The sequence below is a fragment of the Sander lucioperca genome, chromosome 7, assembly GCF_008315115.2.
Source record: "Sander lucioperca isolate FBNREF2018 chromosome 7, SLUC_FBN_1.2, whole genome shotgun sequence".
Lineage (NCBI taxonomy): Eukaryota > Metazoa > Chordata > Actinopteri > Perciformes > Percidae > Sander > Sander lucioperca.
Window position 1 is genome coordinate 26343394 of NC_050179.1, and position 144179 is coordinate 26487572.

At 40.6% G+C, this 144179-nt stretch overlaps 3 protein-coding genes and 1 long non-coding RNA gene across 9 annotated transcripts in view; 1 reads left to right on the forward strand and 3 right to left on the reverse strand.

Moving 5' to 3' along the window:
* The first annotated feature begins 5347 nt into the window (after positions 1-5347).
* On the forward strand, positions 5348-20000 carry psme3ip1 (proteasome activator subunit 3 interacting protein 1). 4 transcript variants are annotated; one of them, XR_004897903.1, is made up of 9 exons: positions 5348-5471; positions 7180-7231; positions 9385-9521; positions 9623-9721; positions 11734-11855; positions 14369-14508; positions 15296-15375; positions 18224-19381; positions 19631-20000. XR_004897903.1 is itself a non-coding variant. In XM_031294859.2 (9 exons), the coding sequence occupies exons 3-9, from the start codon at positions 9395-9397 to the stop codon at positions 19129-19131; spliced, it is 780 nt and encodes a 259-aa protein (XP_031150719.1). In that variant the 5' UTR covers positions 5348-5471; positions 7180-7231; positions 9385-9394; the 3' UTR covers positions 19132-19832. The 4 variants fall into 4 exon arrangements, 3 of the variants coding, with proteins under 3 accessions (XP_031150719.1, XP_035859278.1, XP_035859279.1); XM_031294859.2 differs by having other exon boundaries at positions 18224-18430; positions 19127-19832; XM_036003385.1 differs by having other exon boundaries at positions 18224-20000.
* A 4224-nt stretch (positions 20001-24224) lies between these two features.
* cpne2 (copine II) lies at positions 24225-97367 on the reverse strand. 2 transcript variants are annotated; one of them, XM_036003378.1, is made up of 17 exons: positions 97090-97358; positions 96539-96593; positions 89277-89477; positions 70891-71070; positions 70573-70647; positions 70135-70206; positions 68435-68518; positions 68136-68225; positions 67421-67519; positions 64460-64546; positions 63038-63097; positions 51806-51939; positions 50605-50659; positions 50123-50174; positions 41817-41950; positions 29281-29517; positions 24225-24711 (listed from the first exon to the last, which is right to left on the reverse strand). In XM_036003378.1, exons 3-17 carry the CDS (start codon positions 89451-89453, stop codon positions 24604-24606), a joined length of 1644 nt encoding a protein of 547 aa, XP_035859271.1. In that variant the 5' UTR covers positions 89454-89477; positions 96539-96593; positions 97090-97358; the 3' UTR covers positions 24225-24603. The 2 variants fall into 2 exon arrangements, with proteins under 2 accessions (XP_035859271.1, XP_031150699.1); XM_031294839.2 differs by lacking the exon at positions 96539-96593 and having other exon boundaries at positions 97090-97367.
* Positions 97368-100126: 2759 nt separating this feature from the next.
* On the reverse strand, positions 100127-101727 carry LOC118495469. The gene is made up of 2 exons (XR_004897907.1): positions 100981-101727; positions 100127-100801 (listed from the first exon to the last, which is right to left on the reverse strand). It is a non-coding gene; the product is annotated as an uncharacterized LOC118495469 (long non-coding RNA).
* A 198-nt stretch (positions 101728-101925) lies between these two features.
* Positions 101926-144179, reverse strand: part of nlrc5 (NLR family, CARD domain containing 5) — a 51113-nt gene continuing 8859 nt past the window's right edge. The window contains exons 5-51 of one of the 2 annotated variants that reach the window (XM_031294832.2): positions 140707-140861; positions 138872-139003; positions 136391-136706; positions 134205-134682; positions 133645-133768; positions 130570-130700; positions 125174-125405; positions 124814-125055; positions 122137-122220; positions 121319-121402; positions 121023-121106; positions 120815-120904; positions 120349-120399; positions 120198-120227; positions 119874-119957; positions 119303-119386; positions 118841-118930; positions 118525-118572; positions 118396-118425; positions 118196-118279; positions 118018-118101; positions 115561-115650; positions 115371-115430; positions 114638-114721; positions 114414-114497; positions 114000-114089; positions 113405-113470; positions 112501-112584; positions 111476-111559; positions 110115-110201; positions 109610-109669; positions 109104-109187; positions 108904-108987; positions 108730-108813; positions 108070-108144; positions 107854-107937; positions 107585-107668; positions 106822-106920; positions 106633-106716; positions 105414-105497; positions 104476-104559; positions 104310-104393; positions 104116-104193; positions 103628-103711; positions 102391-102474; positions 102037-102126; positions 101926-102001 (exon numbers count right to left, since the gene is read on the reverse strand). In XM_031294832.2, the coding sequence (XP_031150692.1) occupies positions 102045-102126; positions 102391-102474; positions 103628-103711; positions 104116-104193; positions 104310-104393; positions 104476-104559; positions 105414-105497; positions 106633-106716; positions 106822-106920; positions 107585-107668; positions 107854-107937; positions 108070-108144; positions 108730-108813; positions 108904-108987; positions 109104-109187; positions 109610-109669; positions 110115-110201; positions 111476-111559; positions 112501-112584; positions 113405-113470; positions 114000-114089; positions 114414-114497; positions 114638-114721; positions 115371-115430; positions 115561-115650; positions 118018-118101; positions 118196-118279; positions 118396-118425; positions 118525-118572; positions 118841-118930; positions 119303-119386; positions 119874-119957; positions 120198-120227; positions 120349-120399; positions 120815-120904; positions 121023-121106; positions 121319-121402; positions 122137-122220; positions 124814-125055; positions 125174-125405; positions 130570-130700; positions 133645-133768; positions 134205-134682; positions 136391-136706; positions 138872-139003; positions 140707-140861 (4784 nt within the window). In that variant the 3' untranslated portion in view covers positions 101926-102001; positions 102037-102044. Of the gene's footprint in view, positions 102127-102390; positions 102475-103627; positions 103712-104115; positions 104194-104309; positions 104394-104475; positions 104560-105413; positions 105498-106632; positions 106717-106821; positions 106921-107584; positions 107669-107853; positions 107938-108069; positions 108145-108729; positions 108814-108903; positions 108988-109103; positions 109188-109609; positions 109670-110114; positions 110202-111475; positions 111560-112500; positions 112585-113404; positions 113471-113999; positions 114090-114413; positions 114498-114637; positions 114722-115370; positions 115431-115560; positions 115651-118017; positions 118102-118195; positions 118280-118395; positions 118426-118524; positions 118573-118840; positions 118931-119302; positions 119387-119873; positions 119958-120197; positions 120228-120348; positions 120400-120814; positions 120905-121022; positions 121107-121318; positions 121403-122136; positions 122221-124813; positions 125056-125173; positions 125406-130569; positions 130701-133644; positions 133769-134204; positions 134683-136390; positions 136707-138871; positions 139004-140706; positions 140862-144179 lie in introns of both variants that reach the window. The other variant, XM_031294831.2, reaches the window with a different exon arrangement.

Below are 144179 nucleotides of genomic sequence, written 5' to 3' on the forward strand. Positions count from 1 at the left end.
GTACAGTAATATGTTATTATGACTCATTTATTTATTACCATACAGTATCAGCTTTGATTAGTTGTTTGGTATATAATCAGTGTAAACAGGCTATTGCAATATGACAAAAACACACCAGGAATGCTTTACTTTCAAGTTAATAACTGTATTTTGACTTGTAACATGAACATAAAGTACAGTACAGACCAAATATTGAGGTAGGCCTACTCAGGTTATCAGGAAAATATTGCTAAAATAAATAACTAACCTATTTTCACTTATAGAGCAAAACCATGTAATGTGCACTGCCTCTACAACTAATGGCAGCCTATAAACTACTGTCAACACATCCCCAGACTCTCAAACCGGTGGTTAGGCAGGACTCAGTGGAGCAGGTCTGACGCCGAATGAAGGAGGCCACGTGTGTTTAGTTGGAGTGCACCAGGTAGGAGGCAGGTTGGAGCTGGTTCTGAGCGGTTCTGAGCAGAGGAGCACAAAACATCAATGAGCAAAGTAGCAAATTAAACTGAAACCAGGACAAAACAATAACTGGAATCTTTTCTTTTTTTTTTAAAGATTATTTTTGTTGGCATTTTTTAGGCCTTTATTCGTGACAGCTTAGACATGAAAGGGGAGAGAGAGAAGAGGAATGACGTTCAGCAAAGGGCCGCAGGTCTGAACCGAATCCGCGGCCGCTGCGTCAAGGACCGAGCCTCTGTATATGGGCGCGCGCTCTACCAGGTGAGCTACCCAGGCGCCCTCAATAACTGGAATCTAGTCAGCCTAGTTCCCACTCAGGGAGGCGCTCTGGCAAAGTGTGGAACCAGGGCTTAAAAACCTCTAAACACCCACACAGGTAATTTGAGTTAAATGTTTTGAACACTCACACAGGTGTTTTGAGTTAATCTGTCAGCATGGACCTTTTCCCAGGACTGTGTGGGTGTGTATAGACTGATTGATTGACATTTTCCTGAGCCTCCTGTTAGCTTCCATGCACCTGTTAGGGCAGGACAAATGACAGCTTACCAATACCGTTCTTATTGGTAGATGAAGATTTTTTTTTTCAATTCTTTATTGTACAAAAGTTCATATACAAAGGTACAAACAGATACATAGAACAGACATTACAAAACAGGAACAAAAGAAAAGACAATACCATAAAAAAAGACATTTACATTTTATAATGCTCTGGCATTATAAAATGTAAATGTCTTTTTTTGTCTTGGTTTTATGGTTTTTTATGTCATATCACTCCATATTATATGTATTTATCAACTTCAAGGTCTTAATGGCTTTTTTGTTTTCATTGATGAAATTCATTAATAGTAGATGAAGATTTATCATCAAAGCTCATGCCCACCTTCAACCTGAGCAGAGGTTTAATCAGCCAGGATAACTGAAATCCCCTGTGTGGGTGTTCAGTAGTACTGCAGAGTTGTTGAGAATGATGAGAAGCTGAGTGAACAGAGAGGCGTCCCGCCTTCGACAGGTCCCGCCTTCTGACCTACTTACACAGACAGGGGAAATACACACAGGAAACACAGGGCAAAGGGGACACTAGGGACTTTCAAAATTCACCACAATGCAGAAAATGAAGTGTAAAAATTTTAATTTTGCTTAAAAGTGGAGCTCTCAACCCCCCCAGTGTTGAAGCCAAAGTTACACCCTCGCAACACACACAAGAACCATTAACTTGCCTTCATTATCACATGTGTGCAATATGTTACAATATCATACATCATGTCGAACATTTTACCTGTCCTTAGTGTCTAATGCCTTCAATTATTCTTGTTTTTATCTATTCATCCCTTATCTTGTTTTTATCTCTAATGAACCTTCAGTTATGGCACTCGCAGTTCTGTTGTAAGGGTCTCTGTGCAATGACAATAAAGGCTTATCTTATCTTATTTTAGAGTTATCTTACATGTTGGGAAACAGTCAATTTGTGTGATCCCTCCACTGTGCTCTGGGTATTCAGAAGGTACATTTTAATGGAAGGTTGAAAACATTAGACAGGACTGGCATGTCCAGTATGTGACAACGTGAATACCTTTATTTTATTTAGTAGACATGTGGAGAGAAATGTGTCCTCTACAGAAGTCTTTTATCTGGTCAGACTGGTTAATAAGGAACAGGCTGATATTCCTTCACCATTTATTGCTTAGAACTCAATTCATATTTGTATAAGCTTCCTCTGTTATCTTCCTCCAATTCCTCAAACCATACCTCGTACTGGAACCTCAATAGCTCAATGCTTCAGCATACAGAAATCATTGAACATATTGATACATTTGTTGAATGTTATTGGAACAAAGCTCTAAATTAAAGTAACTATATGTAACTTTTAAATGTATTTAAAACTGTGTAATTTTTCATCTGATGATCATAAATGACCTGTAACAACAAACTAACAGTGAAAAGAATGCTATTTTCATGTAGTTTTTAGTAAGGCCTCTGCCTGGGTCCGATTTTTCCCGCAAAGTCAAAAAATTGATTTACGGCAGGTACACGGTGCTACATAGCACACATTCTGAAGGGTCACAGATTTCGCTGTAACACCGGAAAAGCCTGTGTTATTGTATCCAGACAGGTAAAAGGTAAGGGGGTAAGCCTCTCCCCAGAACACTTAGCTCCTATGGCTCCATTTTGATGCTACCAAGCCATCACCTCTTGTTAGCATTCCATTGACTGCCATTCATTTTGACATCACTTTGACAGCAAATAACTTTACATCTCAAGCGTGTAAATACTCTATTTGTCCATTGTTTATTTTTAAAGAAACACGACAATGTATAAAAGGCTCCATTACCTTGTACCTCACGTTATGGCTCCATAGGAGACATTTTTGTAAAAATAGACTGATTGTGTCATAACCATGCGACTTACTGTCGCACAGTAGAGGAATTACCGTATAGTATAGGAGAAGCTAGCAGGCAGTTTCGACTTACATTAGCTGTTTAAGTTTAATTACTAATGTTAACTAGCATTTTAGTTAGCAATAATTAGCCTGTGCCCATGTTATCGCCTACATATACCTACGCTCTCCGTCTCTGCAAGATTCAGAATGATTGAGATTTCTCTTGGCACAGCTACCAGAAGACTTACAACTTTCAGACAGGTTGCTCACATCACATTTACGTCGTCTCTCTCAGTTCGAGGCTGCGCAGTAACGCTCAGCCATCACCGGAAAAGTTCTTCTAATATCCTTCACTGGTCTCCGTCCAGAGCAACGGGATCTGTTGGTCCAGTTTATATACTGTTTATGGTAAAAGGTAGCAGGAGATTTCTTTATAAAGGCCTACTTGTATTTCAATTTTATTTTAGAAGTTATCTGCTGTAGTTATGACTGGTACTGGGGCAGGACCATCACAGAAAAAAGGAAATTAAACGAGGGAACAACTAAAAGCTAAAAGTGAAAGTGAAAGACAACGGACAATAACGTGAGTCAACTTTAGTCGGGCTATCAACAGATGGAGACAATTATGGGATTGTAAATGATTCAAAAACGTCCCCTGGCCCTCATATGCAATATTTCATTCATAAAATAACTTTACAATGCACAATGTGGTTGTACGTCAGTAGCCGACATATAATTACGTCCGCCTTCCATTTAGCGCTGACTTTTTATTCCTTTTAGTCCGTGTTTGTGTTGGCCTACTATTTTCTTTTCCCTTGTTCCCCTATACTTGTGTGAAGCGTCTTTGGGTTTCATGAATCTAAGTTATTGTTAAGTTGGTTGCTGTAACAAACTCTTAATGCTTTGGCTCGTGACACAGTGACAGTGATATCTGGTTTATCTCACGAGATATCCAAAGTAGGCTAAGTTACCGTATGCAACAATTAAAATCCAACGATGCATCTGTAAATTATCCTCTTATTGTAAATGAATGATTTTCTGTCTGAGAAAAACATTCATCGCAACTGTATGACCTCCCCGTAACGCTAACTCAGTAATCTACAGTGGGCAATACAGCACCGTAAAGAAAAGACCTTTCCGACAGCAGGTGTGGTAAAAACCAAGGGGGTAAGCGTCTCCTCACAACCCGAACCTTTTATGGCGCCATTTTGATGCTAATAAGCACTCACCCCCCGTTAGCATTCCATTGACTGCCATTCATTTTGACGTCACTTTGACAGCGAATAACTTTACATCTAAAGCATTTAAAGTCTTTATTTGTCCATTGTTTATTTCTAAAGAAACACGACAATGTATTAAAGGCTCCATTACCATGTACCTCACGTCCTATTATACCTCATAGGAGACGTTTTTGTAAAAATAGACTAACTATTGTGTCATAACCACGCGACTTACTGTCGCATAGTAGAGGAATTACCGTATAGTATAGGAGAAGCTCGCAGGCAGACAGTATGTCCGAAGCTGACAAAGTTAATCTTGTGCTCACAAACTTTCTGTGGAAAAATGAAACTCACTATATACTCAAATCTACAATTCTAAATGTATACAGTATCAGTGGTTTAAGCTTTATTTATCGCAGAGTAAATAACGCATTTAAGATAAATTGAATTAAAGATTACATTAAAAACCATACATCAATGGAATTTTCATTTCTCACCATGTTTTCTGAAATGGGTTTTATTATGTAATTGATTATCAAATAATAAACACCTTATCAAACTTGAATTTTCCCAAACTTGGGCATTATTCTATAAACATATTCTTATCTCCCAATTTCAACATTTGGAACAATTGCAATATTTTATTTACAAAAAAATCATTGAAAACTTATTCCAAAGTGGTATAATATTAGTGTCTCGGTTATTTAGTTGTAATGGCCTGGTCTATCTGTCCCCTGGAGAATCTTTTGTTGTTTCTGTTTATTGTATGCTGTCCCATGTGTGCGTTGATAGGAGTGGAGTAGCATCTCTTCCTTAAGATTTGTTTTTCTGGCACCAAGTTAAATAACTACAAAAAAGAACAACACTGTTGCTGTCCCCTGCACAATATATAGTTACGTGACAGATATGGAGAAAAGGTGAAAAAATGCTTGTTTTTTAAGTTGATTCGTAAGTTTTATCCTGTGAAATTGTCCCTTTGGAAGTTCAAAAAATTATCTGTTCTGTGACTTGCAACCTGAAACTGTATCTCACTATTCGGGATCTGCACATTTATTCATAAACTCATACAACTATTATATTGTTTTGTTATTCTCTCCTTGTTTTGAACATGGATGTATTGGGTTTTGAATTTTGATTCTACAAGTAGCCTACACCAGAACCGTTAAATAAAAAAAAAACATTTTTTATTTTTACCTGTTTTCTAGTGTCATCACTCGTTGGCACGGTTGTCTTGTTTGTATATTGCACTTAATTACAGCAATATAGTTCATGAAGAAAAGTCTCTCGGCCCCTCTGCAGAAAAGCAGGTCGGAACTAAAGGCGCACGTAAACGTAAATAGCGACGGGATATTTTTACCGTGACACAAAACGTCATTGATTTGGAGCAGTTATATTATATCGACTAGCCGAGCTTGGTAAGTTTAAGTGACACAGAAATGATTCAACATGATGTGGAACGGTCATAAGCCGAAACTCAATTATGCTCGGTTTTCCAGCTGAAAGTATTGCTTTTCCAACATGACACGATGTTCGGCTACTGACAGCTTGCTTGAATGCTAATGAAGCTAACGCTAGCCAGGGGTTGCAGCACATAACGTTACTCTTAGGCATATCTGCGTGTCCACTGCTTTACCACTCGAGCATCTAAACTACAGCAGTAGAAAGCAAATGAGTCTGACTGGTGTACTGCAGATTGATGCTGTTTTGTTTATACATTGTAAAATATAAATTGTATCATTAACCGAATGTGTCCTCTGGCTTAAAAGGCTTAGCTACCTTTAGCGGCTAACGTTAATGTTGTTATCGTCGCCGTGAGTGAATCAACAGGGATACAAACTATAAATATTGGCCCCTTCTAGGCAGACCCCGTATTTGACTCGATCGTCGCCTCATTGCAAATCGGCTGTGCTGTCTTATGGTTTTCTTGAGCTGTCTTCGTGGACGAGAAGTTCTTTAAATTGCTATAATTTTAATTACTTGTGATGATTAAAGATGACCACAAGGGAGAGCCAAAACCTTACCGGTTGAGTTCAAATTAGTCCTCTCTTGAAATATAGGTATTAAAAACATCAATATAAAAAATCTCACACATGCTGTGGTTATCCAGTAGTTGTTGCGGTTTACATTTGTGGTCTTTTGGTCATCTAACTGCAGTAACGTTAGTGTGTTTCCGCCTCGTAAAACAAAACAAAATAACGTCTGTTTCCATGTAGTGTCAAAATGACATCACAAGTTAGCCTACAAATGAAAACATCGTGACCCATAGATATTTTTGACTGTTTATCTCATATGACTTGGTAAATGTGATCGACCTGGTTTAACTTATGTAAATACACTCATACAAAAATGTGAAGAATATAGGCCTGGTGGCAAATATCCAGACGTTCATGTTCATGATGCTCATATTATGCTTTTTGGCTTTTTCCCTTTCCTTTATTGTGTTATATATCTTATTTGTGCATGTAATAGGTTTACAAAGTGAAAAAGCCCAAAGTCCACCCCAAAGGGACTTACCATCTTCCAGAGAAATCACTGTTCTCAAACTGCTCCAAACAGCTCTATTGTAGTCCAGCCTTTACTTCCGTGACAAACGTGCGTCACTTTGTAACACACGTTATAACGCTCGCCTAGCTGCTAGCATGGCACGCCCTCATACTCTGCAACTGTCTAGCTAGCAGTCCTTACCTAGCTACTGTGCATGTGCGACTCCCAACAAAGATGGAATAGAAGTGAGATGCCTCACTTTGTAGCTAAAACGGAGAGCTCAACACACAGGGTGAAAAGAGGAGCTGCACCAATGTGTAGTACAACAAAAATATTGTGTTTTTTGAAAATTGAACCATGTAAACCTATTCTGATATAACCTCTAAATACAATTATGAACCTGAAAATGAGCATAATATGAGCACTTTAAGTAAAAGGAAATAGTTTAGTGCTGTAGTGGTGCTATTATGTTTTGATCACACTCATTACATATAAACAGATTAATCCATCACTGGGGCTTCTGTACCATTGGGCAAATTAATATGGCAGCGGTGAATATGGTAGTAGTATGTTATTTCCCTTTCCATAGGGGCTTTGAACAAACATGTTGAAACTTTATTTGCTGCGTTTATTCAACAGATGCATCACTGAATTGCAGCCTCAGGTGGTTTTGATCGGTTAATACTCGCAGGTAAGTATGTGCTGTACTCAACAGCAGTGGTTGTGAAGGGTTTTGCTCATGAGACTCAAACTGAGTATTAATGGTTTAGATTGATTTATTCCTTTGCTGGACTACATAGAAAAATAATAAATCAATTGACCCTTCGCTAAGCCCCGCCCTCCTTACTGTTGCTACACCTGACAAGCTTTCGTGTCTGGCACGTCTATTACAGTATGTATGCACCAGTGTCAGACATTCCCAAGGAGATAATTAGTAATTTTTGGCGAACAGGTGAAATATCTGAGAGAGCAAGACAAAAGGGACTGCAGTATGCATTCGAGGGATATATCCACGACATAATATGCAACCGATTTAGAGAATAATTTCATCAAAATTGAAGCTAGTATAGGTAGGTATAGGTCATGCAATAATGTGAGCCGCCTCATACGCTGACCATTCAAATTGGAAACACACAAATTGAGGAACAGCTATGTTCATGCACAGCAGGGTAAGTGACATTTGAAAATAATCTAATAATTATAAATCAAACAGCTTATCCATAAATCTTGTGGAATAAACACAAGACATTAGCTTGAACACTTTGCAATGATAACATTCTCCTGCTTATATTTTTAGCGATTAACAAAATGCTGAAATATATTTTAAAGTATGTCAGTGAGCCTCCATCTTGCCTTTAATCATCTTAATGACGGGTTAATAACAGATGTGTACCCACTCGATCGTTCTCTGGGACATGTTTTCATGCTAATCTAATGTGTTTGGAGTTTGAATGAAGCTAGCGCGGACCGCTGATTAGCTTACAACGCTAGCTAGTATTCTGGGCACAGGGAAAGTAAAAACAAATCGTTATTTCTACCACTAAAAAGGCTCAAAATATCACCACACTTCAACGGTAGCATAATGAGGGTGCCTAAATGTTAACCGAAGCATTGAGAACATTGTAAGTGTACAGACAGTTTATTAAAAAGATAGTTTAGAAAGACAGTAGCTCCCAAGACGGCGGCTGCCTGTATAAGAGAATGCGACTGTCTTCATAATCTTTTTAATAAACTGTCTGTACACTTACAAAGTTCCCAATGTTTCAGTTAACATTTAAGGACCCTCATTATGATACCCTTGAAGTGTGGTGATATTTTGAGCCTTTTTAGTGGTATAAATAGCGATTTGTTTTTACTTTCCCTGTGCCCCGAATATTAGCGTTGTAAGCTAATGAGTGGTCCGCGCTAGCTTGTTTCAAGCTCCAAACACATTAGATTAGCATGAAAACATGTCCCAGAGAAGAGTGGGTACACATCTGTTATTTAACCCCTAGGTTCGTTTTGCGCCGGAATTGTCCTTTATTTTACGTTCAAATATATGCATTAAGAACAAAGAACCGTCATTATTTCCAAGCAGTGCTGTGCTGAGTTAGCTAGCTAGCTAGCTAACATTAGCGTGTTCCTGCCTTGGAGAAAACGTATGTGTTTTTGTTAATCCTGTCGACATTTAGCTAGTTGTGAATGGGGCCTCCCACACTGCTTGATCCACGCCCGGCCTTTCTCCCCTTGGGTTTTAGGTTTCGGGAAGGAAAAAAATTCCACCACCCCGTCCAAACTTTTAGGATACCGGGTATCGGATTTGCACAACGCTTCGGCGTACAGTGTTTCCCCATAGACTGTATGTGTTTCCCTTGCTCGAAAGCTTGACAGACCTCCCGCGCCTAGTTACGGTTGCTAAGCCACGATTGGCCTGTTGCGGTTTTCGGGTGTGGCTTAGCGAAGGGTCAATTGAATTCACAAATTGTTAGCGTGGGTCCCCTGAGAAAACCATTAAAAACTACTGCTAGTGACTTCTTCAACTAGTAGTCTTGTCCAGTCTTAAGTAAAAAACATAGGCTTACTTTTTTAGTGATACACTACAGGGTTTCCCCCAGTGTTAAATTGCCCCCCACCAGGCCTAAGCCACTGGGAATAATTTTTTTCTATGTATCTTTAAGATGTATTTTCAAACTACAGTTTCAGTGGGTGGCTCTGTTGAAAGCTTCACTAATACTTCACAGTACTAGGTGTAGTCATATTTTCAAATCTCCAGTTAGCTTTTAGCACTGACTTAATTTAGGGCCCAATGGAATCTGTGTTTAGCTTTTTTTAAATTCTCTATTTTCGCAACTGTGCTGTGTGTAGGTCAGTAGTAATGGAAGGGGCAGGGCCACCGGGCGTTGACCTCAGCAGGAAGTTTGTGTCGGAAGCTGAGCTTGATGAGATGAGGAAGAAGAGACAGGAGGAATGGGAGAAAGTCAGGAAACCTGACGACCCAGAGGGTAAGGAGAACACACTCACTTACTCACAAATCCGAAACGTGCCAAACTTCTAAAATGCATACAGCTGTGCATACATCCACGTTTGTTTGTGTACTGCTCAGATGCGCCGGAGGAGGTGTATGACCCACGTTCCCTCTTTGAGCGATTGCAGGAGCAGAAAGACAAGAAACAAGAGGAGTATGAGGAGCAATTCAAATTCAGTGAGTCTTTGTCTCTCAGTTTCTCTTTGTTATATCTGTTATTAGGACTTTTACCTCCATTTGTCATATGGGTTTGAATTAACACTTTATATATAGCCAGTGGCAATGTGTTATAAAGATAAACAGTCATGACAAGGATTTGTTTTTAGCAGTACCTTTCAGTGCTTTCAAATGGTAAATAGTCCACTTCAGCACTCAATTTCAAATTTCCGTCTGCTCAGTTTTACAAAGAAACTGCCGCACGCTGTCTAACTTTAAATGAATTAATTGAATAGCTGCATGCTTAGTACTAGCCTGGGAAGCAGACGAATCTGCCAAGTTCATGTTTCATTTGATCTGGCAGATACGTCTGGGCCCCCTCCCGTTCAGACAGATTTCCAGCCGACCTGGCCCTGGGCGGGCCAATCACAACCGTATATCTAATATGGGGCGGGTTTAAGACAATGACTGACAGAGGAGCATCCCCCTCCTTTAGATCTGTCCAGCGCAACCCACCGTGCCCCCCGAAACTGAGATTTAGGCAGTGCTGATCAAATATGAATTAAGATTTTGTTACTGTATTGCCTATTTTCCCGTCTCAAATTTTCAGAAACACATTTTAGTGTCCTGTTTAACCGTAATGTAAGAAAGTTTGTGGCCATTTCTTTTCCTGCCTGAAAACGGACCAAGCACCGGCCCAACTTGCATGTGTCGCTCAGCGCTACGTCACACGTCTCGTTGCGTTGAATGGTTGTAGGTCTGTCTAATTGCGTCGAGACATTTCGGTCTGCGCCCCTTGGATATCAAAGATTACTACGCATTTGCAAATTAGTCTGGCGATTCTAGGTTAGTAGCACTTAAACTGCAAAAAATAGCTGTAAAATGTAGGGCTGCACGATATGAGGAAAATATTCCATACCGTTGTTGAATAAAATTGCTTTCTAATCTGTGGGAAACACTGCTTTTTGATATTAATGAACGTCCGTTACATTCAAGCCATTGCCAATTGAGTTGCTACAAAGCTAATTAATCAGCTTCACACAACTCTCTCTGTATTTCTCAGTATGGCTATGTTCAGAAGATTGTGTTTTCCGGCGATGGATAATTTCCTCACCCATGTTTTTTTTAATCCTCCGTGTCCTCCTTGGTTACAAGTGACTGCGTGAAGGAGGGGTGGGGGCGGTGCACGATCACGGAAGGCTTGTATCATGTGGACGCGCCGACAGTGTTGTTGTACTATAGCTTTAAAGGGATTACCTCCACACGGCTCTCACAGACCGTTTCCCAACTCGTCAGATACCACTGCTTTGTCACAGCCCTCGGCGTCAGATACTGACGCACAAGGCACTCATGTGCACTCACGTGCACGTGCGGCCGGACCAACTATCAAAACAAAGAACGGAGAAACTCAGATTACAACACACACAGAGGGAGTGTGACTCCATTCTCTGTTCAAGATGCCATTACTCCCCTATGTCTTTACATAGCAAATCTTTTTTAACAAAAAAGATATTTACCCTCTAAACTTCTGAAATGGTTTCATTTAAATCATTATTTAATTCGAGATTAGCTATTACAATACAAAAAAGCAAAAGGCCAAGACGTTTCTAAAAATGTAATCTTTCCCACCTCATTCATTTTCTCACAACCTCCCATGTTTTGCAGACATTACTTCTGTGCTTTCACTTAAATAGGATAGTAATGGAGTGTGTATATATATATATATATATATATATATATATATATATATATATATATATATATAGTCTTACTGGTATTTTAATAATTAATGTATCAGATGGCAGATTTGCAGCTGTGCAAATCCATATCCTGTCATTCCTTCATGTACATTATTCATATCAACAGTAAATGTGTTACATCTGTTAAAAGTAAACATGCCTTATTGTCTTTAACCATGTAGGTCTATTAGTGTGGATTTATAACAGTCTCTTATGGGTTGTTTTTTTTTCTTCTGAAAATTGCCATCACTCAACTGCCATGTGTTGAGAGCATGTTTGTTTCCATGGTGACAGGGAACATGGTAAGGGGATTGGACGAGGAGGAGAGCAGCTTCCTGGACGAGGTCTCCAGGCAACAGTGCCTGGTGGAGAAGCAACGCAGGGATGAGGAGAAACAGGAACTGTTGGAATACAGAATATCCTTTTATCACATGTTGGTTTATATAAAAAAAAACAAACATTTTAATTAGCCAGTGTCGCTCTGTGATTATTAGGCTAAATATACTAATTGGTTATCCTCCATTTTAGTGCGCAGTTTTTCAGGTTTAAAATAAGCACTAGGAAGTCACTGCAGTTGCACTTTGTGCATCTAGTTTATTTTGTTATGAAATGAGAATCAGAGACTAGTATCAATTGACTTCAATAAGATGCATGCTGACACTTAATCAAAATGTGTATGTTTTTTTTGAATGTTTGCATTATATCAAAACGAGTATCGATTCAAACAAATTCACTTCAAATGAAACATTCAAACTGCCTCCAGAGTAAGACAGTCAAGTTTATTTCTAAAGAAGAGGCATGCTTTCAAAGCTTTCTTAAACCTAATACACATTTTATATCTAATGCTAAAATTAAAGGCTTAAGGCTAAATGTGTCATTCGTAATGCTTAGTAAAGAATATCGTCATGGTTTTGATCATCGTCATAGTTTTGATTTTAAATATAAAAAAAATGATCAAAATAAGCTTTCTATTTTAACAATCGAAATCATAAGCAGGATCGGCGAGCCCCCCAGTATTATTTCCTCTCTTTACCCTGCCTGCTTGCCCACATCTGTAGAAAAAAACCAAACAGACATAGCGTAGCTTACCGGCTGGTAGCTACATGGCAGCTAAATACACGGCTAACGTTAGCTTACCGGTAGCCACTGCCACTGCCGTAGTCGCAGATAACGGAGAAACAACAGAACTGAAAAATCCTTTTTGCCTTCTCCGTGACTTAAGTTATGTAAAGAAACGAGGGTAAAGCATGTAGGCTCCATTAAGACTTCATGGTGCATTCACGTGCACCTCTTTAAACGAATGGTGCATTCAGTTGCACTTCAATAATAATAAAAAAAAAGCTCACTCACAACTGTTGTTGTAAAGTACCCTTCTGCCATCCAGTGGCTCTTATTGTGGCATTGCGTCACTGCTGAAAAGACAATGTTTAAATCAAAAATGGAATCAAATAGTGACCTTTAAAATCGAAAATCTGAACAAATTGCCACACTCCTAGTAATGAAAAAACATTAATGCCTGGGGCTGAGATTTTTGGTTTTCAAAACACCTTCCAGCCCGTACGCTATTTTGAAACAAAAAATTCTCGCTGCCCACTGAAACATCCAAAGTCTTTAATACTCAAGCTGACGAAGTAGCAGGTTCTGAAATGAACTTTTTTCAAGTTTTTAATTTTTGTCTGCCACTCAGAAATTAAATCTGCCACGTTTGAAGTCTATGCGCTGAATGAAGGAATAACATTTAGACATAATTTAATGTAAACAATGTTGTCAGCTGACATATACAGCGATCAGCTCTTCTGCAGTAAGCTGATATCGACCAATATATCGGCCTGGCTGATTTCTCAGTCTAGCTCTTCCAGCTAGCGATTGTAGGAAGATGTCCTTTCCATTCTTAATCCTGCTTACTAAGCTCTGATTGGCTGACTTTCACCAACTGGAGAAAGCAGCTATGAGTGGGCGCAATCACTGAACAAATCTTAGGTGTGGGCAGTGGGTCAGAGGTCTGGAACCAGCCTGTTTTGTTTTTGCCAAATAGCATCTGCATCATATCGCTGCATTACATAACCTCAAATTTTAGCCCATGAAAGAAGCAGAAAAATATTGTTTATATGTATGCATATATTTAGGACAGACCATCTATATTCATAAACAGAACTTGTGATCCATAGATACTCTGCCTTACATCACAGTGTAAATACTACACCATATGGAACTCTTGCACTTTTAAATACATGTCCAGTAGTTTTGCTTGTTGGTTGTTGCTCTCTGTGCTCTTCCTCTGCTCCTCTCTGCCACTCTCTTTTTGTCTTTGCCGACAGACAGGTTTCTGACAGACAGGTTTGTGTGCAGATGAAGAAGAGAATGGGTTGTCGTGGAAACTGTATCATAGCCTGGTAACTACGGTGACCGTTTTAAAGCAATTGCTGTGAACAAAAAGTACACGCACGCACACAGGTGCAGACCTTAGTTAATGCAGTGAAAACTCATGACTGCTCGTATGAACCTCACGTATACTGAATGCCCCACTTTGTGTCCGTGGTTTCCCGTCCATCTGTCCCTTTTTGTCTTGTGCTTTATCTTTGTGTGTTTTTCGGTCCAGTTTTCTCTGTCTCTGCATCTCGACCCGGATTACATGTCTCCTGAGCTCTGCCCATCTCTTGGTCTTCTTTTAGGCTTTATATCTGTGTCAACTCTCTCTGCTTCGCTGCATTAGTGCGTTTTTAGCCTCTCAGAACTGTGTCACTTTTTCTAGCACACTGATGGAGAGATGTAATGGCGTTCTGTCCTCCCTGAAGGGATGACAGAACATACCTTGTTGATTGGACTGCTGCTGAATAGGTCGTGCATTTCTACTTACCCATGAGGCCCACTCTTTGTTCCCTCTCCAAGACTCTAATATGGTTTATTCACCTTAACTCGATACTGTCACAGCGCTTTAGTGAAGCAAGTGTCCACGGAAAGCCGCAAAGAGCCGGAAAAGAAGGTGGCTGCTAAACAACCGGGGGCGGAGCAAAGGACCAGCCACCTGTCTCAGGCCCATCTATTGGCTGGAGCTGTCAAGAGACGCAGGTAGGCACACACAGATACACGTCCTTTAAAGCTGCATCACCTGATTTTGTTTTGGGCTCGGGGGCAGCAGAACATGCTGTGAATACAGCGCTGACCTTTTAAAGTTAGTATGAAACTTGTTAGAAAGCGCTTGCCTATTTCCTCATCCAGCAGACACAGAACAACATTATCATTCATTTGAAGTTGTTTGTGTCCATCTTACGAATTAAGGTCAAATATTCACTCTCCTTTTAGTTGTTTTAATATTCACTCTCCTTTAGTTGTTTTAATCTTCGCCTATCCTGAGGGATATATGTTTCTCCTTAGCTGCTAAATGCTTCACCATGTTCACCAGCTTGTCGGCGTTGTGCAGGAAACGTCGCTTTATCAGAGGTCTTTAGCAGGAAACTACTACCTTTTAGGGAAATGTTGCTCATGAGAGTGAATTGAGTCGTCAAAATTGTTAACCCAAAAAGTATTTACGAAGCTTTCAGCCCTAACCCTCATATGAGTGTTAGTTGACTGAGAATTTCTTTAGTCGAGAACAGCCCTACAATACTGAATGTGTGTCAAGACTGAACCTCCAAAGTTAAGTTGTGTGTCACAAAACCAAAAACAATGAGCTGAAAGACGCTAAAATGCCCCGTAGAGCTGAGCGGAACTGCAGAGTCGGGTGAGTAAACTCTGTGGGTTTGTCACTGCTGCTGACCCCGTTCACATTGCGCTCAGTCATTTGACCCATTGTTGGCATGAAAATCTTGATTAGAGCCGCTTTAAATCTTCAAAATCTCTTTGTTCTCTTACCCAGTTCCTCCCAGTCGTCAGACAGCAGTAAGAAGCAGAGGTTAACAACAACAGCGACGACAGGAAACGGAGACAGACACACAGGTGGGCTGCAGCCTGGGGCCGATGTATCAGGAGGAATGTCTGTCTGAAGACAGACAGACAGACAGAAATTGAGTATTGTACCTCCTTGACAATTCCTGGAATTGCTAAATGATAGAGCTATCCGACCAAAAAAAACGTACAGTTACAGTACAGTACACAGCTCACTGCTTGTGATTGAATGGCGCATAGATTGCACACAAGGAGTGTGCGTTTTTCTTCTACATGCAGAGCTGGAATTACTTTTATAATTGGACAGGACGACTGACCCTCTTTGCAAAGCGGAAGCGGTCTGCCTCATAATGGAAACCTAAGAAAGTCGTACCAAGGCCACCCTAAACCTGAGTCTACAGAAAGCTCAGGGCTAGCTTGAGCTTGTGTTAATTACACGTAACATTAAAGGGTTCATGGTCAAACAGAGCCCAGGGTTGACATCTTTACATCGTTGAGTGTCGCTTGCTTTGGTTCAAACCCTGATTGTGATCTTAACTGTTCACACTACAGGGTAGTTGTTACCCAGTTAAGCTATATATTAGCCAAGGTGAGGTGTCTGTTTTCCAATAAGCAAAGCAAGACTATCTGTAGATATTACATTTTGCATGTATGAGGCTGCATTTGCAAACCTAAATTCTTCTAGTTTCTGAAAAATAGTCTTGCTTAGAATGTGATTTGAAACCTAGCCTACACTACATCAGTTCAAACATGGTTTAAAATATTTCAGGAGGGACTCAGCTCGGTTACTCATTGATTTGTACGCGCCTACCCATGCTATGCATCGTTGGAAAGGGAATTTGATTGGCTACAACAATCGTCGCCAAGAAGTTTTATTTTTCGATAACATTGGTATGCGTCTGTTTCTTTTGTCCAGGGGCCCGTTTCAGGAAGGAGGTTTTACAAACTCTTGAGTCTAACCCTGGTCTCTGAGTTGATTTACCCTGAGATGGAATTGAGTTTTCGGTTCCAGAACAGCTGATTTGAGTTGGTTCAATCAACTCAGAGCAGCTCGACTCAGAGTTAAAGGGCAATTCCGGCGCAAAACAAACCTAGGGGTTAATAACGGATGTGTACCCACTCGTTCTCTGGGACATGTTTTCATGCTAATCGAATGTGTTTGTAGCTTGAAAGAAGCTAGCATGGACCGCTGATTAGCTTACAACGCTAGTATTCGGGACACAGGGAAAGTAAAAAGAAATCGCTATTTTGTACCACTAAAAAGGCTCAAAATATCACCAGACTTCAACGGTAGCATAATGAGGGTCCCTACATGTTAACCGAAGCATTGAGAACTTTGTAAGTGTACAGACAGTTTATTGAACGAAGAGCTGCGGGAGCTCCATGAAAGAGCTACGAGAAAGAGAGAGCTATGCCGCAACAGAGCACATTCAATTAGCATAAAAACATGTCCCAGAGAACGACAGAGTCGGGACAGAAATATGTCCGTTATCTGTTCAAAAATACCACTAGATTAAAGACGAGAATAAAATTGACAGTGCAGTATAAGAAATGAAACTTCCCCTTCCTCTTCTAAATCCAGTTTTAACATCTTTAATTTGCTTGTACTAAATGATCCATTTTCTAGGAAACCAACATTTTTGGACCAGTATGGAAGACATTTTACACAATCGAGTCCATATTTTCCTTTCATTTCTCCGATTACGGGGCCCTCTGGTTCAAGTGACTTAGTATTTTCATTACCCATAACAAAATCTCAGCAGTACTACTTTTCCCTACGATGTAGCCGTCGTGTACAAAGCTTGGTTTAATTTCGGCAAACCTTACTAAATCCGGGGCAGTTCACAGACCTATCTGACAAGTTCACAGACTTGCCTTTTTGACCTAGTTCACAGACTAAATCTGACCAGTTCACAGACTGGTCTTTGTTATGGATAATAAGACTACTGTCTGACCCGTTTTGGAGAGATGATTTTCAGGGAAATATGGCCTTTACCTTTTGCAAAAGCTATCAAAATAATCACAATTCAAATATATTTTGTTCAACCAGAAACTCAAAATAAAACCTAAAAAAAAAAAGCATATTAGCAATTTGCATTTAAAAGTTTAGATATTACATATCATATAGACATGGTGCAACATTAGCATTCATTTGTCCAACATTCACTCTCCTTTTAGCAAAATGTTCCACCTCCAGGGAAATATACCATATATATCTCATATATAAGGCTTTTCAGGTGCTTTCCAGTGTACATGCACTACTCTTTGTTTGCCTGCATGCAGATTATTTTACAAAAATGTGGAATTCAACAGAACAAATTATACTGACTTAGAGCTGGAACACACCGGGCGCGTAAGTGTCGCGTAGCGTAGACATGTGCCTGATCGTGCGCCTGGTCATTCATACCGGACGCGTATTTCTACGTGCCGGTCACAAAGCGATCCTTCTCCTGTCGGCTCTCTCCGATAGAGACAGGATGAGTGGGGAAAAGTAAGTGTGTGTGGATGAGTGGGGAAAAGTAAGAGTGTGTGTGTGTGTGTGTGTGTGTTATTTTGAAATGTGTATTGTAAAGTATCCAGCTATACTCTGGTCTTCCTGTATGTGATTACCCGCCTGGCTTGACATACGTTTCGTCTCGCGCAAGATATAGAGGAGACGCCGAAACTATCGCTGCAGCGCGCGGGCCGACGCTACACGCCCGGTATGCATGGACAGATTGGATAACATGGGCGCCGAAATAAAAATAGCCTTTCAGTACAGTAAAAAACATGTATACAGTATATTTCATTTTTCTTGGTTACGTAATTCAGATTTTCCTACCCTCCAAATTGAAATAGCCTTATACAGGGATGTCTGCATGTACACGCTCTGAATCTCACAGTGTGTTGTGCTGTTCAGAACAGGAGCATGGAGCAGGAGGAGAAGCAGGGGGAGCTGAAGATCAACAAACAGTCCCCGGCCTGACGGCCAAGGCCCCCTCGGCTGCCCTGGGCTCCGGTCAAGGCGTGTTACACCTGCCGTCAGCGGCCGTGTGCGTCGGCGTTTTACCAGGACTCTGGGTTTATTCTGGCAGCAGCGACTCTGACAGCAGTTCGGACAGCGAAGGTAGCGTGGACGCAATCATGTTGCCGTACCCCCGGCACAGTAGGGCCTACAGATAGACATGACACACACACACACACATACATACATACATACATACATACATATATAATATAATATAGAAAAATGCACTAAGTGAGTCCTTGCACACGTGTACGGACATTCACATTAAACCTTTTTACATGTGCTTAGACAAGCGTACTCTCTCTGTTGAGTCAGAGATTACCAGGCGAAGTGAAGTTTGCATGCCTTCAGAATGGCTAGCAAACAGAAAAGGTATCCTCACACAGGATACACACACAGATTTAAACACACACACACACACACACACACACACACACACACACACACACACACACACACACACACACACATAAAAGACGGAGCCAGCAGAAGTGTACCTAAAAAGCACACAAGTTTAGTAGTTGCTATCCTCATAACGCATAACACTGGCAACACACACACACACACACACACACATACACATACACATACCTAGGAAACATTTTCAGTATTCCTGTTGTTTTCACAGCTGTGAGTTGAACTGTTGCTCTTTGTCATCAGACAAAGTTCAGCCGAGTAATATAATCTTAAGAACCAGTAACATTGAGACCAATTTAAACTCTACTCTGAACTAAATCTGTGTATCTATTCTATCTATTGTGGCACCCTTCCTTCCCTCAATCACATCTCACGCAGTTTAAGCCGAGCAACCAATCCCGCACTGCCTACCCCGACGACATCCTCCCCTCCCCCCTACACCCCCTACTCCCACCCAAGGCACAGCGACTGCAAGCTGTGCTGTTGGCTGAGGGAACAGTGGTTGACAGCTGTGGAGCAAGGAAGAGACTGCTTTAGACTGTCAAATGATTCGCACCTTTTAGCTAGCAGCAGCAGAGGACAGAGAGCCGGGGCAGGACACACTTCGCTCTCCGTTTGGTTTAAATGCAAAGCGTGAGTGGTTTAAAAAATAATGTTTTTATCAGTGTGATGTAATTTGTTTTCTCATCAGTACTTTGTTTTAAGGTTCTGATCAAAGTCTGAGCAGAGAGAAATAAAGAGCCGCCCTTGTACTGTGTGTGTGTGTGTGTGTGTGTGTGTGTGTGTGTGTGTGTGGAACTTTTTTGTTAACATCGGGGACTTTTTATGGATTTGAAATATGATTTTGCATTAAATGGGCCTGTTTCTGTCACCCTTCCTTAGGTCAGTGGTTCGCTTGTGTTAATGTCTGTATGTCACCACCCATCACAGGTATGGTGTGTGGATATGGATTATGAATAAGAGGTAAACGTATCCAGTATTTCACAAGAAAAATGCTAAACTTATAAAATTGTCAGAAATCCTTATCCCTATCCCAATCCTTCAGATTTAAAATACTGTAATAAATAAATAATAATACTTGGTACAACCACTAGTGGTTCTGCATGCACATGGTGAAACTTTTGGTTTTTAGAATAGACTAAAAGGAATACTTGATTGATTTAGCATTACACTCCTGTAACATTGTCAGACTCATGATGGACTATAATAAATCCTACAGCTCCGACCAAAATATAAAGCTTTTATTGACCACCGCAATTTTGTGGATGTGTGTATTTTCATTACATGTGCATAGAGAAAAGTTTGAGAAAAATGAAAACTCCATACAAAAAAAAAAAAAAAATGGGTATGAAAGATGAAACTGTAAAAAGCTGCTTCTGCTTTCACTCGTAATAAAGACCTGGAAGGCTCTGCCAGGTTGTTGGGGGTTAAAAGATCTGAAGATGTGATTTAGAGCCAGACCCACATGGGCCATAAAATGAAATGTGTAAAATTGGACTAGATCAAAACTAATTTGGGTAATTGGATTCTGGGATGTGTTCAGTCCTCATTAACAGCTTGGCAGGAGAACATTGCATCAGAAGCTGAGTAAGCTGATAGAAAACCAGCGTGCCAGTCAAGGTGAGATGATATCAAAATATACTGAACTCCTGTCGGTGTCTTTAAACAATCATAAGCAGTGCAATGTTTGTAATTTTCTTTGGTAGGAAACACGTCTGTGTAGGAGTGTGTTGCTCAAGGTAGCCTAAAGTGCCTCAAAGCCTTGATGAACACAGTGATAATGAGAGTGGGAGATAATGTTAGCTTTTGTTCATGGCCAGTAGCAAGCGTTTTAGTTTGTCAGGACAGTTCACTGAGATTAAGAAAGCCGTGGGTTTCTTGGCTTAACAGATGAAGCTCAGTATCATGGTGTAGCTGTGAAAAGAGGTTGCTATGACAATAAGCCATATAATAGGTGTCCTGGGTCCCAGACCCAGTGAGGGCTTAGTTTTTGTTTTGGCCGTTAGAGTAGTAGACCCACATACGCAGAGCGCTGGGTTTTACTCATACATATTTCCTGATACCAAAAAAAAGGCTCATGGGCCTATACTAGACCTAAGGAGGTGTATCTGAAGGTCCTCCCTTTTCACAACATGGCATCATGACTTACACGCCCACTTTCTTAAGCCAAGTGGCGTGTTTTCTACGCATTTTGAGCTATCTGCGTGGATGTCTATGCTCTATACAGCGGACGTAAACATACACGCCACGTGGCGTGTTATCACGAGAAGAAAGCGGCGGTTGAGTTTAGGAAAAGAACAACGGGGTTGGATTTAGTAAAAGAAGAAAGCGATGGTTGGGTTTAGGAAAAGAACAACGGGGTTGGGTTTAGGAAAACAAGAAAGCGACGGTTGAGTTTAGGAAACGTGACACGTGGGACGCAATCCCTGGTCTCCTGGGTGAAAGTCCTGTGTTTTACCCATCCACCACCCTGACCAACCTCCCTACACAGATTTTCGCCCTTTCGTACTGCTCGCTACAGTGTAAATTCACACTCAATCGCAAGGTAATGTAAGTCACTGAAGGCCAAACAGCGTCAATAAACACTAAAAAGCGAGTATGCGCCAATAATGGCATACGAATTGGCGTGTCATACATACGCCATTTCATGAGATCAGTCTGCATTTCAGATGCTTTGTACAATCAACATCCTCCAGCCTATCACTCCAGGAGAGTGGTTCACCTCTATAGACCTCAGGGACTCCTACTTTCATTTCCTTTTTCACCCAGAACAGAAAGTTTTTCCGCTTTGCCTTTTTAAGGTCAAGCATATCAGGTAGCTGCTATCCTACTGTTAGGCCTGTCCCTGGTTTCTTGCATTTTCATAAGACGTAGTGCAGTGCCCGTTGAAAATGTGCCCATTTGGAACGGGCGATTAATTGGCCTGTGGTATTGCTGGTTGTAGAATTCATCAAAACCAAATTGTACCCTCAAATTACTTACAGAAGTACCCCACACCACTTAATATGCAACTCCACTGTATAGCCTACTACTGACTTACAGTGTAGGCTACTTCTACAGTAGCATCAGAGGAAGACATTACTACTATATTTACCTGACAGAGAGTATTGCAGATTCAGAATGTAATCAGAAATTATCACAATGACAATGTGGAGTAATCAGACATTATCGTCATGGACTCATGGCAGTGTGCTACCCACCTGGCCTGTTATGAGAGCTAATCAGCACATATCTGGGTTCATCACCACCAGAACCGGACTGTGTGTGTGTGTGTGTGTGTGTGTATAGAGAGAGACAGAGAGAGAGACGGTGTTGTCTCGTGTCGGATCGTTAAGGAATTTAACATTTCAGCAGACGTGTTCATTTTCATACAGGTTTAGTGGCTTGACAGTTAACGGTGAGGGATTTGATTCACGGGGGTATTTTGGCGACTTAATTAACCCGACCCAGGGCGAGTCTGATGAAAACTGATGTATCTGCCCGGTTCAACTCTGAATAATCTCCGAGATTACGTTATGTTCTGCCAGCTCACAGCAATTTAACAGCAGGAAGAGAGTCCCCCCCCGCCGCGGCGTCTGCTGATGTGCAGGTTACCTTCCCCCCCAAAACACGCCCCTAAACACGGACACACATACTGTATATACAGATACGTCTCACTTTATAAGATAGATAGCCTGCCTATAAGTGGCATCACGCTCTGTCTGCACTTGTCTGGTTGTGCTTTGCATGTGTGTGTGTGGGATTCTAATACGTCCTTAAATTCGGGAAATGTCGTTTGTTTATTCAAAGTCAAAGACAGTCCAAAGTAGTGCAACTTTGCACATTTTTGTGGGTCTGAGGTGCATGCCACATTGTAGCTGCCAAAGCTCCACTGCTCTCTGTCTCTGGTCCTCAGGGTGAGAGGGGGAGTGGCCAGCGGCTAGAGCGGCAAAAGCCAATGTGTGCTTCTTTTACCTATATTTTTAACGATATCTTTTGCATTTCTAATCCAAACAACGTCAAACTTGGCACTGCACTTACTCGTGCCCACAGCAAGACACCTGTCAAGTTTGAAATCCATCGGACTAACGGTTTGGGAGATATGCGCATAACACACACACACACATACACACACAGACAGACAGACAGCCGTTCCTGCAATTTATAGATAGATGCATAAGGGCAGCCTTAACATCACCAGTTCTGAGGGGAGTAAAGATGTACCCTTTCCTCAACGACTGGCTCCTCATTCCAGGAGGTAGAACGGAGAACGTCCAAAGTCCTCATTCTCATGGGCATGTCGGTGAATCGGGAAAAGCTCGCTTTATCTAATACAGCAGACAATCTTCAGCGGCACGTCTCTGGATTCCGTCTCAATGCGGTGCACCAGACTGTGGAGCAGGTGGAGAGGATTCAGGGCCCTCAGGTAATGCAGATGATTTGGGATCGGTACGGGGAAGCCCAGGTAGGTACCTATTCCCCTCAGAGTTCACAACTTATGGTACCTTGTAGGGATGTCACGATACCAGGCAATAGGTGATGGTCTTATATCCACAGAGACACAGGACATGTGACATTTCCTTCAGTTTATTAACCTGAATATGGACATAGACACAACTTTATAAAATGAATAGCAACACATTTAGTACAAAGATTCACAGCAATACACATAGTAGGATAATTACACAAATCAGCACTGCATAAAAAGTACATTAAAAACATGTCAGAAACATTGGCTTATCAGAACATGAACAGCATCATATAAATTTACATTCGATATATATGCATATCAGAAATTGCTCTTCTGCTTCCAATCATTCAAATTCTGACAGTAACAGCCTTCTTTGACACGTCTTTCTTTGCCATGTAACACTTTCTTCCCTTTCAGCAGAATTTCATTAAAATATTTACAAAATCTGATACATAATTTAAAAAAAACAAAAAAAAAAAACAAAAGTGCGGTTTGTGATCAACAGCATCCGTTTGTAAACAGTGAGTAGATATTGGCAACATGCAGGGTGAACTGAATTCATAAGAAATACAAGGATTTTGCAAAATCTAGCAAAATGGCAGCCTTATTGGTATTTAACAGCCTAATACAGTTCACACACAGTATCCCACATCTATCTTGGGTTAGTGCTACAGCTGCCACTAAGGCCTCACCCTCCTCTGGTTCTGTTCTCTTGAATCAAATCAGCAGAGTGGAGTATTAAAACCCACCTCTGAGATGGCCGGTGATTCAAACGTTAACATTAAAACCCTCCCACCCTGACGCCGTAGCAGGGGTGAAGAAATAGTGCTCTGTTCAGGCTCAGTCTGAGCCTCAGTCTGCCACACATGAGCACAAAAGCAAACAGCCTTCATCTAATCTACAGTATTTCAGCTTAGAAGGGACTTAACACCAGGGAGTTGTATCCATCACATGGTATCAATCACAAGACACACATGCAAAAAGCAACAAAAAAGCTACATCCTGATAAATCTGGATATTTTCTCTAAAAAAATAAAATAAAAGGCCAGTGTTTTACCTGCGTATTCATATAGATCCATATCATTGTCAGGCACCTGCCATCACTGTAGACATGCAAGGTTCTTTACACATCATTATTATGGTTCTCAAGCTTTAAGAAACAGAGAAAAAATCACTTCTGATGGATTCACACTGGATACTGACAAAACATTCTCTAACCAGTAACAGCTTTGCAAATATAATGGCAGGGATATCTTCAATATTTGATTTTTTTTTGGTTGTTGTCCACAACTCATGTTTGTTCACAGCTGATATAAACACTTTCCTTCTGTCTTGTTTGCCGTAAACGGGAAGAGAGGCTTTGATGAGCTATTGTACAGCGTGTGGGCTCTCGTCTTTGGCCGTCTCACTTCGGCGTTGTGTTGGTGGGCGGTAGATTCCGCTGTTTAAAGTACTGGGTGACCTGCTGAGGCAGCTCGGCCAGGACCGACTTGGCGAGCGTCTCCTTGGGTGCCTGAGAGAGAAAGGGAGCAAGAGAGCACATTTATTTCTACAAAAACACGGAGCAAAACGAAGGATGAAAAAAGGTAAGATTACTAGTGATTGTGGTCTTATTTCCACACTAGCCCTGGTATCTGCGTTAGAGAGCACATCCTCGGCATCATCCGGCCCGGACCGCGCCTGGGCCGGACCCTTGATCAAGCAATTTTTTTTTTTTTTTATCCATTACTTTATTATCCTATTTGGGTGGGGAGATAGCTATGCCATAATCAGAAATATTATACATATATATATATATATATATATATATATATATATATATATATATATATATAGGCTATATAAAAGTAACAAATGTGTACAAAAGTTAGGCTGCAGTTACAAAATGCAGCACGTGTCATGCGCGGAGTCTCCTCTCGCACGCATCACACCGGGAGCTTGAAGATGTAAAGAAAAAAAGAAAAACAGGAGAATTAACTTTGAGCAAGTGTGGAGGAAAGTCGGAGGTATGGAAGCAGTTTAAACAAGTCGTGGGCAGTGACAACAATATGTTGTTCATCATTGTTTCTTTTTTTTTTTTTTTACGTTTCTTCACTCGGATCCACTTGCGATCCGTTCCATTCTAAACAAACAGCGCAGTTTACATGCTTCGTCCTTGTTGTATTATTCTAAACAGATTTCTGCAGTTCAAACAACTCTGAATTGTAGTTGAGAACGTCAATTATAAAGGCCCACGTATTAAAAAATTGTCGGGTTTAAATCGGGCTCGGGCTCATAATTACAGTTAATGTTTCGGGCCGGGCCGGTTCGGGCTTGATTTTTTGGGCCGATCTAAGCTCTAATCTGCGTGTCCAGTGCACCAGTGCATGCTGATGGTTGCATATGGTTGTGGGATGTTTATGGTCACTCCTTTCCGCATATGCTTGTGTACTGTTGGTCTTTTTTTCAGGCCCTTTTATATCCAATGAAAGGAACACATGAAGTTTGAGCCATCCATAATGCCACCGAAGCGGGAGAGAAAGCCTCAAGATAGCTATGGCTCAAGAGAGGAGATCCATGGGGGGCAAAGTAGCTAGATTCGCCAACTGGACACAAGCTGGGGTCTGATCAGCCTCAGCTGGGTCGCCTGGATGAAGGTGTATGATGTTGAAAGACCTGAAACACCCAATGATTCCAGGAACATCACTGAATATGTGAATCATCACTGAAGATGTGTCCAGTAGCATCAGTAGATGTATTTGCACAACATATTGTAATTTGGGTATTGTTTTATGATCAGATTATTTATTTGTACTGTCATTTTTTTTTTAGATTGGAAAAGAGAGCTTGCTCTCAATGGCCCTCCCTGAATGAATAAAGGTTATAATAATAATAATTTTTCCATCTTCCTCTTTATTATGTCTGTTGCTGTCTCTCACCCTCCCACCAATAAACTGGAACGAAGCCAGCAAACGCTGTGTTCCTCCCACCACAGAGGAAGTCAGCTTGCCCACCTCCAGCCCACACACACACACACACACACACACACAAAATATATAAGAATATATAATCATGAAACAAAAATGCAGTCCTGCGTGTATGGATACTCACGTCAAACCTGTTTACATGAGCTGTATGTATGCTCATCAACACACACGGTCCCAGTGTCTCTGTCGAGTCTGAGACAACCAGGCAGCTCTCTCTTCATCAAGCAGAGCCTGTATGTGTGTTGTGTGTGAGCAGCTACAGTCTGAGTGAATAGCACATTCACATTCAGACAGAATGACATCATGTCATAGGTAAAGCCTCTACCGCAGAACTGAGATGGAGTCAAAGTGCCACTGAAAATCACATCAGCAAGTCGAAACGTTAGCTCAAGTGGCATCTCGGCAAATGGTGACTGAAAGACGTCAAACTTCACCTGGGAGCTGTTTGGCTGTTAAACTTTGTGGATGACTCACCAGAAACTCGCATCTATGTAAAGAGACATATTTTGTTCTAACTATTCATGTTTCAACACAGTTCCACTGAGGACATTCCACAGCTGTAAATTAACATAGTCAAGTACTTCACTAGAGTGAAGTTTTTGAAATACTCACTCACAGGGCAAAAGTGTTTTTAATTGCATGACGTGTGCTATTTTATTTTGCATGGTTTTATTTGCATGTTTTAAGTTGGTTGTTTTTATTGTGTAGTTTTTCAACAGTATAGCTTTTTTTCCTATTACCCTTAAACTGCACACCCACCATGGCAGCCAGTAATTAACTCAACGAGCAGCAGGTGTACACACAGGACCATTTAGTAGCAGGTGTGGAGCTCAGCGACAAGAGAGAACCAGAGCACGAGGAGAGAGACAACAGGAGAAACAGAAGGAGAAGAACCCGGTGGCGTGGAGCTCTGACGGGGGACGAGGGACCCGGGAAGCAGCACCACGCCTGCCCGTGGTCCGAGGACCAGGTGCGTGTATTCTCGCATTGCTAGACCTTCCTCCACAGCGCTGCGGAGGAGGGTCTGGCGAGTCCACACAGCATTCCAGGATGGAAGAAAAAAACGTGCTGTGGTTTATTGGCATTTCTTTAAACCAATCACAATCGTCATGGGCAGCGCTAAGCACATGACTGAGCAACAGTGCCGCTGCAAAATAGCAAAGAATTTCTAATAAGGGAAGAAGTTCCACTCTCTCGATACTTCCGGCTTCTGAACTGGTTGCAGTTCCACTCTGGTTCCACTATAGGGCGCTCATGGGCCGAGTGCAGAATGAATGGGACTCTATGGAGCTATACCCTTCAAAATCCACTTTTCTTAGGATATAATATTTTGTCTAGTAATTTGAATGTTGCAATCGAAAGGGGGAGGCAAAGAAAATACACACTGCTGGGTGTTAGACTTTTAGAAGTGGCTTTTTTGTTCTAAAAAGCCTTTTAAAATGTCAATGACGTCATACACATCGTAAGGCCAGAGATACTGCTTTACGGCAAGCTCTGAGTCACTTCCTTTGTTCTCTCGAGGCATCGATAACACAGCTGACAGGTTAGGCTCTCCCTGTCAATACATGTGCCAGAAAGAGGTTTGCTAATGTTTTAAAGACCACGCCGAAATATTCACTCTGACATTCTGGTTCCGCTTCGGATGCTGTCAAGCGGGATCTCTGGTCGTAATCAGTCCTTCACTGACCAATCAGCATTCATTAGCAGAATGCTAGCGTGTTATGGGCAACAACGACTCAACCTGTAAGAAATCGAAAGGACATAAGTACTTGTACATTCAACTTTCGACCTATAATCCATGTTGAAATTGCAAAAACTACAATCAAATCTGAGATTTCTCAATGGCAATCAGGCAAAAGAGACAAATTCATAGAGTCCCATTCATTTTGCACTCGCCTGCGATCACCCCCAGTGGAACTCTGGTGGAACTGCAACCAAATTCGATACAATGGGGCTAAATAGGGAGTGAAAAGGCTTTTCCGACGGGCTTTGAAAATAGCCTCGGGAAGGAACTTGTTCGGTGGAACGTGTACGTTCAAAGGTTGTTTTAGTCTAGCTAGCTGTCTGGATTTACCCTGCAGAGATCTGAGGAGAAGTTAACCATAGTCCTCAGAAATCCACCGGAGTTTAAAATGCCATATGACAAAACACAAAGAAAGCTGAAGGTGACGGACATCCGGCAAAATGTCCGGCGGCACCTGAACAATCCCAGAAATGAAACTTCGTTGATATAGACTAAGGTGCGTGTGGTCAGCGCTGGCTTCTCCCCCTGAAACGTTCCTATGGGCGGGGAGGGGGGCAGCCAGAGCTGACACCTTGGCGGCAGGAGGAAAAGCACAGAGACACAAGGTGCATCTCACTTTTCTTAAATTGCATCCCCGGCTCCTCGACTCACGGCAGTCAGCATCTGAGATTACTGGCCGGTGGAGTTCCCTGGGCGAGTGCTTTGAGGACAATCGGACAAGCTGGGAAGAGTGTAGCGGCATTGGAAGGAGCGCCGCAGGCAAGAGTAGGGGAAGCGACATGGAACAGCAGAGGGGTGTCATTGCGATACAACCCTCTTCAAGCTAAGTACCCTCTCTTCACTTTTCAGCAGATCCCTCCTTTTTAATTAAACCTTTTTACCCATGCTGTTTTTTTTTATAACTGAAGCAGCGTCCTTGTCTCTTAATCCCAGGCTGCAGCCGTTGGCAGGACATGGGATGTCGCCAGAACTATAAATATACCGTATATGAATACATTTACTGTAAAGTTTTAACCTTGGTTTGTGTTTTTTTTAACTCTGCTCACCCCTGATTTTAAGAACCTGTGCAGCCTTTTAACAGACTGCTAGGCTCTTCTCCATTTTTACTTTATTTTATCGTTTTTAATATTTTCAATTTTAATTTGCCACAGTCATACTTTAGTTTATTCATCGGATTTTTGTAGCTGCTAGTTTTTAGGAACAACATTTGGAAGTCAACGACTTAACGTACTTGATACCAATCTACATTCTTAATTGTCCTGTTACAGTCAACGTACAACTTGAAGCAGATCTCTATTCCTTTTCTTTGAGTGCATGCAGGTTGCATGCAGGTTCCATGTCATCCCGCTAGTTTTCTGAGACCAATACTCACATTTCGGAAATCCCTGAAAGGGACGAATTGCACAATGTCCCGAACAGCCTCCTCTCCTGTGTTGGACCTTAAAACGCTGGCGTCTCCATCTAAGAACTCCATGGCAGCGAAGTCTGCGTTGCCCACACCAATAATGATGATAGACATGGGTAGCTTAGATGCCTGTACGATGGCATCACGCGTCTCGTCCATATCGCTGATGACACCGTCCGTTATAATGAGGAGAGTGAAGTACTGCTGCAGAGGGGAAGAGGGATGGTGGAAGGGAAATTATAGAGAGAGAAATGAGGGGAAACAAAACAAGGGAAATGAGAAATCCCGTTTTGTTGTGATGTCACTGCTAAATCTTGAATTTCTTCCAAAGTCACTTGAAAATAAATCTGCATCAAGAACGAAGACTGAGACAATCGGTTACAATCATTATGATTATGCTGTCAATAATGCTAAGCAAAGTGACATAATGTTGTGGAGGCGGACAAGGAGGGCTAGAACAAAGACCGAGACCAGGGAGAAATGGAAAAAAAAAAGGACATTTCAGAGACTGTTAGGTGTGACAGTGAAAAGGAGACAGGAAATAATTTAAGAAGAGGGAGACAGAGAGCTGGACGACACTGCACGACAGAGAAAAATAGAAAACAGAATGAAAGCTTTTCTGCATCGCAGCAAGTTGGACTCCATTCATATAACAGAGCATGCCATCTGTCCCTGGAAAAAAATGGTGGAAGAAAACAAAAAGAATCAAAAGAATCCACAAATGAACAAGGGGAATAGATGATCAACAAATGGTGAATAATTTGCAGTGAATCAGAAGGGAAAGCGTCAGGTCCTGTAGCAGTTGGAATCCATACATGTTGAAGTTTCTTGTTGGATTTTTGGTGTGTATAAAGTGGAAAATAGGTCTGGAGATGGACTGTGCAGACAAATGGCACTCATCCTGTCTCTTATTATTCTTATTTATAAAAAACAAACATACACCAATGATTAAAAAAAAGCAAATAAACTGTGGCGTTAGAAAAGAGCCAAAAACTGGCCACAATAAAAGGCCTCTCTAAAATGTGCAGTTTTACTGTATTGGGGGGGTCTGAAAACCAGTCAGTAAAAAAAAAAAAGAAAAAGAAGTTGCTGGATATTGGCAGGACCTGGAACACGCTGTCGTATACGCCGATCCAGAGCATCCCAAACATGCTCAATGGGTGACATGTCCGGTAAGTATGCTGGCCATGCAAGAACTGGGATGTTTTCAGCTTCCAGGAATTGTGTACAGATCCTTGCAACATGGGGCTGTGCATTATCATTGACATCAGCAAACCTCTCACCCACATGAAGCCATACACCCTCTGCCATCTGCCCTGTACAGTGTAAACCGGGATTCATCCGTGAAGAGAACACCTCTCCAAAGTGCCAGACGCTAGAGGTCGACCGATAGTGGATTTTACCGATACAGATAGCTAGGTTGGGCCGTATTTGCCGATAACCGATGAATCGACCAATAGTATTTAGAATTGATACGGGATAAAAACAAACATGACACTCCAAGTAAAACAGTGCTGAACTTTATTATAAAAATAAAAAAACTGTATTCAACCATGAAAACATGCTAAATGAAATAAATATAAATAAATATTGAAGTCAATAAAAGACATTCATTCAAACTGAAACAAAAAGTAATAAATAACAAATAAAAACAGTTAAACTCAACATGTAACTGTTTAACTGTACAGAAATGCTACACAAGCATGTGTGTTGTCTAAAACAGTTCTCCTACATATTTGGAGTCTTCCAGTGCAAAAATAAACATAATGAGCATTATAATTCATATAAAGGACAAACTATTTACATTTCTTCAAAAAAAATGTATGGCCCAAATGTATGCCAAATCTCAAAACAGTGACGCCATTCTTCTCTGTAGAACGGTTTAGAACGGTAACAGACGATCTCTGACCTGGAGGGATCTATCTTTCCCACTTTATTCTCTTTGTGCTCGCTTGGATGCCCATATAAGGCGTAATATGTGATGGACCTGCCTTCCCATTGGTTGAAAACATAAACAAAGGCATCATGGGAGATTCCCTTGTCGGTAGCACCTACTGTCTATGGGTAGTACGGAGTTAGTGGCAGAAATGACTGAAAACGTGATGAATTATGGACATCAAGTGGATAAATCTTGGATGTAACAGTTTGGATTTAATGCTCAACAACCCCGAAAAAAGGCCCAAGTTCCAGGCTGGATAGAAAATCACCTGTAAAGGCTAGAAAGACACCAAAGACACCCCCGTGACGGCTAACTCGTTAGCTTTTAGCTGCAGCAATCGGTAAGTCTCTACGTTTAACTGTTATTAAATTATCTAAATATGAATCAGAGGTGCCGTTTGGGATCGTGGACGATCCTTTAGGGTTCTGATTCTGACATTTGGGTCGGACTTGCGTTTATTTTTGTCAGTGTTTTAACCGCTTGAGGTAAGTTAGCCTACTACTAATGTTTAGCGTCATCTCAGCCTCAAAAGCAAACATACTGTTGTGCTGTTCTTTCTCTACTAATGTCATTGTCTATTCAACAAGTTAATAACTTTATAATGATATGACAAAATGTACTGTATACATACCTTTTTGCTGTCAATGCTTTAAACGCGCATCTGATGTCAGCCTTCTCCGCACAGCATGTGCTCTCCGCACAGTAACACGTGTCGAAAATAAACAACACGAGGCATCAGTGATAGTTTTTATTTTGCCTCTGCAATGCATGATGCCAGCAGACTCTTCTCAGCTCTTGCGTACTGTGTAATGAATGACAGCGCGTGCTTCTCAGCCGCTTCAGCAACGGACGCAACCAGGAAATTTTTGCCGATAACGATAGTTCCACCAATCAACTATCTGTGCCGATTAATCGGCAAAACCGATGAATTGGTCGACCTCTACCAGATGCCATCGAATGTGAGCATTTGCCCACTGAAGTCGGTTACGACGACGAACTGCAGTCAGGTCGAGACCCCGATGAGGACGACGAGCATGCAGATGAGCTTCCCTGAGACGGTTTCTGACAGTTTGTGCAGAAATTCTTTGGTTAAGCAAACCGATTGTTGCAGCAGCTGTCCGGGTGGCTGGTCTCAGACGATCTTGGAGGTGAAGATGCTGGATATTGAGGTCCTGGGCTGGTGTGGTTACATGTGGTCTACGGTTGTGAGGCCAGTTGGATGTACTGCCAAATTCTCTGAAACGCTTTTGGAGACGGCTTATGGTAGAGAAATGAACATTGAATTCACGGGCAACAGCTCTGGTGGACATTCCTGCAGTCAGCATGCCAATTGCACGTTCCCTCAAAACTTGCGACATCTGTGGCATTGTGCTGTGTGATAAAACTGCACATTTTAGAGAGGCCTGCAACTTTTTTTTTTTTTTTTTTTTTTGAACCCCCCCGGACCATCCCAATACAGTAAAACTGCACATTTTAGAGTGGCCTTTTATTGTGGCCAGCCTAAGTCACACCTGTGCAGTAATCATGCTGTCTAATCAGCATCTTGATATGCCACACCTGTGAGGTGGATGGATTATCTCAGCAAAGGAGAAGTGCTCACTAACACAGATTTAGAGACAGATTTTAGAGAAATAGTTCTTTTGTGTACATAGAAAAAGTCTTAGATCTTTGAGTTCAGCTCATAAAAAATGGGGGCAAAAACAAAAGTGTTGCGTTTATAATTTTGTTGAGTGTATATACACACACCAAAGACATTTAGGTGACAAAACCATCTAAACTCACACAATAAACTCAAAATACAGCTGCTGTGGAGGACAATCATTAGACATGAAACATTTTCAGTGAGGTTACATGTTTAGACAAGCTACTTTGGTTTTTTATTTTTATTATAATTAGATATGAAACATCTAACAATATTAATGACAAACACATCAACCAATTTGAGGTGAAAATTCTACAAAGCTGTGCAATCTAGTCGTAATGCATAAAATACATCCTACCATCTTACTGCGCATACACAAATAAATACAAACAGACAGACACACCTACACACGTGCACGCACGCACACACACACGTGCACGCACGCGCGCGCACACGCATGCACGCACACACTTTTGTGACAATTTTTGGAGCATTAACACAATGATGAAACAAATCAGGTTCCATTCAATGCAAACAGTCAAAACAAACTGGGAAAACCAAAACACAAGAGGCCTGTACTACGGGGTGAGATTAGTGGGTTAGCCAGCTATTTTTGGGCTTAGCTTGGGTTTTCCAGTATCACGAAACAGACTCTTTTATCCTGGGGAAATCACCGTGGTAACATATGCTGTCCTGAGCAAGTTACTAAGTTACTCAGACAGGATTCTGACAGGTACAACTGTAACCGATGTGTTCTTAATATTTGTTATATTTCACCAAAAATCCATCTTTGTTGATATTTTGTTATTTTTCTGTAAAAAATCTGGTTTAGTATGTATTTTTGTTTTGGGGAGCTTTTATTTTGTTAATTGTATTCTGGCGGTGTGTCCGTTGACCTGTTAGTGATGTCACTTCCTGTGTTGTCGAGCTATTCTCCTCAGTAGCAGTACGCTATGCTGAGGAGAGGTAAGACAATCCGAGCGCTCTGGTTCAAAGCGACTTAAAACATGTTAAAACCGCTAAGTAGAAGTTCTTACTATACTTTAACTGTCACTAGCTTTGTTCTTTGTCATGGTGATATTTGTTTGAATGTGTACATACAGTTTTATTGTGTACAGCACTTTATGTGTGAGATGCTAGCTCACTTCTCTCAGGCTAGCTTAATGAAGAGCACACGTGTGGATTCTTATGCGCTGGCTCTTTTCTCCCTCCCATTTAAAGGTGTGCGTGTGGGAACCCTGAGTCGCTGTACTGATGTAATGTGTGTTGTACACAGGTATGTGAGAACTCCCCGTGTTTTTTTGTGACACAAATGTTATTTTTATACGTGTAGTTTTTTGTTTGTTCATGTTTATATTTTACATTTATTAATGAAATATAAAAATTGCCGTTGGTATGTGGGGAAATTGTTTTGATTTTAAAATGAGATTTTGACTATACGATCACATTGAAATGCATTTTGTTATATTATTTTAATAAGAACACTGCACGTGTTACTCAGTAGCAGTACGCTATGCTGAGGAGAGGTGTGCGTGTGGGAACCCTGAGTCGCTGTACTGATGTAATGTGTGTTGTACACAGGTATGCATAATAAACTCCCTGTCCAATTGGCAAAGCAGAAGATGTCTGTCGTCCATTACTACGCAGAGTCAAATTAGAGGAGTGTCAGGCCAGGCCGGCTACACAACAATCTTGAGTTTATAAAAAAAAAAGTAGTAAAAGTAGGAAAGTAGTTTTTATAGACTGAGCTGAGCTGAGAATCACCTCAAAAACTTAAAAATTGGTTGGTTTCATAATTCAGTCAAGACACTTACGCCAAGGAATTGACCATTTATGGCAAAATGGTTATACAGTTAGATTTGGCGGAAAAGGCAAAAAGAGAGCTAATCCCCCAACGCATACAATACATGAACAATAAATCTTAGTTAAATCAACAACATGAACTACCACGTAAGGAGGTTGGGGAGGTGATGGGAGCTGCAGCAGCACACAGCGTAGGCATGAGCGGGATCTATAGAGTAAACCGTGAAAGTGTTGGGTTATAATTACTGCGCTACAAACCTCCATGAATATGATTGGATGTTACTAGCCACATGTCTGTAAGTGTGAATAAGCCAATCATTGTAAAACATACTGATATTGATCATCCAATACAACTGCGACTTCACTTATGCCAAGGAACTGACCATTTATAGCAAAGACACACACAGACACACACACACACACACACACACACACACACACACAGGGAGGGCTCTGAAGCCTATCTCTTTAATGTGCTAACAGCAGCGCTCATTAGAGAATCATTATCACACATACAGACAGGGTCGCTTACACACTGGGACATGCACAAACTGCATTGGCCTGCTGTGTGTGTGTGTGTGTGAGTATGTCGGTAACAGGAGTGTGTTCTTACAAAGTCTGCAGTTGCAGGTTCTCTTGATATCTAAAGGAACAGGAATACTGAGGCAGAGCGGCCGGATCTGTGCAGCCTACAACCTACCCACCCACTTACCCCCACACACACACACACACACAAACACACACACACACACACACACACACACACACACACACACACACACACACACAGAGGGAGGGCTCTGAAGCCTGTCTCTTTAATGTGCTAACAGCAGCGCTCATTAGAGAATCATTATCACACATACAGACAGGGTCGCTTACACACTGGGACACGCACAAACTGCACTGGCCTGCAGCCTGTGTGTGTGTGTGTGTGCGTGTGCATGTGTGTGTGTAAGTATGTCGGTAACAGGAGTGTGTTCTTACACAGACTGCAGTCGCAGGTTCTCTTATTATCTAAAGGAACAGGAATACTGAGGCAGAGCAACAGCCGATCTGTGCAGCCTACAACCTACCCACCCACTTACCCCCACACACACACACACGCACACACACACACACACACACACACACACACACACACACACACACACACACACACACACACACACACACACATCACACACACCAGTCTAACTACTACCCCAGTATGTGGTCCACACTTCTGCTGCAGCTGTCACATCTCATTGTCTGTCACTCCTTCCTATGTTCCACCCCTGTTTGAACTCCCTGTAATATAAAACAAGAAAATGGCCTGCAACCATATCCTTACAGAAACAAAAGGATTCTGGCACACAACACAGACGAGTACAATCCTTTGTGTATTTTGCTCGTGTTTTTGTTCTCCACAGGGTGACAAGATACAATTAGGGACAAAAAGCACCATGGGAGCATAATGATACCCAGCTACTGCACTCTCTCCAGATTTAGGCAGGCAACATGCCACTGGATACATACAAGGCAGGGACATCTACCATTTGTTGAACGTTTGTAGATCTGAAGCTCCTGTGAGGTGTCACACATTTGTAATTTTTTTGGTATGAATGACCCCAGTGGGAACATGATGTTGAGCTTCACGGGTAATGTAACCTGAGTCTTGCTGCCCTGCAGATGTCAGCAACATGTGCGAGATCTCTGATTTTGTGCTTCAAACTCATCTTGTTGAAAATTACATTACATTACATGTCATTTAGCTGACGCTTTATCCAAAGCGACTTACAATTGCTATATATCAGAGGTCGCACGCCTCAGGTGCAACTAGGGGTTAAGTGTCTTGCTCAGGGACACATTAGTTGATGAACCCGGATCTCCCACACCAAAGGCATGTGTCATATCCACTGCGCCATCACCACCCCTGCAGTGTAGTCACGCAATCCAACATGAAAAAATACATTGAAACAGACTGAACCATGGACAGGTTTTTTTTTTAAAGGATAAAATGACTTCTGTTTTTTTTTTTTGCATTGCTAGCTCTGAATTAGAAACATGCAATTGGAAATTAAAATAGATTAACTGGCTTGACATGATTCAAAAACCCTATGAAAAAACGAGGTAGAGATGATGTGACCCTGCCCGGAGGAAGCCCGGGGCCCCCGTCTGGAGCCAGGCCCAGATGGAGGGCCCGTCAGCGAGCGCCTGGTGGCCGGGTTTGCCACGGAGCCCGGTCGGGCACAGCCCGAAAAAGCTACGTGGCACCTCTCTCTCCAACCCATGGGCCCACCACCTGTGGGAGGAACCGCTGGGGTCGGGTGCGCTGCCACATGGGTGGCAGTGAAGGTCAGGGGCCTCGACGGACCGGACCCAGGCAGCAGACGCTGGCTCTGGGGACGTGGAACGTCACCTCTCTGTGGGGGAAGGAACCGGAACTTGTGCGGGAGGTGGAGCGCTACCAGTTGGATCTGGTGGGGCTTACCTCTACGCACAGTCTCGGTTCTGGAACCATACTCCTGGATAGGGGTTGGACTCGTTTCTTCTCCGGAGTTGCCCAGGGTGTGAGGCGCCGGGCGGGTGTGGGGATACTCACAAGCCCCCGGCTGAGCGCCGCTACGTTGGAGTTTACCCCGGTGGACGAGAGGGTCGCCTCCCTACGCCTGCGGGTTGTGGGGGGGAAAACTCTGACTATTGTTTGTGCGTATGCACCAAACAAGAGCTCGGAGTATTCGGCCTTCTTGGAGACCTTGAATGGAGTCCTGCATGGGGCTCCAGTGGGGGACTCCATAGTTCTGCTGGGGGACTTCAACGCGCACGTGGGCAATGATGGAGACACATGGAGAGGCGTGATTGGGAGGAACGGCCTCCCTGATCTAAACCAGAGTGGTTGTTTGTTGTTGGACTTCTGTGCTAGTCATGGATTGTCTATAACGAACACCATGTTCGAACATAGGGATGCTCATAAGTGTACTTGGTACCAGAGCACCCTAGGCCAAAGGTCAATGATCGATTTTATAATCGTTTCATCTGATCTGAGGCCGTATGTTTTGGACACTCGGGTGAAGAGAGGGGCAGAGCTGTCAACTGATCACCATCTGGTGGTGAGTTGGGTCAGAGGGTGGGGGAAGACTCTGGACAGACCTGGTAAACCCAAACGGGTAGTGCGGGTGAACTGGGAACGTCTGGAGGAGGCCCCTGTCCGACAGACTTTCAACTCACACCTCCGGCGGAGCTTTTCGTGCATCCCTGTGGAGGCTGGGGGCATTGAACCCGAGTGGACAATGTTCAAAGTTTCCATTGCTGAAGCTGCGGCGGGGAGCTGTGGTCTTAGGGTCTTAGGTGCCTCAAGGGGCGGCAACCCACGAACACCGTGGTGGACACCGGTGGTCAGGGAAGCCGTCCGACTGAAGAAGGAGTCTTTCTGGGATATGTTATCCCAGGGGACTCCGGAGGCAGTTGCAAGGTACCGAAGGGCCCGAAGGGCTGCAGCCTCTGCCGTGAAAGAGGCAAAGCAGCGGGTGTGGGAGAAGTTCGGAGAAGACATGGAGAAGGACTTTCGGTCGGCACCAAGGTGCTTCTGGAAAACCGTTCGCCACCTCAGGAGGGGGAAGCGGGGAAACATCCAAGCTGTGTACAGTAAGGATGGAACGCTGTTGACCTCAACTGAGGAGGTAATAGGGCGGTGGAAGGAGCACTTTGAGGAACTCCTAAATCCGACTAATACGCCCTCTATGGTAGAGGCAGAGCTGGAGGATGGAGGGATTGTCGTCAATTTCCCTGGTGGAAGTTGCTGAGGTAGTTAAACAACTCCACAGTGGCAAAGCCCCAGGGATTGATGAGATCCGTCCTGAAATGCTTAAAACTCTGGGTGTGGAGGGGTTGTCTTGGTTGACACGCCTCTTCAACATTGCGTGGAAGTCGGGGACGGTGCCTAAGGAGTGGCAGACCGGGGTGGTGGTTCCCCTTTTCAAAAAGGGGGACCAGAGGGTGTGTGCCAATTACAGGGGTATCACACTTCTCAGCCTCCCCGGTAAAGTCTACTCCAAGGTGCTGGAAAGGAGGGTTCGGTCGATAGTCGAACCTCAGGTTGAAGAGGAACAATGCGGATTCCGTCCTGGTCGTGGAACAACGGACCAGGTCTTTACTCTTGCAAGGATCCTGGAGGGAGCCTGGGAGTATGCCCAACCGGTCTACATGTGTTTTGTGGATCTGGAGAAGGCGTATGACCGGGTCCCCCGGGAGATACTGTGGGAGGTGCTGCGGGAGTATGGGGTGAGGGGGTCCCTTCTCAGGGCCATCCAATCTCTGTACGACCAAAGCGAGAGCTGTGTCCGGGTTCTCGGCAGTAAGTCGGACTCGTTTCAGGTGAGGGTTGGCCTCCGCCAGGGCTGCGCTTTGTCACCAATCCTGTTTGTAGTATTTATGGACAGGATATCGAGGCGTAGTCGGGGTGGAGAGGGGTTGCAGTTCGGTGAGCTGGGGATCTCATCGCTGCTTTTTGCGGATGATGTGGTCCTGATGGCATCATCGGCCTGTGACCTTCAGCACTCACTGGATCGGTTCGCAGCCGAGTGTGAAGCGGCTGGGATGAGGATCAGCACCTCTAAATCGGAGGCCATGGTTCTCAGCAGGAAACCGATGGAGTGCTTTCTCCAGGTAGGGAATGAGTCCTTACCCCAAGTGAAGGAGTTCAAGTACCTTGGGGTCTTGTTTGCGAGTGAGGGGACAATGGAGCAGGAGATTGGTCGGAGAATCGGCGCAGCGGGTGCGGTATTACATTCAATTTATCGCACCGTTGTGACGAAAAGAGAGCTGAGCCAGAAGGCAAAGCTCTCGATCTACCGGTCAGTTTTCGTTCCTACCCTCACCTATGGTCATGAAAGCTGGGTCATGACCGAAAGAACGAGATCCAGGGTACAAGCGGCCGAAATGGGTTTCCTCAGGAGGGTGGCTGGCGTCTCCCTTAGAGATAGGGTGAGAAGCTCAGTCATCCGTGAGGAGCTCGGAGTAGAGCCGCTGCTCCTTCGCGTCGAAAGGAGCCAGTTGAGGTGGTTCGGGCATCTGGTAAGGATGCCCCCTGGGCGCCTCCCTAGGGAGGTGTTCCAGGCACGTCCAGCTGGGAGGAGGCCTCGGGGAAGACCCAGGACTAGGTGGAGGGATTATATCTCCAACCTGGCCTGGGAACGCCTCGGGATCCCCCAGTCGGAGTTGGTTAATGTGGCTCGGGAAAGGGAAGTTTGGGGTCCCCTGCTGGAGCTGCTACCCCCGCGACCCGTTACCGGATAAGCGGACGAAGATGGATGACATGATTCTGCTGCTGCACCTGTGGGCCTTACTGGAGTTGAAACCCAGGACCTTAGACAGTGCTAACCACTGCTGCCTCACAGTAAACAAGTCTGTGGCTACAATGCAAATACTTATCTTATTTGGGTCCCCAAGTGACAGATTTAGAAGCTGTGCTAGAGCAGCAGCAGTGATTGCACATGTAGTTGTGGTTTGAATAGTCTCTATGCAGCCAAGACAAATACTGCTCATTTGAGACTTCATTTCAATGAAGGAACAGTAGGAGTGCTGTGCAGAGGGCTTTAATAAAAAAAAGTAGGGTTATCAGTAGGGCTGTCAAAATAAATGCGATAATAACAAGTTAACGCAAATTCCTTTTAACGTCACTATTTTTTTGGACGGGCGATCAACGCACGCACGTTCTATGATTCAGGCCTTGGGCACTACGTAGTTGGGAAAAACAGGAAGCGATGCAGCAGTAACCTTATAATACACCCATGGCAGTAACGTTGTGGATGACTAGTAGAAACCAAAGTGCTCCGTAATAACATCCACTGGATCACTAAATCCGCCTCCGTCTGGCTTGCCGCGGCGGAGTGAAGCGCATCTCCGGTATGTTCTATGAGGCGACCCGCGGTGTGCTGAAGGTGTTCCTGAGGAACGTGATCTGTGATGCCATTACCTAACACTGAACACGCCAAGAGGTTAAACAAACCTCCTTGAGCATAATTGGAGAAAAAAAAAGAACAGGGTTTTTTGAATGGCAAGTTTCAAAGCCCTTCCCTCGACAGGACTTGTCTGCATTTCGATCATGACCTGTGCATACATGGCAGGATTGGCATGACGTGCAGTCAAAAATCAATTTCCCCAGACAATAAAGCCAACTGAATAGACAATGCTTTAATTTTACTTAATTCCCTTAAAGAGGTCCTATCATGTTCAGTTTAAGCAACATATTTGTATTTTTGGGGTCTCCTAAAATAGGTTTACATGCTTTGATGTTCAAAAAAAACATATTTCTCATACTGGCCATTGCTACAGCGCCTCTGTCTGAAAAGCTGTCTGAGCTCCTGCCCCCCCTACTGAAAAGCCCAGTCAGCTCTGATTGGTCAGCTGGCCAATATAATCCAAAAGATTGCTATCAGTATAATCAATTAATACATTATGTAACTAACTACATGGAAAGTAGCACTCACCTCACTCTTTGTTTTTATCTAAGTATCTAAGAATTAGACTAACAACGCTTGTGTTGCAAAATAATACCAAAGTTAATCTAATTATAAATGTATCTACTAACATGTTTCCTGTGAAAAACCAAATGGGTTTTGATACATGAATTTATTAATTTTACTACAGCAGATTTTTTTTATTATACAGGAACAAATTCATAAAAAGTACTACTACATTCTTAGCTGCCATGTTTACTGTAATCATTTTTGCTAAAATGTAGCTGCATTTTATAATCACCTCCTGGCTGAAAAAAAGGTATGGATTATATTATCTCCTGAAACACGTTACTATACAACACACTAAAGGACGGAGGAAACTCCAAAGAGCACAGTAGGGTCTCTTTAAGAAATCTATCACAGATGCTACATGTATATAAGTTTACAGTCTATGTCTGAAAGATGGACATGTGGGCCGTTATGGGCAGGTGTGTTCTGACGGATTTCAATTGATGGCTGGCTGCGTTTAGGAAACTAAAACTGCAATACAGTCCGCATATTTGCAAATGTTTTACATACTGTATTATCCCCTGTTTCTCATCATTCTTGTCTGCAATGTACAGATTCAACAGAAGAATAATTAAAACACGGAAAGTCAGATAAGTAAGATGTTGCCACCTACCGCTGCATTCTCTTGTTGAAGTGCCTGGGCAGCAAAACGTGCTACATGGCTGATGATTGGAGAAAAGTTAGTTGGGCCGTAGAAACGAATGTGAGGGAGACAGGCAGAGTAGGCCTGGGCAATACCCTCTACACCTACACAGAGAGAGAGAAAGAAAGAATTCAAATAACAACAAACCTTAAATTGAAAGATGGGTAAGAGTTGGTGAGGGTAGGAGAGAGACAGCGAAAAGAGGAGGAAAAGAGGTTTGTAATAGGGAGAAAATAACAATGGGCCACGTATATGAAAAAGTGTCTTTTACGCATATCTCCCAGCTGAAGTGAGACATTTTCAACTCAGGGCCAGAAGCTCATGAAAATGATTGTTTCTCATCAGCAGTGCTTTTTCAGACTCCAATCAGCTAAATACAACCAGACAATTAAATGTGTGAATGAGTTTATTTGCTGAACACTTGCCTCAGTCCCCGAAATGTCTTCTCTTTTAAAAGAGTTAGTTTAGGACCCCGAAATTTTAAATGATTGAATGGTTATTAATAAATATGGCTCTCAATCAGTCATCCAAATAATTTCTGTACTTAGCTTTTTAATATCTTCAAATATGTGATCTAGGACCCAAAATACAAAATGTACCCATAATGTTTCTCATGCTAGTATAGCCAGATACAAGTATCAAACCACCTGTTGAAAGACTAGAGAATACAGGAAATGACATGTACTCTGAACCCAGGTTATATTGTCCCAACCACATTTTCAATGTGTCCTACGCCCACGGTTGTCTTTATTCACATCTCAATGTAACAACATTTTCACCTTTACAGTAAAAAACGCAATGGTATAAATAAGATATATAAAACTATGGTACTAGATGACAACAAACAATTATTTAGTGCCAAAATATAATGCTAATCCATTGTTAGGATGGTAGCATATTGCACTTTACATAAAAAGGTTTTAAATGGCAGTTATAGCAGCACTTAGTGACTGCAACCCTCCAAATCAGGTTTTTTTATTTGGCCTGGAATTTTTTATTTTAGAGTGCACTGGAGGCTGAATTGACCTTTCCAACAAAAGATGACCTTACGTAGTTTGTAGAAGAGCAGTTCACCAGCTAACCTCAAAAAAACAAAAACAAAGGCCATTTGTGGAGTTACATGTTATATTAACGACAAGCTGTACATCTATTTTGAAGAAGCACACAGAACTTCATGTTTCATTTGTTTCATTGTCATTTGACCTGTTTTTATTTAGCATAACCTCCAGCCTCTGTCAGGCTAAAATATGGGTTCCACAATTTCCATCTGGGTGTCACAATTGTGCTCCTATTAGTCAGTACTTAAGTTTTTTGCATTTGTCCATAAGCACATTGGCATCCTACACATCTCAAATGCTAATGGTGCGTTAACAAATGCACCATATTTAAAAGGAGTGCTTACGTTGTGGTTCTTTAATACTTTGTGCAACATACTGATGATTTACAAATCATGATGAGTAACCTTTTGACTTGCACCCGTATTTAAACAAGACTAAGAGTCTACAGCAGAGGTATTAGACTCACGGCACCCTCATCGATTTCATGCAGCCCGCCATTTGAGCAACCTCGCTCTTTCTTGTAAAAACACAGCGCACGGCACAAGGTTTGTGCTCATGCAAGTGAGTCGTAGTTCCGACTCCCGGCCACATGTTGTCGATGTTGCAACCGTATTGAAAGCCAAATGGCCAATTTACAGGTGTTTGGGCTAATCACAGACTGATTGACAAGTGCAGCGCCGTCTTTTGTTGATAGGTCAACATATCGTTGTCGAAAGCCAAGAGACAAGTTGATGATGAACACAGACTTTCAGGAGAAGTGGGAGATGGATTATTTTTGTGTTGAGTTTACGGGCAATGCCTATGGCCTAGGGTGACCAGACATCCCGGTTTGACCGGGACAGTCCTGATTTTGAATTGAGTGTCCCGAGTCCCGACAAAAGCCTGTCGGAACGCTAAAATGTCCCGGTTTACACCAACCATTACGACATTGTCCCGGTTGTCAGTGATTACATAGCCGACGTGGTCTTATTATAGCCCGATCATTAACTAACACATGTAGAAAGACTAATAAAGTGTCCAGCGTATGAGTTTAACAATGTGTGTGTGTGTGTCAGTCAATCGTAGCGGTCTGCATAATCTGTGCAGCCAGCGTTACAATGTAGGCTATATTTGTAAACATTGTTGCAATGCCTCTTCTTATCTGTCTTGTTTTAACCAGTCCCTCCAGGTCCGCTGGAAAGTCAGCGGACGAGCGCTGGGTGGAAATGGGGACATTCTAAAACGTGAAAAAGCTTAACGTGGTTTAATGTACCTAAACAACGATCAATGATTAACAAATTTCTCTCTCATATTGCTCTGGTTATGAGGAGCAATATGAGAGAGAAATTTGGTGATCATTGATCGTTGTTTAGGTACATTAAACCACGTTAAGCTTTTTCCTTACAATAGTCTCAATGAAGCAGAAACGCTTAATGTCAGATAACGTCCATAATAATTGGACTTTAGGTTAGATTTTTTGACAGTTTTCAGTGGTTATGAGGAGCAATATGAGAGAGAAATTTGGTGATCACTGATCGTTGTTTAGGTACATTAAACCACATTAAGCTTTTTCATGTTAGGACTTAAATAAAGCCCATGAGAACTGTGGAGAGCCAACCCACAGCCGCTCCGCTGCCCTGCTGAAAATGTGCTTTAATTCTGAAAAATAAAGTTGGTCCCACACAAAACTCACTCAATGTCTTTTAATATTATTTCTTAGATATGTAGGCTACATACCAAGAACATTCATGAATATTAACTGAGATACCCCATTATGTTGTGAGCAGTAGGCCTACGTGTACTGTTGGCAAAATTGTGTCTAATCTGTCTGTGTCTATGTCTGGGCTGGCACATGTTCACGTTAAAAAGCATGTGCGTGCACAAGCACTACGGTCACATGCAAAGTGTCCCGGTTTTAGTTCCGGTAAATCTGGTCACTCTACTATGGCCTCATCTGCAAAGAGAAGATTGCCGTATTGAAGGAATACAAAGTGAAGCAGCATTATTCAACTAAGCATGCACAGGAGTACAGTAAATACCAGGGAGAGGAGAGGAGAGAATGGGCTGCACAGCTAAAGTAAGGGTTATCCATGCAACAAAACCTTTTTCAACAGGTAAACAAGGAAGCCAATGCAGCGGTGAGAGATAGTTTTGTGGTGAGTGGGGTGATTACAAAGCGGTAAAGCCGTTTACTGAAGGCCAGTTTAAAAAAAATGCATGCTAGAAGTTGCAAATATCATGTCCAGAAAAAAAGGCTAACTTCAGCAACATCAGCCTTTCAGACAACACAGTGGATTGCTGAGCTATCAGATTATATTTATGATCAGTTGTGTGACAAAGGCAAATGTTTCAGCACATATTCTGTGGCTCTGGGCGAGAGTACTCACATAAATGATAATGCTCAGCTTGCCATTTCTGTTCGTGGTGTGGACAAGCAGTTTGAAGTGAATTACTTTGTGTGAAAACAATGCAAGGCCGTACCACAGTTAAGGAAGTATTCATGCTGGTTTGTCAAGGAAGTCTCTCCTAGGAATAACAACAGATGGCGCACCATCAATGATCGGGAGGAAAAACGCAGTGGTAACACTTAATTACTTGCAAAATAAACAAGGGGAAAGGAGCAGATAGGGCAATTGCTTTGCACTGCATTATCCATCAGCAGGTACCGTACAGCACCCGCAGTTTGAGAATGTGATGTCTTGTCATTGTCAAATGTATAAATTACATCAGATCCGGGGGCTTACTAGCCTGGTCCTACCAGCCTCTGGTACATTTCATTTGTACAGAGAGTCTGGCCACTCTCCATTGACAAGTGTTAACTTCCTTGAAGGCGGGTACTCTGTTGAAGTTTAAAACTATTGGATCTGCCCAGAGCCACTCTGGTAGCCTGGCTCTGCTCTCCTACGTACTGTCTGGTAGGACCAGGCTAACAAGAGGGGAGACGACAACAACTATCGGCTTAGCATCGCTAGCGTTAGCCTGAGCTAACTTCTTCACCACTAACGGAGCGAGCTGGAAAACCAAACTTTTCCCGAACCGCGTGGGGAGGAGGGCCACAACATCATGGCCACCAACAAAACTCAGCAAAGATTGCTCTTGCTCGGGCTTGAACTTCTGGATATTCGGCAGCGTTGCCAAAATGGACCGCATCTTTCTCCGCCGCCATTACGGGACTCGCCGAAGGTTTCCGAACCTCAACGTCATCGTTCTTAGCCACTCCCTCTGTTCACTGATTGGACCTGTTAAAATTTGATCGGAGAAAACCCAAGAATATACCGCAAACCCAGACGTAGTACTGAAGGAAAATGAGGGAATCGGTGCAGCATATGGCAATGTACTGTACTTCACAGAGGTATGTTGGCTATTATAAATACTGTATATTGGCTGCTATTTACATGTTGAAAAGAAACCTTTCCAGCACCTGCAAACTATTATAGCAAAAACTACCAAAAACAGCCCAAACTTGGTTGGAGCACAATTCACGGCAAAGTCTCTTCAAGTCTGGATGCTTATGATCAGGGCATGAAATTGGCACCCGCCCACCCTCCAAATGCGGGTAACTTTTGTGATTGGCGGGTGAAACTGTCAATCTACCTGCCACATTGGCGGGTAGCCAATGAGAATTGAGTGATTCAGACTCGTAACTATCGGTAAGCAGGGTACACGGTTGCTTACGGGCCTGGTCCAATCAGGGGCCCGCATCACTGGAAGACATTGATTGACAGCCGGGGCCCCCTATCGCATTTTCATTACTCACACAATCCCAGCATCCCACGTGCAGCCACTGACCAAGCAGGAGTGAGAACGGGTCAAATTCATTTCCTAGTTTCTGATATGAAGACGAGACGTGTGTGTGACTCGAACTTCTTATATACAGTCTATGGACTCGAACATCTCACATTTACCAACAAAACGTACAGCGAAAGACCGTGCAAAACATTTCAGACCGTCCTGCCAACCTGTAGACATTTTAACATCAATGTACACTGTAACGTTTTTTCACTCTAAAGTCAGCGCTGCTGTTTCAAATTGTCGGCTCTCTGCAGCGGGCGGAACTGCTCCGTTTCCCCCGCGACTGACGCGCACACACATTCACACATAAACACACACACAGACACACACACAAACACACGCACGCACAGATACACACACAAACGCACACGGTGGATGCAGGAAAAAACGCAGATGAGACGTACAGGATGACCTAAATTGAGGACAGCTACGTTATTGTAAGTGCAATGATAAGTTAAAGTCCAATAAGTACTTTATTAAACCGTATGAATGTGTGTCCCAGGCCAGGATAGGAAATTAACTAACAATGTAAAGATCAACAAGCCACTGACAATGACAGATATGTTCATATTTGATTCATCCAATAAATTATTTTGTGTCTTAAATCCACCAGCCTTTTTCATATTTTACAAACATTTGCAGCATCCTGAGCCTTTTTGGTAAGGTAAAATCTCAGCCCAGAGTAATTAATTAATAGTAATAAGTATTATTCTGCCCAAAACAAGTTTCCTTTTTATTTATTTTTTTATTTTTAAGAACTATACAAAAAACATTCATGTGTTATGGTGCGCATTCACCAGTGTTTTGTTGTTGTTGTGGTGGCATAGGCTACTCCTGATTTTGTCAGTCATCTCATCTCTTATATGCAGTGGCGTAACGAGCCAACACCGGGCCCCTATGCAGGATTATCAAGGCGGGCCCCCCTACTACAGCACGTGATGACGGCGCAATGTTCATGAGTAGGCTACCATCAATAGGACAGGACAGGATCATAGAGACACAGCAATTCCTGTTTTTCACCTTTATGACGCAAAAAAAAAGTGGCTGGTAAAAAGTCCCTGTGGCAGGTGGATTTAAAAATCAAAAAAGTTAACTTCATGCCCTGCTTATGATAATATAGTGATTTGGGGCTAAAATCATGGGTATTTCCTTATTGCTAAATCCGATTGCAGTATACTATTAATATACGGTATACGGTCTGTGGTGATTCTGAAGCAATGTGGTTCCTTTTCTGACTTCAGTCGTAAATTTGTGAGTTTATTTCTTGTAAATATATCTCGAAATATTACCCCCTGCAGATCCATTTCATATTTGCATATTTTTAGGAGTTTTTAAATCTTTTTTTGTATTTGTGGAAGGTTTTTGATATCTACAGATTAAACATTTACATAGGGATTGTCTATCTGCTCAAACAAATTATATTGAGATGAATCTATCTCCATAATTTAACCTCTTAAGAGTTGTACACAATCAATACATAACTTTTCTGGATCTTTCACTGGTCTGAATTGTCAGGAGCAACTGTGTGGTATCATAGTGTGCACTGCTATTTATACTACCAATTTACACAAACATCGTAAAAAGTGTAGGTGAATTGTGAAGGTGTTATTTACTCAGACTCAGTAAGACACTTATAGAGGAGTACAGCACCTGCTGCTGTCACATGATCTGGAGATGGCATGTCTTTTTTTTCAGGGTGTCCTGCATTCTTGTTAAAAATAAAGAATACTCCAGTTTCTATTGCAGTGATGTTTTAGCTCTTTCTCTGTAGTGTTAAATGTATTTCCACAAAGTCACAATGGCATTGTAGCCTTATGTCGAAATGTTTGTAGAGAAAATGGGACTATATTCTTCTGTCCTTTTAATTGAACTTTAATTCTGTTTCAGTGTCTCACACAGTGGTGGCAACCTTTTTGCTGTTGCAACACTAGTGTAGTCATATTTAATAGGAGCCTGGCAGGATATTTATACAACAAATAAGACAATATTTCTCATCTTCATAGAGAAAGAAAATGCTTAGTAATTCCTATCTGTTAATACTGCTTGTTGGCAGAGGATGTGGGTCCAGGCCACAAAATAGCCAACAACATAAATATAAATAAGCAACAGTGTTTTCAGCTGATGTTATTATAAATGAAATAGTGTCGTAAACAGAAAACAAGTCTGTATGTTGATGAGGCATCGAGACCAGGCAAAGGTTCAGATGGTTCTTGTTAATAGTTAAGTAAAGTTTGTTTGTAACAATATCCCATACAGTGTTGCAATGAGCTTCACTGCCCCAGCCCAAGTTTCTATCAAGACAGATATTTTGGACAATATTACCTTTTTGGGATCCGCATATTGGCCAATAAGTATAATGATATTGCAGTTCAGAAATGCCAAAGATTTTAAGATTAGTGAGACCACTACATACTCTACGTTTATGTACGCTACAAACTAGGGCTGCTCGGAAAAATCTATTATCACTTTATTTATTTTGGTCAATATTAAAATCATGTAGCCTAGAAATCTAGACGCACCCTAGCGGCAGCAAATGTAATTTGCAGCCAGGGTCAGTCTAGCGACTCTCTGTTGGCTTGCGAGCTGGAAAAACCAAATTCTGGTCAGGCCAATCACATCGTGTATAGAGTTGGTGGGCGGGCTTAACATAAGGACGGCAGAGTTGCGACGGTTCCGCGTGAATTCCCTGCTACTTGAAAACAAAGAACGTGGCTGCTGCTGCAGCTGGCGGACAGCGGTCTTTCGAATCGGCTTTGGCCGGGACTCTGGAAGACTTGGAGTTAAGCACTGAAATCATTCTTAAAAAAGGAAGATGTGTTTAGAGTTTTGCCGACCGGATACGGCAAAAGTTTACTCTATCAACTAGCGTTGCTCTGGTTGGCTATGAGTGCAGAGGGAATTTGAAAGACAGCTGTTTATCCCACCCCTCGGATTAAGCCCTGCCAATGGTGAGTTCCCAAACCCAACATCTTGAAGTTTAAGAAACAGTTAAACAAAGCAGCTTGAACTGTGAAATTCCCCTTAATACTTTTCCTGTTTGAACTTTTTTTTCATTCAGAACACAAGACAAAAAAAGAGTTTACTTAACATAATGTGCAAATGAAAAAAAAAAAATCTCAATTACTCTGTTTTTGTGATCGTTAGGAGCCAAAATTGTAATCGCGATTAAATTTGATTAATTGCACAACACTAATACAAACTACAGTTTGTTTCAAATGTAAAATGTCCCGCTTACTACATTTGTTGGTCAAATATGACGGAGATCCCTATCAGATTGTTTTTTGTATTTGCCTCAAATATACAGTATCGGTCGGGCTACACAGATTAGTCCAATAAAATAAAAACGAAATTGAGGAATGATGTAAAAATGTGAATATATCATGAATATTTATCAAAGGTACAAGCAGGGTCACTGATGGCATCTGGGACTGCTGCACAGTAACTCACCTGAACAGAATGGGTTGGTGGGGTTAAAGTTGATGGCAAATTCGTGTGACACCTGAGCAGACAAGAAACAAAGACAATAAACTTGATATTCTTCATTCACTACACTGTAAAATATTGTTGAGAAATACTGTCCATTTCTCCCACACCTTCTCCCTCCCACCCTCTCTCTTTCCCTCTGTGTACCGCTCTCTCTCCTTTGTCCTTTTCATCAGCTCAGTGCCATGGCAACACAGATGGGTTAACAGTTGCGTAATCATATGAATATGCATGTATAATGCTTAGTTCTATCCGTGTGTGTGTGTGTGTGTGTGTGTGATATAGGCTTGCTTTAACTGTAAGTTTGCATATCAGAACCCACCCTCCTCCTTCTGTCACACACACACACACACACACACACACACACACACACACACACACACACACACACACAAAAACAACAACAACAACAACAACAACAACACCACCACCAAACACACACATACCTTCCAGTCTGGTGGGAGTTGGGCTCCAAATCCCAGAGCAGGAAACATTTTGTCGCTGAGGAGGAAACCATGACAACACATTGGAACATTAGTTAAACCTTTTTCAATTTTTTCAATCAAATTCTACAAGCTGGATTTAGACAGCAGAGGAAATCCTGTTACCTTTTAACAAAGAAACCCATTCAAAGACATTTGTAGAGAAACTAGCAGAGAGCTGGCAGAAAAATTAAGCCTTCTAAGCACCTGGATACACAAACAATCTGCCATAGTCTTTTTGACCTACAGTGATTTTCATCACACTTTATAGTAACTGTTGAGAGAGAAGAAGAATATTAAATTATCTTACAAATGCCATGTAAATCTATGAATTATTGGTGGCCTTTACTCTGACAATTTTTAAAACAGTAAAAGAATAGATAGTTATGTGTGTTTTACTGACACCCATTCTAAAGCTTACACATCTTACACAGTGGTTCTTGGGTATGATGGAATTAAGATGGATATTAGGGAACTGATAAACCAGTTTGATGCCCACAAGTACATGGAAATTACAAAAAAAATACTCTGCATCCTCATTGTTTCTCATATGGTCCCACGTCCAGCTCATCTTATGCTATCAATCTTTAATCCTACGTTTACACATGGCCGGCTATTTTCATAAATGGACATTTCAACCTCTCCGTTTTCAAAAATAACATCATGCACAGCTGTCAGTTTTCAGAAAAGGGTTCGTTTACACGTACCCGTGTACACAGTATATGCCGTCAATGCCGTCAAGAGCATGCCAAACCTGTAGGTGTCAGTGTAACGAGAAGCTCAAGCCCACGTTAGCCAATCAGAATCCCGAAAATAGCAACAACAACGAATCACTTCCTCTTTCTTCTCTTCTTAACTTCCTCGGCTGCCTAAACCTCCATTTGTCTCAGTTTAAATGCAAATCGTTTTCAGAGGCGAATCCTCCGTTTGCGTGTAAACGAAGGGCACAAGCGAAGGGATCTGGTGTCAGTAAATGGTTATTGGTGTCTAAATAACCATGTACGTGTAAACGGGGTATAAGGGGTCTAATGCTTGTATTTAATCTGCTCCTTCCCCCGAAAATGCAGTTTACAACCACTGGACCATTAAAGTGAAGTCAACTATTTCAAAATAACTGTAGTCCTAACTGATTAAAAACAAGTGCAACAGCCATGAGGATACTCACGTATCATAGTCCTGTATGATTTGTCCCACAGCTAAAATGGCAGCGAGATACTCGTTGCTGCCCAGTGGGTTAATGTAGTGGAGGGAGGACGGCTCTCGAGGGTTCCCATTAGATGCTGTGAAGTCTATACCGACCTACAGAAATACAGAGAAGTGACAGATTAGAGCCCATCTTCGAAACCTGCATTGCTTTTACATTAGTGATATTTTGAGATACTGTAATTGCTGTGGGTCGTTAGCAGTTTCCTTTAATTCCTTCTCCACTGAGTATAACAAAGCAGAATCACCTACAATAATGGAATGAAAAAAAGTGAATATAGACAGCAGCAGCAGTCGAACAAACAGGAATGGCTGACTCTCTTTTGACATTAAATAAAAAATATCCCAGGAGGAGCCCCGTTTTATTGTTTTTCTTCGGTGCAGGTTACTCGGATAGAAATCTAAAAGGCAAAATTATTCATCTGGCAACTACACAAGCTGTGCGTTTTGATATTCTGTTTAACTCTACTGTGCATCTGCTAAATGTGGAATGAGGAACTTAATGTTAGCTCTTCATGTGACACATGCCGCTCTCATTGGTGCCTCAATTACTTAGCTGGAGCCACTGGTGGTTTAGCTTTGTTTCTCTACTAAAAGGTCACTTACCATGATTATGTAAAACTACATAACTACAACTTCAGATTCACAAAATGCAGATTTGCCCTCTTTGCCTGACTAAACTCTGGTTTTAGAATGTTGTGGTCGTCACACATGATATATGTTCAACGTTTCGAAAAACAACACCTTGATAACTCAGATGTTGCTGAAAACATATCTGTTAAGGGTCCATAATAAAACACAATACAATGTTTACACTTACTATTTTTAACAATCTGACTGAAAGCAAACAATGACAGTATTTATTTCTGCCTTTTAGTGGCATTTTACAATGTTAAGTGAAGGTCTGAAGGAAACAAAGAGAAACTGGAGTTGCTGGTACTGTAAGTGTTAAAAACTGTGTCTGAGCTGGAACATCGACATCGATCAGACATGCACCTCTCACATACCTTGTTCGAGAGACAATTGTCTATGATTTAGTTGATATTGTGATTCACTTTTCAACTCCACAATGCATGTTGTTGCTTTTTTAGTATCACAAAATATTGTGCCATGATATGAACAGAAAAATAAAGCGATAGGCCTACTATAAAATGGTCTCTCACGAAAAGAAGAAGCATCTTTTTTTCCCCCTGAAGGGCAGGACACACAAATAATCTAACATAATGTATTTTTGCGCTACAGTTATTTTCATCACATTTTAAATTGTTGAGAAAGAAGAAGAATCTTACAATATCTTACAAATGCCATATAACTATGAATTATTAGTGGCCCTTCAGTATGTTTTCTGTGACACAAACTTAGACCTTTACTCTAAAAATGTATTTACAGGGTTTATACCTTCCAACATATTAAAACCATGGTAATTTCAAAACGTTAAGGTCACCAAGCAAGGAATTATTATCATCTGAGGACAGATTAAGAAAAATACTCGCATATACTGATACTCGCGCATCAGTGTATTAAACGAGAGTGTCCCTGAAAACACACAGAGGCATATTTTTAACACAGAAGACCACAGAGTGACACTGAGCTGACATACAGTATATACAAATATGAACACAGATGCTTTAAAACACATGTACCCAAACTAAAAGGCACAAACACACACACACACACACACACACACACACACACACACACACACACAGAGACACACACACACAGCCTAACATAATATGAGATTAATAGTGACAAGCTTTTCTTCAGGCAGTGAATAACGGACCCAGAAACTCCGCCTCCTTCCTATCGGCTTAAAGACAGTCTAATGCATCTCCTTCTTTCTCTCTTTGTTTGGAGTTTTATAAAACAACAATGTTCTGGTTCAATGGGGACAGCGACCAAGGAAAAAGACAATGGAGAAGCAGGAAGAGAGAGCAAAGATGGTAGATGTGTGAGTACAAGAGAGTAAATTGGGCGAATGAGGTAAAGAATGCGAGGAGAGAGAGGACAGAGCATAAAGAGCAGCAGGAGTGACTGACACAGAGAAATGCAGGGTGACAGAATCAGGATTTTTTGTGTATTTTGTATAATTGGTAAATGGACTACATTTATAAAGCGCCTTTCTACCTTACCGGACAAAATGCTTTACAATTTTGCCGTTCCTTTCACCCGTTCACACACACGTTCATTCCCCGATAATGGCGGAGCTGCCATGCAAGGCGCTAGCCTGCCCATCGGGAGCAACTTGGGCTTCAGTGTCTTGCTCAAGGACACTTCGACATGCAGACAGGAGGAGCCGGGGATCACATGTCACGGCCTGCCTTTGTAAATGTACTGGGCATGCATGCTGAATTCATCTTTTCGGGAATAAAATGTAATTACAACCCATTAAAATTTAAAGTAAATTGTGGCTCTAATTGGCTATATATATATAAAATCTCCATTGGACTATTTAAATTACCAAAAATTTACCACAAAACATTTTTTATTGGCAAATGAGAATTTTTTTTTCCAGATCCCTAACAATGTACTGTGAGCGTGCCTGCATACATGCTACTATACAATCCATGAATATGTACACTGCTAAGGAGGAGGTTGTTTATATCAGTGATGTTCATTTTCCAGCCCTGGTATCCATTCATTTTGTCTTATTATGAACCTATAAATATATATGCCCGAACTGACAGTCGATGGCGCCCAAACTATTAAAGCATTTTTCCTCCAGTGCCCTCTCCAGGTGACAGACATTATTAGTTTGATGGCTGTGAATTTGATGACAGTGGGAGATGACACCATTCTGTTTCTAACTTATGCCTCGCCCCAAGCTATTAGTAATTGCTAACACACAAGTAGACTAAACTCAACATGACAAACACACAGTTTTAACAAGCAAGAGCACAGATTTAAGATGAACAGGGGGCAACAGAGCAGCATCTCTTTACTGTATATTTCAGCGCAGCAATGTGGTAGAAAACGTCTGTGACTGTAAAAATTTGCGGGATTCCACTAATGGCAACTTACTGTGAAATAATTGACATAGTGACATTTACATTGGAGTTTTCTCAGCTGTGCCTTGTTGAGTATAAGCCAATTCTCCCGCCAGGACCTCGCAGAGAGAGAGAGAGAGTGATGGATGGAGGGGAGTGTGGATGGATGAGTGCGTGAGAGCCTGTGTGAGCATCGACTGGAGTTACTATGTCTCACTCTGCCCACTGACAACTAGGACCTGCTGTCCACTGCCATACTTTAACTGTAGGAAAGTCTATTTATAGTAGGGCTGCACGATATGAGGAAAATATGCGATAGCGTTGTTGAATATTGCGATAATGATATTACTTGCGATAAATAAACAGATATTAAAGTGTACTCAGTTCTGCATGCTTTCGGTATTCTGCTAAAATGCAACATGAATTTAAAATAAATGAAAGGAAATCATTTCCAACATTCTTTTATTTAACAAACTGAACATTGAATTGAATTAAAAAAAAGGCACCACTAAAAAAAAAACAATGACCGTTACATTTTAAAGTGATATTTTCTTTAAACTAACACAAAAAACGACATATTGTGCAGCCCTAATTGTGTATCGTGTCCTTCATGACAAGTTCTAAGCAAAACACATAACAGCCACTGCTGTCGACGTCTGTATCTATCTCAAAAACACAGTATGGTATGAGCTATTTATTGTACATTTCCACAGCACTACTTCAGTCAGTACAACAACATAGTCATTCCATAACATAAATACTGTTCTTTTCACTCACTCACTAGTTAATTGGAGTCAATTCTACTTTCTGTTTTTCATTGGTGTTATACTGTTAATGACACTCAACACTTCCTGAACAGATTACATGGTTACATACACAGGTTACATTAAAGTGCCCATATTATGAAAAAAAATCACTTTTTGGGTTGTTATTTTGTGCCTCTGGTGCTTCCACACGCATACAAACTTGGAAAAAAAAACCCATCCATGCTGTTTTGAGTGAGATACGGGTTTCTGAATGTATCCTGTCTTCAGTCTCCCGGTGAGCTGGTCAAAATCGGCAGGGCCGTCTACGTCATCGGCCGAAACATTTGGTGTGTGCTAACCCGGTTGCTCAAAAGGCATTTCGCAATCGCCTTTATGGTAGGCTTTTAATGTGAAACATCTGCAGGAAATGAGTTGATTGACAGTAGCTTGACACTGATAAAAAAAACAATAACGTAGAAGTGACTGCAATCAAATAATAAGTGAAAACCAGCTACTCACAACAGACAGATTAAAAAAGAATGATACAAATCATTCATTTGAGGCTGAAATATCCTGACTTTTATTTTCTGGTATGGGTCAAGTAAAAAAAAGAATGCAACTCAATAGCATCTTTCATTTGACCCTCCTTGCCCACTAAATGCCCATATCTTTGTAATGCAATTTTGTAATTTTAAAAACATATCACAATTTCTTAAAGTCGGCCACTGTGTGCCAGTGACAGTCTAATGCTGATTGATTCATGTCATTACTTTGTCGTAAGGTTGTGTGACGTTAGATCATAACCTGGAAACAATTTGGGGAATAGGCTGCGTTTGTCAGCTTGATGATCACGACAAAAGTAACAAATATTGAGCCCATTTATTTAATTTAAGAAAGTAATTAGTTACATTATTAGTTACTGTCTAAAGTAGTGGAATTACTTTTTATGTACTGGTTTTAACTGATATCATCTGTCAACATCTTGAGCTGTGAAGATGCTTGTCTGTGCTCTCATTCATGAAAAGTTTGTTTTCTACATGAATCCCCAGGGAAAGGGGCACTTCACGGCCCTGAATAATATCAAACATTAAGATATTGATAATAGCGTAATTCAGTTGAAATGAGTCTTTACACAAACAGCCCATCAGCAGTAGCAGGCTGTGTCTTTGTGGTGAAGTGTGTAACAGAGAAAGTTGCTCTCTCCTCCTGCTCCCACAGCCATGAGGAGAGACTTTCCTTTCCTAGAGATTAGGATTAGAGCTATACTAAGTCTGATTGAACACTGCAAAACAGTTCTTGCCTGCTTGCATGTGTGTGTGTGTGTGTGTGTGTGTGTGTGTGTGTGTGTGTGTGTGTGTGTGTGTGTGTGTGTGTGTGTGTGTGTAAAATGTGAGCGTCTACGTGAGATTATGTGTGCTTGTGCATGTCTAAATCAGTCAGTGTGCATAAGCAGGGACGGTGCACGTTTGAAGATATTGTGTGTGTGTGTGTGTGTGTGTGTGTGTGTGTGTGTGTGTGTGTGTGTGTGTGTGTGTGTGTGTGTGTGTGTGCGTGTGTGTGTGTGTGTGTGTGTTTGCCCACCAACAGTATAAGTATTGTACAGAGTGCAGAGGTACATGTGATAAAATTTTGTATGAAGAAGATAGTGTGTTGTGATAAAATGTCTGTATGAAGAAGATACTGTGTTTGGATTTGTGTGTGTGTGTGTGTGCAAAAGTTATGGTTTGGGATTTTACATGTAAATTGGTCATAGTGTGTAAGTATGAAAGCAGGAGTGTGACGAGGATATTATATATTTGTACTCACATCTCACATGTATGTAAATGAGTTTGTAAGCAGGAGAGAGGAAGTATCTGTGTTAAGACAGAATTAGGTGTGTGTGTGTGTGTGTGTGTGTGTGTGTGTGTGTGTGCATCAGTGAAAGTGCCGCAGGTCTGTGACAAAAGGCAAAAGATTAGGAGGGAGCAGGGAGGATTTAAGAGTTCCCATTCCGCCTTAAATTTGCTCATCTAACCACCACTAGATAAGGCAAATGTTCCCATTGCAGTTAAATTATGATCATTACAAACGAGCAAGATCCTGAGTGAGGAAATTATTAAAATACTTACATTGGTCAATAACTACCAGCACCCTTTTGCAAAATCCAAAAAATGTAATATTTCTATTTTACCACAGTATGTTGCATGTTTGCCTCTTTAGCAACATCCTGATATACACAGAGCACTGAACTATGTCCATGGCTGAGAGCTGCGCAACACTGTTCAACCTTTTACTGAGGCACTCGAGGGGAGTGTTTCTCATTCACCTCAGTCATCCAAAAGAGAGCAGGCTGGATGTAACCTGAATTCTAACGCCCGTAAACTTCAAAGAACATCTGGACAAGTCAAAACTTCCCACTCTGTTTTTTAACTGGCCATCAAGAGCTGATTAGAGCATATCTACATCAGATATTCAGCAATTAGGTGTGAACAAGTGAATTTCCCCATTGTGGGATGAATAAAGTATTATCTAATCTAATCTAATGATACTAAATCATGTCCAGTTAAAATTTGGCTCTATAGGCAGTTTTTACAATAATTTACGGGGCAGATTTACCATTTAAAATTCTGTGGGTCAATGATTTCAAACTGATGTAGACTAGAAGTGAACTAGCTTGCAACCAACAATTTCCTGGCTAAAATAACTTCATCAGCTTTAGATAACTAACTAACTAGCTAATAAAGCTAACGTTAGCTCCAATACTTGATGAATGATCTTCAGGTCACATTTTAATGTTCAGCTGCTTTAACGGTACAGAAGAAAAAGCTTTAAGGATGAGGACTATCTGATGACAAAATAAGGCCAACATTTTCCTATTTACATGATGTGATTTGTATAGTCACAGCGTGTACAAATAACAAGGTCACATGAGACACAGCCATCTTCTAACCATATACATACTGGGAACTATATTCTCAGAAGGCGAAGCACTGCTACTTGGGCGGAGTGATTTGCTCGCAGCACCTGAGAAGCCCCGTGGTGAGGAGCAGAGAGTAACAGCGGTGCTTTTCAGGTGTTGCGCTAATCAATCCGTGGCTGTGTTTCATGTGACCTTGTTATTTGTACACGCTGTGACTATACAAATCACAACATGTAAATAGGAAAATGTTGGCATATTTTGTCACTTATTGGGAGCAGTAGGCTAGATGGAGCTGGTTACCTCCAGGATCTGTGCTAAATAGGCTAGCGGTGGGTGCGTCAGACAGAGTTATGACACGCACGGAGATGAGAAGAGTATGTATGGACTTATCTAACTCTGGGGGATATGGTGAATAAGCTAAAGTCCTAATAAGTCGCGCCCCACAAACTAAAGTAGCTAAATGATTTGCTTTCTTTCCTTGTAGCACTCGGTTTGCAGCTTGCATTAAGGCAGATAAACACAAAGTTTATTTTATTCCTTACAATTTTGCTCTAGTGTTTTTGGTTTTGGAACGTATACATAGAGACACCCACCTCCAAACTCTTTAAATGTTGTCTATCGCTCTTACTACACCACCATGTACACTGCTTCAACATTGGGAGAAATCCAAAGCTTGACTGGCTTGCCAGTTGCTAAGCTGTAAATCGACAATGGCTATTTAATTGGTCAATTATTTTTTGGTTTGCATTACAAATTAGTCACTATATAGTCGGTTGTCTTCACAGACAAAAACCTACATACAGAGAAACATTATACCGTTTGGCTTTAATGCTCTTTTTTCATGCTCACGCCACATAATTACCTCAATCACATTCATAATGGTGCAAACATTGTCATCAACCGCTCAACGTGTCACTATGGCAACACCCTGTGCTCTTTGCTTTAAAGCCTAATTTACAACAGTAAGATAAGGTGAAAATAACAGGCTGACAGTGCATGGGTGTGCTCCTTAACAATGCCCTACATTTAAGAGAAGATCTAACAGCTTTATGCTCCCCCAGGAGTAACAGAACACATCCTCTGACACTGACAGCGTGTCTGCACAACAATACAAGTAAAGTCACCTCCATGCAAAAACTCTCTTGTACTTGACTAAGACATTGAGCCCCAAAAATTGGGGAATGGTGGCAGGAAGCAGTGCCGGTGTCATGCCAGAACCGGAGTCGGGTAAGCGGGCAACAGAATGGGGTTCAGCAGCCTATACGGACATCATGGCAGAGGCCAAGACACTAGAGGTCGACCGATATGGGTTTTCTCTGGCCGATGCCGATGCCGATCTTTAGAAATCAGGGTCAGCCGATTGCCGATTAATGCTGCCGATTTATTTTGGCCGATATTTGGCCGATATGTGCTTGTTTTTAAACCTCTATTTGAAAGATAAAATGTAACACTAATATACACAGAATTTCTCAACAAAAACATTTAGTGAACACTTCACCAATCTACACTTGTAGCCTATACTTCATTTAAAAATGTATAATGTAAAAACATACTGTAGCCTATATTGTATAATGTATGAAAAATATATAAAATAAACGAAACAGGTAAGAAGAAAATAAACATTGTCAAATAAACCTTTCAATGAAAAAATAAAGTTTAGTGCACTTATCAGCATTTATTAAACTTCTGAGAATACAAATCTGCTTCACAGAAAGTGTCATATTATTAATCTCAACACTATTTCCTCCTAACTCCTGTTGAATCACACAAGGCTAGGGCTATCTAAAGTCAATTGTTCATTTTAAGTGTTTTATCTGTGTTTTGGGGACCCTAGCTACATGTCCTGTTACACTCATTAGGATCTTATCTGAGCAGATTTCTGTCATTCAAACAACTCTTAGTTGTAATTTAAAACTCATCCAGCCAATTTAATAAAATTAAGGGTTTTATTCGTGCTCGAGTCCATAGATGCAGTTAATGGATAGCCTACAGGAACGGAGAACTGAAGGCTCTGTTAGCAACGATTAGCAACGATTAGCTCCGTTAGCGGTTAGCTCCAGTTAACTCCGTTATAGGAATGGATGAGACTGCCACGGACAGGGGTAACAACCAGACTCTGATAAATGATATTCGGGGAGCTTCCACAGCGGTGTGGCCGCGGTGTTTTGTACGGTTTTATTAGTACAGTTAATCCCAAGGCAAGAACACCAGCAACATGCTACTGCTAACGGTAGCATCTGAACCTGAAGTGGCTGCGCGAGACACACTGCGCAAGAATTCACGAGGGGAGGGGCTGGAGGCAGCTGGTCTGGGCGCGCTGTAAAAAATGTCGCCTATTCATGTTTTTAACACTAGGCTGCCCGCAGATGCGCCTGCTTATTAATCGGCTTGATATTGGCCGATGCCGATTATGTAAAAAAATTGCCAAAAATCGGCCGATTAATCGGTCAACCTCTACAAGACACCAAAGATGATGTTGACGGAGAAAGCTAAGAAGAGTAAAGGAGAGAGTGGCCGACCAAGAGGCCATCGGACAAGAGTAAATCACAGAGTGGTCGTTGGCGAGAGCTTCGCAAAATAAAGATGGCGAGCTGCAAGATGGCGAGCTGGCCATCGTGCTGTTGGACTAGTAAGTAATATTAGCTGGCTTGCTATGTCTTGTGTTGTTGCACATGCTTGATGTTTGGCTGTGTTAGCAAAGTGTAGCGATGTATAATTCAGCGGTGTTTAAGTGAAATGCACACATCACAAATCACAAAAATACTAATGTTATGCAATGTTGCTTTAAATGGTAATGTACTGTGGAAATAAAAGTCCCATTATAATTTCACAATGTTAAATTGGTTTCAGTGACACGATGATCTTGATTCAGTGCTATTCAGAATATGCAAGAGAGTAAAGCTCAACTCATTTTTTTCTGCACCCTCAATTTTATGTTGTCCTATAATTAGGGCTGTCAGCATTAACACATTAAGGGTCGAGCATAATGCGTTAATTTTCTTTAATTGTATTAATCGCATATCGCCATTTATTAATTTATTTTCACTTCACTCGGCTTTGCGTCGTGCCTAACAGGCTACTATTTTGCCGTACTTCCTCGTAACACATCCTGCTGCTGCAGGAATAGCAGCGCGGATTTCGGTGCCTCATTCTAATGCCACTGATATGTCTGCACTTCTCTCTGATGCTCTGAAAATGGACGTTACAGGAAACAGAAACATCGCTGCACATGACGCTAGTTAACACATTATTTTCATCATTATGAATGAACACATAATACACAGACTACATGTCTTAATTGGTAATATTAACCGTCTAAAAATGGAATTAAAAGAATGTGCTAAAACATGCAAAACAATCTGGACAGGACAGTTCTTAATATACTGTAATTGCTCAATCGTTAGAGACATTGCTTCACCTGTAAAGTCACATGACAGCACATTTAACCAAAGTACCAATATAACACCACAGAAGGGTATATGCTGGACTACATTTAAGCTTTTTTTCCAGGTTAGATCCCTACGTATTTAGTCACTTGTTTTACTAAACATCACATTGTAAAATACAAGGAGATGCACAGGTGTCTGAACCCAGAACACACTTGCTCACAAAAAATCAAGCATGTAACAGACTACATTATCTGTACCCTGCTGCATCTGGAGCCCGGTTCTAGCTCACAAAGCTGGGAAATTGTTGTAGAGATAGAGAAGAAAAGAAAAAAACGGACACCGTATGTGCATACGTGTAGCTGGCACAGAGTGTTTGTGTGTGTGTGTGTGTGTGTGCTCTGATTGTATATGCGCTGTAAGTATGCATTTTTCTTAATGTGCATGTGGTTTCAGAATGTGTACATTTGTGTTTAGTGTGTGTTACAGTAACAGTGAGCCATTCTGAATGGTCCTGAGATTTATCAACAGGGCAGCTGTATTTGTTGGACAAATACGACCCGGAAAATAATGAAACTGTGTGTGTGTGTGTGTGTGTGTACGCGCGTGTGTGCGTGTGCGCACACGCGTGTGTGTGATTGGCGATTACAAAACAGGACTCTTTCTCAGTTGCACACAAAGGTGTGACATCACCAGGGACACAAGAGTTTCTCTTAACAACAGACCAGAATACACTATCGCAATTTTCTGTCCCTCTCCCTCTCTCTGGTAAAATACCCATCTTTCTATGTCTTTCTTTGCCTATTTCTCTATCTATCCCCAAATCTTAATGTCACAGTTACTTTCGATTCACCATTTCAAAATATACATGTCTTGTATTTACCTGTTTTTCCCTGTTGTCTTTCTTCCCTCCTGTTTTCACAATTCAACAAAAGGACCCACATTTCAATGTTTCACAATACCCCAATACTCTTCTCCGCTCCACTCATTTCTTCTGCCATCACACTTTTCCTTTCTGTATGTAAATGATCGCCATCTAACCATAACCCCGGGAGATGAAAATAAAGAGTCTAAATGTCTTCCATCTGTTTTCGAGAGCAAGGCGTGCAGAAACATGTATCTCATTACCACATCATTGCAGAAGCAGAAAAACAGGCAAGCTAATATTATACTCACCGTAAACATGAGCTGGCATCCTCCCAGTATGTAATCCAGAAAAGTGTAGTCTCTTGTAATCTAGCAAAACAAAAATCACAGGGCAAAGTACAAAACCATCAGCAAGAGAAGAGAGTATTGATTTATTGATACAGTATGTGATACACTCAATTAAATCATTAGAATGTGTAAATCTCACCACCATTATATACTGTTAACTCTGCTACACATAAGAACACAGACTTTTGTTATTCTTTTACTTTAGGTACAGTTTCTGACTAATTGACTGTCTACTAATCTTAGTTCATTCTAACACCTAGACTATGCAGTACACAACTAAACACAGCACACTGTAAAAATATATTCTATAACTCTTTTCATAATTGTTTTAAAATGACAAAACAGCCCATGTTTTTCTGTTTCAACGTACCACCAAAGGAGCACCAATTATTATCTTAAAATTTCCACTTCAATTCCAGTGAATATTAGCATGGTCATTAGTCTAATCCTTGCCGTCAGCCAAATATAATTACTATATTAGTTGTTTTGTGCATGTACTATATGTGTATGTGTGTATGTGTGTGTACATGTCTGTACAAAGGCTTGGTCATGATTGTGCGCATGAAAAGAAGAAGAAGGAAAAGAATTAATTATGAAAGCTTGTCATCATATGTACACAGCTTTAATGTCATTCCAATAGGCATCTAAAGACACAGTGTTCCATCTTAATGTGTCCTCTGTGGGGCTCAAAGCTACCACGCTAATTAGTTATTCAGAGGGAGTTATGGACACACAGTAAGACGTGTGTCAGCTGATCAAAACCACAATGGTTTAATCAAATGTTCCACTGAGTCGAGGGTAAGATGGATCATTATGAGGTGGCAAGACGTGCAGAGAGTTTTTTTGACAGTCAAGTCAGTTATTTTTCTTCTCTCCTCCAGCTCAACATTTTAATGGATATAACTTATCCCGTTGGTATTCTAAATGGGAATTCATCTTGAACACTGAATCTAGGATTGACAATTAGTCGATTAATTGATCACTTGATCGACAGAACATGAATCTGCAACTAAAACCGAAAGCTTGAAACGGCAACAGTGCCTGTGTCTGTTTTTGTAGTCACTCTAATATTGAAAACATCAGTGTATCTCCCTGTTTTATTTATCATAAATGACACATTAATTACTACAGCGGTATAATAATTGTCCTAAGACCGATGCAAAAACTCCATAAGGAGAGATGCAAGGAGATGACGTGGGAAATGTGCTTTACATGTGATTGCACAGGTCTATGTGCCAGGCTAATTATAGCCTAACAGTAAGAACCCAACCATTATCATTTAGACGCAAGCAAAGATTAAGATTGTAAAACAAACATGGATTGTTGACAAAAGACCAAAGCTCCACCCCTTATCCATCCAATCATCCATCCATCCATCCTCACCTTACATGACTTTACTATGATAATGCCAGAGTTTTTATAACTCTTCTTCTTCTTCTGTTTCTTGGGGTTGATGCAGTCAAACTCCACCTGAAGAGACAGAAATACAATTGCATAGAAAAGAGTCAATGACAGGTATCAAAGGGGAAATTGGGGGGAAATTGGTAATAGTAGAGATGACAGCACAGTTGTAAAGAGTGCAAGTCGGTGGGATGGGGGGAAATGCACACACGACTGAGAGACTGTGACTTGGATCTGCATGTATTCCACACGCCGCTTACAGTTAACATGGAGATGTATTATAAGCAAACTATGCTACAATGGTGTAGTATACAGTTTATATGACAACCTACATATATATAGAAAACATAAAAATACTCTTTATTAAAAACACTTAGTGAATTCATTTTACGTGATGAACATGAAGATGAAAGAAACATTAAACTTAGGACTATATTTGATACTGTAAGTCACACCAACACACATTATATAGCAATGTGTTTGATGAAAAGAAACATTTGAGACATGCACGCACACACACACACACACACACACACACACGCACGCACGCACACACACACACACACACACACACACTCCACAGGCCTTGAGTCGCTTGTGATTCATACGACAGGTACGTAGCTCTAAATGCCTTGTCGTGTTACTAGGGCTCAGCTAAAGGCTGTTTTACATCTCAAAAGCACCTTTCATTTTCTCATCCTTCTTTTCACAACGTCTCTCTCTCCATCCCGCATCTTTTTATTTTCTGTGTGTGTGTGTGTGTGTGTGTGTGTGTGTGTGTGTGTATCCACATCATTACCACACATGAAGAGACTCAGTGGGAGAACAAGTCATGAGGCTGCTTTGGCACATGCACACACACCCACCAGTTTCACAAATGAACACACATACACACACACACACACACACACACACACACACACACACACACACACACACACACACACACAGATACACATGCAAACACACACTGAGCTACTAATGAATGAATGTTTTTCTGATCCCTGCATCTTTACATCTTTAGCAGACCAGAAAAGCAAAAGTGAAAAGAATAAATCTCAATAGTATCTATTTATTAGCAGCTCAGAGTTAAGACCCAACCAGTCCTCGACGGCCATAATGTGTGAATGCAGCAATGCAAATCGGTGCATGATTAACCAGCATGAGGCAGGGTTGTGGCAAATACAGTATAGCTAAAAAGTAAAATAAAACTACTATCCATTGGCTAATGACAGAGCCTGATTCTCATTTATTTGGTGCAAGATCAGATAAATGCCCTTTAAATTTAGAAAATAAATGGTTTAGTGTTTCAAAATCAAACCATTAACATTCTGTTTTACTGTAAAAGGACTCGGCAGCTAAGTTGCAGCAGCCCAAACTGGATGATATAGTGGTTTAAATCCAGGTCATGACCCTTGCACTGTCGCTATTCACATTCCCTCTCTGTCCCAAATTATCCTATTTTTGTTACTGAAAAAAGAGATATTAATAAAGATATAAGAAGTGACAGCTAAGATGCAGGTAATCCAGGATTTACTGCAATAATACAGTTACATACAGATAACTGTCACAGTCTGTCTCTGTGTCCCTCGTATCCAGCCACTTCCCTATTCCCCAGCCCCCATCATTGCCATTTTCCATCTATCAACCTGATGCCCTCAAACTTTCCTTCCTTTACCTATCACCTGGCTGTCTCACCCATTGACACACTTGTTCCCACTTCCCTCATCTGTAGGGCTGGGTACCGAATTCAATACTTTTTAGGCACCGACTAAATTCCCTATATAGTATCGAGTATCGAAAAATGCCTTGTCATTCAATACCAAAATTTCAATACCTAAGGAGTAAATCTCATCACCATCAGTGAGCCAATAAGCAAGCAGCATGCTTCTGCCAAGATCTAATAATGCTGGTGTAGCAGGCTGTGTAAGGTTATACGTCGTAGAGGCAGGCAGGAAAAACTCTACGTTACTCACTGAGACAGGGCTCACATAGTAGGAGCTGAAAAATAAATAAAAAGATTTGTGCCGTAATGTGTTGTGTTGTAATTAAATTTTTGTTCAAATGGATTTTATAAAATTGGTATCGAAAAAAGTATCGTTCAGGAACTGGTATCCAGGTCACGGTATTGGTATTGGTATCGGTACCGAAAAAATTAGAACGATACCCAGCCCTACTCATCTGCTCTGCTGCTCTGCCTGGCCTTCCCCATGTCCTTACCTGGATCTCATTCCCTCATCAGCTACTCTCTGTATACCAGTTTGTTCCCCTGTCTGTTCATCATAGTTGCTATGTGTGTTTTTTTTTTTGTTGCCTCCCTAGATTGGACTTGCTGCATGTAAGCCTGTGTCTACTTTAGCAATAAATCACTGATCTGATCCTGTCTACCTGCTTAGTCTGTGTTTGGGTCGAACCCTTGTCGCCTGAATTCACCCCGTAACAGATTACAGTAACTTGAACTGACAAACACACACCTAATCACTTGGGATGTCCAGATCCGATCACGTGATTGGAAATCGGGCCCGATCACGTGGTTTCAGACTCGATCGGAATCGGACGTTACCTCCCGATCAGGACTCGGATATATATATGTATATATATTCTCATTATTTTTTAACACATCTATAGTTATGCGGGGGCACAGAGTTAGACCCTTTTGACTCCACACAGAAACAGCAACGCGTGCGGCATGACATCACTTTGTTGCAGATTGGTTAAAATGGTTAAATGCCGGCAAAGTAGAACACGGAAGCAGCTTGAAGCGGAAAGCGCGAGTATGTCTGCGGTCTGGAGGTATTATAAAGTTGAATTATTATAGAAGTATCGGATCGGGACTCGGTATCGGTAGATACTCAAAATCAAATGACTCGGACTCGGACTCGAGGGCAAAAAAACCTGATCGGGACATCCCTACTAATCACGTTAATGTCAAATATGTTTTACCTCCACTGAGTTCTGGGCTTCACTCATCTTGGCAGCAGTGGTTTGAAACTCTCCTATGAAGTCGTGGCCGCCATCATTATCATAGTCGTAACACAGGACCTGTCATTGTGCAGAACACATTGCATCATTCCATCATTTTTTCCATTTTCCAAACTATCAAGTGGTAATGTATCTGGTATTTGGCCCTCTTTACACTTCTCCATGCTGCTCATCGTAAAAACTCTCTATTCAAAGATGTTAACTTTTATCAAAATGAATAATTGGTTACATTTTATATGGACAGTAACACCTTTTGCACTTTATTTATATTGCATTGTTGTCCAGTAGGGGTGCACGATTCAGAAAATGTCACGATTCGATTCGATTCGATATTGATTTTTAGGCACGCGATTCGATTGAAAATCGATTTTTGATTAAAAAACGATTCTCGATTAAAAAAACGATTCACGGTATGTAAATGTAGTTACTTTTCCCATGTGATTGCAGTAGACATACAATTTAAAAAAAAAAAATGTTGCACACCCCTATTGTCCAGACTTTGCGATTATGACACAACATCATCAAAACAACATGATCAAACTTTTATGCAATACTAACAGTGCACAAACATGCTACGTCCTGTTCTTCTTTTAATTGCCAATCTGCACTGCTAACATTTAATGAAGTAGAAATGCCTCATCACACCAGTTTTGTAACAGATGATACTCTAACTAACCTTGATGTTTCTGTCCACATCTCCATTGCAGAGAGAAATAAGCGGCACAGTAAAGGGTTTCCATGCTGGATCTAAAGTGTTCTTTATGACCTGAAGTCACAGACATAAAAGAAAGGCACGTAATCATGGAATTACACAGCAGCAAATATATAATGCAGTTGTAGCCACAGTAGAATTACCTACACTCGGGGCTGTACACTTATTGTTGTGTAAGACCTGGTTTAGCTGACAATGACCGCTCATGGTTGACAATTTTGACAGTTAGGTGAAGGAGCTTTTATTCCCCACTGATGACTCACCTCGGTCCTGTGCACCAGCATCCATTTGCCGTCTTCTCCCTGTTTGTGAAACTCCAGGTAGGGGTCTGACTTCCCAAAAAAGTCCTGCATAGAACAGACAGTTTGTCTTTTTAAAGATGTTACTTGATTTATCCTTAATTCTCCTCTCCTTAGCCAAACTGCAACACATGATTTTAGTTTAGTTTATATATATATAATATATATATATATAAACATCATATTGCAGAGAGGAGTGTTTTCTGTGTTTTCTTTTTGTTTAATTCATGTATTAATTAAAAGATACTCTGAGCTCCTGCAACGGCTGTGCTTTGTGTTTACTATGGTGGTGTAACTAGAGGGTGCACAGCAGGCACACATCAGTATTAGTTCAAATCACAATTCAAGCTGTGCTGTTTCTGACCTGCTGTCACTCTTCCCTTCACCATACACCAGCGGCTACTTCATACTGTAGGTCCAAGATTGAAAATAAAATAAAACATTGAAATAATAAAAATAGAAATTCTGCATGGTTTTAATTTTCACCTATCTGTGCACATGATAGCTCATTAGGCTACATCTACACTAATACTTTTTAGTTTAAAATGGAACATCTTTTGCCACGTTTACACCCCGCGTCCACACTACTCCGGCGTTTCAAGAGCCCCTAAAACGGGGACATTAGAAAACACTGCTGCCCACGTTTTGGTTTGAAAACTCCGGGGTTGCTTTGTGGTCTTGCACTTTTCAGTAATTCAATTCAATTCAATTCAATTTTATTTATAGTATCAAATCATAACAAGAGTTATCTCGAGACACTTTACAGATAGAGTAGGTCTAGACCAAACTCTGTACTTTACGAAGCCCCAACTATTACAGTGGTTGCCTCAAGAGCAAGCATTAGCAGTAGCTATTGCGACAGTGGCAAGGAAAAACTCCCTTTTTTGTTAGGAAGAAACCTCGGACAGACCCAGACTCTTGGTAGGCGGTGTCTGACGGCACCGGTTGGGGGTGTGGTGAATGGTGGCAATAATAGTCATAATAAAGATAGTGAAACAGTGATCACAATGGTAGTCATAGTAGGGCACAGCAGGGCGTTACGGGGTGTAGTGTGGCACAGCAGCCTGGGTGGACGCGGTTGGACGCGGCAGGACGCAGTCGGACACTGCGGGGAAATGCAGAGCGTAGCAGGGTGTAGTAAGTCCATAGCGTCAGCTGCACCCAGGACCCCGGTGTAGGTGCCACCCAATTCCAAGGCGATGTTCTGGGTGAAGAAGAAGCAAAGGGACTCCGGGGAGAAGAGAGAGAAGACCGTTCCACCTCGTTGTCGGTCCAAGCAAATAAATCCCTGGTCTCACTTGTCGCCATTGTTTTTTCTTTATTTTCAACTTACACATCCATTATTTTCAACCGCAGAGTAAAGATAGACAATCTGCTTCCTGTTTACACTGGCACGCACATGCCCAGTGTATGTGAATGGTCATGTGATATGCATTGTCAGACGTGTTAATTTGGACGGAGATTAGTTCTGCTACTGGAGCTAAAACTAAAACTAAACTTCTCTTCAACTCTTGTGTGGACGGAGATTGTTTTTGTTTCAGAACGCCGCTTAAAAATGAAAACGTAGTAGTGTACATGTAGCCTTAGTGTGTGTGTGTGTGTGTGTGTGTGTGTGTGTGTGTGTGTGTGTGTGTGTGTGTGTGTGTGTGTGTCTAACTGCCTACCTTCTTATCCAGTTTACGCCCACTCAGGGTCAAAGTGATGATTCTGTTGTCAGACAGCTCCTGAGCTGTTATCTAAAATAACATTACAGCACAACATTAGCTGCAGCAAAAGTACTGGCAACTATTAACATTCACATCAACATCAGCAGGAACAGCAGCAACAATAACATTCATCAATAACAGTAACATCACTGTCATCATCATCAACAATAGCAAACATGCCATTAGAGTAAACCACCAACAACCTTTGATTTGATAATACGGTACAATGTGTGTGTGTGTGTGTGTGTGTGTGTGTGTGTGTGTGTGTGTGAGTGTGTGTGTGTGTGTGTGTGTGTGTCAATATGAGAGACAGAAAGAAAGTTTAAGATACAGAGAGAGAGAGAGAGAGAGAGAGAGAGAGAGAGAGAGAGAGAGAGAGACAGTAATGAATATTACCGTAATGGATCCTTTGCCAGCTGGCTTCCCATTGGCTAAGATCAACGGTCTGTGAAGTTTCTTATTGGACACAATCTAGTAGACAATTAAAAAGAGACACACAGGACAGGAATCAATTAAGACAAAACACAAAACTAAAGAAATATGGGTTTGAACCACTGAAATCTTTATTCTAGCCTATCCTACTCAAAAATGTGGATCTTGTCCAACTTGTCCAAAATAAATGGGTAGGTCACATAAGGTCAATACATTTTATGGCAACTTATCCTATTAAGTACAGAACCAACTTTGAACATAAAAGGAGATATCAATCCATACCACTCCCAGTGTGCAAATGAATTCTCCCAGGAAGTCATGTTCGTAGAGCTGAGTGGCACACTTGTCTTCATCGAACATGGCAAAGCGAAGCTTCTGGATCTCCTCAAAGTGGTAGTCCACTTGAAACTTCACTCCAAACACTGGGTTCAAGTTGTTCACAGCTGTTTCAGTGCGGCCAAGCTAAAAGGCAAGAAACAAGGAGAGAAAAATAATTTTGAAAATCATTTAAACACATGCAATTCAAGTGGAGTGTGGCTGTACTTGTGTGCATCCAGTGGAACGGTGAGGTTCACTGAAAAGGCACCTATGTGTCAGTTGTTCAGTTTTAACTTTTAAAGGTCCTATGTGTAACTTTTTACGAGCAATTTTTTTATTGCCAATGGGCAAAAGGGTTGTAACGTAAATTTAAAAATGAGAACTTCCCCGACTTTCAGTTGCCTATAACAGCCTGTGGACTAATTTCTATGTAAAGGAATTGGGACGTATTTTTTGGGGAAATCCAAAGGATATGATGTTATGCATGCTCTCGAATCCATTGCCTTTCTTCAGCTCCCCTACAGCGGCAACAGTGTGCAGCATTAGCTAACGTTAGTTTAGAAATGGAGTTCGTTAACGTCAACAAACGACCGGCACCCAGGGGCGTAGCACAAAATTCTGGGCCCTGTAGAAAGGCATTTTCTAGCATCTTTTTGGAGTACTCAGTCCCCTTTCCACCCCCAGTCTGACACCCCTGCCGGCACCCACCACAACACAGAGTCCAACACATGCGTTGTTTCCTATGTGTACATTTAGAAGCGTTGGGTTGATGGACCTTCAGTTGGCAGCAAACTTTCCGTTGCTGCAGTTGGACCCAGTGGCACTGTACCTATTTTTTAGGTACAGTAGCCGTCACGCATCCAGGTAGTAGAAGGCGATGTGGTCTGGGCGGGGGGAAGCAGGGAGCCCAGCTCAGCCTACTGGGGAAGCCGCTCATAAACAGCACTCAGAACGGCCAGAGAAATGTGCCCAACCACCGGCAACAAAACAACGTGCTGGAGAGCCCAAGAGCCTAGGCATTCATCTACCATGTGTTTGTGTACGATTAATTTCATAATTTGCATTGATTGGTACTCTGTTGTGGAGCTACACACCTGTTGATACTGTTTCACCCTCTCAGCAGGAACCATAAACTGTAAAAGTAACGTTAAAACATGGTTTCAATCAGCTTAGGTATTCTGCCAGCGATAACATATTTAGTGTTAGTTAGTTAGTTGGCAAACTTTCAATTTGAGTTGGCAGAGTGACGATGTTCCTGACCTGTAGGATATCTGCTGGTGCTCGTTGAGGGAAATAAAGAAGAGTTCAGTTGTAAGGTTAGTAGGCTATAGCGGTCAGAAACACACAGGTGAAATAAGGAGGTATTAATTTCAAAATAGGCGTACATATTGCTGCAAAGACATGCTTGACTGAGATGCGTAGCCGCCACCGCAGCTGCACATAGGTCGTCATTTGTTTTCAACTTTTATTGTGCGGTAACTTAGTTTCATTGATATTTATTAATATTCAACGCTATCCAAATTGCTCCAAATTCCAAAAACCAAGATCATTGGGTACCCGCCAAGTATGAAGTAGATTGGATGAATGGTTTTCGAAATATTTAAAAGACACACACACACACACACACACACACACACACACACACACACACACACACACACACACACACACACCAGGGTTCTTGATTTATAAACTTAGCACAAAAAGTAAGGAAATTTGTGTTTGGTAGATTATTTCTCTGTGGTAACAATGCTTTTTGGCAATAAATATTATACCATTGGAAAGCCTGTTTAGTTCCCTTTCAAATGGTGCCCCATTTGTAAGGAACATGCATTTGAGCAGCAGCGCTGAGTATGTGGGTTGCGCCCATAAAAAATTTGCCAAATCTTCTCTGCCAATGCCAAACAGCTTATTCTGCCATTGACTCGTTTGGTGTTTGGTGGATTTGATGATTGGAGTTTGAAGAAACAAGACATATTGGCAATTTAACAATGTATTCATTTCACAAACAGGAGCCTCAGTAGCATGTGGAAGAACACTACACAGCCACAACAGCCTGGCACCTCCTCCTCATGCTGGTCACCAGCCTGGTCACACACTGCTGTGGGATGGCATCCCATTCTTCAACCAGCATTTGTTGCAAGTCAGCCAACGTGGTTGTGTTGGTCACTTTGGCACGAACAGCACGCCCAAGCTGATCCCACAAGTGTTCAATGGGGTTGAGGTCAGGACTGCTGGCAGGCCATTCCATCCTCTCCACTCCCACATTCTGGAGGTAGTCTCTGATAAACCGAATGTGTTGTGGAGATATGGGATTGCCACTGGTTGCAGAATCAGGCACCTGATTGTCAGCACCTGCGGGTACCAGAAGCTCAAAACAAGAGTCAATAGCAACAGCAAAGGAAAGCTGTTTGGCATTGTCAGAGACGATTTGGCAAATTTTTCATGGGCGCAACCCACATACTCAGCGCTGCTGCTCATCCCACAAATGCATGTTCCTTACAAATGGGGAACCATTTGAAAGGGAACTAAACAGGCTTTCCAACGGTATAAGATTTATTGCCAAAAAGCATTGTTACCACAGAGAAATAATCTACCAAACACAAATTTCCTTACTTTTTGTGCTAAGTTTAGTTAGATTCATCCTGAGGACAATCCAACAGTTGTTGAGAACAGCATAAATATGTGGGTCTGAAAAAAGGCCAAGACTCCATCAAGTTGCAAAGTTGTCTGACTTTAATATCAGCACTGTGAGGTACCCCTTCAAATTACAGTCATTTGATTCAATGTTAAAATAACTATAATAAAAAGATTATAGATTACTGTAACTCAAAAACTTAATTTTCCTCTACTTTTCCTAGCTGGATCCAGTTTGAGGTATTACAAGTAATGAATTCTGATGCCCCATAAAAATAGCCCGGACAGCACACAGACAGATCACAGACAGAGTGTGTGAGTGTCTCTAAGAGCACTGTGGGAGTCATGTTATTTGCTCTAGGTCCTCTAACCCTGGTGGTTCGATGACTAATACTTACTGGCCGAGCTACTCTTCAGACTGACTTACCCTGACCACACTGCATAGTGTGTTTGTTTTTTTTAAACCATGTATTTATTGAAATTGTTGTACATTTTACAGACAAAAACAGTACAAGGCACATAACATAAAACAGAAAAAAGACCAAGGATCAAATGTAGTAGCTGTAGCATCCACAGTCATAAGTCTGTACATCCATAGGTGTATGCTTACATGAAAAACATACTGCCGTTGTTTATCTCAACACCATACAGTACAGATAGCACACTTCAGGCATTAAGAGGATGTTATATTATTTATAAAAAATACAAAAAAAATAAAAAAACGCTTGGTCCAGCTAGTTATCACTCTGACCATCCACATCCATACTGTTATTCTCAAGAAAATTGAAGAAAACGCTCCAGATTTTCCAAAACTTGTCAAGCTTATTTTTTGTTGTGTAACTTATCTTTTCTAGAGCTAAGTAAAAAGTCATTCCCCTCAACCATTGCGATGTGCCACAAGGCATGTCTGATTTCCAAGAGCAAGCAATGCATCGTTTGGCTTCTAAAAAACAAATTCAGTAGAGACCTAACTTTGTTAGAGGTTATAAAGCTGTCTGGGTAGAGATTTAATAAGCATAATTTAGGGCTAAGGGGCACCTCCTCACCAGTGATCTGGCTTGCCAGGTCCAACACCTTCCTCCAGAATGAGAGTATCTGTGGACATTCCCACATACAATGGAATAAAGTTCCTTTTTGGTCATTACATTTGACGCAGGTATCTGGTATGTTAGAATTAAAGCGATGCAACTTAGCTGGGGTTATGTATAGTCTACTTATCCACTTATATTGCAATAGTTTGGAGTTAGTATTTATGGATTGGGTTTGAGCTAGAGAACATGCTTTTGATCATTCCTCATCTGTAATATTCTCCTCCAAGTCTGTTCTCCACGCATGTAGTAAGTTTTGTGATGACTCTTTAGACTTACTTACAACAAATTGTACAGTAATGAAACCTGTCCCCTAGAGCGTAAGAACTTTAGAGTGTAATCTTCCAGAGTGGATCGGGGCGGGAGTTCCAAACTATTTTTGGACAGGATGAAACTTCTAAGTTGCAGATATTTAAAAAAATGTTTGGAAGCAATCCCATATGAGGGTTACATTTTCATTATAGAGGTCAGCTACCTTAGCCACACCTTGCGATGCCCAGATTTTAAAGCCTGCGTCTGCTCTACCAGGTCGGAAGTCATCATTGCCAAAAATCGGGGAGAATTGAGATAATTTAGGAGTTTCTCCCAGGTGTGCCAGACAATTATGCCAAACCATTAAAGTATTTTTGAGAAAAGGGTTTGCAGTCTTTTTAATTAGTTTCAGCTTGTTAGCAGAGTATACATAAAGATTTAGAGGGATGTTAAGAGAGTTAAATAGAGAAATTTCCCCTAACACCAAATCTTTGAAGAACCTCAAATAGGTAGTGCCACTCCACCTTGTCAAAGTCCTTTTCGGCATCCAATGACGAGATAGCAGACATCCAGTACATCCAGATTTTTCAAAGACAATGTTAAGCACTCTTCGTATATTGTGGAAGCCTTGTCGTCCCTGAACAAAACCGTTTTGGTCAGAGTGAACCATTTGTGGTAAAAGTGTTTCTAGCCGTCTAGCTAATACCTTACAAAGAATTTTGAGATCATTATTAATAAGTGAACTTGGTCTGTAGGATCCACATAGGGTGGACATTTTCCCAGGTTTTAACAACAGTGTGATCACAGCCATATTTAGAGAGGGGAGAAGGGACCCAGTGTCTAGTGCTTCATTATACATCTCAAGCAGAGGTTGTATTAACATGTCCTGAAAAGTTTTGAAAATTTCAATGGGAATCCCATCGGGCACAGGGGTCTTCTCCCCCTTTATACAACCTATGGCTGCAGACAATTCCTCACTGGTAATATCAACTTCTAGGGTGGCCACGGAGTTTTCTTCAAGGGGTCTGATACCTCATAGTGTGTTTATCCACTATTACACAAGGTCACTATACTGTGCGTCTAGTCTGTCACCGCTTCAGAATTTAAGGGAATATAAAAGGCATTTTTGAATGGTCATTGGACTGATGAACCTGAGATGGCAGCCATGAAATGCCAACACTCTGGGACTAAATTGCATCTGTCCTTCTGCTGATTAACAAGCACTACACAAAGCACTTTACTTTGTTTGTTGTCATATTCTATTACAGTGTCTGGTGATGTGGTGTTTCAGTTTTGTAGATAAGTGTTGCTAAATTTATAGTGACTATATGTAACTTTTTAATGTTTCTGATAGGGGTGCACGATTCAGAAAATGTCACGATTCGATTTGATATCAATTTTCAGGCTCAAGATTCAATTCAAAATCGATTTTCGATTCAAAAACGATTCTCAATTAAAAGAACGATTCACAGTATGTAAATGTAGTTACTTTTCCCATGTGATTGCAGTAGACATACAATTAAAAATAAAAATAAAAAATTGATTTTTTTGCACACCCCTAGTTTCTGAAGCTCTGTCATTTTTCATACAATGGTCTTAAATGACCTGTAACAGCAAACGAGTCTAACAGTAAAAAGAACGCCATTTTTAGTAAGGCCTCTGCCTGGGTTCGATTTTTACCATGCAGTCACAGAATGATTTGTGGCAGTTAGACGGCGCTACAGTCACACATTCTGATGGGTCACAGGTTTCTTTGTAACCCCGGAAAGCCTGTGTTAGTATCCAGCCTTCTGAGCCAGGTAAAAGGAAGCAGGAGATTTCTTTATATAGGCCTAATTGTATTTTAATGTTATTTTAGAAGTTATCTGTTGTAGTTATGGCTGATACTGGGGCAGGACCATCACAGAAAAGAAAGAAATTAAACGAAGAACAACTAAAAGCTAAAAGGGAAAGAGAAAGTGAAAGACAACGGCAATAACGTGAGTCAACTTCGGTTGGGCTATCAACAGATGGAGACAATTACGGGATTGTAAATGATTCAAAACCCACCCCGAATTCCCTTCCATTTAATGCGGATATTTTCCTTTTACTCCGTGTTTGTATTGGCGTACTACTTTCTTTTCCCTTGACCCACTGTAACGTTACTTGTGTAAAACGTCTGTGGGTTTCATTAAAATGCGCTATATTAATCTAAGTTATTATTATGTTGGTTGCTGTAACAAACTCTTAATGCTTTGGCTCGTGACACAGTGACAGTGATATCTGGTTTATCTCACGAGACATCCAAAGTAGGCTAAGTTACCGTATGCAACACTTGAAATGCAACGATGCATCTGTAAATTATCCTCTTATTGTAAATTAATGATTTTCTGTCTGAGCAAAACATTCATCGCAACTGTATGACCTCCCCGTAACGCTAACTCAGTAATACAGTGGGTAATACAGCACCGTAAAGACCTTTACGACAGCAGGTGTGGTAAAAACACTACTGCTTTTGTCCAAAGCGGCCGCTAGAATCAATACAAACTGAAAATTACATTTAGCCACTTTAGGTGAGCTGATTTGAACTAGTTCACACAGAAGAAAGTGCTATTACTTAGTTTTGGTATGACCACCACACCTATTGAAGAAAATTTGGGAAATTTTATTGACTTACACAGAAGCACTTAATGAACACTTAATTAAGGAGACATTTAAGCAGGCAGTACAGTTTAACCATGAATGTGTTGTTGTGCAGTGCCCTCCCAACTCTCTGAAGTTTCTGTCTTCCTGAAGGTGTATTTAAACTCATGCTGGAGGCGTTACGTTTAGCTGAATCTTCAAGGTAAACAAAGATATTGCAGTCGCCTAAACACAGATGCTAAAGCCTAGATATCTCTCTCTGAACACCAGATGTTGTAGTTGAGATCAAAATGAAGATCAAGTTCGAAGATGGGTGTGGTCCAAGCAAGGGCATCTGAAGTAAGGAAGGGGCCATTGGCCCCCCTACTTTACATCCCTGGTCTGATTTGGCGGTGCAGCTGGTGTGATACCATTGCAAGATGGTCTCTAGTTTGTCAGTGTTTTCACTTTGAGTATATAGCAGTATCAAATAACTGTAGAGACATAAGGTACCTCTATAAAAATGTATCTTTAACATGTCATTACGAATGCTTTTATCTAAAATATCATAGATTTCTCTGACTGTACAAATTGTTATTATTAAAGAATTGAGAAGAGACAGGCTGCAGACCTACTTCAGAAGGGGAAAGGGTTTTAACTTTAGCCTGCTAACAGTGCTTACAGCACTTATCCATCTGTCTCACTCATGGGAAGAGAGCAGAGGAGTATGGCTGCACTTTGCGGCTTAAAAACTGATATTTCTGGGGCATCATGGCAGCCCAGCAGGCTCAAGTGCATGTTTCATATTTGTGCCATTGTGGATTTGACCTGGCTCATCGGGCTATGGAAATGAATCAGACCCTTGTAGCACTTCATACATTTTTTACCCTCTTTATTCATCTGTTAATGTTTGCTATCAGATTAATTTGACAAAAAAATAAGCCAACAAAAAAGGATTCAGATTTCTTCCTCTAAGATACAAATGGTGCAATAATAACAATATGAACAGCTGGAGCTAAAGTGTTATGATAACAAGTAGTGCTGTCAGCGTTAACGCGTTAATCACGATGCGATTAAGGGCCGACGCGATTAATTTTTTTTTAACTCCCGGACGGCTCGTAGACAAGTCGAAAGTCATATGCACATTGTGTAAAGCCGAATTAAAATATCACCAAAGCACGTCAAGCTTGAGCTACCACCTATGGAGCTATGCTACCAGCTAGCATGCTACCCACTCAGGAGAGTGCTACTTGCCGACCTGTGGATGAAACCAAATCCCAAAAAATGACTACAGCTCTTGCGAAACGGGTGGCAACTAACTGCAGACCTGTCAGCATCGTAGAGGACTCGGGTCTTAAAGACGTACTACGGTTGACCTGTCTCGTCGCCGTCGAGGGGGACAGTAGTTTCACCATACACATACCACACGGAGAAAGCAGCCACACTGAACAGCTGCAAGATGCTGCAAACGCTGTCTCATACCGGTGATCACTGGACGTCAGTGAGTAATCAACATTATTTAGGAGTTGCTAAACACTATATTGACTCTGGTAAGGATAGGGATTTTTAGTTTTTTAGTTAGGTACTTGGAGGAATTGTGCAATAATGACAGATTCACACATTTCTCTTTTGTTTACAGTATAAATAATTACAAATCTTAAAATCAAGTTCATAAAGTCACTTTCTTTGCATTCATTTGATTCCCAATCAAGATACACTGGTAAAAATTGCTTTTGATTGTTAATATGTACTTAAAAACTGTTCTGAAATGCAAAATAATAGAATTTTAATCATGTGATAAAATATGCGATTAATCGCGTTTAACTATAGAACTTCAGCGATTAATCGCGATTTTAAAAAATTTATCGTTTGACAGCCCTAATAACAAGATTTTCTTAACATTGTAGTCCAACGTGGAAAATAAATATCACACACTATAACAAATTTCCCACTGTTTGTAGGTGTTTGTTAATTGGCAATTCTTTGGGTTGGCTTGTGTTGTTTGACTGCTCAAGGACCTAGGGTTTGAAATACAACTACTCAAAACTATCTGAAACTTTATAAAGTGTACATTACAGGCTGACTTGGGCCTGGTAGGAGTCCATGGTGCTGCGCGAAGTCCGGTGGCTCAGCTCCCTCCATTGCTGGCTCTCGCCACTCTCCCCAATGGGAGACCTGTGCTGTGTCTCAGTTCGCAGTCTTCTGTACTTACACTTGCTATTTTCAGTCCGTTTACACTGACAAAGTATGGCCAAATGCAGTGCACTAAGAATACCCGGACGTTGCACTCAAAACGACGCCCTCAACAATCGCCATCTTTGCTACAGAGCTTGAGCCAGGACCACCAACATATTTTCAAACTTATGAATATGTCTAGCCTATTATTTATAGGAATGGCAAAGTATGCTAAAATCGTGTAATCTCACCCCACTATTAAACCTTACAATTCATACACAAATAGTCCGATAACTCAGTTATTTGTGCTAAACAAAGTCACTAAAACTGCGGCATTGTGACAGTTGCATGATCAGCACCAAGAACAGCACTACACATCAAACAATATGGCTACATTCAGACTGCAGGCTTTAATGCTCAATTCCGATTTATTGCCAGATCCTATTTTTTTTGACTGACTGCTCACATAATTTTTTTTAATGTGGCCTGCATCAGACTAAAGTATGGATATTTGAATTGATTTGTTAAATCACTCAGACGTAACCTAACAAAGGACACAAACACTGTTCTGGGGACAGTTTTGGTGAAGGACCTTGGGTCTCATTTCTAAAACTGTGCGTAGGATCCTTACTAAAAATGGCGTACGCCAAAAAAGAATCAGATTTATAAAACGTGTAAGCAATGTTCCCTGTTGTGGTTATGGATATTTCTGTTGGGGTCGTTTGTATTTCTGTTGCCTGTTTGCATATTTCTGTATATTTCTGTTCTCTGTTGTGGATTCTTTGGATTGTGTGAATTCCAAAAATCGATTCATATTTAAAAAAAAAAAAAAGTAATTTTTTTTTTTTTTTTTATGTCTACTGCAATCACATGGAAAAAGTAACTACATTTACATACTATGAATCATTTTTTTAATCGAGAATCATTTTTTAATCGAAAATCGATTTTGAATCGAAGTCTGAGCCTAAAAATCGATATCGAATCGTGACATTTTCTGAATCGTGCACCCCTACTTGAAAATATTAAGAGTAATCGTTATTCCCACATTTATTTTCTGCAGTCTGACTTCAGTTCCCCACCTCACCATCTGCGTTGCCAATTCCCATTGTCTCCAAAATGTGCATACGCATGGGTCTGAGTTTGCATGAAGGACCGCACATTCTCCCATCAAGTTTGTTCTTAATAAATCACAACCTTTGCGTGGGAAGTGGCGTACGCACATTTTCAGCCCCGTTTTGTGCGTACGCCACATTTATAAATGAGACCCCTTGTCATTTAGCTAACTTTTCTTAGATGCTCCATTTAAATATGTATAATAAAGCAGAAATATCATTCTGCATGATTTTAATGGGGAACAAATGGGTTGGTACTTGTCACTGTGCGTAGGTATTTTAATTAGGGCTGTCAAAATAACGCGTTAATTTCGATTAATTAATCTGAGAAAAAATAACGTGTTAAAAAAAATAACGCAGATTAATCCATTCCATATTGACGTTTGACCCGGAGCCGTTATAGCCACCATTGAACTGTAAAATGAAGGAGGGAGACGAGAATGTGCTGCCTGGATCATTAACTGGAACATTTACTTGTAAAAATCTTCTTCCTGCCAACCCTGGCTACCGAAATCTGGTGCCACTGATATGTCTGCACTTCTCTCTGGTGCTCTGAAGATGATACAGGCAACACAAACACCGCTGCATGTGACGCTAGTTAACACTATACTCGACAGCAGCTAACGTTAGCCTACCGCTAGCTAGTAGCTGGATTAAAAACGGTTAAAATGCTGACAGCTAACGCTAAACGGTGTAAAGTTTGACTGTGTTTTACTGTAGAGGATACTGTAACAATCTGCAGCTGCCGTTGGAAAAACAACACAGACGGTGCGTTCAATGAAACTGGTAAACTACAGCCTTATGGTGCATTTGAAGTTATTGTAAATGTCCTTTTCCCATCTGGTGGTTGTTTTTGTCGTTCAACAGCAATTTACTAGTGAAATAAGTTATTGTTATTGTTATACATTATTATTAAATCATTTAATTTTGACCATATGGCCTTAGCAATAAACAAGCCGTTCTTTAATGTCACCAACTGTTGTTTAGTACTTTTTTTACTTTCTTAAAAAGTATCGGTTCAGGCACCGTTAATTATGTATGCGATTAATTTGGATTAATTAATCACAGAGTATGTAATTAATTAGAATTTTTTAATCGATTGACAGCCCTAATTTTAATATTTCTTCTATGTTTTCTTGCGATTATTTTTGTCTGTAACCTTTTATGCTGCTATCTTGGCCAGGTCAAACTTGTAAATGAAATCATTGATCTCAACTTGTTCAATATGGGTTAAATAAATACAATTAAAAAAAAAATCCTAACATGGTTTAGTATCACAAAGATTGATCCAACAAATGACATTACAAAGCTACATAAGGCTGCACTGAAGATGTGATTTTAAACCCCACTGATTTTAGCATTCCTACTGTATGTGGTAAACCAACACATTAAATGTGAGATCTCACTTGCAGTGTTACAGGCGTATATGTGTCCTTATACATGTTAAGATTGTTATGGGGATTTACAAAAAAAAATCAAAGGAATTTACAAAATAGCCAAAGCAGTCTGCAAACTGGGTGCCATGTCATTTACATAGCTGAGATCCATATTTCTGTATACCTTTCATGTTCCTTTATAGCCTCTATCACACCAGGTTTAGCTGCTATCATAACTTTCCATCATAGTTTCCTTCATTATCCACCTTCCTTCATTCTCCTCTTGTTCAGTCTCACTTCTTTTTCTGTCTGTCGCTCAAACATGTTCTCATCTCTGTCTTCCTCTTCTCCTTCTCAATCCTCTCTTTCTCTCGCTAATTTTCCCCTCACCCTCTCTTTCCCTCCACCCTTTCCTCATCTCCCTCTCTGACACCTCCTCGCACTCACACTCTTACCCTCTCTTTCCCCCTGATGGACCCAGCTGCTTCTCACACCTCTATCTCACAAGACAGCCGAAGATAGAAAGTGAGACAGAGAGACAGAGAGAGGAAGACTGGTGACAGAAATGAGAAAGACAATTGGAAAAAGGAGGAGAGAGAAAACAAAACTAACAGTAGGGGGATCAGAGAAAGTGAGAAAGTCAGGGGGTGTGTGAGAGCGAGAGAGAGAGAGAGAGAGAGAGAGAGAGAGAGAGAGAGAGAGAGAATGAGAGAGAGAGAGAGAGAGAGAGAGAGAGAGAGAGAGAGAGAGAGAGAGAGAGAGGGAGAGCGGTGGATAATATCCGAGAAAAGGTTCGGGCCTCATTTCGCCTCCTCCATCGTTCCCTCACTCCACGAGCACTAAGCTTTTGTTTCCCTTCCCGTTGCCATAGTAACCGTTGGCAATTTCACATCAGAGCCACATGCCCTGCTGACCGACAACTAGCTACAACCCAAGGCACTCGCCTACACACACAAACACACAAACACACACACACACACACACACACACACACACGCATGCACGCACGCACACACATACATACATACATACACACACACACACAAAAACACCAGTTTGTCCTGTTGACCAGCTGTTAGCTACAGAAAAGCCTTGAGGGAGCAGCCTACACACACCAAAACTTCATCACTATGTTCCTCTTCAGTAGCTTTAACTTCAACTAAATGTTTTTATTTTTCTACACAATGAAAATACTGTATTATTATACATTCACATCACATATTGTTTGCAGAATTAGAGCGAGCAAGAAGGCTCCCTAAACAAGAAACGGAACACAAAGTACAAAGTGCCTGGACTCAACTGAACCGCTGACTGATGCAGCGCCACTAAAAGTGTCATTTACATAAACATAATTAACTCTGGTTAAAGTTGTGATTGTGCTCAACAATTTTGATTCGTAACAAATCCTTTTTATTATAGTCTAGTTTATTCTGTGCAGTGTTGTCATGGACTGGAGCCAGTCCCTGCCCCCTTTGAGGCAAAAGGTGGGCTACACTGTTGGTAGGTTGTTAGTCTATCACAGGGCTAAATTAGCTCTCACAATCACAAAATGACATTTGTTCGTCCATGCAAAATAGGTGGGGCCAGAAGCTTGGTGACATAGTGACGTTTTAGGGGTAGCTGGTGAACTGCTGTAGCTGGTGAGCTAACCTTTAACTTGAAAGCCAGCCCAGCCGGACTAGTGCTAGTCAGTCACAATAGCTCTCGGAGCGTCTTTCTATTTTCTCCCTACTTTTTATCTACTTCCCCGTGCCATTTGGGTCAGCATTTTAAACCATTTCGTTCAATACAAAGGAGGGATAATACAGCTCTCAGATCTAACAAGCTTGAAGGTGAGGAAACTCTTCAGTCGCCTCTCCGCAAAATGTATCCTTGCCTATTTAACAAATATTAATTGTGCTTTATGTGGTTCACGTTGGACGGTGACGGAATGTGGCTATGAGTCCCTCATCAGGATCAGGAAATCAACTCAACAGTCTCCTGCTGACTCTGCTAGCCTGGCCGGTCAAGTTTTTCAAATGTAAACATCAGAGTAAACACAGAGGAAAAGGTGAAAATGGCAGCTACAACCTATGGCTTCAATCCCGACAACGTGGACAAGCAAGACCATGTCTGCGTCCGTATCCATGTCTACATCAGATGAGGCACCGACAGGATTGCATTACATTACTCGAACGATTTCATGTGACGAATAAAATTGATTAATTGAACAAGTTGTTAGCAAACTTCTTAGATTAGATGGATCGCTAACTGGACGATAAGTTCACACAGTTAGTTCAAAAGATGTATTTGTACCATCAACTCCTGTCAGGGTTGGGTATCGTTTGGGTTTTTTCCAATACTGGTGCTAAAGCAATACTTTTAAAATGGTGCCTGAACCGATACTTTAAAAAAAAGATAAAAAAAAAAAAAAAGGCACAATGTCGGCAACATTAAAGAACAACTTGTTTATTGCTATGCCATGTGGTCAAATTAAAATTATTTATTAATAATGCAATAACAATAACTTATAACAATAACTTATTTCACCAGTAGACTGCTGTTAAACGACAAAAACGACCACTAGATGGCAAAAGGGGATTTTACAAGAACTTTGAAAGCACCATGAGGCTTACCAGTTTCAAGTGAAGGCAACAGCTGTGTTGTTTTTCCGAAAACGGTTAGTTAGTGTCTTTATCTGCACACTGTTGGACGTCCCGGTGTTGGAACCCTCTACAGTGAAATACAGCCACCTTGTACACCGTTTAGCTATCAGCATTTTAACCCTGTTTATCCCAGCTACTAGCTAACGGTATGCTAACATTACCTGCTGCCAAGTGTACTGTTAACAAGCTTTGGTTGCCCACAACGTCCGTTTCGGAGCATCAGAGAGCAGCGCAGGCATTTGGACACAGTTTCTACTCTGATAGAGGAGGTTAAATAAAAGTGCTAAGTGTTAAAATAGTGCAACATACCTAATGAGGTACGATAGCTTCCTCCATTTTGGACCCTCCAGCTCTCTGTCCCCTGAGAAGATGGCTTGCTAGTGGTCAACGGCATAAATATGCTTGTTAATTTCACCTCCTCAAGCGGATCCACTAATATATCGGAATGAATTGATTTTGCTGTGAAATTTCACCGCTTCAAATCCTGATGTGACCAAGGCTTTAACCTTCATGTCTTTGGACTGAGGCAGCAATTACTTGGAAGAAGCCCAGGCGGACACAGAGAGGAAATGCAAACTCCACACAGAGAGGTCGCAGCTAGCCGCTAGACAGAATATTTAAACACAGCACCTTCTTGTTAACCAATGAGACACTGTGCTGCCCAGAAACTAAGTTGATAATACTATATGTTGAAAGCAAAGATTTAGGTTCCCATAATAATAATAATTTACTTTTGATCATTAAAAAAGCCTTGAATTTTGGAGGGAATGCATTACCTTTCTTGTGGACAGTAAAGCAAACTTAAAAAGGCTATGCAAGCCCACACATACTGTTCACTCACTTATTGTAGTTGTCGTTGTCCTGCCCTAACAGGTGAAACAAAGCTAATAGGATAGTCTGGGATATGCCAATCAAGGACAGACTGTTAATGCCCACACAGTCCTGAGAGGAGGTCTAATCAGATACAATAATTAAAATCACCTGTGTGGATTTACCATGGGTGGGCAGGGGCTTTAAGTTGACCTTTTTATAGCTAATTCTGGTCCACCATGTTACACCATAAAGCCACAGCAGCACCTCATGTCTGCTAAGTCCGTCATCAAAGGTTCTTAAACCCATATTTATTTGATAGAGCTATACTGTCAGGATCAAATTCACAAAGAATGGATTGTGGAGGCTGATAGCACCATGAATTGCGCTTCACTTGCAACCGCTATCTGCCCCATCTCAAGTTCCGGTTCAAAAAAAGGTATTGCACTAATGATATTACAGGGCAAACACGCCCATCACGTTTTGCAGCTCAGTGCAATTTGCCCTTTTTCTGCGTCTGATTGCAATTATCCACGTGGCAAAGTATAACTGCTGCCTTTGTGCCAAGAACACAGGAGGCAGAACAATGGCAAAGAGAAAAATAAGGAAAAGTTTAGAGCGCGAGCTACAGGTCCTGACCAACGAGGTGTAGAGGCATTCCTCAAAACTTCAGGCAAATAATTTAAACGTGACAGAGAGAAAACTTATTTGGGATTTAATATCCCAGTCTGTCAGTGCTGTTGGTGTTTTTAACCCTCACGTGACCAACTCTGCAATCAAACAACTGTATTGAGTTTTGTACTGAAGTAAACATTCAGTAGTCGTAAACATGGGAATCATCCATCTATGTCATGTGAACAAGGTCATAAAGGAACAAGGGCATTATGTTGAAAACAAAAAAAACATTTTATGTTTGGAACATTTTGGCAACCGGAAATGCAGAATGTTTTTTAATGACTCTCTAGTTCAGAGATCTTCAAAAGGAGGTCCATTACCCCTAGGGGGTCCTCAGAGTTAGTGCAGGGGGGGCCGCCAAATTATTAAAAAAATATGTTTTGGAAAGTTTATTTTTTCAAAAATTAAAATGTCTGAAAATATACATTAATTTGAATCCAACATATCAATAGCAAAGATAAATTGGCCTATTTTTGAAAAAAAAGATTCTGTTTACATGTTGAAGATAAGCTTACTATATAAGGTAGCCACTATGGTAGCCGGACAGTTAAGCTTAAAGATTCACTGTGCCTTCCACATGTATGTTTAATGTTACTGTTGAATTTATGTTCATCCATTGGGCCAAGTTTAATATGCAACTCAATTGTATACAAGTAGGGGGTCCCTACTCTGTCTCTTTTTCATCTAAGGGGTCCCTGGCCTAAAAAACGTTGAAGACCACTGATCTAGTTGTATCCAAAAATTGTAATGATTGCAAAAATCATAATTCAGTGTTTTGCTAAACACTTATGCTATTGAATTATTGCACATATACATTTTTCATTTGCCTTTGCCTTCTAGTCCTGTATTCCTTATAAACTGGAATGTCAAGTTTACTATCTACTATGTTACGAGTAATCACAATTCATGTAATACATAAATTCAAATATTACGCTGGAGCTGAAAATATTCAAGCACTCTGTGTGGTATTCAAAAGTTTAAATAAAAATAAATACATAATGAACAAAATAACAAGGTTTAACTGTGAAACCTAAAGACAAATTTTGTGCAGATTTTTTTACAAACCCAATCTATATTAACATATCTGCATTTGAATGCAGAATCTGTAGGCAACAGGAAAAGATTATGGAAGCGTTCTGGTCTCTGTTTGTAATCTGAGGAGTACTGACCATTGACCAATCACGTTTGAGCAAGCTTTGGTTGCATGCAGGTAAACAAAGCAGGTGTGGAGAGCAAAAGAGGTGGAATGCATTGGCCAAAATGCAATCTCAGAATCCATCGGCTATCGTCTGACGACCATTTAGCTTTTTATTAGCTTTTTTAAAAAATCTGCATTCATATGCAGATAATTACAGAAACGTCGTCCCTCAACTCCAGCTCCATTCTCGCATCTCAAGTCGGTAATTGGACCTGGCGCACGAACGAGGTAGTCTTGGCCCCGAAAATCCGTTATCCATTATCTGCTGGCTACAGCGGAACCCCAGAAATATTGGCCGTTGCCCCCAGAGGCTAAATCATCATCAGACCAGTAGCCGATGAGTTCCGATTGGTACAAACCGATTGTTACAAACCATAGACTGTATCATTTTAAATCGTCAAATGTCTTATTACTTGTCGCCTGACATATACACTAACACAAATATATATGCAATAAGCTAATATCGACCCATGATGGATCCTACTTGTGGAACCTTATATCATTAACTTGGCATTCATAATAGAGCCTTTAACCAAGACTATGCAATGCCAGAACAACGTTAAAAGAACGCTCACAAATGCTGCCACATCCTACTGGGCTCAGCACGCCAGGGCTCATGCCAGATGGTCAAGACATCATGAGTTTGGATCTGGCTCACAATATATACTGTCTGCAAAGCAACATAGACAACAAAGAAAATGTTCGTTCTTTGCTAGAAGAAGAGAAGAGGTGGACGTGGCCTTGAAAGCACTTCTAACACTTTTTTAAATTTTCCATCCTCCCTTCAGTCTTCTATTTATTTCTGCCTCCCTTTTATCCTCTTCTCTCCACCTCCATAGAGTTGAAATAAACAGCATGGAGAAGCACCAGAAATGGGTTTGACTCCTCATGATCCCAACGCTAATATATTATCTCTCTGTTCAGCCTTTTCTCCTCAATCTGCCATTTTCATACCCCGCTGATTTCTCTCCTGTTTCCACCTGTTGTATGAAAACAAATGCCTCTCCTGGAGATGGGCAACTGGCGGCCCCCGGGCTGCATGTGGCCCTCGTCCTCACTAGGTGCGGCCCACAAATCAATTTCCAAATAACAAATTGTTGGTTTCACAGGCGTTGGGAGCAAGCGGCCCATTACATTCCCATTTTAATTATATACTGTCCACCGTTAGAGGGCGCTTCCTTGAAAGGCAAGAGGTTTGCTGCCTCGTCAGGTCTTGACCGGCAACGACACACGGCACGAAGAGAGACATAAGCGGCCAAAAAGGAAAACTGGACCAAGAGAGTCGTGTCTTCTAGGCAAGATGGGAAACGGATTATCTTTTTACGGAATTCAAAAGCAAACCAATGTGCTTAGTGTGCCTGGAAACAAAATCAGAAAATAGTTGTACCATTATTGAATGATGATTTTTGTCATTGCACTGAAATAATTGTATATCACTAAGGAATGTGGATGTTTTGTTTCTGTGTTAAGTTCATTAAATGAATAGAAGCACTACATTTGAATATGAAAAATAGAGATGCTGGATAAATAAACTTTGATTACCGGTATATATTTTGTTGTTTTCACTCATTAAGTAGCTATACTTGGCTAATTGAATGATAAGGGTTACAGTATCCTACTGGTGGTGAACAGTCACAAACTGGCCCTCAGGTAGTGAGGATAAACATTTTGTGGCCCGCTCTATAATCAATGTTGCCCATCCCTGCTCTAGTACATCTCCTCCTCCACTTCTCTCTCCATCTGTCAGTTTTTCTCCTATCCCATCATCCCTCCATCCGTACCTCCACCCAGTTCCCATCCACCTCATGGAAGAGAACACAGAAGGGGTCCGACTTGGAGGCTACATCTCGGTCCAGCAGGCTGGTTGCGGTGACAGACAGCTCCACCCGAGTGATGCAGTGTTGAGGTGCGACACTGCGTGTCTGGTCCTCAGTGGTCGAGCCTAGAGTGTATGCCATGGTCTGAGGTCACAATGAATTACCCTGGAGGAAAGAAAACAGAGAAATAAGTAGAATAAACTTCAGTTTCATACATGCCCACATTAGCCTGTTTCTTGGCACTTGGTGCTAAGAGCTACAATGTGAACATTCTCATGTTTAACAGGTACAATGTGTTTTGTACAATGCAAAACATAAGATGTGAATCTTATGTTCACCATCTGAGTTTAGTGTGTTACCAAACTAATATTTGCTAAGTATTAGCACCAAGCACAAAGTACAGCAGAGACTTGTGGACATTTTGCAGGTATGTGGTCATAAACCAAAGTATTGGATTAGCTGCAACGATTATTTTCATTGTTGAAAATTTATAAAACATCACAGTTAAAAATGGAAAATGCCAATCACAATGTCCTAGAGCACAAATTTATGTCATATAATGCCTTGTTTTGTGTGACCAACAGCCCCAAACACAAAAATATTGACTTTACTATTACACTATTACATTTATGAACCTGGAACCATCAGATTTGGCATTGTTGCTTGAAAAATGATTAATTGATTATCAAAATACTTAGCAATTAATTTTCTTTTGATCAACTAATCAGTTAAACGACTAATCGTTAAAGCTCTATATTGGACATGTGATATATTTGACCTGATGATGGCGCTAGTTCAAGTGACATGAGAGCTGATAACCAGGGACACGTTCAATCTCAAAACGTTGTGCACCGTTTTGCTACAGTTTCCGTGTTGAACGACATGTTTCCTCGGAACAGGGTGAAACGGTGTGCAATCAGCTTTGTGTATGTTTTCTCTCGTTTGGTGGGTGTGTGAGAGATGTTACCAAATCAGCAACATGTATGTAAACTTAAGGTAATTAAAAGGCAGAGCACACAGCAGAGTGTGAACCCTGTTTCAGTTTAAAAGGCAACTATTATATAGCATTTTCAGGATAATACTTTGTCGCAACCTCCGCTGTTGTTTCACTGGTTGAAGCTGGAGCTACTGCAATGGAGTATATAACAGCACTTTATACCGTGAAAAATCACCAATAAAGGCTTCTAAAACAAATACTACACAACCGGACATGTCCCAGCAATAAAGTGACCCAGAATTGGGGAGAAATTACCAGCATTGGCCACCAAGATTATAGCTATCTCGCGTTAGCATGCAGCTACCTAATATTTAGCACTAGGCTAACTTTAGATTGTAATGGAAAGAAGCAGCACTTTCTACAGTCAAAAATCACAGATAAAGGCTTCTATAACAAACACTACCCAATTGGACATGTTTCAGCTACTATAGCTAGCAGCTATAGCTATATTATAGCTACTATAGTTAGCAGTGGACACTAATAGAATATAGCAACATTTTCTACAGTAAAAAAACGCAGATATAGGCTTTTAACTAGGGCTGGTCCGAATACCATTTTTTGAGCTTCAAAGCTTCGGTAGTAATGAGCATCGAATATTCGAAGCTTCGGAGAGAGGGGGCTGAACATATTATTATCTCTAATAAAGGCAGGAATCTCTATGGGTCTGTCTGTTTGTTTGCATTTTGATTATTTTGAGAACCTTTCATCCAAATGACTTCACAAGGGAGTGCAGTGTCGTATTTGGTGCAATATAGATAGACAGGCCAGACGCGTTCAGAATTAATAAACTTTTAATAAACTACAGAACAGCGCGAGCAGGAAGCGGTGCGCCTCACGCGAGCAGGGCTTATATGCCCCGACTATCTCAAAGTCTCCTATATTTCGCAGTAGATTAATTTAGATTGATAATAACGGGTAAAAAGGATAATACATTTTGTTTCTATTATTTTATTTTCCACAATGTCAAAGCAACGCAGCTTAACCCAAAATACAAGCTCAGGCATGCACTTCTGTCCATGCAAACTACGCTGTTCTGCGCTCTAGCCAGAGAATACTCCCGTTGCAGGAACACTTTAGTAGTCCAAGAAGAAGCAAATATATTTATTAAGTATAACGAGGTTGGGTTGTCCATCCTATTAAAATGGCTAGGCTATATAAGGAAATTGTAAAAGAGAGTATTATATTTCGAACATATTCAAGCGCGAATGAGAACTGTTTGGAGGGGGATGCCAGGTTGTGCAAAAAAAAACCAAAAAAAAAACCGAATATTCGAATGTCAAATTTTCAAATCGAATACCAACCCACCGAACGAATATTCGAATATTCGAATATTCAGGTCCAGCCCTACTTTTAACCAATTACTACATAACCGGAAATGTTTCAGGAGTAATGTGACCCAGAATTGGGGAAAATTTAACAACATTGGCAGCCAAGATTAGATCTTTTACTGCCGTTAGCATGTAGCTACATGTGACAATGTTAACACCGCAGTAGCTTAAAAAAAACAAAAAAAAAACACTCCACTCCTGCCTACCTGGAGCAGATGGCCAATCATAGAAGGCCAGCTTAGAGTTGCGTAAAACTTAAACGAGAGTAGAAAATACTGTTGAAACCGGAGCATTCAGAACAGTTGGAAATCAGGGGATTTCTCTAAAATACATTTACCTCATTAAATAAAGGAAAATATGACATTATAACATTAAAAATATGACAGAAAATACGGAAAAGCATAATATGTCCACTTTAAATAAATGTTTTGCTACAGTTTGTAGGGGCTGAACATGCCCTCTCTCTCGCTCATTTCCTGTTATCTCTGTACTGTCTATAATTAAGGCTTAAATATGCTAAAAAAGTACCAATGTGTTTGTATAGATACTTTCTCTGTTGATATTTAAACTCATAAAAGACAAACTTGCCAAGATAAAACAGAACAAAAATATAATATAATATATATATATATATATATATATATATATATATATATTGTTGTGTTGAACAATGAATAAACAAAGACATTTCTATGACATAATTTACCACAATCTCTGGGAAATTAACTGTCCTGTAGGTTGTTGTTTACATACACGGTGATGGCTGCTCTCCAGGATAACATGTACAAACTGTAGTTACTTGTTAGGAATCTTGTGTAACCCTTCACAGGAGGCAAGTGTGTTATGTGTGTCTTACACTGACAGCTGACAAAATCATAAATGACTAGAAACACCACTGCAGAGAAAAAATGAGATGCTAGCAACATACAAATCTGTTGCCAGGCAGAGTGTGCATTTCCTTTCAGGAATCAGTGGTTTAGAGAGAGTGTTTGAAATGTGTTGAATTTAGGTAACATTTCAATTTTTATTTCTGTTAGGAGTATATTATTGTGTGAACAAAGAAAGAAGGGAACTGTGTAAAAAATCTGTTACATCACAACTACAATATTTCTCCTGGTGTCTTACAGACTAAATACTAGGGGTGGGCAAAATAATCGATTCTTAGATGCATCGTGATTCTGTCTAGAACGAGTCGATGCTCGATTCTGATTAGTTAATAATCGATTAAAAAAATGTTTTTATTTAAAAACGACTGTCTAGGTACAAATCAGAAAACAGAGTGACTGAAAGAGGATGGGATAATGGACAACAACTTAGAGTTTAGGCAAGAAAAAAAAATCACAGAAAAATGGCCAAAAGGAAAAAAAATATTGTATACACATGATCTAATAAGACATACTTAAAATAAATAGGCTATTCATCTACTTTATCACATTAAATCTGACCACCTCATGTTTCATGTTCTAAGAAGCCAGTTATCCACCTTTAAACATGTCTGAGCCTCTGACATGGAAGACTACTGTGATAGAAGGTGACTTTCACAAGCACGTTTTCTTACTCTATACCTGACTATAACAATTGACAACTCTGTAGTAGTCCCCACCAAGACTGCTAGAAACCTGGGTGTAACACTTGACGACCAACTCTCCTTCACTGCTAACATTGCTGCAACCACCCGATCGTGTAGATACATGCTGCATAACATCAGAAGGATACGTCCCCTTCTAACGCAGAAGGCGGCTCAGGTTCTGGTTCAGGCTCTAGTCATCTCACGTCTAGACTACTGCAACTCCCTCCTGATTGGCCTGCCTGCATGTGCCATCCGACCCCTGCAGCTCATTCAGAACGCAGCGGCTCGACTCGTCTTCAACCTCCCCAAGTTCTCTCACACTACACCTCTCCTCCGCTCTCTTCACTGGTTACCAATTGCGGCCCGCATCCGCTTCAAGACACTAGTACTTACGTACAGGGCCACGAACGGATCAGCACCCGCTTACATCCAGGACATGGTCAAACCATATACCCCAACCCGCCCACTTCGTTCCGCATCAGCCAAACTGCTGGCTGCTCCCTCACAGCGAGGGAGAACTAATCACTCAACGAAATCCCGACTGTTCACTGTCCTGGCTCCCAAATGGTGGAACGAGCTCCCCATCGATATCAGGATGGCCGAAAGCCTACACATCTTCCGCCGAAGGCTAAAAACGCATCTCTTCCGACTACACCTCGGATAAAAAAAAAAAAAATTCTTGAACTTGCACTTTCGAACCTGCACTTTCATTTGTCTCTTTGTAGCTTTGCCTATTTAAAGCTACTGTATTTGCACTTACTACTTGTGGTCTGGAGTTTGAACCTTCACAGTTGAAAGCACTTAATTGTAAGTCGCTTTGGATAAAAGCGTCAGCTAAATGACAAAAAATTTCATTAAAACTTGTGTGTGACAAATACTGTATATGTGAAAGCCTAAGCTTTGTCTAGCTGCTTTGTCTAGGAAGTGATTAGCAAACTCTGAGTAGCAAACTCTGATTTATATGTATATTTTTACAAATCACGCATGGAAATGTACATCGATGCATCGAGATTCAATCGAATTGAATCGTGAGGTGCCAAGAGAGTTTAATTAGACTAATGACACTGATACTGTAAGAAATACCCACTGAGGAAGAATTAAACACAGGCGTAAACACACAAGCAGAATGTTGGGCATTGGCCATTAAGGTTGACTCTGGTGTAGGTCACGGCCACCCTCAGGAAACCCCAACAATATCCAGTATTATGTAAACATATTACAAAGACACACACACACACACACACACACACACAGAAACACAGATGAAAGCCGTCACAGAACCTTCAAAATAGAAAAATCTCAGGCAAGGAGAAAGGCATGAAGAGAAAACACACATGTATATAAACACTTTTTGAGTGTAATAACAACTACGTCATGTTGTTCTCAGTAATAACTTGTGTCGTATTTGAAATAATTTCCTAGAGGATTTAAGGACAGATAAACAGCACACCACCTTGTGTCCATAAAGATGGTTTTGTTCTCTGAGCGGCAAGCTAAAAGGATGCTGTCAGTTGCTAAGATACTAATGTGTCATAAGCAGCGTGCCCCTCCCCGGTTTGCTCCTGTGATGTCATACTGGTAGCGGTGATGTCCTGAAAATACCAGTGTAAAATGTTCATTCATTTACTCAGTCATTCATAGGTGGTGAAAGGTTGTTTTTGACTGGATACTTACTTATTTATTCATTGTTCATGGATGATGAATGGATGAAATAATTAAAGATTACACTTCCTTTTTCCAAGCTCATAAAAATTCAAAGACACAAAATGTCTGTTAGCACCCATTTACAGACACCACCCAATTCATACATGATGCTGCAATGCATTAGGGCAGGTGTTACAGCAGGATATCCTGCCTCTAATAGTCAAGAATGCTTCAGGGGAGAAAAACAATGTCTACTGTTAAAGTCAGAGATCTTGAACAGGGAGTCCGAGACCCCTAGGGGGTCCTCAGATTTAGTGCAGGGGGACCGGCAAATTATTGTTAATGTTTTGATAGTCTATATCCTTGACGTTCCACTTCCAGGATTGCTCTGTTGCCGACGGAAATTCCGCCGGATTTGACTGATATCCGTTGCCTTGGTCTTCCTTTGTGTTGGCATTTTAAACTGCGGTGTGAGGTATGGTTACGGTATGAGGACTATGGTTAACTTTGTCTCAGATCTCTGTGGGACAGACAGCTATCTAGACTATCTGTCCAATCTGAGTTTTCTGTTGCACGACTAAAACAACTTTTGAACGTACACATGTTCCACCAAAACAAATTCTTAGCGCCGCTCAAGACGATCGTGATTGGTTTAAAGAAATGCCAATAAACCAGAGAACATTTTTTTTTGTCCATCCCAGAAGGCTGCTTTCTCCGCAGCGCTGTGGAGGAAGGTCTGGCAATGCGAGACTAGACGCAGAGTGGTAGCTAGCTTTCATTACAGTTTTTTGTTGCACGACTAAAACAACTATTGAACGTACACATGTTCCACCAAAACAAGTTCCTTCCCGAGGCTTTTTTGCAGAGGCGCCGTTGCTCCATACAGCGTTTAGCGCTGCCCAAGCAAGCAATTGTCATTGGTTTTGAAGAAATGCCAATGAACCAGAGCACGTTTTTCTCCCATCCTGGAATGCTGTTTGGACTTGCCAGACACCCCTGCAGCGCTGCCGTGAAGGAAGGTCTGGCAAAGCAAGACTAATGTTTTGAAAGTTTTTTTTCAAAAATGAAGATGTCTTAACATGAATCCAACATATTATTAGCAAATATAAATCAGCCTATTTGTGAAAAAATCCCATTGATGATAGGCTTACTGGCCTATAGATAAGGTAGTCACTAAGGTAGCCATCCACAGATACAGTTAAACCTTAAGGATTCATTGTGCCACATGCACGTTTAACATCAAAACGTGATTTATAAAATCATGCCAACACTTATTTTAATAGCTTAGTATTCTATGCACTAAAAAGGTATGTAGAAAGGATTTAGGCCACCCTACACATTATTGTAGGCCCAGTTTAATATGCAACTTCATTTTATTCATAACATGATTTTCCTGTCTTTCAATGGTAATACTAAAGCTGCTGTTGCCATAACCTTCCGAACCAACTCCGCTTGGAATGATTTACTGCAGCTGCAAACAACCTGGACCTGCTATTAACACCAAATTACATCTCTTTTAGTGTGCCATTATACAAAGACCATTTGCACTTTGTGTGTTGGAGAGTGGAGCAGCACTATGTGTTTGAGCGCATTACAGGTAAATGATGATACACAAACCATCCAAACTACAGGCAGCCAGAGGCCTGGCAATCTTGTTAAGGTGTTTGGTTGTAGGCCTACTACTGACCCTGCTGAAGACGTTCACAGCCAGTCACACTTCACATCCACACCTGTCCTCTTTGCAGGAGGATAGAGCATAAGAGAGAGAGAGGAGGCTAACTGACTGACGAGCAAAACAGCATGGAAGCTGTTTCATACTTGTTAATAGCAGAGTGAGCTCTGCACATTAAGTCTAATTACACGTCCTGGCTGCCATATTCGTGCCAAAGAAGTTCAGACTGTAAACAGTAATCATTTAGAGATTTGTCAATTTAAATTGAACATGACATAAAAAAACACTAAAGCAGCAACTCTCTCGTTCATACTCAGGCACGCGCGCGTATGTTACCTTTGATATTCACCCAGCATGAAAGGTGTGCAGTAAAATGTCACATCCTTCCAACATCTTAACCTTTCTAACCAGCAGACTGACTGTACATTTCGGTTGCGGAGTCATTTTTTGAAAACTGAGCGCCCCTTAGTAGCTTCTAACAGCAAACACCACACACCACCTAACTGTTAAATCTCTACAAATGAATATCAAAGAGGAACAAACATGAAAACTGATGTCACGCTCACCTCGGTAAATTACGTCCAACTTCTTTGCCGCTTTTCAGTTTAGAATTTTTTTTTTAATTACCGCGCTCAGTGAGAGAGTGAGAGGAGAAATGAAATCCCCCAAAGCTTTTTTCTACCAAAGACTGAACACTGAAGTTGCTGTTGCCATTTTTATGCCGAGTATCCTGGAAGACGCAACAGTTTGTGAATATAAATCATCCTCGTAGCCACCTGGACTCTGTTCTCTTCTCTCTGCACTGATGGACCGAGCTGCGCCAAGCTAACTGAACTACCTTACGACCGGAAGTACTATGAGTTCCCCTTACAAAATAAAAGCGTCGCTGTCAAACAGATGCAAAGCGCTTCCGTCTTAAGTGTGTTAAGTGTGTGTGTGTGTGTGTGTGTGTGTGTGTGTGTGTGTGTGTGTGTGTGTGTGTGTGTGTGTGTGTGTGTGTGTGTGTGTGTGTGTGTGTGTGTGTGTGTGTGTGTGTGTGTGTGTGTTTTTAACCAGATATAGTTTTAGTATTACCGGTAGACTTGACACTCATATAGACATTTTTTGTGCGATTGTCGTACATTATGGTTTTATTTAATGACCAGCATAATACTCTAAATTACAGCAGCCTTTTGTTTCTGTAATAGATAAATCTAGTATGGAAAGCATATTGTTTCACTGGCACCCTCTTGTGGTTAATACATGTATTACGACCCAAGTTTGTTCATAACTTCAACACATTGCAATTGCATTATAAATGTACACAAGCAAATGCAAAAACAGGCCTACCCATTATGCAGCGGAATGGCCTCTCTTAGTGTTATTTCATATTATATTTTTTGTATTGATTACTGATAACTGTTTATGTTTGATGTTAGTGGAGCTGATCAAAGCTAATTTATATAGCCTAGTGTTGGGTTGTTTCATCCATAACAAAAGATTATCAACTGATCACATATGTTTTATGTAAAAATATTAACTAAGTTATAAGAAATGTAGTGGAGTAGCCTACAAGTAACCTACCCTTAAAACTGTACAGTAGGCCTATTTGAATAGATTACTTAATTCTACTACTGTACGTTACCCACAACAAACACTGATTATTCAAATGGACATAAGGAGAATGTGTGTAGTTTAATGTAACAATTGTCAAAAGACAATTAAAGGACAGAACAGAACAGTATTAATAGAGTCTAGATTCAGTCATGAAACATCAGTATAACTGTGGGTAGTGTTATGTCTTGTCCATCCTGGACCCCCTGCAGTTTGCCTACAGAGCCAGTAGGTCTGTAGACGATGCAGTCAATTTGGCTCTCCACTACATCCTCCGGCACCTGGACTCCGCAGGAACCTACGCCAGGATCCTGTTTGTGGACTTCAGCTCTGCCTTTAATACCATCATCCCGGCTCTGCTTCAGGAGAAACTCTCCCAGCTTGGCGTGCCTGACTCCACCTGCAGGTGGATCACTGACTTCCTGTCTGACAGGAAGCAGCATGTGAAGCTGGGGAAAGACATCTCCGACTCACAGACCATCAGCACCGGATCCCCCCAGGGCTGTGTTCTTTCCCCCCTGCTCTTCTCCCTGTACACCAACAGCTGCACCTCCAGTCACCAGTCCGTCAAGCTTCTGAAGTTTGCGGACGACACCTCCCTCATCGGACTCATCTCTGATGGAGACGAGTCCGCCTACAGGTGGGAGGCTGACCACCTGGTGACCTGGTGCAATCAAAACAATCTAACACTCTAAAGACAGTGGAGATGGTTGTGGACTTCAGGAAGAACCCAGCCCCACCTGCCCCATCACCCTCTGTGGCTCCACAATTGACACTGTGGAGTCTTTCCACTTCCTGGGAACTATCATCTCCCAAGACCTCAAGTGGGAGCTGAACATCAGCTCCCTCGTCAAGAAAGCACAACAGAGGATGTACTTCCTGCGGCAGCTGAAGAAATTCAACCTGCCAAAGACAATGATGGTGCACTTCTACACAGCCATCATTGAGTCCATCCTCACATCCTCCATCACCATCTGGTACGCTGCTGCCACTGCCAAGGACAAGGGCAGACTGCAGCGTGTCATTCGGTCAGCTAAGAAGGTGATTGGCTGCAATCTGCCGCCCCTCCAGGACCTGTATGTCACCAGGACTCTGAAGCGAGCTGGAAAGATTGTGGCCGATCCCTCCCACCCCGGACACAAACTCCATCAGGACCAAAATCTCACGTCACATTTAGAGCTTTTTCCCCTCCGCCACTACCCTTATTAACAAGGCCCGGAAACCACCCTGACTCTCCACCCCTGGCTCTTCATGCCACTGTTCTCTCTCTGCTGTAATGCTCTTTATTTTTTATTTATATCTTTATTTTTTATTTAATACATACTGTGTACATATACTTAATACTTATATTGTTTATACCTATACTTACATTGTTTAATATTACATCTAGAGAATGTGACGTGCACCAACAACACCAAAACAAATTCCTTGTATGTGTTAAAAAAACGTACATGGCAATAAAACCCTTTCTGATTCTGATTCTATGTGCATCTGTGAATGAGGAGGGGAGCACATAATTCCACATGTGCAACTCCAGTATTAACCACAAGAGAGTGCCAGATCAACATGAAGGAATGGGAGTCCTGTGACTGTATGGCCAAAATTCATCACTGACAGGCACAGCTGCCATATCAGTTGCTCTTGTTGGCATTAGTCCAAAGGAAATAAGAGTGGGTTATAAATACGCTTTGTGCAAGCTGTGTGGAAAAAAAATGACTTATGTACTCTAGAAACTAGATTATCTTGGCACATCATCTTAACTAAAAAAAAACAGCAACATATGTAACTAGTAACACTCTTAGTGATGTAAACATGATGATGTGTGTATGTGGAAATAGTTGTGTATTACATATTGTCTTTGAGATTTAACAGAAATAAAGTTCCATGTTCTAGAAATGTCTGTTTATTTAAGTTAAAGTTAAAAAAGTTTAGTGGCAAGTTGTTGAAAGAAAGAAAGAAAGAAAGAAATTAGAGAAACTAATCGTGTAAAGTGTAAATAAAGGACAACAGTCAAGGTAGTCTTTTTTTTTAATCTCAATTGACATTTTAGAGCAAGTCATTGCAAGAATAAATTAATGTCAAGGATAGAGGCAATTTGTCATGTGAGGAGTCAAACCTGATCACAAACCTTAAAAAGAAAAAACCTGTCTAACAGATGAGCAACAGGCATCCCACTGTGTGCTCATTAAAATCCAGTAACTTTGTAGACAACCTTTAAATAAAGTTTAAATTAAAAAATTAAAAAGAATCATAATGAAACTGAATAAAAAGGAAAAGCTAGACAGCAACACGTAGAGGAATGGATGAGGAAATAAGATTTTGTCTCAGAATGAGAGCATCATTGTAGCATTATCAGCACAACAACAAACTAGAATCTGTTATTCTCAAAATGTATGGTGCTTCACATTTCTTGTTCAATGTAAATAGTATCATCTATAATTCAGTTGTGTAAAAGTTTGAAATTCAGTAATAACTAAATAGCTTTCCATGAAAACAGCAGAAATCAATATGCAATTTGGATAGAGACCACAACCTATAATGACCATAAGAGTAGATAACAGAGAGGGGGGGGGTCCTCATTTTCAACTCTTCCTTTACTGTAAGTTTATGATTGATTGTGTTTTCACTAATGTGGCCTCTAATTATTGTAAACACATTACGGTGCAAAGTGACTCAGTGTATCAGCTTTAAATATAGTATGCATTTTCTCACATAAACTTACTGGAAACCAAAAATTGTTTGACCTCTTGGCCTCTAGGTTCACGGCGGGGTGGGATAGCGGAGCGAGCAGTGATAGTATGTGCAGAGCCGGTAGTAACGAGACCGAAAAAGTTGGAGCTGATCCCCAAAAAAAAAAAAAAAACCGCTTTGTAGGTTGTCCCTCCACCAGCTATCTCAGCTAGGGATATCGTTAACCTCATCACGGTTTTACAGAACTTTGAGATCTGTATCATTTCAGTTTACCACTAATATCCATCAGTCTCCTGTCACATAAATCATATTTACCTACAGCTTGAAACACACACACACATCATCCTAAAAAAATAAGGAAATGTGTCTCATACAACCTCAAATTAGTATTTTGGTTCTTAAGTGGCTTATTTTACCAAATCCATTTCCATGTGCATACACATAAACTTTAAGCCATTTTGTGTGTTTAGTTAGAAGCAAAGCAATGTGCTGCTGGGAAACACTATTATATGTGTATATATAAGTGCTATATCAATTAAACAAACGAAAAAGTGAATTTTCTGGAGCACTAGTTCACTTATTTCTATCAACGTAAGCCCTGTATAACATTCTTATAATCACCCTATTGGGACCTTTAGGTTTACTGACTCACAATTTAATTTTATTGATTAAATTATTTGCTGTAAGATCATTTTTGATGCTTATTTCATTCATTTTTAATATTCCCAAAGTAACTTTCTGTGTTTCACTGTTGTGCGTATTGTATACTCTACATCCTGTGCTTATCCCACTTCATCTTTAGAGTCATCCTTGGTGAGTTTGACATTTTGTGTCACCACCCCACTGTCAGCTGTTTACGCCAGTTTACCATTGTGAAACTAGAGGCCAATAAGTGCATAGTCATACATTTAAATAGTCTAAAAAAACTTCGGTCGGGCTTCGAAAGTTACATATAGCCACTTTAAAGACATTCAACAGTACAGCTGTACTTAATCACATTGTTCCCCAAGCTCTTGTTGTTACATGGAGATCCTACTGGAGCAACTTTTGCCTCTCTAAACAATTTGGGGAAACTGTAATTCTTCTGAGGTATTCTAAGATTTCTTAGGACATGTTTGCCCTTTGCTCCACTTAATTTCCAACACTGGCTGTAGCAGTGGTTGATCTCTGAAGATTCTGAGGAACTGGAATGTTACTTCGCCCTGGTGCTTAACACCGTCCAACAATACGGATCACATTAGGTGAATGAGAAATTCAGCCTCCTGTCCCTCAGACTGAGCCTCTGGGCCTCACTGGGGGAGACTTTGTTCCTCCACAGCCTGAAAAGCACAGTGGTGGAACATTTTACAATTTTTAATGTTTCAATATATTAAAAAAAGCAGCAACAAATACAGCTGATTTGAAATATACAGTATAGCAGGCATTATCAAGACATTATAAATTGTAGTGGGAAAAAAAATATCAAAGTCACACAGCGTAAGTATTCAATGTGCTGTCAGCAGATAGCGAAGGTGATAAACAAAATCTATGGGTGCCTGTATGAGCCAAACCTTGCCTGAGAGACACCATGGCAGCAAGTTTACCTGATGAGCTGCAGAGCAGGACACGACTGTAAGGCTCTAACCAGGGCCTCCGCTCCAAAAACACTCACAGTGTTTGACTCCAGACTGGGAGAAATAAACAGATACATACACACCGTTTTATACCCTCCAAGTGTGAGTATGTGGTGGACAAGTAAGTCAAGGAGGAATTAAAGGGTAACTACCGTCTTTTCAACCTGGACCCTAGTTTCCTATGTTTTCGTGTGTATGTGACTGATGGGAACAACAATCTTTGAAATTGGTCCAAAGAACGCTGTAAGTGGCAGCCAAAGACAGGGCTGCAATGTTACCCTATGGGGCAAATGTTCAGCGTCAGTGTGGTCCACTAAAAGTGCTGTTTTTGCCACTAAAAGGCTCAGATTGAAGTGTCTGACAAGATTATGGAAAGGATCCCTACAGAGATAGGCCTTTTTAAAACCTCTTTAAGACCTGCTGTTTAACCAGAAACAGCTCTGAGGTCGCTAGTGCTTAACCCACCAGACTCTATTTAAAAAAAACAATACTTTTAGCGTGTATAGAGCCAACATATTTTCACATGTAAATCGGTAAACTATGTGTTCATTTCAACCAAAACTAGAGTTGTGATGGTTGGGAAATTGGAAAGATGACCCAAAACGTCTTTTCATAGTTTTATTTAGTTTCTGTTGACTTTGAATGAAGTGTATTTCACCATGCTAAAGTTACTGTTTATTTACATGGAGTCTGGTGGGTTTAGAGAACGCAATTCCGCAGATGTTTTTAAGTTTTAAAAAAGGATCTTACTCTTTAACAGAAAGGTCGACCTCCTTAGAAATCCTTTCCATAATGTTGTCAGACACAATACAAGCTGGACAATTGCCCTATTAACTTATATTGTAGCTTGTTTCGCTGCTGCCGACTGCAGCGATCTTGCTTAATACTGGACCAATGTCAAACATTGTTGTTCCCATTGGTCACTTAGACACAAAAACATACGAAAATAGGGGGAAAAAGGGGGGGTCGTTACCCTTTAAATTTAAATCTAAACCCACAGGAGCACATTTTATTGATTTCAGTAAAGACAACTAAAAACTAAACAAAGGGGGGAAATGAATAAAGATAAAATACATTGTAAAGCTATAGGGAAACTAAATCTTGAAAACACCTGAAATAAAAAAAAAATTCAATATAAAAAAGAGAAAACTTACACTGTGTGTGTGTGTGTGTGTGTGTGTGTGTGTGTGCATTTTCACAAACTCACTCTATTCTGTTCAGCTTCTGACAGAGAGGCATAACTCTGGCCAGCTCCACTGCCACGTTATCACCACAATTATTCCATCCCAGACTAGAAACAGAGAAAAATGCAGCTGTTTGGAATTTGGAAAAACAATCAATCCCTCTCAACATTTAGGTCGGGGCTAAAAACACAGACATATGAAATCAGAATCGATCATGTTTGTGTCCCATATACAGTGCTAAGCAAAAGAAAATCAACCCTTTGGAATTTCCCACATTTATGCATATTCATCCATAAAATATGGTCTGATATGCATCAAAGTTACTTATATTATAATAGACAGATACACTCCATGTAAACTAATAACATTCATATAATTGTTTTCAGAATTGGCATACCTATTAAATAATCTCAATATTAAAAATCCAAATAGGAAATAGTATGTCAACCCTTTCAAAAATATCCTTTATGTTATGATTTGACACTATAAATAACATTGAACTGAATCTTACCCCACATCCTGTATGAGGGGACAGTGGGCCAGACTGGCAGCTACAGCACACAGCTCTGAAGTCCCAATAGAGGTCAGACTGCCAGACCGTACAAGAAAAAGAAACATATAATTTAATGGAAAGCTAATAATCAATAAATCTAGTCATCAATCAGGACTGTGACTCTCAAAACAGCAGAAGCTTAAGAGTCTTACTAAATCTTGGTGAGGTTCTTCATGCACGTTATTGCTTTGGACAGACTCACTGACCCTTCATATCCAATCCTGTTCTCTGAAATACTAGAAAAGAACATAAACATCAGGACAAGCCTGACAAGTGTAATAAATGTCAATAAGAAGTATGAATGTGTGTTTGACTTACTCCAACACAGTGATGTGCGTCAGTGACGGGAGAACCAGGGCCATCCTGGCAGCAGTGAGATCCCCGAGACCATTACTGGACAGACTGGGAGAAAGCATTACGTTGATGTTTTATTTCTGTGCTGATATAAATATGCAAACGAAAACATATTTCATTTATATTCTTCTCTTTAACCAAAATACACACGATACAAATGATACAATAATATAGGGGTGGGGGAAAAAAACAATACAGCATAGTATCGCAATATTTTCCTGGCAATACTGTTGCTACTGTGTACTATGTATGTGTTGGTCAGTTTGTCTGCTTGACAATCCAAGTGAAACAGAGAAATTGATCTTTTTAGATAAAGCAGATGTTGACAAAGTTTCCTTGTGGAGACATAATTTGAAATTGGGAAAAATTTGAAGTTGGAAAAAAGGGTAATAAATTGCAATATATCGCAGAATATTGCAATACGTTTAAAATCGCAATAATATTGTATCGTGACGTAAGTATGGTGATGATATCGTATCGTGAGGCCTCTAGTGATTCCCACCCCTACAATAATGAGGCTGAAAAGTTTAACAAAGGACACAACTGAAATTGAAGACTAGAAATCATTACATGTGGTAATAAAAAAGTGTTCATTGAACCAAAATGTTATACAGCTTAAAACAGGGCTCAGCTGAAATAGGTGCTTCTCATTTCCAGGGTAGCAAACTTCCAAGTGGTTGATTTGCAGTCTTTAACAATGCAGACAAACATTTCAAAACTACTGTGTCTTTATCACAGTCCTCTTTGTTTGGGGATATTATATAGCGTCTTTAGACATGCGAACAAGCAGTGCAAATGTAAAATTAGAATATTTCACCTCTTACAGGGTATTTCATTTGGTTTTCCAAAACAGCTTTCGCAGGAATGATTCTAACATTAAAAAAATGTCATTGTGTCCTTACTGGAGCTCTTCCAGGTGACTACAGCTCTTCAAAGCCTCAAGTAGCTTGTCTCCTGATTGGTCGCTGATAAGGTTCTTCGATAGACTGGAAGACAGGGAGACACACACCCACATAACATAAAATGTAAAAAAATAAAATAGTTTTTCAATAATATTATTTTTTTTTTTTGATATTTCAAATATGTATTGATGTAATAAAATGTATTATTATTACACGTACAACAACAACAACAACAATACCATGCGCCATGAATAAATAAAAACAGCAACACCTAATGAAGGCCACACTGCTGCTGTCAGTCCCATACTTGAAAAGGAAGAACCTGCTGCCAACGTAAGCAGCTGGTCCCCATTAAGAAGGTGGTGACAGTTAATAAAATGCCCGCTATTTATTGAGTGATCATTTTACACAGGCATGATCATGCAGTGAAGCCTGTAATCGTTACATCCAGCTTAACTGTATTCCTGAGTGAAGCCAAAAATAGCAAAGCAGCAGATTAATTCATCATTGAAAATTCAAGCAAAAAAATGTTTTTTTTTCATTCAAGGGTCAATTTTGAGGTTTTGGGCTATTTTGCTTCCATTCCATTTAATAAGTTAACATAACTTTTAGACTAGTCAAAAGAAAACTACTGGTTTAAGGTTGAAAAATCTTGTTCCATTTTGTTGACATGTAGAGTCAACGGTTTTTACAGAGGGAATTTCAGATTCAGATTCTTTTTTATCACATCTTGTCTCTAGTATACCGGCTGCACGAACAGTTCACACCAAACACAAAGCAAAGTGTAACAAAGATTGCTCACGCGACCCAAGAAACTTTCTACAACACACAAAGGCTCTGCAGTCATCAAGAACCATACAATAATTACCTGCAGGATTATAATAACATGAATGATGAATATGTGTAAAATATAAAGTAAAGAGAGCACACAACCTGGTGATAACACCTTGACAATGTGGGGGTTTTAGTGGCATTAACTGACTACAGATCTCACATCAAAAGATAATTAATAAAACAATACACAATATATATATATATAATTTGAATAAATAAAATCAGAACATACACAACAGCTTACGAGACAGGCAAGAAGAGTATCCAAACGTTTACGTGACACATTAAAAATAATCTGTTATCAAAGGCCAGACAGTACTGTAAGTGCCTAATAGTGTTTATCTACCCTTTCTTTTTTTTTAACCAATAGGAACTTCCTGCCTACCTGATCTTCCTGAGTTCCGTCCACAAAGGAAGGAGTCTGGTCAGCTGCTCTATTCCTCTATCAGCCATCCTCCAGCTCTCCAGCCTGACACGACAAGAGAGAACCCATCCAAGATCACTGATGGCCACATTTTTTTCATCGCAGACTAAAATGAGGTCAACCACATTTGTTTATGTGCAGCATACTCACTCAATCTCCTCCATTCGTATGAGTCCCTCCATAGCAGCTAGGAGATCTAGCACACCGTTTGCTTCTGACGGGCCCATCGCTGTGACAAGCTTATTTAGCCTGGCATACACACAATGCACAAACAAAGGGTCAAATTGAATGTTCAACCAGGCATCAAATCCTCTGTGAAATTTTTATATTGGTCCCGACCTAGGGGTGGATATCTCTCATGTGAGGAGGATTTATTTCCATGTAAGTATGATATCTATTCATATGCTATGTAAACATTATTAATATCTGCCATGGAAGTTCTGCCCTTGAAGCTCATCAGTGAGCAACACTTTACAACATAGCACTATGAGAGAGGGAATGGTAAATTCCCAGGGGGTGGGAATGGAATCATGGGATCTGACCTCCCCCCTCATCTATGTGAGGTTCACATGGAGCCGATGACAGGCTGGTATGATGAGCTGCAGCAGCAGTGGCTGCAATTTGAGCAGTGAAAGTGAGCAGCAACTTTGGCAGTTACTGTGACTGCAACTCATAAATAGATTATTAGAGTGGAACTGGATATGTGTGAGTTGTGCATCAGTGTGACCGTAGCAGTAATGTAGATGTACTGTGAAGACTCCTGCCTGAAATAACTTGGCAGGCTTAGCTTCATATGTGAAATACATACTTACAACTACATAATGGGCAGCTATAAACAGGAAGCACATAATACTAAGTTAGCCTTCAGATTAAATAATGAGACTGCTACAGTAGACCAGATTGTGTTTCTTACTTGAGACTGCGTATAGAGTTGATATTCCTTAGTGCTTGACCCAGGCATACACTGCTCTCCGCATTCAGCTGTAGGGAGTCCAGACTTGGGGTGCACACAGAAACACAAAACACACACACACACACACACACACACACACACACACACACACACACACACACACACACACACACACACACACACACACACATTATAGGAGCCACTTTATATGTATTCAGACATTTTTGCACACATGATCATTCATATGCATGTGTGCATGTGTCTCTTACCAAAGGCCTTCCAGACTGACACACACTTGCAGTGCTGTGACGAGCTCCAGCCCTGCAGCAGCTGACCACTCACAATGAGACAGACTAGAGAAGAAAAGGCAAATTGTACACAACTTCCACATTATAGGCACTTTATTTCTCTTACATGTTGGTGATTGGTCTGTGAAAATAATGTATACTTCCACAGAAATATTTCTGTTTCTGTTAAATGCTTACTTGAGTGATTTTAGACGGGGCCACATTTGGGTCATAATCTGGGCTGCTGTGTCACTAATCACATGACCTGATAGACTGGGAGAGGAAAAAATAAAGAATTGATTTCAACTTATAAGCATGCTGGCTATCTGCTTAAATCCAAGCCATGTCATGCAGTGCTTAGTCTTGCATTGCCAGACCCTCCTCCACAGTGCTGCAAAGGAGGGTCTGGCTGGTCCACACAACATTACTAGATGGGAGAAAAACGTGTTCTGGTTAATTCGCATTTCTTTAAACCAATCACAATTGTCTTGGCTGGCGCTAAGGGCCGGACGCAGGTGCTCTGCCTCTGCAAAATAGCCTCGGGAAGGAACTTGTTTTGGTGGAACATGTGCACGTAGAGAGGCAAACTCTGGAATTAAAACAGCTGTCGAGTACTTGATGAGAATTTTACTAAAAAAATAAATAAATAAATAAATAAATAAATATATATATATATATATGTGTATATATAAAATTTGTGTTTAGAATGCCAACACAAAGAAAGGCAGAAGGTGAGGGACATCAGGCGGAACCACCAGCGGAACCGGAACAATCCCGTAAATGAAACGTCGTGGATTTAGACTATGCAGTGCTAGAGCTCCAGACAAGTAATAAAATGTTTGTGTATGTGTTGCTCACTTTAAGCACTGAATTCCTGCAGCCTGCAGCAAGGCCTCTGAGAGCTTCTCAACCACCGTCACACAAGCTTCTTTGGAAACAATACTGTAGAAAACAAAAGTAGCAGCTTGTCATGCTAGAACTTTAAAACAGGCATTAGTAAAAGAGTCAAATGTGAAGAAAAAAAGCTCTCACCTGAGACAAGTGAGATTTGGCAGCGAGGGCAGGACAGAACAGAGGAACTCAGCTCCCTCTACACCCAGGCTGTTGTGGGAGAAGCTGTGAATAACGAGAACAGACAGGATTTGTTTCTTCCATTTTGCTTTACAAATAAGTCTCCCTTGCATACATGCCTTTTACATAATATATTCATAAAGAAAATATAGAGTACTAACTCCAGCTCTGTCAGTAAAGGACACCTCGAGATGATGCTCTTCATAGATGCAAGCTGGTACCCCTCTACTGCACAGTCCACGAGGCTGGAGGAGAGGAGAGGAGAGGTTATTTAAGTTATGTGCTAGCATTTTCTTTCCTGCTGTTATCAGCTACTTGCACAGAAACATGCATTGACAAAATGTCTATGTGTAAAGCACAGCCTCAAGTTAAAGTTTAACATTTGATATATATTTTACACTTCATTTAATATGTTTATTGTTCATGTCTCTGACCCCCTCCAGCCATATACAAGATGTCTCTTACTTCCTACTGAACAGTCCATTCTCAGTGTTTGTGCACTGGAGACTTCACATTTCCACATACATTTTCATTTCATTTTCACAAGATGCATGGTTTATAGTGTCATACATCATTCTGCACAGGGAAGGTCAAGTGAAGCAACATTAAGCTTTTTCGAGTGGAGGGGGACTGTATTTAAATAAAGCATGCAACCTAAATATATTACCTGACTGAGGTCAGTTCAGTGGACTTCATCAAAGACAGGTGTAGAGTGGTGTGGTGAACCCTGCAAAGTAAAAGTATACAGTGATGTTACAAATAATAACAGACGTGTTTCACTGCAAAATCTGGAACCTGGAATTCATCACAAGATTTTCACCAGCTGTGTAAACCCTGAAAACACCCATTTCTGCACCGATTCGTCCCTAGTTTGCGCAACTGTTCAACTCTTCCACGTTAAGTGTCATTCAGTTTAGGATCAAGAAGGAGTAGTACAGAGCATCGGCCGCGGCAGAAAACAAGTAATGTCGTTTAATCCCTTTTAAATCGTTTATCAATCCGCCACTGACATCTGCTCACCGATCAACCTCACTACAAACTCCAGGTTGCTTCATTGACCAAATAATAACAACGGATACAAAAGTCTAACTGTCACTGTGTGTGTGTGTGTGTGTGTGTGTGTGTGTGTGTGTGTGTGTGTGTGTACACTTGCATGCATTTGCAGATCTCACCTGATAGTGTGTATGTTGCTGCTGAGGTCCAGACAGCGACACACCAAACTAACAGCTTCCTCAGATCTGATCCAACGTTCCTCAATACTGACAGGAGAGAGACAGAGAGAGTCATACAGCTCAGTATTTCAACATCAGTTCATTCAGCTATTTGGACAGAAACACGGCGATGTGTTTTGCCAAGACAAAAAGAAGCCAATATGGATTGTATGCTAAGAAAAAGAAAGCTAAAAAATAAAGATCTAAGCTTAAAGTTCCCCACCTATCACTGCTACAGAGGGAATACTGACACAACTTACTCCCAGGTAATAAGTCACTGATGTTGAAGTGGAAGAAACAAGCGACAGCAAAATGTTCCTACACAATGGCATAAGCTACATCTACTGTATTCCTTCTTACCTAGTCTCACTTTGCCAGACCTTCCTCCACAGCGCTGCAAAGGAGGGTCTGGCTAGTCCACACAGCATTCCGGGATGGGAGGAAAACGTGCTCTGGTTTATTGGCATTTCTTTAAACCAATCAAAATCATCTTGGGCGGCGCTAAGCGCCGGACAGAGCCACGGTGCCTCATCAAAATAGCCTCGGCAAGGAACTTGTTTTGGTGGAACGTGTACACAGTGTTGCCAACTCAGTGACTTTGTCGCTAGATTCAGTGACTTTTCAGACCCCCTTAGCAACTTTTTTTACACAAAAGCAACTAGCGACAAATCTGGCAACTTTCTGTCTGCAAAACAGTCCCCTCTCTCTTCTGTTCTGTGAATGAGGAGCAGCCCCTCCCCTCTCTGCTCTCTCCTCATGTGCGGCAGCACTGCACGGGCAGGTAGAAGGGGAGGGGGGACAGGGCGCGGGGGCCGGTGTAGGTACGAGAGACAGCAGGACGCGACAGGAGAAAGACGCCGCTGAGCTAGACAATTCTTTATCGATCGCTCTCCCTCCCTTTGTAGAATTTCTTGGTTTTATTTCAAATATAGGCTACCTACGTAATAATTATAATGTAATATAAATTCCTGTTGTGATTATTTGGCTAAAGATTTCTATTTCTTTCTATCTATCTGCTGACACAACCACTAAGCTTTATGCAAATGATTGCGTAATGACGTCACACATATGCAAATGAGCATATGACGTCATCTAGCTACTTTTAGCGACTTTTGGAGCTAGAGCTAGCTACTATTGCTATTGGCAACACTGTATGTACGTTCAAAAGTTGTTTTAGTCGTGCAACAGAAAACTCAGATTGGACAGATCTAAGTCTAGCTAGCTGTCTGGATTTACCCTGTCTAACCATAGTCCTCATAAATTGACCGGATTTTAAAATGCAACTCGGAAGTGGAACGGCGTGGATATAAACTACTTCTTACCTGACACTGAATCCCCTCTGACTGCTGTTTAACAGTTTCACAAAGTCTTCAATCCAAGCCGACTGCAGCAAATTGTTCTTGAATCTGTGGACCAACCAGTAATTAAATAAACACTGGACAACCTGAGACACTTTAATCAGTAGATGTCCTTCTGTTTCTATTCATATATACTCACATTAAATTAGTCAAGAAAAACATAAAAAATGCATTAAAAAAATTATATTTTTGTTAGTCTATTAAATAAAAAATAAATGCCTTTAGTCTGTTTAAATCTGATTTAAAATGGTAATTCTTCAGAATTTTCATTAAAGCAATTACATTTTAATAAAAAGAATTCCTCATAAGCTGAAGCTCTAGAGACGATTTTTAAATGCGATTGATCCTTTTCAAATCGAGATTTGAAAGAATGCGATTAGCTAATCGTGAAGACCGTGATTAATCAATTAATTAATTAATTAAAATAAACATTTGGTTTAACGTTTTTTATTCCTCTTTTTATTATTATATTTACTGTTTTTTCATAAGATAAATGCTGGAATAATGTTATATATCCCAGATTGTTTCCTATTTTCAGTGGATTTTTCATTTATTTTGTATTACTTATCATAGAAGGTGCAATATGTAGATGCTGCTATTGAACTGAGGCATATCAGAAATGTCAGTTTACAGGAAAGTACTGATATATATATATTTTTTTTTTTAAATTGTTTTTTGATTATTATAACTTTAGCTTTTGTGATAAATGTTCTGTGTTTGACTGTTCAATGTTCCATGCTTATTAAAATAAAAACACTTATTGCTGGCATTTCATATCCATATGTCATCCTTGCATAGGAATATAGAGCAGTTATGGTGTCTCATGTTATAATGCTCCTTGACATGTTTATCTGTTACATAGTGAATATTGAACTTTAGCTAAACTTTTAAGAAAAAAATCGCTGGCAATTGGACTTTTTCCCCCCCAAATCATTCAGCCCTAATGAGAGCTACAGTATAAGATGGTCTGAAGATGGAGGTGTACTTACTCTAGTTTGATCAGACTGGGACTGGTAGACACGATCTCTGCTAATCTGACCAGATGGTCATGTTCCAAACTACTCTCTCTGACACTGGCGGGGATGCAGAAAAGATGAGGGGGGAGGAGAGAACAAACAAAGAATAACTCAATACTCAAAACTCAATACAAGAGGACTTTTCAAATGTACAGTATACAGTATACTGCCTAACTGATGGATGCAATAGGCAATGAAACCTTTGAACTACCTAGTCAGACAACAAACAGAGAGACCTATAGCTGTCTGTTAAGAACGCTAACAATCAAACATAACATATGGTTACGATTGTTGCTTGTTTTGGCTGACACTGAACGTTTTTTTTCAGAATGCATACAACTCCAGCCAGGGTTAGTTAACTAAATATTTAGCTAACTTAATATTTCCCTAAATTTAAACACAAACATCCCAAATTTGACCAAATTACCAACATAAACAAAATGCCAATCCTGTTGGGAGAGCACACAGAGAGCTACAGTCTAGCAGCAGAATGCCCCCCCACACACACGCACACGCACACGCACACGCGCACGCGCGCACACACACACACACACACACACACACACACACACACACACACACGTCATGTTGTTGCTAATATCCATCAGTTATGTTCTTGCTGCTATTAAATATTGTTGACATACTTTTGCACAAATATTGACACGTTTTATTGTCTGCATCCTAAAAAAATTATGCATATGTGTATTTGTACCTGTTGCACTATGTTCTTTAGCAATACTATATGTCTATATGGTCATGCTAATAAAGCCTCTTTGAATTTGAATTTGATGTTTGCCACTTCCTGTTTGTTTCCATCTGTCAATGCTTGCTACTGTAGGAGCTGCTAGTTACTAGTACTCTTGTAATTTTGTCCTACCTCAGCGTTTTTACACAACCTTCACACTGTGTAAACCAGATGAGACACCTCTCCTCTGCTCCCAAACTAGCAGCAGACATCAGAAGGTTGAGTCCATGGACAAAGAGACCGAGAGGGAAAAGGACTCTGTTAATTCTTTCAGTTTTTCATGCTTCAACAATCGGTTAAATTGTAAGGGGTGGGAATCACCAGAGGCCTCACGATACGCTATCATCACGATACTTATGTCACGATACGATATTATTGCGATTTTAAACATATTGCAATATTCTGCGATATTACCCTTTTTTTTCCCCAATTCCATATTATGTCCCCAAAAGGAAACTTTGTCAACATCTGTTTTATCTAAAAAGATTTATTATTTATTATTTATTTCTCTGTTTCACTTCAATTGTATTGCTGCAAAATGGGATTGTCAAGCAGACAAACTGACCACCACATATATAGTAATACATTGATACTTGGTGTCTGTGTATCGATACAGTCGTGCCACGGAAAATATCGCGATACTATGCTGCATGGATTTCCCCCCCCACCGCTATTAAATTGCTACCTTTCTTTGCCCTTTGTTCATTTCCACAATGCTCAGACTTACCTGACTTCGACACCGGAGACGTTGTTACAGGTGCACAGTGTGCTGGCCACATCCAACAGCCCCTGCTGGCTCAGACCGTTGTTGCTCAAACTGTGGATGAAGACACATTAAAGACCAGGAAAGTATTATTCTATGTTTAACCCATTTCATTTGATAGTATATGTGACCTATATTCTTATTGAAATATGCCTAATCTATTAAATACATTATTTACTCTGGATAATTTTGTATTTATAAAATAGATCATTAAAGTGAAATATAAATGGGCTTTTTTTGGTAACCGTGATTAACTAAAATTCTCGTCTTTTCTATTTTTAACAAGCCCTCCATTAAATCACTGTTATTTTTGTTTTATAAGGCAGGTACAAATTAATATAGAACTGAAAATGGTAAACATCACTGTTAAAATCTTACTTCACATAGCTGGTGATGTTGAGCTTGTGTAGAGAATCCAGAAAACGCTTCACTCCTTCATCTTCCAGTTGGTTGCTTGATAAACTGCAGTCAAAAGAAAGAATAACTCAGCATCCATACCAATATTGTGTTAATAAGTACTGGTCCCAGGTTAGTATGTACAGTATATGGGTGTTCGCTAATAATGTATAAGTAAGAAGACTGGGTTTGTTTGTGGCTCATACTCCAGGTCAGACAGTTGGGGACCCTGCTGTAGGATCTCGAGCAGCCTTTCCAAGTTTTCACCGTTCAGGCTACAATGAGTTAACCTGTGAGCACACACAGTCAGTCAGACAGAAAGAGACAGACCAATAACACATTAGATAGGAAGTCACAGACAGTTATGATGTGTTCACACTTTTATTTTTGCTAAAAACGTACTTGAGAAGAAAAATAAAGTCACACAAAATGCAGAGTAAACAGCTCTCATAGCACATGTACTTCAAACTGACCGCGATAATCAATTACTTCCAGTTTTTCTTTTATCATTTTCTTCTTTTTGGTGACTCACAGTGGTTGACATTATGTGTGCTGCTCTGAAAAGTTGTATATTTTTTCAGTTTTAGCATTTTTTTGTGTTTTAACACTAAAATTAAAAGGGAATAAAATAAAAAATAAAAAGAGGGAAAATGTTCTCAACTAATTCACAGTTTGAGAAATTGTAAATTTGCTGCCAAGTTCCATCTTCAGTTATGGTAGACACAAATTTTAACAGTGCTGGCCAAGTTTTATTTTTTATACTGAACCACATACAATGGCAGTCAGACTTAAAGAGAAACCAGAAGTAGTTAGATTTGATATAGTGTACAGTATGTGCAATGAATGCTTGGATAAGTGACAGACTGAGCAGTCTGAAAAGCAAACACCCACCAAGTATTTGTACTTATACCAGTAGACAAAAAAAAAAAAATCACAAACCTGCAGCTGGCTTGTTCGACTTTCACACTGTCAAAATGAATGAAGGATTCAATCTGAGGCCTGAAGAAGAGTTAGAAGCAGTATTTAAAGTTATTTCAGGGGCATACTGTATTAAATATAATTACTCATATTAAGTGTAGCCAATGAACACACTGCCTGGATACAGAAAAGAGCATTAAAAAAATCCTACGTGATCTCCACTGATTTGACTCGCTGACTGACAGTCAAACATCTGACCAACATCAGGGCTCCAGCTGTGGATGTGATGCTGTGGCTGACACTGGAGAGGAAGAGGATAGGGTTGATTCATGCTAAATGAGAAAGTGGTAATTGATAATATTACAACAAATATATGCTGGGTTCAAAACAAGCGGCAACCTCCGGTGCTGAAAAATGAACCAATGAAGAAAAAAAAAAAAAAATGAACCTTGTAATGAAATACCTTGGTATCATTAACGACTCATGCTCTGTTAAAATACCACATGATGTTTGCCATGTCACACTGGTGAGGTGGCACTTTGCTTGGTTTTGTACTCACTGCAGCAGATTTCCACATCAATATAATTGTTGTACCTATTTATTTCTGGACTCATCTCTGTGTGTATGCTACCTATATCTATAAAATAACATTTGCACAACAGGACTCATTTCTGGACAATGCCATCTATATATGTTTCTAAATCTATCTTAATAACACACACACATGCAAAACTCAGACGTGTTGTATCCTACGCTGAGTTAGAAATGATTATACATGCCTTTGTTTCTTCGCGTTTGGATTACTGTGATTCTCTTTTTACTTGCCTCACTAAATCGTCTGTAGATCGTTTACAATTGGTCCAAAATGCTGCTGCTAGGTTGCTGACAAGGTCTGGGAGGTCATGTCACATTACCCCTTTCCTGGCCTCTTTGCACTGGCTACAGGTTCAATTCAGGATCCAGTTTCTTCAAGATTTTTGTAATTTCCTACAGAGCCATCAATGGTCTGGCACCGGCTTACATTAGTGATCTGCTGCACCCTTATGTTGTCAGCAGATCTTTGAGGTCCTCAGATCAGGGCTTACTGGCTGTTCCTCGTACTAAGCTGATAACAAAAGGTGACAGAGCTTTTGAAACAATCGCTCCTAGACTGTGGAACGCTTTGTCACATGTGACTGCATCTGTTGAAATCTTTAAAAATAAACGGCTAAAGACGCCTCTTTTTAGTCAGGCGTTCACTTAGCCACATTGCTGACTGAATCTTTTAGTATTTATGCTTTTGTGTTTTACTGCGATTTATTGTGCTTTCTATGACTATTGATCTGTTTTAATGTATGTATTTATTTTGCCTGTGAAGCACTTTGTGACTCTGTCTGTGATACAGAAAGGGCTATAACAAATAAACTTTACTTACTTACTTCGCTACTTACTTGCATATCAGTACAATTTGAAATATTCATACATACATGTTTTTTTTAGCATCTTTGTGTATATTTCTATGATCTGTGTAATTGCAATAAGACTGCTGAACTCTTGAGCTCATAACTACGACACTTTACTCACACCGCACTGGGACACTTTACCTTAAACGATTCCTACTATCTGTTTATACCTGCACACACTGCAGTTTACATGTATATTTTACCATCATGTATGTATTACCATCTCCAGAATCAAACCCATGCTTTCACACTCCCGACCTGGAAAAAGTCATTCATGTTTTCATCATGCTCTCCTTTCTGTCATCAACCAAAGGTCCCTCTCTCGCCTACAACTGGTTCACAATGCAGCAGCTCGGCTTCTCACTGCTTTTAAAGCAACACTAGAGAACTTTTCCCGCTTCTGTCCCCCTACAGGTTGTCTCATTGTAACTACAGCTTGCGCTACCTGATCTGGCAAACTTGCATAATGTAATGTAATGGACAATTCCGCTTCCAACCTGTAGGGGGACCGAAGCGGGAAAAGTTCTCTAGTGTTGCTTTAACAGAGGACATAACATCACCCCAATCCTGGCTTGGCTCCATTGGCTCCCTGCTCATTTTAGAGGTGATTGTAAGATGTTACTGATCACTTTTAAAGCTTGTCTGGGTCTAGATGTTGTAGAGATGTTGACCCCATATGAGCCAGTTCGCAGCCTTAGATCCTTGGCTGGGTTCCAAAGTCAAGGCTTGAATCTAAAGGTGACTGTGCCATCAGGGGGCCTCGGCTTTGGAACGACCTGTCTGAGGAGATGAGGCTTTTCATTTTTTGGCCCCACAGTTAAGCTGTCTGTTTTATTGACCTCTGGATATCCTGCGTTTGCCTTGCTTTGTCTGCCAAAGCACTTCGTAAATTCAGTTTTTAAAGGTGCTATATAAAATCATTTATTATTATTATTATTATTATTATTATTTGCATCTACCACAATATTGTATTGTGTTCTATTATATTATATTTAATATACTGTATATATATTCTATTTTATTCTTATTTTTTAACTTCTGCGCTAAAGCAGATATTTTCTTCTTTTATTTCTTGGATTCTCCTCTTTTACTGTGTTTTTATTTTATACATTTTGTAATAGCCTTGTTGGAGGGAGCCTGAGAACAAGAATCTTCCTGCCAACGACTGCTCCGCTGTAATTGTAATTGTCCACACTCAATAATTCATGCGTGTGTGTACGTCTTACTTGAGTCTCTGCAGTGATGCCATCTTCGGCAGGACCTTCACCAGATTCTCAATAGCCTCGTCTGGCAATGAGCTGTGAGACAAACTGACACAACATAAAAGTATATTACCGTCTACCTGTTCGGTCAAAATTATGAAATAATAACATGTGGATATACAATCAAAACAATCAAACTTACTCTAATTCAAAATGGGAGCGACACTGGATCAATCGTCCACAGATTTGGGTTGTGTCCGATGGCATGAGGCTGCTGTTGTTTATCCTGCAGCATTAAAGAGGATGGTTTCTTTGTATGTAGTAAGTAAGTAGTAAGTTGTAAGTAAGTAATGACTGTCAACGGTTTGCCTCTCCTTTAAACTCTTTATCGGCTTACTGTACCTGAACATCTTTAGCTGCTGTTTGTCATCCCTACAAAAATAGCATAGAATGAGCTCATTAGTTGACACATTAAAATGCAGACAGAGGTATCCAGATGTGTGGAGGATTTCACAGATGCAGCTTTTCTACCTTTCGTCAGGGCTGAACTTCAGAATCACCTGCTCTATTTCTCCAAGGCTGTAAAACCAACAGAACACTATACGATTAACAATATGGACATGTTAACAACAGTATATAGTTAACAAGACCACTGTCTCCCCAATCAATTGATCTATATGCCAATGTCTATGGCATTTATACTTGTACTTTATAAACAGACACAAATGAGCTCTTAAGCAGCTGTTGCAGTTCTAACTGGCAGCTCGCCACGTTGGTGAAACATGTGCTCACTCTGTTGCTGCTCTAATAAAATCATTAAAAGCCTAAACAGTACAACAAAGAATACCTGATGTGAATTTGTGTTAAGTTGTTATGGGAACACAATGCACCAGCCAGCATTACCACTCCTTCCGTGCCAATCCCATTGTTACTGGCGCTGAAAAACACACACAAAAACCATGAGCCAAGGGGAAGGACTTTATTTAGCTCTAAACAAGCCATTTATAACGAGTAATGCCCCAGGGCAAACACAGTAGCTGCCAGCGCTGACTCATTTTGTTTGGAGCCTGTTTGGTGAGAAAATAACAGTCATGCTTTTGCCAGATAACCAATATTATATCAGCTCGGTGTAACACAACACAGAGTCTCATCCTTCTTTTTCAAAACACTTCCTCAATAAAAAAAATTATCAAAATGCATATCATAAAAAAAGAGCTTATATGGGGGTTTGCTTTCACCAGTAAAGTTTCTGATGTTTTTTAATTGTTTTGTATGTATCTTTTATTGTCATTGTGTGTGTGAGTCTTACTTTATTTCCTGGATGTTACTAAGACAAGGCAGGATGTCCAACAGTTTCTTCAATCCTGTGTTGCCTAAACAGTTACTGGACAGACTGATAGACAAGAATGTTGATGATGTTAAAATAATGTCAGAGACAAAAAAGGGCACGACATAGGTAGCTGCCAACATAAACTGGGGGAGCAGAAAATATAAACAGCGCAAAAGATCACACACACACACACACACACACACACACACAATCTGATACACAGACAGAATTTCCACTCTGACCAGCAGTGCCAAACTATAGTGCCGACTGTCTGATGAAAATATGCAAAATGTCAGAACTAAGTTCTGATAGCAAAAGGACAGGTGATGGCTAACATAAAAAATAACTTCTACCAACTACTTACACTTAGTTTTTTTACACTTACTATATTTTGATAGCTAGAGAGAAGATAGCTAAGCCAGGATTACACAATAAGTCAATAAATGGCTATTGTTATTGTATTTAGTACTGCATTATTCTGTTTTGGTATGTTCATGTATCATTGGGGGCATCCTAAATTTTAAAAGGAGGTGTATTTAGGGTTACTTACTCCAGGACCGACAAGGCGGTGCAACGTGCCAGTGACTTTGCAAGTTTTTGCATCTTAGGCTTGCTCCATGTCTGGTTTAACAAGCTGGAAAACAAATTGTAGCGCAAGATTAAAACCATAATTGTATCAAATTCGGCACATGAATTAAACTTAAATAGCTGCTGTCAGGCAGTAGTGTCACACAATCAGATTAAGTTGTTAAAAAAAAAGGTCAAGGTACAAGCGCCTTGTTTAAAGGAGGAAACTTCAAGGAAACCGGCTATGTTAGTAAAGATCTGGAAAGTGGTCAACATTTGATAAGAGTGTTATCATCTAATGCCTTACCTGATTGTTGGTTCAGATTTAGTTACATGGCTGCAGAGGGGAAAACATAACATAATTTCAGTATGTGCAGTATTCATTTGATAAGGATATTATTCATTGACATTGAATTACTGGTTTGTAGTTACTCATCATGTCCATCCATTAAACTCACCGGTTCAAATCAGAGTTTTGGAAGAAAGTTACGGTCAATTCCTTCTTCCCACTGCAAAAACAAAAATCGATACTGTATAACAGTTATATAACAAGTTTACTTTGTGATCTCCTTTTACTTAATTCCTTTGAGGTCTCTAAAGTAAGTTTCTAAAACTCAATTTTACATGTGACTGAGAAGATATGCTGGCTGCAGAAATGCTGACAGCAACAATATATTGCCATTGCATGTTGAAAGTGTGATAGTGAGTGGAAAATGACCCAAAACATGCATAGATCCCATAATGGAGAGCCTGTGTGGATGTACTGTAGGGTGTTAAAGCAACACTATGTAACTTTTCCCGCTTCAGTCCCCCTACAGGTTGTCTCATTGGAACTACAGCTGCAGCTAAAAGTTACATAGTGTTGCTTTAAATAATGCAAACATAACAAGTTGACACTGTATGTGTGCCAGGGTGTGGTCATACTCTGCATTAAGGTGCTGGATGTTCAAACATGAAGACATTTTCCCAATGAGATAGTCCACTGCTTCCAGAGAGCTGTTGTTTTGACCCAGCCTGCAAGGTGAACAGGCAAAAACACTGAACTTTTATGCACGGAATTAGTTAAAAATCAGCAAAATCTGAAAATTGTGGGGATTTTAAAAATAGCAGCTAATTGGAAGTATGTACTTACCTTACCAGGACCAGTCTTGGTTGTTTGGTAAAAATATCAGCTATGTGTTTGATTCCTTGGTCTTTCAGATTGTTGTCACTCAGACTGCAACACAAAAATAAAAGTGTGGTGTTAAAGTTTGGAACCTGCACCCAAAATATTTCACCATTATATTAGGTATCAGGAGTCAGCAACACCATTTAGACAGAAACACAACAATCTGTTCCCACATTTCCAAAGAACTGAGGAACACCAATGAAGCTGTCAGAGGACATGTTATTTGCTGTAGCAGTGAAATTATGTCGTAGAAAACATACTTGATTTCTGTGATGTTTGGACAGTTCTGTAGAGCAGAGGCCAAACTAGCTGCTCCTGTGGTAGTCAGACTGGCGCCACAAAACCTTGGGAAGACAAAGACAAAATCAGCCAATCACCGTTGTTGGGGTGTTTGATTGCTTCCACTTCATTCTGGTGCATTCCTTGCAGTATTTCAAAGGGAATTACATTGATCTGTGAGTACACTCTGGAGAAGGCAGGGTTGGTAGCGATTTCCAATATACACTTTTGTATATAATGTTTGAAATGGTCTTTATACCCGACAGCAATAAATAGCTTATGGGCTCTGAAAAAGGAGTGAAAAAGATCTGTCATCTGTTGCTACTGTAATCCTGTTGAAATGCCTACCAATCACTGCCTCGCGGTCCGCTTAGAAAGACCCAATGAAATGCCTCCTTGCTCTGCTGCGCGTACTCTACCCCTCCCGTGTACAAGCCACCGGAGTTACTGTAGGTCTACTGGAGAATGGAGGAGAAATTTGAGCAAAAGTTGCTACAGCTGAGGTTACTTGAGTAAAATGTCGGTCCTTTCTTCGTCCTGCTCTGAAGCTGCGACGCAGTGGTGCTCGCGCACGTCTGTGTGTGGATCGGAGCCCCAAGGGCACGGGGAGGGGTTAGACCGAGCCCCCGAGGAGATGCTACTTTCAAATCTTGCTAGCTTTTTAAACTTTACCAACCCTGCCTTGAAACTACTCCACTTTTGCTAAGCTAGATAGGAATTAAAGAGTGATTCAAAAAACTGTGGAGACTGTGGAAAGGAAATAGAGTAGGAAGAAGACAAGAAGAAATTTGAATCTTACTCTAGTTTTTTCAGCGTTGTGAATTTTGGCAGAATGGAGGACAACTTCTCAGCAAACTTGTCGCCATACTTGCGGCTGCGAAAACTGAAGGCACACAAATAGTGAAATGAAACATTAATGAAAGAAACCTTTATGTTGGATTGGAATATGAGATGCAAAGACCCCCCTTAAATATTTCAAATGTGTTAAGCACACAAAAGGAAAAATCTCAGGGAAAAATTAACAAGAAGATTTAATCTGCTGGTTATGAACTTCTACATAGTTCAAAGAATAATTAATGATGCAATTCCATTTATTGTACAATTATTGGTTAAGAGGGGCCACTAAAGACAATTTCATTCCCGTTGATAGTATACTTGTCCTACTCCTGGGTGATATAAATATGCAAAAGCATGGGGTGGGCAATATGGCACAAAAAATATCTCTGTATTTTTCAGCTAAGTGGCGATACACGATATATAGCTCGGCATTTTCTACAAAGTGGGCTAAATGTTCAGTTGAAAGCTCAAAGCCGCATGTGAGATGTCACATGCGCTTTTATTAAAACAGACTGTGATTAAAATAACATGCAAAGACCGGGTTTCAATCCCTGTTTGAAAATATTCTTAATAATCATAATCCTGTGGGTTCATGGTGATGTAAATCTGCATGTCATCCACATAATTATGGTAGGATCTGTTGTCGAAATGTGAGCTAGCATATAGCATATAGCATGAGCATATAGATGTTGAAGGGGGCTGGACCAAGAATGGAATTTTGGGGAACTCCACATGACATTGTCGTTAGTTCAGATTTGTAAGGGCCAACTGACACAAAATAGTCTCTATCCTGCAGATAGGATTCAAACCAGTTAAGGGCTGTGTCAGTGAGTCCGACCCAGTATTCTAGTCTGTCCAGCAGTATCTTGTGGTGCACTGTATCAAACGCAGCACTGAGATCCAACAGAACTAAGACAGTGATTTTTCCATTGTCTGTATTTAAATAGATGTCATTCAGTACTTCCATAAGAGCAGTCTCAGTGCTGTGATAAGATGGAAATCCAGATTGGAAAACATCAAAACAGTTATTTAGTGCCAGGAAGGTGCTGAGTGGATTGAAAACAGCCAATTCTATGATTTTCCCAGAAATGGGAGATTTGATATGGGCCTATAATTCCAAATTTTTTAGGTGTCTACATTTTCTAAAATAGCTTAAACACTGCTGTCTGTCCCCAATGTTTTGGGGAAGCAGCCTGTGAGAAGAGTTTTATTCACTATTTCCAGGAGGTCTGGTGGCATGCAGTTAAAAACATTCTTCAAGAAGCTTGTGGGAAGAATATCAAGACAGCAGGAACAGTTTGCTGGTGTTTTCAGTGATGTACCGCTTAGTGATTATTATTGTTTGTACCTTAGTGCAGACACTGATTGTTACTTCAAAGAATACACAGGAGTGGTCGGAGAGGGCAACATCAGTAACCACAACACTAGAAATAGTGAGACCTTGAGTTATTACTAGGTCAAGAGTGTGACCCTTCTTGTGTGTGGGCTCTGACACATGATGGGTCAGCCCAAAGCTATCCAGAATGCAAGGTAATTAGATAGCACTGCTGTCCTGGGGGTTGCCAATATGGATGTTGAAAGCACTCACGATAAGAATGCAGTCAAAGTCAATACAGCTGAACATAGTTCAGCAAAGTCATTGAAAAAATTTGCAGAATATTTTGGTGGCCGTAGATATTTAATAACAAAGCTCGACAGGAGGAAATGAACTGAAGAGCCACATAATCAAAAGAAGCATATTTCTGAATTGAAATGGTCTTGCACTGGAAAGCATTGTTAAATAAAATAGCAACTCCACCTCCTTTCTAACGTTGGGAGTGGCTGATTTAGAATTTGAACAGCTCCACTGTTGTTCTCATCTAAGTTTCAGTTAAAAACATAAAGTTAAGATAATAAAAATAGGCCTTTTAAATTGCATTTTTTGCAGCTCAGTATATGTCTTGGCCAGTTTCGCTTTAGTCTCCTTTTGGCTTTACTGTTCATTGTATAATGTTTGAGTTAAGTTACATGTGTAAGTGTTCACAGTGTCTGTGAGTTGGTCTGATAAAATATTCCTTTAAGTTCTCATTGCCATATTTTTGCACTTGAGTCCAGGCTACTGTATGTCTACCCATAGTCAACCACAGGAACACAGCAGGACACAAAGAGCTTCAGTCAGATTGAAAGTATGCGGGACAGATGGCCAATCAGCTGAGGAATGTTGAAGGGAAAGCAGTAGCTCTTTCCAGAGCTACTTCACTGTTAATAAGCTAAACAGATTTCAGACTCTTGACAGCTGAACACCATTCGCCTCACTGTACCATTTCCATGTACAACTGCAGTTTCCCACTACGCCTTTGGTGACAAAAATAATTATTCGCCATATATGCCCAAATGCTAGGTGCTAGCATTTTGACTGTGCATACTTTACATGACTGAATGGTCTCCAATGGAAGAGAAAATCACCCAAGGGGAATATAATATGAAATGTAGAGCAGATTTTGATTTTTTAATGAAAAGCAATTAGACAAGTGCGTGTGTATGTGTGTGTGTGTGTGTGTGTGTGTGTGTGCTTGTACACGCAAGCTTGCGTGCTTGCGTGGGGATGTTATGTATGTTTATGTTATGTTTTGCTTGTATGAGTATTTGTGTGGACTTACCTGAGGTAGTGAATGAACTGACAACTGGGCAGAACATCTAAACACTCCAACTCCATTGAGCATGCTCCAAAGTCCAATCCAATGCCATTATCACCTACTGAGTTAACTACAAAAGCCAGAGCATCAATATCATTACGTAATAGCGTGATGTTGCGCAGCTCCAGGGTGGGTCTCGTACCCACAACCTGCTTAGCTAGTTGGTTGTCCTGGCTCTCCTGGACACAGTGGCAAAGATCCAATATCTGGGAAGATGTAAGAAGGAATGATACTTAAGGAAAGAATGAGTAAAAATGAGGAGAGAATGGGTAAAAAGGTAATTATACATCTATTTGTCTAAATTCCCATCAGTTCATATTCTACCTTTGGTCCAGTTAGGGTGTTGCTGTGACAAAAGTTTTTTAGTAGTTTCAGAACGAGGGTTTGTCGTTTTTGGACCCAACTTTGGCCTCCTGTTCCACCAGAGGTCCTGGCTAATTGAACCAAGTCTGGAGTGCAGTGGGGGGAAGCCAGACCACATACATATAGATGAAGAGAGTCAGTAAAGACCGTCCTCTGGTCTGACTTGGTCGTCCAGCGAGTTCTCAGACTGAATCTGAGAGAGCAATAAGGAAGAAGATAGAGCAAAGTCAATATTGTATTTGGACTAAGATTTAGGTACACACCTCCATTATGTTGCTGTGTAGAGGACAGTTCCTGGCCACTCCAGCCAGATGAGAACAAGAATTCACACGATGTACAGTAAGGCATTAGAGGATAGATACCCGATCGAACCCGACGGGACCCGACGGGCCGGGCCGAGTTCAGACAGATATTTAGAAATGATGTTTGGGTTCGGGCTCTGTCACATCAGCGCGATAAGGCATTGAACATTTTACATTTAAAACAGCTTATTATGTAGGTAGCCAATGGGCCTGTTTCACTTGATGTGCTTGTTGCCCCGTGTGTGCTAATGCGCTCATCTGTTGACATTTCCAAATGCCTTCCTACAGTTGCTTAATAAAACGGGCTTTTCCGCTACAGACACGGCACCCCTACTCTTCTCTGCTTCTCCTCATAGTCGTCAAATTCATCAACCAACCCTGTTAGAGCTGGCTCTGGTTTGCCTTAGTTATGCTGTTATAGGTCTAGACTGCCGGGGGACTACATTTGACAAACTGAGTTCCTCTCTCTTTCCATTTGTGTGCATTCAGTCCCAGTAATGTTTAATGCTAACTTAGCTCCGGGTAGCTTATTCCCCGGAGTTCTTATGTTTTCTCCCCTTGCAGTTTTCCTTGGATTGGGATGGTCCTGCTCGGCGCCCTGCTACGCCCTGCTACACCCTACTACGCCCTGCTATGCCCTGCTACGCCCTGAACTGCTACAACTATTATTTCTAGTCATAGTTCCATTATTTTTATTGTTACTATAATTGCCACTGTTCATCATACCAACTGCTATAATTATTATGAATCATATTTCTCTATATGCGTAAAAGACCTGATTACGTTCCTGTGCCAGGGCTCAACAGTAACGGTTGCCCGGTTGCCCTTGGCAACCAGATTAAGTCAATTGGCAACCATTTCATGGCCTCTGGTTGCCCCCTTTGGCAACCACCTGTTCAATATTTGTGTTTTTTTTAATATATAAAAACAAATCAAAACTGGAAAATCTTATTTCAAAAGAAGTCAATATTTTATTTGGTTGTCTCCAAACACTACGTTTGTGTGTGAAACAACATTTCAGCTCTTGTGCGACCGCTTTCCACACATGCACGTTTGCTGTGATACAGGCAACGCAATTTTCTGTTCACGTTAATGGCGGTATCTACCAGATGGAATAGCAACACGGATTTCGGTGCCTCATTACGATGCCACCTAAATGTCTGCACTGCTCTGTGATGCTCCGCAACCAGCGTTAGAGGCAACAGAAGCATCGCTGCATGTCACGCTAGTAAACACTAATAAAGCATTACACTTGGCAGCAGGTAAAGTTAGCCTACCATTAGCTACAGTAGTAACTCGATTAAACACCGTTAAAATACTGACAGCTAAACGGTGTAGTGTGACTGTATTTCACTGTAGAGGATTCCAACACCAGGACGTACAACCGCCTGCCGCTAAAGCTATGAGCTAAAAGACACAAACTAGCACTTGGTCACTGCTGTTGTCGGAAAAACATAACAGACGGGACTAAATGTTGCATTTACTTAAAACTGGTAAACCTCGTGGTGCACTCAAAGTTATTGTAAAAAACCCTTTTCTCATCTGTTTTTGTCTTTTAACAGCAATTTACTGGTGAAAGAAGTAATTATTGTTAAAAGTTATTATTACATTTTTAATAATCATTTAAATTCCCCCCTTTTTTGTGCTGATCCAAAAATTGATTCAATCCGTGACCCCTATTTAAGAGGGATGGGAAATTATATTGCAAGCCATTCCCACATTGTTTCATTATTAAAATGTGTGGTATAGTTACATAAGAAATGAATTGCTCAAAATATAGGCAGTTTAAAACATGGCAACCATATTGTCAATTTCAAGCTGATGCCTGGTTGCCAAGCTGGCAACCACTTTAAAAAGTTAGCATTGAGCCCTGTGTGCTGAAAAGTGTTGATTAAATGAAGTGCAGAGTTCAAGTAATTCAGTTAATCTTACTGACATGTCTTTCAGTTGACTGGTGAAGTACACTCAACAACACACTCTCTACCAGAAAGGTATTAGGCATCAAGAAAAACAGACTGTTGATATAATTTATAATATGGCTATAAACAAGAAGGCTTTTATTGGGTAACAGTGGTTGCCACCTGCTATATGACGTCTGATGTGTCAGTGCCCCCCCAGCTCTACTGGCCCCCTGAGCCTCCCCTGCTATGATTGGACCATCCGCGTTGTGCTTGCATCTGCGAATTCCTGGCCTCCTTTCAGAGAGAAAGGACATCTCATGGCATGCTCAATTTACAAGGCTCATCTTGTTCCAGGTTATTCCTGGTATGTTCCTGGTGTGGAGTGTTACATTATGTACTGAAATGCTATAGTACTCTGCACCTTGTGTCGTTATTCAGATAATCCTAGAGTACCTCTGGCCCACTAATGATTATGGTGATATTTGAGACACATGTTCAGAGTAGTAACTAAACTTACACATTAAAGCACGTTGTGCTTCTCCTCTAGGGGGTGACACAAATGAAAAAAAGGTTTATATATCCTAATTGGCTGCATGGATTCGGACGGAATTGGGATCGCACAATCTAAGGTCACGAGTCAGTTAATGCATTAAATTTGGTAATGATTGTGAATTTTGATTAAAGTAGGCACTGCTTATAGCAACTACTTTCTAGACATTTTCACATTCCAAAATTCCAAAAACCTAAATAAATCACCTGTACGTCCTACACACACAGCTGCTTCTTCATCCAAATTAAACCGGGCAATTCAGTTTAGCATCAGCTTTTAAAAAATACTTACAATATTCCACAACTGTCATACAATATTGGTTTTAGTCAACTTTTCAATGACATTCATACCAATTAGACAAGTTCTTCTTACACATTTAAGCCAGCAATCCAGTATAGCGCCAGCTTTTAAGCATTCCAACTAGTTTCTCTAGTTCTCCTTCTTCTTTCTACCAGGACATCTTCCTTTCAATGCATGAAAAGAAACAAAACTTTACACATAGGTCTGGTCCTATGCCAACCTTGCTCAACTGGCTTTGTGGGCTTATAGTCATAATGGTGGCACAATCAGTCGTACATGCTAGCACTTTGTAACTTTCAGGCCAAAGGCCAAGTGAGCAAAAATGTTCACATGCTTTGAGCTGTCATGAATTATTAAAAACATCAATCTGTGTTTATACTAATTAAACCTACCTCCTTCCACATATTTTGCTCAACTGACATCAAACCTACTACAATGCATCTTCAGACTGTCCTCCACAAACAATCAGCCAGATTTTTGAATCATCAAAAATTGAGCCCACAGTGCATCAACATGTTTACTGCAAACAGTACTGTGAACAACAAACAATTAAAAAATAACAACTGCAAATTCTTGCAAAATAAATATTCAAAAAAATGACATGGTAGATGCATTGTCAGGCCTCCACAGTACTGTGGACTAAGGTCTGGCTACACCACAGATATATTCTAGGATAGGTGAAAACAGGTTCTGGGTTCTTTGCATTTCTTTAAACCAATCACAATCGTCATAGGCGGCGCTAAGCTCCGGACGCAGCAACAGCGGCTCTGCAAAATAGTCCCTGGAAGGAACTTGTTTTGGTGGAACATGGAATTATAGTCATAGCACTTACTAATGGCAACAGGAAGTTAGCCTCATGTGACAAACATTATCCGATTTACATGAAATGTGCTTTATGTGGTCTACGCTTGATATTAAGCAACATAATGCATGTCTCATGTCGCACGCGATATTCTAGCCACGCCCCCTTTTATAACATTTGACATAGACTCTTGAAGAGTCGGTAGAAGTAACAAGCCGTATAAAAAACCCTCTGCATGTCCTTTTTTGTGTTCATAACACGGCACTCTGCACACATGATGTGACTGGTCACACTGACATTTTCCTGCAATACAAGAGACAATATAGACAATTCCTTTAATACTGGATATTATATGTTAATATTTCTAGGTGAGCAGTATCGTGGTGCAGCTGCAGAATGTAGTTTAAAAGTAAGTTTTTTTTTAAATAGCTGCATGTAGTCTGAACATGTTTTTTTAGTTTAATAGCATTTCATTAACTGTGTTAAAATGACTACTTTATTTGTTAAACCTGCTTTCTAAAACAGGGCCCTTGAAACAAACTGGGACACATTAAGAATGTTAACATTGAAAATAACGTTTAAATAACAAATATTTGACTTTTCTATTTAATACTGTAGGTCGCCTGATCTGAAATGAAATCGGAGCTCATTGCTGCAATCAAAACATTTTGGACCACAGCCCAAAAAAGTGAAAACTTTGAAAAGCCATGCACCTCACACCGTAAAACCACTTTACTTCAAATTTGTCACACAAATCCGGCTCAATGTGCTCAACAAAAAAGCCTCTTGGACCATAGAAGTCCACCATGAAACAGAAAACCGAAAAACAGTAATATGAATAGGCTTTTGTTAATATTGTTTCTTTCAACAACAGAATTGGAATACAGCCTTGTGAGGCTGAGGTACACTTTTCTACTAATGAGCAAAATTGTTCAAAAAACATGATGGCCATTAATTAAGAGAGCTTAGCTGATCTTAGCAGGGAATTGGCCATAACTCAAGCTGTTCTCCAGCAATCCTGCTGAAACTCAATGGAGACATATGGGATGAAGACCTGAACGTACCCACCAAGACGTGTTAAAATCGGATAAAGGGTTGTGAACGATGAGACTTTTTTTTTGTTTCATCCATTGCAGTGATGAAACAGGTGTGTGTTTGGTCTTACACTTTTTTATACAGAATTAAACCAGCTAAAGTGACTTTGCTCAGCTTTGTGAAGCCTGAAACCCGCTCATTGCTGCTTGTGGCTTTGACTTTGGCAATTGAGGTGCTTCCTTCGGTTGGGCGAGAAAACGTTTGAACCTGGGATTGACGCTTGAGGCTGTACTTATAATTGATTCCATGAACAGTACGTATAATTAGCACAGTTATCTGGTTACTGTAACTGCCTTTAGAAAGGCCACAAGATCAACAGCTCCATAGAAGAAGACTGCAATCACCTTGAAACATATAACCATGTTCCCCTCCAGCTCCATTTGGCTTCTCTGAATTCAGTAGCCTACCTCTTCTTGAGCTGCATGTCACTAACATCAGTACTGGTCATGATTCTGAGTGCAGCCAAAAACTCCTGTATTGTCAGATGAATGAAGCGGTAGGAGTTGACAATAATCCCATCCTCACGTCTGAGCTCCACCTGACAGGAAGATATGGAAAAACATATTTTATATTATGTCACTAACAAGACTAACAGTCTTCAGCTATGCCTCTGTGAGGCTTTAACACTAGAACTGCCATAGTATGGATAGAGCGATTATCGTCCCTAATTGTCCCTGGCCAATTATCGGCCCTGGCCGATTATCGGGCCGTTATTTTTGGCAGTTTGCAGATTATCTGTATCGGCGTTTTATTTGCCTGATAACCGATAAAGTTAATTAATTAAAAAGTGCGCTACTTTGGCTCGGCTACAGCTCTGTGTGTGTCCCTCTGCTTCGATTTCACTCACCACTGAGTCTGACTTACAGCTATCTTTTATTGGGTATTATGTTGAAAGTTTCCAATTTATTAGGGCTGTAATCTCCCAGTCGACTAGTCGATTTATTGGTCGATACGTTCTGGCTCGACCAAAAATCTGATTGGTCGATTTTTTGCCGTGTTAATTTCTTTTTTTTTCTTTTTTTTTTTTTTTAAATTTATTTTTATTTGTATTATTATTTTTTGCCGTGTTAATTTCATTAGGTGGAAAGCACTAATTGCTAACGGGGGTGTTTTCAGAGCACCCCTGTTTCACAGGTAACAGTCGGTCTTCAGAACACCCCCCTTGTTTTCACTTTTTGGATCAGCCCAACCCACTGGAGACAAAATGAAGAAAGTACTAGAAGGCCTTGGTCTGGTGGTTTGCTGAATATTTATTTAATCGTGAGCGTTTAATTCATAGTCAGTGACTCCTCCTCTACCATGTCAAAGACATCGGCAGTGTGGCAGCATTTTACAAAAATAGATAATGGAAAAAAAGTCGAATGCAAAGTTTGCAAGCAACAGTTTGCATATCACAGCTCAACTACAAACATGGCATATCACCTAAAAACGGTAAGCTAACTTGTCTGCGTTAGGTTGCCCCGTCTGTTGAGTAGGCTATATGAACGTATCAGAATTGGCATATTCTAATGTTTTAGTCTAATAATCGTTTTATAACTGCAGGCGCACCCGCCCCTAACTACGGTAGCATCCCCCAGGGTTAGCCGCGAAGCTGAGCTCCTATGTTCAGCCTCCTTCTGTACAAGGACATGCACAGAGCTGCTGAAATGATAGTGTCTGTCAGTTATTATAACATATGACAAAAACAATTGTCTTATTGTGTATTATTGTATAGTATTATGTTGCATATTCCTCAACAGCTCTTGTGCTGATATCACTAGTTGACATAGTACTATTTTCGGAAATCATAGGCTATGATATTGCGCAGGTGCACGTGATGCAACGCTGTCAGAGCTGACAGACTCGAGTGTGTCATTTCAGTGCAAAATAATTAGGTTAAAAAACGATTTAATATACTACAAATAGCCTACTAGTTTTTCATGTTTATTTATAATGTTTTTTTTTTTTTTTTTTTTTTTCGATTTATAATGTAATCTGTAATCCTAAATACCTATTCTGCCCATTACTATATCTTATATATCTATCTTATAATGATATGACAGGAGCAGAGGCAGTTAATATTGGTGCTCTCCTCCACCCTCTCCCACTGCAGCCAAATTGATGCATTTGCAATATGGCCTGTACGCCCATTGAAAGAATGAATGGAACAAAGAAAGTAATTTGCATGCCAATATTAACTCACATGCACTTGTAATCACTTATAATTACACTGAGTTATGTAGGCCCACAGTATTCATCCTTTCATATGTGTAAAATATCAGAAATGAAAGCTAAACTTTCATCACACACATTTTTTTTGTATCTACTAAAGGGGGGCCCTGCAGAAAAAGTTTGGGAACCAATGTGTTAATGCAATTATTTGCACCGTGATTATATTTACCGTTTAGTTTACTTGCCAAAATAAAAATGCTGAAATTGATTACAATGTTTCAGCATTTGTTTCCATGTCTTACACTGCAGGTTATACGCTGCTTACAACATCACATAGAACCAAATAGTTTTCATGAAAAACAATTTATTTTCACAGAAACATCTGAGATTTTGTGTCGACTGTTGATTGAACTGAACAACACACAGCACAAATGACCAGACTATTACTGCATTGGGTGGCAGCGTGAAAATACTGTTTCCAAAATAGCACATTTTACTATACACTGCTAAGAGTACACCTGTTTTGTGTGGGTTCAAACTGTAAGATAAGCTATCTGGCTGTATATAGTGTGTAAGGGGCTGCATGTGTCCTTGCTGCTTTAAAGGTTAACACAGCACTATAGAAATAGATTATGCTTTAATTGCCCATTAAACGACACAGATGCTCTTGGGCGTCTGACATGCTGGTTTAGTACCCTTAAAATGCCTGGCGGTGCTAGTGTTAATGCTCATTGTAAAGACAAATTAATTGTGCGATAAATAAAAGTTGGGGTTCAATGTTTGCTTTTCATCTTTAGCAGTCGAGATGAAGTTTTGGTTAGCGGTGAGAGTAATGATAGGTCATTTTGTGAGCATGTAAGATGATGTGTGTAGCAGTATTATATAGTGTGTTTGTGTGACGATGTGAAAGCAGAGAGGTGAATATATTAAATAACATTTTATGATATCAACAAAGTTATTACAACTCATCCTCTGGAAACCACGAATGTCAGGGTTGCCATACATTGACCCATTCTTGCATGGCTAAAAATGACACCAATTTTAAAATGTTGCATGGTGGTTATCAAAGTGGCAAAATAACTCAAACCTCAAACATGTTTTTACCATTTTAGCCACAATCTTTCCTGCGCTGCTCCTGTTTTATTGAAAAATCACTTGCACCATGCCCACAACGGCTCAGATTATGGTTGTTCATGGTACAGAATAGTGTAGATATTCCAACCATAGGGACATAAGGTACCCCCCCCCACCTCTTCCACCCACAACTACTACTGCCCTTTAATTTCAGATATGCATAGAACATACACACATGCTCTGCAGTCAAATCTGACCTGTGCGAGGAGCCCTGTCCTGATTGAGAACTCCAAAACATCCTGAGAGATGTCTTTTTCCATGAAGAGGATCTTGCTGTCCTCTAAGCCTTTCCAGGCCAGCTGACTCAGCTCACACACAACACTGCACAAAGAGACAAAAAAAAACAACATTTGCTGCATTGGTATGTTATATAATCAAACATAATGTGAAAAGTGAAAAATGAACTAAGCCTTTTATTAAAGTGAAAACATTGCACTAATGGGTTTTAAATTTTTTTATTTTGGATACATTTTAATGTTTATGTGTACATGTTTTTACGTTATATTTTTGTGTTACCGTGTTCTTATGTAAAATCTTGAAATCATTTTAAAAAACAATTAATAAATCATTGTAGGGGTTTTCCTGGATTACTTCTCCTTCTGTGTGAAATACTAAAATAGATGTAATATCGAGGGATCAAGCTCTGATTTTACCTTGTCAATCACATTAATTGAAATTCTTCATTAGTTATGTATGGTATTAGTGGTGTAGAATGGTGCTAATATGTTTAGTGCTCTACTCAGCCTTCACCCTTCACCTCTGTGGTGTGGTCTTTGGCTCGTCATTGCCTCCTCTTGTATTAGGGTCACGGCTCAGAAAGGCACCAAGAATAGTGAGGTAGACCTGCGTGAGGGTGGAGGGTATCTGGGCTTGTGTGGAAGGCATCTGGCCTCTACCATTTGTGCCGTCCATCATTATGTCTTCACCCCTCGTTCTCCCTCCCCCTTGATCTCTGCTTTGTGCATAACTCCCTCCTATACTGCCCTCTTCTCCTCTTCCTCCTCCTGCAATTTGTACTCCTTTTTCTTCTTTTTCTCTCGCTTTTCTCCTCCTCTCACTTCCTGTTTCTTCCGGTATCTGTGTCCCTCTTGGGTTTCCCCCTTTCAGCAGTAAATGCTCCAGACAGATGCAGCAGATGTTGCAGAGTGCAGGAAGGGATGACATGGCGAGTAGGTGTCGACTGGAAAGAAGGAGATCTGCTGCTTGCACCCCAACAGCTTTGTTTGCTGAGTGACCTTTAAAGTTGAGATGTAAATTAGTTTAAGCTCATTGAAATTAAAGGTAGACCCACAAAGGTGTTTTCACTTGCCTAATCAGAACTGTGTGGGCTTGTTCACACTGGGCTTGATTCACATATCCCTGACTCTCCTGCTAGTTTTACTGCACCTCATTTCATTTCGAACCTTTATTTAAAACTCGAGGCCCATTGAGGGAGACCCTCATTTTCAATGGGGTCGAGTGCACAGCATATGTTTCAACAAATAGACCATAACATTACAACAGATAAAAAAGTTTAAACAATAAAATAGGGCAGACCCAAGAATATACACAGAATTCACTCATCAAGGCCTAAAATTGACTGACTGATGGGGGAGGGACCAATGTTAAGGTGCTTTGTGCCGCATTCCAGGAACGTGGAGCGGCAAAGTCCGAGTATGAGAGCCCTCATGTAAAAGCCATTCATTGGAATGAGTGGAAAATGGATTGACATGGAGTTAACAACACTGAAATGTAATGGGGGAATTTACGAAGAAGTGCTTTACCGATGAAAACCAACCAATGACCATTTTGCCTCATCTAACCAGTCTTATCATACAAGAGACAGTGGTGAGTGTTATAACTTGCATCTGTAATAAATCTAAGGGCAGAATGATAGACCGAATAAAGGGGTTTTAATGTTGAAGATGCAGCATGCCTATAAATCACATCTCTATAATCCAAAACAGGCAAGAGAGTAGCTTCCACAATTCTTTCCCTGCAAGATATAGGAAAGCAGGATTTGTTTCTGTACAAGAAGCCAACCTTCTGGTGCAGCTTGCAGGCAGCTTGCACCTGTTTTGATTCTTGTTATGACACACAAGTTTAGTGATCTTATGTCATACCCAGCATACTGTAGCTCAGCCCGACTTCAAGCTGAGCAGAGGTCAACTGGAATAACTTAAAACATGTGTGGAAGTGCAAAGTCAACTTCAAAATGCAATAGTACCCTTGGAGTCTTAAAGAGTACACCCAAAAATGTGGTGTTGCACACAAAATACAATTGAAAGGAGCCAGCTGAGGTGGTTTGGGCATCTGGTAAGGATGCCCCCTGGGCGCCTCCCTAGAGAGGTGTTCCAGACACGTCCAGCTGGCCGGAGGCCTCGGGTAAGACCCAGGACTGTAGTAGGTGGAAAGATTAAATCTCCACCATGTCCTGGGAACGCCTCGGGATCCCCCAGTCAGAGCCGGTTAATGTGGCTCGGGAAATGGAGTTTGGGGTCCCCTGATGGAGCTGCTGCCCCCGCGACCCGACCCCGGATAAGCGGATGAAGATGGATGGATGAATGGACAAAATACCCCCTTAAAGTTGGATGATTTGCATGGTAAAAATCAATGCAGCTGAGCAATGCTGTCTCAGTTTGGATACTTCCCCTAGTATACTTACATGTAGTAAACTGTATACACTATAATTAGCTACTTGCGTCGTGCATTATTTGGTCGTAAATATTGACAGGGTAGTATTGTCTCAAATTGCAGACTGCTGTTATGCAACATTTGACTTCTTCTTCTTCTTTTTTCATCTTGTTTGACTGCGTGTAAGCTATATTTCATAAATAAACCACTGAAATCGTCCTGCTGTCTTGACTGTCTGAGTTTGGGTCCTTTCCTTGATGACACTCTCCCTCATCCTCTTTGTGACACTATGCAGAATAACAAATAGCTCAATGGGATGCATGTTTTTACCTTTAATTTGAAAGAAGTTGTCCACATACTCCTTGATCTCATGGCAGTCCCACCCTTGCAGCTGCCCAACTTTATCCAATATGCCTTCAAAATCCATGACATCGCGTGCACGACAGGTGACCACCACAGTACATCCTGGAAGAAGATGGCGATTTAACAGCCCTGAGATGAGGTCTGCAACAGGCAGAGGCTGTTCTGGGTCCAAAAGCTCTCTCTGCACCTCTTGTCTGGTGAGTTTGCTGTGAAACTCTTCATAGCCATCCAGCACCCAGCAGCTTTGCTCTGGATTGGAAAGTAGGTAATCCACAATGGCTCTCTGCTCAGAACACAGGACATGAGGAATGTAAGAATGACAACAGTAATGTATTAGTTTACCAAGTTGAACTTAACCCTTTGAACTCTGCAACAGAAAAGGTGAGCCAGTGCCTACATTGGTATGTATGCTTGTTGTGATGTCATTTCTTGAAGTATCTTCAAATGCTTCATATCCCCAAAATCAGTACAACCTAAGCTAAAAGGTTAGGTAAGTCAATAAACCATAACAATTAATAAAAGTATTACAACTGTGTCATAAAACAAACGGATGTGTTTTCATCAAATTTTACTAAATAAACACAAAACATATTGATCCAAAAGATTTGTAAATGTAGAAACATTAACTAAATATTCCTTAACACTCCAGAAGTTATTTGAACATTTTACAATTATTGAGATTTACAAATTTTTAGGAGCAGAGTGTAAAGGCGGGAGCTCCATTCTCTAAGGGTTAAAGGCATACACTAGTCGCGTTTGCTAAGTTTGCTAGCCTTTCAAAAAAGCTGACCAACGGTTTAAAATATATGTTGTGCATGTTCAGTGGCAATATTATCAACCCATTACTCTCTAAAGTATCTTTACAAAAGTCCTTTGACTGTACTACTAATGGACAACCAATGTTAGGGGCTTTCCGACCGGAGGGATTTTTGAACTAAATGTTCCTATAACACTTTTTTCGTCGTGTTCCGACAGGAAAAATTTGGGGATTTTTAAGTTCCTCTGGCCTCAGTAGCGTACTTTTTTAGCTCCTACTTCAGAGCAGGGTCTTTTCCCTTTTCCCTTTTCCTAGGTGTACTTGATTGGTCGAACTTATAAGTCATGCCCACTGCCAACTCGGAACTTGCAGACAGAGCAACAACCAACAACGGGACATTTTTAACAATTTTCACCATCTTATTCATCATTAAATTCACTTCTGACAACGTTTTAGGCGAGAAATTAACTGTTTTAGATTTTGAATATAGGCAGTCTTGCGAAAATTGATGCCGAATTGACAATTTGCTTCAAAGTTTTCAGAGTTGAGAACCTCCATGAAGTGAGGCGACAGCCAGCAAGCGCCTGCCCCGGGCCACTAGCTCGTCGCTCGGCCAGTCATGCTCAGACACCTCGCTGTAAGCTGGAGGTCTCTCAGACCGCTCTCGTAAATAAGAGGCTTTTTTTTTTGCCGTTGACGGTTCGTTTGTTTAAATATCACAACACATCACCATCCATCGGGAACCTGTGGTTAACTGTCTTTTCGGAGTTAAACTCCACAAGCGTGTCCTGCGGCTCGCCAGCCGTCTCACACACACACACACACACACACACACACACACGTCCACAGCGCAGCAGGCAGAGGCAGGGTCTGTTCCAAGTATAATAAAGCCCCGTCTGTGTTGAGCAAAACATTATGTGAATTACTACGAGAATGGACGGAATGCGGAACTCGGAAAAGTGGACTGATGCGGAGGTGCAGGCACTGCTGGCCATGTACGGCCTCCTCCATGCTGCTTTGTTGTTGTATGTGGCGCTAAGGTCTAGTGACGATGCTATAAAGACTGTTGCCGTGCTTGCGTCACTCCCTTACCCCTCCTACCAGTCCCTATGGCCACTTGGCCAGTGGGAATGCAAACGGAAAAAAAGATTTTGGGGGAGAGTAGTTCTTAGAACTGCTTAGAAGTGTACTTTTCCTCTAACAAGTACAAGTACTATCAAAAAGCACCTATTATTGAACTTGCTGTATGATGACTAATTTTATCACATTGCATTATTATATAAATGTACCTTAATACAGAAAAGCAGTTTTTGGACTTACCTTCCTACTTCTGAGACCAAACCTATGCCCTTGTCTGTAGCACTCTACTATATAACCCCTGTCATTCAGTCTGAATAACTTTTCTCCTGCTCTCACTTCTTTTTTATCATCCTGTTTAAAAAAAAAAACTTTACAGTTCTTTCCTTTTTTTGATTCCAAGTTCAAATTGTACCATAAGGGCAAACTTTTGGCACTAATATTGCCCCGTATGACCTTCCAATCAACCAGAGGGCAGTCTGAACATTGATTTCAGTAAAGTAGTGTAGCTGTTATGCTAAATGTAATCTGCTGTTTAAAGTGCTACTTTCAAATGTAACATGAGAAAAGTCCTGATTTACGAAGGCGCTGTTGTAGTATTGCTACCTGCATACCTTTTCGTCATTGCTCCCTTCCAGAGGGAGGTAGTGTCGGAATAGCAGCTCAGACAGGGAGAGAGGGTGGGACAGTACGTTGAGCTGACGAAACTCTTGCAGGACAAACAGGTAGGATGAAGGGATCGGGCCCTGCATGAAATAAGAGCGAGGGGGATAGAAACAGTGAGAGAATAGAATAAACACAAAATGAGAGCATGAAACAAGCAGAGTAGGAACAGTTAAAGGGGAACAGCTTAAGGCTAAATGAACCACATCAAGCTGAACACAGCCAAATCTCCCACTGAAGTGTTGGGGGATGAAATGCATTGTGGGTAATATCAGTGCCAGGTTTTTTATTAAATGCTTTTTTTAAACTCTCAACTTTTTATCCTAACCTTGATCCAAGAATTTGAATATCTCTCATATTGACTGCTGATCTAAAAATAAATAGCTTTCGCCTTAGCCTGAAGTAACCTTACATTTAAATGTAAGTTTTGTTTGATCAAAACTTAACACAGGGAACCTTTAAATGTGTTTTTACTGTGACAGAAAGGTTTGGACAGGATTTAGACAGCCTTTAGATGCCTATGACATTACTTGAGGTAATTTAGCAGACTTCACTCAGCTCGCTCTGGAGCCACAAAAGGACTAATACAACTTTTTTCATACGTACCCCCCCAAGACCTGTAAACCAACAAGATTTCCCCTATAATTGGAATAGGCAGCTGGCAGTTTGTTTGTGCTGGTCTGCATTTTAGTTGCTCAGAACGCTGTGTCTTTAATAGTTTCTAGGTGACATTTTGCCTGTGTTTTGCATCTTTGCATGTGTCACCTGACGCAAGAGTTGGATTGCACAAATGCAAATGTGCAAAAATGTAGGTACTTTTGCTATACAACCCAAAGATCAGATTATTATTTTAAAGTTTGGCGCAATTTGAAGAAAACCCCCCTGTTTGTAAAAACAATACAAAATAATTAAAGCTGCAAGCAGCGATAAACGGGGCCTCGCCCCTTCGACACTGTGCGCACAAATTGAATGAGACATTATTTTCTGGGTATAGTGCATGACACTGCAAATTCCGTCCAATATGTTGCGCTAGAGAAGCTAACGAAAGCCAATTGGAAAAATATCCAAAATGATGAGAGCAATGTAGGTACCAAATTTTGTTAATATCGGAGCAAATTAAGGCCTTCCATGTATTAGGGGGCATTATGGAGACAGCTAAACACGCATGAACCAATCACTGTATAGTCTCGTAATGCTCACAGATTTTGATGTGTGCACCAACTTTTGTGAGTTTTTAGAGTGTTTCAAGGGCTTAAAAAATGCATTCTAAAAATAATTTGTGGGGCTATAGAATGACATGCCACGCCCAAGCCAGATTGTAATATCTATCGAAATAATTACTAGTTTGAATGTGGGTACAAAGGTTTGTGAGTTTTTGTGCATCCTTAAATCCTCAAACGTGTTCGTAAAATGAAAATGAACGCACAAAATCCAAGATGGCTAACATCCTGTCAGGCGAAACAAATTCGAAAACATGATATATGTTCCTAAAGATGACAACAATACTCCCATCAAATTTCATGGACATCAAAGGGCATTAATCCCAACCCAGATGTGCCGTTGGGGGAGCTATATAGCCTGCTGGCCACACCCGAGCCCAATCACTGCAGAGCTTTACAATTTTCGCCAGGTCTGACAAGAGAGCCCATTTTCCTGAGTTTTCGAGCATCCCCACTGCCTCAAAATGTCCTGACAACAATCCAACAGTTTTACACAGAACATCCTTGATAATGATGAAATATTTATTTAAAAAAACTATTGAATGATGAGAAAAATGTAAACTTACTAGTCCATGTGCCCACTGCTGTCCTAAACAAGACATCAGCAGAGTTTTTCCTGATCCAGCCTGTCCAACGAGAACTGTCACCTTCCCTGCACATCCCTGGAGGAAGGTCTCCAGTGTTACTCTGGAATCCATGTACCCATAATCCCCATCAAGCTCTAAATTTGGTGAAAAACATGTTTAGTTATTACAGAGCAGTCTTTAATTATTCATGAGTAGGAAAATGCTGTGTCTGTATTGTCATGGTTGTAGTTTTCAGTTGTAGTTTTGTGTTAATTTATTCCCTGTTTGCTTGTTTCCTTGTCATTTGTTCACTGTTTTGCTGCATTCTGTTGTTCTTTCCCAGTACCATTCTTGTTTATGTTTTCATGCTTCAGTTCCTGTTTTATTTTGTAGTCTCTGTTTGTCCTGTGTCTTTTCTTGTTTCCTTCCTGCCTTGTGTTTTCCCGCCTCTGTGATTGTCTGTCATGTCACCTGTCCCTCGTTTCTACCCTCGTTCCCTTGTGTATTTAGTCTGTGTGCTTCCTTTGTCTGGTGTTGGTTCATCGTCTATTGTCGAATGTTCCTGCTTGTTCCCCGTGTATTTGTTCAGCTGGATTTTCTTTGACACTTTTGGAGTTCTGTTATAATTTTGGATTGCCTACCTCTGTTTGGATTTATGGACTTCAGGATTAACGTTACCCTGGATTTTTTTCTATTTAAATAAATTCTACACCTGCATCTGCCTTGTGGTGTCGTGCATTTTGGGTCCAGAATCCTTTTTTCCTGCTTCAGCATTCGGCCAACCGTGACATGTATGGCCCTGTTCAGACCTGGCATTAACATGCGTCTTCGGTGATCCGATCACAAGTGGACAGCGCTAACTACGTCAGTTAACACATGGCTTTAGAATTCATTCTTTTCATTTGCATATACAAAACTACATATTTTAATGAAAAACCATTGTTATTGTTGTGTTGTGTGTAAATTTCAGTTGTTACTCTCACATAATACATAATACATAATCACATGATACTGTGAAAACATCAACATATATTACCCCATTATTATCATGTTATTACAATATTAATATAACTATATTATCATTACCCAGATATAGTATATAGTTTGTTCCACATGCGTGTGTGTTCCTTTAAGAACTGTAGGACCTGTGCACCATAGGATTTAGTCAGGAAGTTGAATGTGAGCAGGACAGCCTCATGTGTTATCATCTCTCCATATTATCCGCATCAATCTTCGACATTCCATGCCTTTGGTAGCATTCTCGGTATGTGAAATAGATGCTGACATACTGTTCTGATATCTTTGTTAATTATTGTCAGAAAGTTTGATGTGCAATATGTATATTTTTGATAATGATTGATAGCTCATATTAGACTGACAGTATGCTTCAGTAAGCTAGTTTGCCACTATTATCTTGGGTTGTGCTACATGTAAGTATATTTTAGTTTATTTAGATAAACTATATAGGTTATACTACGTACACTGTATAACACATTACGTATTTCCTTTATTTCAGCTTACATGTTAGCTACTGTATATACTACCGCATTACAGTTACGTGCAGTTATATTGTTTTTACAATTATCATTGTATAATGTTTGTGACTCATCAATACTTACTGTAAGTAACTGGTCATTGTGTTTCATTTCCCAGTTTCACCCTTTCTAAGTCAAATAAACTGAGTTACAACGATCCCAATCTCCAGTGCTTGATGGTGGAAGGTGTTTAGCTGCTGGTCAGATTGCACAGGGTTACGTGCATGCAGGAAAAGACACATTTCATGGTAATATTAGAATAACAGAGGTGCAGAGATTACCTGGAAAGTACCAGAAGCATTTCCAGGTAATTTATGCACCTCTGTTATTCTAATATTACATGTAATAAAATAGAAACAGGCAGTTTTGCATGTTGCACCACTGATTCATGGTTGTTACACAGAAACTACCAGAAGCATTTCCAGGTAATCTCTGCACCTGTTATTCTAATATTACATGTAATAAAATAGAAACAGGCAGTTTTGCATTTTGCAGCACTGATTCATGGTTGTTACACAGAAACTACCAAAAGTATTTCCAGGTAATCTCTACACCTCTGTTATTCTAATATTACCATGTAAGGGACCATTCGGTATTTATGGAATGGACCACCGGAGGAAAATAGGGGAGGATCATGTCTTTTTATTCTTTGTTGAGGGGCGGGTCATCCAGTTTTTTTGTCTAGGGGGGAGGGTCACCCAACTTTTGTATTCGTCAGAACAGCAACATTTCAAAGTGGCTTGTTTGGTGCATATTTATCTATGTAGCTCCATGTAGCTCTCTCAGTCTCGGCCCCTATCGCTAGCAGATGGGTCCCTCCCTGTTTAGTCAGCCAGACAATTTGAACTGTAGCTTTAGAGACTGTGGGATTTCCCAAACTGAATAAATCCCGCTCGCACATATAAACACAAAACTGCTTTGCTAGCTCCATCGTGTTGTAACTAAGACATCTGATGAAAAAATAATTGTATTCATTAGCATGATTGCCGTACTGTTTAGTTCAAAAACATCCAAAACACCATACGAAAACATAACGGATCAGACGCAAGCTTTTATTTTGAAAAGTCAAATACCAAGCCAGGAGGGCATGAGACGGGAGGTCTCCAGGCTGCAGCCATACCAGACTCAAATATCCTTTCGGACCCGGTGATATTATATATATATATATATATATATATAAACGACAGCCTTTTCAAGGCATTTGAGAAGGAAGGAGTGGTAGCATGCAAGCTCCCAAATTGACGCTCGTCTGAGAAATGGAGTTTTGGATAATGTTCAGCTTTGGCAGCTTTACCTATGCTAAAATATACAATGACTGAGGAAGCCTAGTGACGAGTCCATAGCAACCAGTGTTGAATTACCCAGTGTGCTTTGCTGAATGGTCTCAATGTTTTATTGTTTTATTTCATGTGAATACTAGTTTACTAGATGAGTAACTTAGTATTTGAAGTAATGCAGTAATGCAGGAAGTGTGCATTTAGTTTCCATGCTTATTGTGTTTCCACAACAATGTTAGTGAGTAAATCTACTGAAATGGCCACCACACCATAACAGAGGAGTGTGATGCCTAAGGAGGTTTAGTCACATATGTCATGGCTGTAAACAAATAATGGTTATCTGTAGGGCTGTCAAAATAACGCGTTAATTTCGATTAATTAATCTGAGAAAAAATAACGCGTTAAAAAAATAACGCAGATTAATCCATTACATATTGAACTTTGATCCGGAGCCGTTCTAGCCACCATTCAACTGTAAAATGAAGGAGGGAGACGAGAATGTGCTGCCTGGATCATTAAATGGAACATTTACTAAAATCTTCTTCCTGAATAGGGAATAAATAACGAACAGTCCCTAATACAATAGAAACTGGCAGTTTTGCATTTTGCAGCACTGAGTCATGGAAATTACACAGAAACTACCAGAAGCATTTCCAGGTCA

What these genes read in the sequence shown, in the direction of transcription:
- psme3ip1 (XM_036003385.1), top strand. Translation starts at nt 9,395, where the DNA reads ATGGAAGGGGCAGGGCCACCGGGCGTTGACCTCAGCAGGAAGTTTGTG. An exon ending in GAAACCTGACGACCCAGAGG is followed by an intron (nt 9,522 to 9,622) that starts GTAAGGAGAACA and finishes TGTACTGCTCAG; the next exon opens with ATGCGCCGGAGGAGGTGTAT. An exon ending in TGAGGAGCAATTCAAATTCA is followed by an intron (nt 9,722 to 11,733) that starts GTGAGTCTTTGT and finishes CCATGGTGACAG; the next exon opens with GGAACATGGTAAGGGGATTG.
- cpne2 (XM_031294839.2), bottom strand. Translation starts at nt 89,453, where the DNA reads ATGGCATACACTCTAGGCTCGACCACTGAGGACCAGACACGCAGTGTC. An exon ending in TCATAGTAAAGTCATGTAAG is followed by an intron (nt 63,098 to 64,459) that starts GTGAGGATGGAT and finishes TTGTTTTGCTAG; the next exon opens with ATTACAAGAGACTACACTTT. An exon ending in ATCATACAGGACTATGATAC is followed by an intron (nt 50,660 to 51,805) that starts GTGAGTATCCTC and finishes TTTCCTCCTCAG; the next exon opens with CGACAAAATGTTTCCTGCTC.